Source organism: Lepus europaeus, chromosome 17 (assembly GCF_033115175.1).
Source record: "Lepus europaeus isolate LE1 chromosome 17, mLepTim1.pri, whole genome shotgun sequence".
In the NCBI taxonomy this organism is placed as follows: Eukaryota; Metazoa; Chordata; class Mammalia; order Lagomorpha; family Leporidae; genus Lepus; species Lepus europaeus.
In genome coordinates, this window is record NC_084843.1 from 9,722,036 (window position 1) to 9,866,214 (window position 144,179).

The window sequence follows — 144,179 nt, forward strand, 5'->3', positions numbered from 1 at the left end:
AGTCCTGGCTGCTCCACTTCCAATCTAGCTCCCTGTTAATGGCGGCTGCTCCACCTCTGATCCAGCTCTCTGCTGTGCCCTGGGAAAGCAGTAGAAGATGCCCCAAGTCCTCGGGCCCCTGCACCCGCATGGGAGACCGGGAAGAAGCTCCTGGCTCCAGATCAGCACAGCTCCGGCAGTTGCAACCAATTGGGGAGTGAACCAGCAGATAGAAGACCTCTCTCTCTCTCTTCCTCTTTCTCTCTCCCTCTCTCTCTCTCTCTCTCTCTCTCTCTGCCTCTCTTCTCTCTGTGTAACTCTGACTTTCAAATAAATAAATAAATAAATAAATCCTATAGAAGATTAAAAAGAAGGCCGAGCACACACTTCTGAGATGCAGGTGAGAAGGACTCCATCATTGTGTCCTGGAGGGGACGCGGGCCCAGGAAAGAGCTCCCAGGAAAGCTGACTCCTCCCACCAGCCACCGTCCGGCCCCTTGTCCGGTAACCTGAGGGTTACGCTGCTAAGTTCCCTGCTCTGCCTACCGCCGTTGACTTCCAACTCCTTCGATCTACTCTCAGAAATCAAGTATACACTCAGGAGCGGGAGAGTAGCTGTGCCCACCAAATGTCCAGAGCAGGGGGCTGCAGCCTTTGTGGGGAATCCACACATGGATTTCAAAGCCCTCTGGCGGGCTATTTCCCCACAACAATGCTTCGCACCCTGCCTGCTCTTCGCGTCTCCACCAAGAGCTGGAGACGAATCCCCCTGCCTGGGAGACCGGCGGGGCTGCTGGCTAGAACACAGTGGAAGGATGTCGTTGGCTTCAGCAGCAAGACGGCAGCCGCGAGCCACCATGCAGGTGCTTCGGCTGCCGTGCGTGAGCAAGCCCACGCCGGCCCACTGGAGATTCCCACGAGTGAGATTCCCAGCCGGCCTCTTGCTGCTCCAGGCCCCTCTCTCAACTCCAGCTGCTGACACCAGAGACAGCCAACCAAGCCCCAGGCCTTGTCCCACAGAAAGCACGAGAGAGAATAAAATGATGCTACTTTAAGCACAGCTGGCGGTGCGCTGGGAGAATTTTATTTAATATACATCTCTCCCAGATCGGCACAGCTCCGGCCATTGCGGCCATCTGGGGAGTGAACCAGCGGATGGAAGACCTCTCTCTGTCTCTGCTTGGCAATGTTTGTCTGTGTCTGTGGTGTGGATTCCTACAATGGCCAGTCTTCACGTGATGACAGAGTTGGGAAGAGATGCTCGCCAAGGAGCCCACAGTACCAATACGGTGATCTGGCCCCAGCACGCCGGGTACAGCCCTGGCGCACGCTCCAAAAGCAGACACTTCCGAAGGCCGGCTGGCTCCTGCATAGGTTTTAAAGTTTTTGTTCTGTGGGGCAGGCACCTGGCCTCACTAAAATGCCTGCGTCCCACATCAGAGTGCCTGGGTTCGAGTCCCAGCGCTGCTCCTGGCTCCAGCTTCCTGCTAATGAGCACCCTGGGAGACACAGTGGTAGTCAGGTGCTTGGGCTCCTGCCTCCCCTCTGGGACAGCAGGACTGAGCGCCTGGCTCCTGGGACAGCAGGACTGAGCACCTGGCTCCTGGCCTCACCCCTGACCCAGCCGTGTCAGTGAGCATCTGGCCAGTGGGCCAGCGGATGAATGCATCCCCTCCCTCGTCTGTCTGTCTTTCTCTGTCTGCAGTTTATGCGATGGTGCCCACAGCCAGGGGGCATCGGGCTGGTGAAGCCCAGGTTGCTCCCCTTTGCTCACAAAGCACAGTGCAGCCCTCCTGACTTGGCGGTGCACAAACAGCCCTGAAACTCTACCCCGCTCTACGACGACCCAGACTTACAGGGTCTCTCCCGGATACAGAGCAGTGCAGGGGAGCAAGCCTCTCCTTCCCAGAGACAGACAGACGTGAGGCGGCTGGGCACAAGGCAGCCCGTAGCACCCTGCAGACCCCGCTTCCAGACCCTGCTGGGACAAGCCGCGCTGCAGCCGGACAAGGGCAGAACGCGCGTATTGAGCAGCAGCCCAGGCCTGGCAGGGCCTGGCCTGCTCTGTGAGAACAAGGCCATGTTTCTAGCGAGAGAACATGCTCGCCACCCACCACCTTGGGAAAATCCGTCTCCTTGACCACCAACAGGGTCCGCCAGAAGAGTTTAGACCGAGACGGTGGTGTGACTGCCCACAGCTTCTTTCTACCAACAAACTAATCGATTTTACTGTGCACAAAATTAATTCATGAAAGCAGAAATGAAAATGACCACCCTCACACCTGTTGAAAACAAAAGGACTTTTTTTTTTTTTTTGCAGTCCTTTGTAGCACCCAATACGTACCCTTTTATACCCAAAGTCTTTCACCGTGATGCACCACGGTCACGGCCCCTATCCTATTATATTTTTGAGCATTTGCAAATATCATTCTGTGAGCACGAACAGGCGTTGCCAGGGGGGAAGCTGTACCTGAGAAAATAATGTCGTGAGAACAGAGGAGTTGGGATGTCATGACAGGGAGTTCCGTGTTGTCCTGACAAGAATTCTCACAGGAGGGAATGGTAGCCGTTATTTCCCAAGTACCTCTCATGAGCCCCGTTTCCTTAGGGGCTTTTTTGGTTTCCCTGCAGCGCCAGGGCTGGCAGTTGTAGCAGTGTGGCAGCAGTCCGGCATCCTTTCTGAGCGCTGGCCAGTCTCTGCCTGTGCCACACTGGCTCTCCCGTCCTTTCCAAACCAGCTTGTATGTTACACATTTCAGGAAATGCCATCCGAGGGCTGACATTTGGCATGGCAGTGATGGTGTCCCGTGGGCCACCCTCACCCCTTATCAGAGTGATGGCCCCCACCCTGCGAAGAGCAATAGTGATTTAATAACATTCCGTTATTTGGACATGGATCTAATCACTGGGTTTATGGAGTAGTTCTCCCAGTCGTTAGCCAATCCCAAAGAGCAGCACTTGCAAACCAGGCTTGGTGCTCTTATTTGGTTGTGGAGCATTTGCAGAAAGAGGCAAACTCCAGGGGAGGATGTGAGCATTTTTGAGGCTCTCAATGAACATTCTTGTTTTACTGCACGTTTTTATCTGTGTCAACTCCCACCAGCAAAGTGTAAGAGTTTGTGTCTTTTAAACATTGGTTAAGCAGGGGCTGGTGTGTCACATAGTAGATAAAGCCGCCACCTGCAATGCCGGCATCCTACATGGGCACTAGTTAGTGTCCCAGCTGCTCCTCTTCCGAGCCAGCTCCCTGCTATGGCCTGGGAAAGCAGTGGAAGGTGGCCCAAGTCCTTGGCCCCCTGCATCTGCGTGGGAGGCCTGGAAGAAGCTCCTGGCTCCTGGCTTCGGATCAGCTCAGCTCCAGCCATTGTGGCCATTTGGGGATTGATCCAGCAGATGGAAAACCTTTCTCTCTCTCTCTCTCCCTCTCTCTCTCTCTCTCTCCTCTCTTTGCTTCTGTCTCTCTCTAGCTCTGCCTTTCAAACAAATAACTAAATCTTTAAAAAAAAATTTGGATAAGCAAAGTGAATTTTGCTTTTGGTCTCATACACATTTTTGGTGAATAAGTGATAAGCATTTTTTATGAATAAATGCTTTACATGTTCACTGAACATTCGTACTCTGTTGCTTACTTGTGTTGTCAGCTGCAATACTCTCATCTTATCTTATACTTATCTTGTTTTGCAATAGACTTCCGCATAAAGATGAGCTCAGTTCCTGGTGAAATTTATCCCCAATATCCCCCCAGCATGACCAGCGTCCAGACATTCTCATGCTTCTGTGGTTAAACCCAAAAATCTTTCACTTTGTAATCTGCCTTCAAACGTCGGTGTCTACAGAGGAGGGCTGTGGAGGGCTGTGTTTCCCTGCGTCTTCTATCTGACGTTATTTTTGCATGGAGCTGTTAAATGCATGTGGAATTTATTTTGCTCTATGGGGAAACCTGGGGCTTATGCTTAATCTCTTCCACGTGGGTTGTCCTAGCCTCCTGTATTGACTAATCTCCCCTCCCTCACGGATCTTTACCACGTACTAATTTTTTATCTCCATTATCTCCACGAGGGTCCGCGTCGGAGACATTCTGGGATGCTGACCCATCTGTTCTCGGTTTCATTTGCCCGGCGAAGTTTTATAATAGCCTTGTCTGTCTGTTCCCCCCGGTGATATAACACTTTTAATAGACATCGCGAAGTGTGCAGAGCTGGATTGAGCTATGAAAATGTGCTTCAAGGAAGCACTCCAGGCTACTGCATCCTGCTCACGGCCCGGCTTACGGCTTCCCTCCAGGACACCACGCACCTGGCTTTCCCCCAGCTCCAAGGAGCCAGCTCTTTGCTTTGCACTGGAGAAGCAAACAAGGGCAGGGTAAGAAAAGACCTTGGGCCCACCCAGGCCAGCATGGAGCAAACTCTTTCTCATTGCCCTCAGCTTGGGACCCTGGTCACAGAGCAGAACCTCGCACCTGGCTGCCTTCCCTGCACGGTGGGCTCGGGCAGGGGGCGCTGTGTGTAACTCAGCCCCCCACTTGGCTTGGGGTGCGGCTGTCAGGCCCTGGAACTCCGCCACCATCGCCAGAGAGGCTCCCAGGCCAGCCGGCCTCCCACTGTGAGAGCAGCCCCGTTTGCACCTTGCAATGAAATCCTAGCTCCACCGGGCTTTACCCAACACCAGGTTTGGGAGAACGCGTCAGCAGCATCACGTGCAGGTGTCCGGGTCTCCCCACGCCCTCCTGGCGCGTGAGGTCCCTGGGATTCCAGTGTCCCCTAAGCATGAGACGGGGAGAAGCCACACGGAGCTGGGGAACGAAGCTGGGTGTCCCTCCCCCCTAATTTAAGCTCCGAGGGATTTAAACGTTTGCTACACTTGCCCTTGGAGATGGAAAAATTTAATCTGGAATGCAGTCATCGAGTGAGAATTCTATCACACACACACCAAAAATGGTGGCTGATGAGTGGCACCGGTTTAATGGAACCTAAGGAAGAAAAGTACAAATTTTGGAATAAGCCATCTTCCAAGGTGTCCATTGTTTCAAATCCACTTTGCAGCTCAGAAATTTTTCTCATGAAAGCACAGTCAATATTCCTCAAATCTGCCTGTTTTCTGGCCTGGTAGAAATAACACATTTCCCTGGACAACGTCCGGGAAACCTGGGTGCTTGGTGTCTTTGATCGTAGACTCTATTTCTCTGTCCAGGGAACAGGGCAGCAAATCCCTGCTCCCTTAATTTCAAAAAAAGTAGCCTTTGCCTTGGTGGGGGAGGGGGAGAGAGGCTGTGAGCTAATGCAGGGGCTGCCACCAGTGACCCCGCCCCACATTCTGACTTGGCATCGCTAACGCATTTTCAGAGCACCAAGCGCCCAGCTTGACGTCTGCAGACGCCGTGTTCACACCTGCACGCTCGCTCGCACCTGCACACACACACCTGCACACTCACACCTGCACACACACCTGCACACACACCTGTACACTCACACCTGCACACACACATCTGCTGTACTCACACCCGCACACTCACGCCTGTACACTCACACCTGCACACTCACACCTGCCCGCACACTCACGCCTGTACACTCACACCTGCACACACACATCTGCTGCACTCACACCCGCACACTCACACCTGTACACTCACACCTGCACACACCAGCACACACACTCGCACCTGCATGCACACATAACTGCACACTCACACTTGCCTGCACACTCACACCTGCACACACACACCTGCCTGCACACTCACACCTGCACACACGGCTCACGAACCTCGCCTGCAGCAGCCGCTGGTCCTTCCCCAGGGGAGGCCCCAGGCGCTCAGCGACCCCTGCCCAGGCCGGGAGCCTCAGGGGTCCACCCCCCGACCCACCCCATCCCTCACTGCGCAGCCCTTGGCCGGCTTCCCGCCCCGCCTCTCCGCGGCCTCTGTGGACGCAGAGCTCGGTCTCCCGCGGGAGACCGCGGAACCTGGGGGTCTCGCCTCTCCCGGGTGCCCCCCCCCCCCCGAGCCTGCGGCCTCCAGGGCCCAGCCGAGGCCCCGCGCTCCCTCGAGCGCACGCAGCGCGCCCACCACTGGCCCAGCACCCCGGGCAGGCCTGCGCGCACCCTCCTTGTCCCCCACCCCCGGGAGCTCGGAGAGTTGGGGGCTCGGACGCCGCCGGGGTCCCGCGCCCGGGGCACAGCGCCCGGCCCCTGCCCCGCGTTCCCGCGCCTCCCGCGTGTCCAGCCCCGTGAACGCAAGAGTCACCGATGGGTAATCGCCCGGCTGCTAATTAAACCACGGCGCGGCCCGCGAGCGCCCTTCCCGCGCCCCGAGCCCGGCGGCCGCGCAGGGTCCGGAACCGAACCCCGAAGCCGCCGCGGAGCCGGGAGTCGGGGGTCCCGGGCGTGCGGAGGTGCGGGCGCACAGCGCCACCGCGTGGCCGAAGCCGGCGGCGCAGCCACCCGGGCCCGGGGCGAGCGGGGCGGACCGGACCCACGGCGCCCGTGGGAGCGCCCCCTCCCCAGCTGCGCAGCGACGGGCGCGGCCGGCGGGGTCAGCCCCGAGCTCGTGGTGGGGGGCAAGGCTGTCCCGGGAGCGGACAGGGGAGCAGGGAAGCCGGGCCCCGCCCCGCCCGCTGCACCTGCAGCCTGGGTCACGGCTGCTCCACTCCCCATCCAGCTCCCTGCCGTGGCCTGGGGCAGCAGTGGGAGATGGCCCGTGTCCTTGGGCCCCTGCACCTGTGTGGGAGGCCCGGAGCTCCTGGCTTCGGATGGGACCAGTCCTGGCCGTTGCGGCCATCTGGGGAGTGAACCAGCGGAGGGAAGATTATCTGGGCCTCTAATTCTGACTTTCAAAACAAAGACGCTGGGCAGTGGCAACCTGGAAGCCGCGGCACCAACCGCTCCCCACCCCCCGCCCCCCAGCAGGCACCTGCCGTGCCTCTCTGTGCCCGCGGAGAGGCGGCGACTTCATTCATCACTGATACTCCTGTTTTATCCCAGCAGCTGTAGGGATAAGGGGATGACCTCAATACATCAGGCCTTGGCCCTGGCGACATTTTACCGTGATGAGCAAAATAACTGCACAGAGGAGCAGGTCTGTACCCGTGATGAAGGCCAAGAAGGGGCTAAGCGACAGGATGCGGTGCAGAGGGCCCGGCAGTGGCAGCCACTTTGGAATAGTGAGGAGGTGACCTTGGAACCAGGACCCAAGGAGGGTGGACGCTCCCTAGGGAGCAGGGTGTCCCTCGGCCACAGGGGACGGGCATGGGACTCGATGCTTTGTGGATAAAGAAGCTGAGTTGCGTGTCCCTACTTTACAGTGTGTTAGACTCCTCCATGGATTCCCAGCTCCACGGATTCAGAGGGGTGTCGGGGGCCCCAGGAGGGGCCTTGGGGCAGCCCTCCCCCAGCACAGAGCCCCCCAGAAGTGCCCCCGAGGTAGTGCAGGTCCTGTCCCCGCCTGCCACTTCCGAGAGCCCACAGTCTGTGGGGGGGGGGGGTGGTCCCAGGGCCCTGGAGCAGCCGGGACTCGAACCTGCGCCCACAAGGGAGGCCGGCGCACAGCCCCTCGTTCTTGTACTGAGACCGGACAGACCCCGGACCGAGGCACGTCCAGGGACCCGGCCTCCCAGGGCTGCCCGCACCTGAGGCCCCGCGAGGCACCGGGCGAGGGAAAACCCGGGGACCTGCGCCCACGCGCGGGAGCCGCTCGTTCCAGCGAGCGCGCAGGCGGCTCAGACCGTGGCGGCGCCGCGACCCCGGGCCTGGCGGGGCGGCCAGCGCGGTCCCCCGGGCTCTGCTGCCCTCTGCTGGCCGCGCCCGCCCTCGGGGTCCCTCCACCACGGGGCGCTGCCCCACTCCTGCTCGCAGCTGATGCTCCTGGGAAAGCGGAGGAGGATGGGCCAGGTGCCTGGACCCCTGCACCTGCGCAGCAGGCCGGCACGAGGCTCCTGGCTCCTCCGCGGCCATCTGGGGAGTCGGATGGAGGGAGGATCTCTCTCCCTACCTCTGCCTCTCCCTTGTGTAACTGACTTTCAAATAAATAAATCGTTTTTTAAGAAATAAGGGATTTTTTCGGTGGAAACACCTTGCGAGCCTTGCCCAGCTGTTCCTAACCGGCGTTTCCCCTGCCCGGTTTGAGGATCCTTATAGGGGAGACGCAGGTGCTCTGGCCGGCAGGAGGTGGGGGGACGACCCCGAACACACCCTGCCCAGGGGTCCACAGGTGCAGACTGGAGGGAGACTTCACAAACGGTGGGGTTTGTGTGCCGAGTCTTCTTACAATCAGAATTAGGCAGGGCAGGCGCTGTGGTGCGGTAGGCTAATCCCCGCCTGTGGCGCCAGCATCCCATAGGACACCAGTTCGAGTCCCAGCTGCTCCTTTTCAGATCCAGGTCTCTACTGTGGCCTGGGAAAGCAGTGGAAGATGGCCTAAGTCCTTGGGCCCCTGCACCCACATGGGAGACCCGGAAGAAGCTCCTGGCTCCTGGCTTCGGATCAGCGCAGCTCGGGCCATTGAGGCCAATTGGGGAATGAACCATCAGATGGAAGACCTCTCTCTCTCTTTCTGCCTCTCCTTCTCTCTCTGTGTAACTCTGACTTTCAAATAAATAAATAAATCTTTAAAAATTATTTATTTATTTGAAAGGCAGAGTCACAGAGAGAGAGAGAGGTCTTCCATCCGCTGGTTCACTCCCCAGATGGCTGCAATGGCTGGGGCCTCACCGATCGGAAGCCAGGAGCCAGGAGCTTCTTCTAGGTCTCTCATGCAGGTGTAGGGACCCAAGGACTTGGGCCATCTTCCGCTGCTTTCCCAGGCCATAGCAGAGAGCTGGACCGGAAGTGGAGCATCGAACACGATGAGAGTGCGTTGTGAGGCCTCATGTGCCAGTGGTCTGGTTTAGGCTCCGACTGCTCACCTACTTCCAGGTGCTGGAGAGGAGTAAAGGGGGTGGCAGAGAGCTGGCAGGAGGCTTCAGGGAAGTCCCGGGCAGAGACAGCCGTGCCAAACAACAACAACAAGACCAGACAAACCCTTCCCCCTGCACCCGTGACTCCAGACGGGGTGAGAATCTTCAGGCAGCGCTCGGGCGCTCAGAAGTGACACCACTGCACCTCTGTGGGTAAATCGTGCCCGGTCCTTGGGTGCCTGGCAAAAGGGCCCCAGGCACCACCGCTCATTGCCTTCTGCGTCTCCAGAGCGGGCGGGGAGAAGCCGTGTCTTGGGCCTCCCTCTGCTGCCCAGCTGAGCTGGAACGAGATGAACGAGATGCGCCCAGGGCGTGGGAAGGGGGAGGGGGTAGAAGAGCCCGGAGTGGATGCACCCAAGGGATGGGCCCAGCGACCTGGGGAAGAATGGGGGTCCTGGGGGCAGGGCGCCTGGGGAGCCCCCGAGAGGGCGCCCCACGCTGGAGGCCCTGAGGATGCTGGGTGGCGTGGATGCCGGAAGAACAGCAAGCCCTCATCCGAGCCCTCGTCCACAATGGAGAGAAACACCCTCCTCCCTGGAGCAGCTGGGCACGGCTTCCAGGTACCTGGATTGGCCAGGAGATCATGGAGCCATTGGTTCGTGAAAGGACGGGCAAGGTGGGGGGAGCGGGGCCTGTGCAGGGCCTCAGTGTCCCTTCCCGTCTAATGCCCCGGCTGGCCCTGCCCCCAGTATCAGACCACTGGGAGGGGTTTGCTCGTTGAAATCCTGCCCGCTTGAAGGAGGCAATGACTGGTCCTAGGGTGTGCTGTGTGACAGCTCCTCCCGGACGACAGAGACAGTGAGGACCCCAGGCCCCAGGCAGCAGAGGAAGGGGACAGTGGGACCCGTGTGGAAGCAGCCGGGGAGGGGAGGGCAGGAAGGCAGAGTGGGCTGCAGCCTGGGGGCCAGGGGAGCAGAGAAGCGGCGCCTCCTGTCTCCAAGGGCGTCCGGGGGTCAACGTCCATCAGGAACCAGAACCAAAGTCCCCTCCCCCCGGCAGGCCATGGGCCAGCCCTGTGTCCTGGGCCGGGCACCACAGAACTCTGGGGACACCGAGGCAGGAAGGGGGTGCTGCTCGGAGGACACGGCTCCCAGGGCAGCATGGGAGATTTGTGGGGGAGCAGAGGACCCTGGAGAACTGGACACACACGGAGGTCTGGGCAGAGGAGGCTCAGGTAGCTGAGGGCCATCGGTGCACTGCTCTCCGCCACTCCCTGGCTGCTGTCCATCAGCGCCACCACCTGTTAGAAGTGGGCCAGTGAGGGCCGAACAGGAAAGAGCCCAGTCCAGCCTGCAAGGGGCAGAGAAGGCGCTGCCCCGGGGCACACCTGCCCCTGGGAGGGGTCCAGACAGCAGCCGCTGCGACTGTGGACGTCTTGCTGGGAGGAGGGTCCTCCTGGGGGCTGAGGGATGGCGCGGCCCTGGGTGCAGGGCAACTCGCAGTCACCAGCGCTCTGACGGGACGGGAGCAGCTCAGGGTGCGCAGCCACGTGGGTGTGGGATAGGCCCTCTCAGAACAGCAGCTGGACCGGAGCTGTGGGTCTGCGACTTCACCTTCGCGCGTACGAGTCGGGTGAGCGGAGCGGGGCAGAGACCGCGGGCTGCTGCTCTGGAGGTCCACGCGTGTCGGCGCAGGCCCTCGGGTGTGGAACGCAGCTTTCTGGCTGTATGAACACGGCGGGCAGGACACGGAGCAGGACACGGAGCTAGGATGGTTATGGAATTCACAAAGGGTGGCGGCCAGGGCTGGTTTGGGCCCACAGGTGTATTTTGTTTGGCTTGCAGTGGACTTTTTCATTCAGAAATCCAGATCTCACCTCGTGCTGTGACCCACCAGCTTCCCTCGCGAGATCCAAGACCCTGCACCTGGGTGCCGAGTTTCCTGTGCTCACCGTCAGCTGGAGCTGAGTCCTTGTGACCGATCTTTGTTCGCGAGCCCAGGAGCTACCCACCTCCCCCTGGCCCTGGGTGGACAGGAGTGCTACACCTTGACCGTGTCACTCTCACGCTGGCTGCCCCACCCCTGCACGTACTGCCTGCGTCACTTGCTGCATCCAGAGCCGGGGTGGGGGGGTGGGGGAGTCACACCCTCCTCCTCCTTCCCCCATGCCCCTCCTCCTTCTCCTCTTCCTCCTCCTCCCTGCATCTGGGCCAATCAGAGGCCTGGGGAGTCCCCGTGGGACACCAGCAATGCCCATGCATTTGTTCCTCGTTCCCAGGAACCAGACAAATGCTGCTAGCCAGCTAGCCCCAAACACAGGCACACGGTAAGCTTTTATTTTTAAAAATATTATAAACACACACACACACACACACACCTGCTGGGCTCAACATTGTCAGCCACCTGCAAGTTCCCCGAAATGCGCGGTGTTTGTCACTTGGCCCGTGAGTGCCAGCTCAGCCTGGTGAGGATCTAGGAATGACTGGACCAAGTGTCGCTTTGGTGACTTGGGAGGAGGGAGCCGCCCCCGGCGGTCACGACAGACCCTGCAGGTGGCAAGCCAGGGACTCTGGAATTCCACCGCTTCCTCAAAATCCGGCAGCTTTCATTCTACAGTGGCGCCAGAGGCTCTCAGCAGCCAAGAGGGGACTGGGGACGCTGGAAAGTCCCGCTCTAAAAGCAGTCGCGACCAGCAGAGGGACCGACCTGGCGAGGACCTGGAGTCGCCTCCCGTCCCACGTGGATTCGGGTTGCAGGCAGCCTGGCCCAGCCGCCTGTGAGAAGCACGAGTGGGTCCTCACAGGAGGACGACACTATGCAGAGGCTCAGTGACACCTGGCGATGCAGGCACAGAACTTCCGACAATCCAAAGCCACCAGGCGCACTCAAGGAAGTACGGACAGCAGTGACTGCTGGCTTCCCCACAGGAACAGCGAAGTCTGGAAGGCAGGGGGCCACCTTCAAAGTATTGCAAGAAAACCTTTGCCAACCCAGAGCATCCAGTGAAACTATCCTATCTGGGGTCGGTGCTATGGCGTAGGGGGTAAGCTGCCTCCCGCGACCCCGGCACCGCATATGAACACTGGTTCAAATCCCAGCTGCTCCACTTCCGACTCAACTCCCTGCTAATGGCCTGGGGAAAGCAGTGGAAGATGGCCCAAATGTTTGGGCCCCTGTGCCCATGTGGGGACCCTGATGAAGCTCCGGGCTCCTGGCTTCAGTCTGGTGCAGCCCTGGCCATCGCAGCCATCAGGGAGTGAAACAGTAGATGAAGATCTCTCTCTCTCTCTCCACATTTTTTTGAATCAATAAATCTTTAAAATAAGAAAAATAAATTAATAAATAAAATAAATCTTTTAAAGATGGAGGTGAGCGAGGATTGGCTAAGCTGGGTAATGGGCACATAGAGGTTTATTACCTTATTCTCCCTGCTTTCATGTGCTTGGCAGGAAAGCAAACGACAATGAAGATAAGCGAAAGCTGGGGTAGCTCATGACCCAGCAGACACACAGCAACGAAAATCCTGAAAGGTGTTCTTCAGACGGAGGGAAGAGGATCCCGGGGCAGCTGTGAGTGCAGGGAGGCGAGGGGCCAAGGGAGACGGACACTAGCCGGAGTGAGTCCAAGGCGACACGGACTGCCGGGGGTGCAGGTTACGTGCAGAGCGGACCCCACCATAGCAGCTGCACACGCTGAAAGGGGGATAGATGGAAGGGAGGAGAATGTTCTAAAGCCCTTTCCGCTGTCCAGAAACAGATAAAGCTCTCATTTATATCCGATGTTAACAATAAGCCAAGGATGAAAACGCAATCCTCCGGAGAAGCGCTAAATGAGCAGGAAGGAATCTACAAGCAACACCTAGAGGGGGAATGGAATAATAAAAAGTGGTAATAGAAAAGGCCATGAGAGACACGGAAGAGGGACACGGGACAGGTGGGGTGAGCGAGAGACACGGAAGAGGGACACGGGACAGGTGGGGTGAGCGAGAGACACGGAAGAGGGACACGGGGCAGGTGGGGTGAGCGAGAGACACGGAAGAGGGACACGGGACAGGTGGGGTGAGCGAGAGACACGGAAGAGGGACACGGGACAGGTGGGGTGAGCGAGAGCTGCCCTTGGGAGACAGCGCAGGGAAAGCAAATCCCAGCAGACGTCCTGGGAAGGAGCAGGGTTGGCTACACCTGCAGCAGAGCTGCCCAGGGGAAGGAAGCCTCCCACACGTGCTCAACTGGGACAACAGGCTGCGGGGACGGCCCCGCCCGCGCCCGGTGAGACCAGCGGAACCACTCGTCTGGCCCTGCCTGGGTAACTGCCAGCAGCCTGGTTCTCCAGTTGGCAGTTCGAATGATGCTGTAACTATGGCAGAAAAAGCTTCCCCACCCCTGCTTTAGGGACAGAGGCCCCTACAGCCCAGGGGCCCAGGAGGGCTTCACTGGGGTTTCCTGCAGCTGCCATCACAAATCCCCACAGACGCGGTGGCTTCGAGCAGCAGAAACTGGGGCTGGGCGTTTGGCCTGGTGGTAAAGACACCGCGTTCCATGTTGCGGTGCCTGGCTTTGATGCCAGCCTGCTTAGTTTATTGAATTTCAGTTCGCCAGCATTCCTGAGAAGACCAAACCGTGGGGGCGGGCCCTGGACATGAGACTCCCTGAGGGCAGGGTTTGGATGACCAGGAGCCACTGCGGCCATGACCGACCGCTGCTGGCCGGCGGCCGGGAGCCAGCACCCAACCCTGCTGGCCTCGTAATGGAAAACAGAGCCCCCCTCCAAGGCAGCAGCGAGGGACGCGACTCGGGGAGGGGCAGCCGGGCGCCGCAGAGCCAGGCCCATTGCTCAGCCGTGGGGTACGGTTTCAGTGCCCCCAAAGCCATCTGCTCTTCATTTAAAAGAAAAACAAGGGATCACATGACGGCATTCTGCAGCGGTTTTCATACCAAAGCGGTACCCCCTGTTCCAGGCTTGCCAGGGGAACCGACTGGAGTGGCCGAGCTCCCCCACGCAAGAACGTTTAAAGAGTGGTTTGAAAACTGTGTTCTTCCCAATTGTGCAGGTTAAAGCCGGTCCTTCCAGGCTGCCCCGCTGGCCTCTGTCTCCCTCCTCTGCCTCCTTTGCCGGCAGAGCTGAGCCCGCTCCCCTGCTGTGTGAAGAGAGAACTCAGAATTCCCACCTAGCCTGAGACAGCATCTTCCTGAACACTCTCTCCTCCGGAGACCCGGGGTCAGGCAGGCCGCTGGCTCACACGGCAAGACCTGGGCGGTAGTGAGGGCCCCGTCATGGGCGGGATGTAAGCAGAGGCAGGGAGCCACCGGCATCTGGCCAAGGCTGAGCTCTACCCTGGGAATCGCAGAAACAAAATCAGAGGAAAACGGTGGCAGGAACCACAGAAACCCAAAAAGGCTGAGATCTCACGGAATTCAGTGCCCTTCTGTCCTCGAAATGGTCTTGTCTTGCTGTGGTTTAAGTGTTTTTTCTTCCCCGTGAAACTAGGCTTGGGAAACATTGTCTAACGACCTCAATCCCAGCTTCCGAGATGGTGCCGTGTGCACAAGACTGGGAAAGACTTGACATCCCTTATAATCCGCCCAAGTTCCCAGAGCCCTGCGGCTGTGTTCTGGAAATGAGCTGCTGTCTGCATGGTCCAGGTGCTGGTGGCCTCCTCCTCCTCTTCCTCCCCCTCCCCATCCCTCTCCCAGGCTTAGAGCCCTGGGGAGCTCCCGGGTGCAACCCGCGTGGAGAGTGTGGCCCTGTGGCTCTGCACCCTGCGTGGAACACAGGTCTGCACCCAGCCGGTCCCTGTGTGCATCCGGCCACGGAGCCCCTCTAAAGCCTTCGGCGTGGACTGCAGGGGGTGTTAGTGGACAGCAGGTGAGAGGGACGGCCTCAGGGTCAGCTGGTGTTGGCGGACGCACAGGACGTGGGTGCTTACTGCAGGACTTCTCAGTGCCCTGTGCATCGGGGCTGACCGGGGCGAGGCGGCTTCCGAGAGCCGTGTCCTGCCTTCCCGTTAGTTCCCTTGGTGCCGTTCCGAGGACTCTGCCATGGGACTGGTGTTTCTCGCACTCCCTTTTGGAAATGACCTTGCAACCTTCAGCTCCTCCGCTGATGGTCCCTTCCTCTCCACGCGTGTCTGTGGAGCCCTTGTTCCCCGCCTGCCCGGAGACCGGGCTGAGCTCGTGGGAGGTGACCTCAGCGAGGATCCATCGCTCTCATTGGCTGCCTGAGGCCCATTCAGACAAAAGTGGGGCTGGGACAGCACCAGTCGCCTTTGTTCCCAGCTCCGTGCTGAGAGCTGCCGGGAAGCCCATTTCACAGGAGAGGAAACTGAGGCATGGGCTAAGGTCCGGGGCGCACGTCGCTGGCAGGTGGCTGAATTTTATCCAGTCCTTGGGGTGCCGTCCAGGGCAGGGCCCAGCACCTTACTGCCTGGGGCAGCTGAGGGGCACGAGGTAGATGGGGTGGGTGACAGAACTCGGTACGTCCCCTGCCGTCCCCACGCACACGGGGCAGGACACACTGCTCGCGGAGCAGCGGCCGTCTCCTGGCTTCACACCTGTCGACGGATTTCAGAAGCTGAAGATGTGGCATTTTTCCTTCTAGAAAATCCCACATTGTTCTGTGTTCGTCACTAGGGGAGGGACATGTGTCCGGCTGAACGCCCCGGGTACTGAGCTTCTGAGAACGGCAGACAGGGGGCAGCACACGCACTTGCTGGAGGATTGGAATAAAGTCAGAAAACGCAGCCGGTCAATCCTGCGCTAGGCGCCAAAGAAACAAAACGGAGACTTAGGGGATGTGATGACTCAGCACCTGTTGGCAACCTTTCTAGAACACTCTGCAGAGTCAGGGCAGAGCGAGCCGCGCCCCCACCCCAACAACCCTCAGCACACTCTGGACTCTCAAGGCAATGGGGCCGGCGCCACACCTGTCTCCCACCTCTGCCCACAGCCCCGCCACCTCCTCTCCATCTCCCACCCAATGAGACAGGCCCCCTTCCAGCCGCCACTGCCGTGAGGGCCAGGGGCTTCCAGCGCCATCCCCCAGGAGTGCTGCCCTCTCCTTGCCCCGCCCAGAGCCCTTCTCTGCCTGCCGTGGCTCTGCCCCCGCCCCAGGGCCCGGGGCCTCTGCACCAAACTGAGGCATCCCCCTGCGGGGAGCGAGCTGAGGCCACAGGGGTATGTTCAAGGCGCAGACAGGAAGAGGCGCGGGGAGGACAGAGCTGAGGCTCCAGGGACCAGATCCTGCGGGGCCTGCCTCGTGGGCGGGCCGTGGCAAGGACTTCGAGTCTGACCCTAAGTGTGCTCAGAGCCACTGCGGTGGTGTGGCCCCGGCACACAGGGGGAGAGTCCCAGGGCTGAGGGGCCCCTCTGGGGCTTTGTCCATGGACAGACATGGCGGGAGACCAGCCTGACCGGGCTGCTGGGGCCCACCAGTGGCCTGGCTACCCTCACAGCCCGGAGACAGGGTGTGGAAGCTCCTGTCCTCTCCTCTGGGCCCCGTCTGTCCCTTTCGCCTTGTCCAGCCACGGGGCTCGAGGAGGTGACTCCCTCACCCCCCAGAGCAGCTGATGGAGCCACTGTCTGGCCCTCTGGTCCTCTGGATGGAGAGGGGCAGGGGTGTGGGGCGGCTCGGGCAGGTTCTGAACCTCAGGTCCACGAGACCTGCTGAACTGGGGCTCCCAGGGGAGGAGCAGGAGACCGACCCAGCCCATCCCCATGGTGCCTCGGGATGCAGGAGCCGTCCGCCTGGCTCCGATCAGTCTGCTCAACACAAGCTTTCGGCCACCGCAGCCTGGGCAGCGCAGCGCTCGCAGGCGTCCACCTCTCTCCTCTCCTTTCCTCCTGCAGTCCTAGCTCCTGCCTGCCTACGCTCCTCGGGCAGAGCTGACGTCGCCGGGCCCTTGGCGGTGGACGATGGTTAGCAGTTCCAAGCGCCAAGCATCCAGCGTCCTCTGCTCTGACAAGCCCACCCCGGAGGGAGACAACATCACCCCATTTACAAACGAGGCCCAGCCCCGGCAGCAAGACGCAGGCTCCACGCCTCTCCCCCGGGGCACACCTCTGGCACTGGTGCCAAGAGCCATTCCTGGGCAGGTTTGCCAGAGGCAAAAAGCAGAAGTCTCGGTGTGGCTGACCAGAGGCGCCCGCACGGCTCCCAAGCCCACGCTCCGACCAGATTCTTACATCGCTTGGATGAGCTCATAGTGGAGTCGTGTTAGAATTCCGTCCGCGAGCACCGCCTCCCAGCCGCCCGGGGGGGCAAGGCGTCATCCCCTCGGCCTGCTCTTGGCACCATCAGGATCAGCAACTTCAGACGCGCAGTTCAGTTCCTGCTCAAGACACATTTCTGGAGGACACTGGGAAGTGAAAATCTGTAGGGCTGCACTTTGTCGTGGACGGGCAGTTCTTAAGACGCCTATGCAAGCCATCGTCAGCCGGCAGAATCTTGGTTCGTGGGCTCCCCTCCCTCTCTTGAACCTGGCACACCCTGGGTTTGCCAACCGGCTTCGGGATCACATGGCGGAGCCGCACGCTCTTCACTTCTGTGGCTCCACTCCCTGGCTCGGCTCCCGGGGGTCCCCCCGAGCCCCGGGCACCGCAGGATTCTGACCTGGAATCTTCCCAGCGGGGACGCACACGCATGGCTGCACCCGAGAACCCCCTGCCGTGACAGCAGCACACACCAGGGTTTTCATCCTCACCCAGCCAGAAGATTTTTTGGCTTAAAAATGAAGGCAGAATGTACGATGCCACGGAAGGAAGTGCGTCCCAGAGCAGAACCTGTTTGCGGGTGTTCGGAGTAGAACCGAGATTTGCTTGAGAACGTTTTGATAATGAGAACAGCTCTTGGACTGAAACTCCTCTGGTGTCCGCGGATGCCTTTTAGCTCAGAGTTGTGAGGACTAAGAGCAAGGTCAGCCCGAGCGAGCCACTCCTATGGGAACCCGGGCCTGTAGCTGTAGACAAGGCGTGAAGGACCTCAGGGCGATCTGCAAGCAACAGGCCGGGGGACACATCTGAGCTTGCGTCACAGGGAAGCAGACCGGCCCCAGAGCAGGGGTCAGCAGGTGTTCTGCTATGAAAGGCAACGTGACCTCTGCTGGAGCGAACAGCCCTGGACGGCACAGCCAGCAGGCGGCGCAGTTGTGTCCTGGAACTGTACAGAAAGGGGCAGTGGGTGGGGTGTGGCCTCTAACGTGGGCATCGCCTAGTGGAGGGGCACTGACCGTGTGGGGCCCTGCCCCCCCAGGTAGCTCCCCTTTCCCCTGCGTTCCCATCAGCCACCTTGATTCATCTGAAACTTACCGTAACTGCAAAAGGAGCACGGATCCCTTGAGCTACATTTTCTCTCATCTCAAATATTTGTTCAAATCCAGTCTTTTTTTTTTTTTTTTAAATATTTATTTAAAAGGCAGAGTGAGCGAGAGGGACACACAGAGAAAGACAGTAAGAGGGAGGGAGGGAGAGAGAGGGGGGGAGGGAGGGAGAGACAGAGAGATTGATCAATATTCTCTCCACTGGCTCTCTTCCCAAATGGTCCCAGCGCCCAGGGCTGGGCCTGGCAGAAGACTGGACGTCCATCCGGATCTCCAAAGTGGATGCAGGGGCCCAAGCACTCAGGCTGCTTTCCCAGGTGCATTAGCCAGGAGCTGGATGTGAAGTGGAGCAGCCAGGACTCAAACCAGCGCCCAAACGGGATGCCAGTGCTGCAGGAAGTGGCATAACTCACTGCGCCACAATGCTGGCCCCAAGTCCAGTCTTTCTGAAGTGACATACCACAGGTTCTTGAAAACCCTGCGTCCTACGGTTCTTGGCTTTGCTAATTTTAAATGCGTGAGATCAAACTTCCCCCAGGGAGCCTGCAAAGCATTTTAGAGAAGCCCACCCACCAAGACCCCAGTGGGGCGTCAGCACAGAGCTGTGCACCAGGGGCGTGTCCTCCCCCCGCAGCCGCCTTGCGCAGTCCTTCCTTCTGCACCCACAGCTTCCCCGTCCAGTCCCAGACCCCCCATCAGGATCCTGCTTCCCCACAGCCTGTCTCTCAGGGTGACTGTTCCAGCCACGCTCCCCAGATCGTCACCAGCAACCTGTACGAAGCCCACCCACGCTGACCCGGAGCCCGCCTCACTGGGCCGAGCCGAGGCAGGGCCACCCTGCGGACTGGGATGGGACCACTCGGCACCGCTCCCCATGGCTCACCGAGGGCCCCTGGGCTTCCGTCTCCCAGGCTGGGCCGCTCCCCTCCGCCCGGAACGCATCTCACTCTTACAGAGCTGTTTCTCTTTGCGCAGTCAACGTGTGGAAGCCGGGCAAGCTCAGGGGCGCCCCTGAGGAACCCGGACAGTCCTCCCTGGGCACTCCACGGGCGCTTCTGCCCAGGCTAATCACTGTTCTGCATCCCTCAAACCAAACAGGTGAGGGTGTTTTGTTTTTTTGTTTTTTTTTTTTTTTTTTTGAGGCACAAGAGCCAAACACTGAAATGCTTCCAGGGGTCCCCAGGACTCCCTAAGGGCTGCAGTCCCTCAAAGCCGCCGTGGGGGGCAGGTGTGGGGCTGTTTCAGGTGGGTGCTGCACATCCAACCCAACACATGGGGGAGGCAGGCAGGGCCCGCAGGGAAGGCCGGGAGGCAGCCGGCCGTCCGCTCTCCGTGGTCCTGCGACTGCCTCCTTGTGTTCCGGCAGCTTTAGGGCTGCTTGCTGACGCTCCGTGCCTTCTCTCTCACCTGCACGGTCTAAGCAGGTAGACACGCCTGTCCACTTTCATTGGAGGAAGGGCTCTTTCATTCCGAATATTTGGAGTCAGTCAACAATCCCACACAGGCTCCACAGAAGTGGCCCTGTTGGCTAGAACATCCCCGCACGGCTGCCCCCTGCCTGGCACAATTCTGCTACGTTGGCAGCACAATGACAGGATGGTGCCTCAATGCTCGACTCCTAACACGTGCACAAGTGACATGTCCAAGCACAGAGCCAGGATTCGCGGCGACAATACCCATGCGACGACCTCTCCAGGAAGCAGCAGCTGAGCAAGCTGTGTGGAGATGTTCTGAGGCGGTGCACCTGAGACAGGAGTGCGTGCTGCTCTGACAGCCATCTTGAAAGCAGAGAACCCCTGGCCGCCGCTCCCCGAGCCCCGGAGGAGCTGGAGCAGGACGGCAGTGAGGCACGGACCCGTTCGTTGGCCACGGAGCAGGGCAGAGGGAGCCGCTGGAGAGGGGAGGGGAGAGCTCTGACAAGATCAGCCACAAGGAAACACCCAACTCCGGCCCGCCTTCCTCCCGCGGGAGCCCCCAGCCCAGAACAGGCCGGTGGTGGCCAGGCCAGGGCCCTGACACGGACTCCTGGGGGGCTGGCACGGGCTCTGCTGCCCTGAGCCACCCTCGGGCTCCCAGCTGCTGGTCTGGTTCCCCGTGAAGGCGCCTTTGCGAATGCGGCGGGAACGTGATGTGCTTAAAATCCTTCCTAAGTGGTTCACTCCTGTTCAGCGCGATTCCTCGTGTTTCCCAGAGGGCGGTGCAGCCTCTCGGCTCTGGCTTGGATCACTGCCACGGCCAGGGGCGCCAGCCGGGGCACTTCCAGCTGTGTCCGACACAGGCCTGGTCTCCTTGTTGTGAGGTGCTCAGACCGCCCCCAACCAGCTGGTCCCCGACAGGCCCAGGCTGCCGCGCAGCTACCGAGTCTCATCTGCTTCGCTCTGCAGCCAGGCAACGCCTCACGCCCTGCTCACCCCGAGCCTCAAATCTGGATTTTAGCACGCACCACTCTGCAGTCTGGAACAAAACTTCCGTCTCCTCTCTGCCTGCTGTCTTTCCAGCTGGCCGAGGGTGGTGATGGGCTGAATGCCCGTGCATCCCCACTCACACCTCACTCCTCTGTGTGATGGCACCTGGAGGTGGGGTCTTGGTGGGGGGTAATTACGGCTAGATTAGGTGATGAGGGTTTGACTGGCAGAGGCCTCACTGTTTCCACGTCCAGAGGAAGGCCCGTGAAGACAAGGCCAGAAGCCCTAAAGGCCACACAAGCAGGCCCTCGCCAGGACACCAACCTCGGACTTCCGGCTCCAGAACTGGGAACTAAGCGCCTGCTGCTAGGCGGCCGGTGTGCGGTGCCAGCTGCGGTCCGGGGCTGCGTGAATGAGCGCATCTGCACATCCCCTTCAGCACGGCACCGCAGAGGGAGCCGGGTCTGCCGCGGCCTTTCCAAATCCTGCCGTAACCTGCCCGGCACAGAAAGGCGAGTGGAGGACCTCGCCAGGCACAGTCAGTGAATGGATCCTGGGTCCCTTCTAGAACCACTGGCCCGAGCACTGTCTGGGAACAAGTATTCCAGGGAGGGGGTCCAGCTGGTTGGTTAGAAAGGGTACAAACATGGCGGGTGAGGCCCGGGAGGGAAAGACAGGGCAGTTCAACCGTGCGCTTCTGCTTTCTGTCCGTGGAGCCACAGTCCCACGCGGGGACGCAGAGGCTGAGCAGCCCCAGGCATGGGTACCAGGCCTGCCCACGCTGCACGTGCGGCAGGAGAGGCCGTGGCCTTGGAGCGGGCAGCTGGGTGGCTCCTGGGGCACCAGTGCCTCAGCTAGGTTCGCACAGAACACCAAGGCCTGATTGGAATGTTCTTTTTATTTATCGTTTTTCTAAGTTACAGACATTCAAATTCCCAGCAATAATTTATAATAGCTACATCTCATATATTTCAGCTACTAAAAAACACAAAGACAGAAAATTAAAGTACAAAGAGAGAGACTTCAAAAATGAGGTTACGTAATGCATCATAGGAGGAGTTAAAATTCAAAATACCAAAGACGCCACATACCGGAGCCAAACGTGGAACTTCCAACCTCCCTATGACCTATGGGCCTGAAATTACAAAATTTTGGTAACTGCCTGAACCAAGGAATCAAATGCATTTTCAAGGTGAGAACACAGCAAGCTGTGGTCGCTGTCGTGAGCAGCTCTGTCCTGCCTGTGTCCTGGCTGGACACAAACAGGCCAGCACAGATTCGAGCAGCAGCACCGTAAACCTGTTCTTCGGCATCTTTAGTCAACGAGAAAAGCACTTCAGTCTCTTCAATCTTAAGTTTTAAAAAATTAAGTCTTTCCAGGGATTCTTAAAGCTCTCTTCCCAAAAGTATAAAGACGACCCACTTGTAAAATCGGAAGCGTTCATTTTTTGGAAATCTACACAGGACAAGGAACTTGCTCCTAGTCTAAGTGCACGGCCAGCCTCAGGAGGCCTTGGCCAGCTCATGGGACCCTGCCTTCCTCATTGTCTGGACTGTAACTGTGAGCATGACCGTGACCACGGCGGATTAGCTCGCGCTCCCGCCCTGCCTCCCAAGTCAGCCTGTCACTCTTCTCTGGGCTCCTGCTTGGGGGATTCCAGCTCCGCCAACAGCTCTTTGCCAGCTGCTCCAGCTTTAGAAGCAAAAAGAGCGGCTCCCTGTTTAAAGCCGAGGTTCTTCAAACTTCGGGCGTAGTCTGTGTAGATGGCAGAAATGAGCCTCTGTAGGCTGCGGTTAAGGAAAAGACAAGTGGTGGGGCCAAGCTGATGCTCCACGCAGGCTCCCCGGGCAGGAGGAGAGAGCAGGGCTGCTGCGGAGAGACCTGGTGTCCACGGCGGGCAGCCCGGAGGAGCACCCTGTGCGGGGGGAAGAGCGATTCCTGGCTGCACAGGCGACATCCCGGTCTGTACCACGACACCGGGCACCCGCTGAGCTTCAGCTTCTCCTTCCAGAGACGCCGCCACATTCTCCCACCACCTACACCCAGCTAATGAGTGGAGAAACAAAGAACGAAGTGAAGTCCGAGGTTGGCAGGCGGGGGAGGGACACGGACACCCAAGGAGCTCCATGTATCTGGGTGCTGGGTCCTCTGACCCAGGTCCAACTTCACCAGCTGGGACGTGAGCAAGGAAGCTCAGGCTTTACAGTTTAAAAAAATTAGCTTAGTTTTAGTTTTCCTATAACAACAGCAAAGTACACACACACACACACACACAACCAAATACCTGACATGCAGAAATGAGGCCAAATGTAATAATTAAAGAAAAAGTGCAGGGGAAGGCATTGTAGTGTAGCACGTAAAGCCACTGCCCTATGGGCACTGGTTCGTGTGTTCCACCTCCAATCTCGCTCCCTGCTAATGGCCTGGAAAATGCAGAGCAAGATGGCCTAAGTGTCTGGGCCCCGCTACCCAGGTGGGAGACCTGGAAGCAGCTCCTGGCTCCTGGTTTCAGCCTGGCCCAGCCCTCGCCGTTGTGGCCATCTGGGGAGTGAAACAGCACCTAGATGGAAGCTCTTTCTCTAACTCTGACTTTCAAATAAAATTTTTTTTTTTAAAAGTACAACAGGAAAAAGGCTGTGCATGCAAACATAGGGAATTGGGAGCTGTATTCTCAAACCCACTCTTTTCAAAGAAAAAAATGTGCCTGAGAAGTGCTGAAGAAGTAAAATGTTCTTGGCTGGGCAGCCCACAGTGTGGCATCTGTGAAGTGCTATATCCTGCTCCCTGTTCGACTGTCACTACAGCTGACAGTGGGATTCCTTCCATTTTCTCTCTTCCAGCATATATTTCCCAAGTAAACATAAAATCCATTCCATGGCACGCCTTGCTTTGAATGAGTAACATTTTAAAGTACCGGAGCTGTACTCTGCCCCTAGAGTTTCTTTCATTTGCATTCTGTCTCCCATCAAGCATTATAAAATGCGGGTCCCTCCCCTTTCACGGTTCCCAGCTGACGCCAGTGGCGCAATGACCCTGTGCCTGATTCTCTCTCCTTCCATCCCTCCCCGTCCCCAGCCCTGCTGAATCAGAACATGAATCTTTTTCAGCGTAACAGAGCCCAGGCAGCACCAACAGGGGAGCCCCAAGCCCCACGCGTGCCATTCTCCTCCCTAAGTGTGAACGAACTAGAAAGGATATCCGTGTGCTCGCCGCCTGCGAAGGCGCCATACTCCAGGCACGCTTCCACAAACAGGGCCGCTCTGTCGAAGTACCTCATGCTGCAACACACAAGGTCAGGGTTAGCCTCTGGGAGGGCTTCTGGGGCTTTCTAAGACCCAGTTTATAAAGGAAAGAAGATACACACATGTCCGACCCCAAGAACTCTTTAAAAATTAACACTTAAAAACATTGTGAGGCAGTTTAAATAGGAAGGTTCTTCCAGAGTTCACAAAAAACCTGTGTTATGAAGGAACTACGCATGGATTTTCAAACATTTCAATGCCATTTCTCCACGAACACCTCTCATGTACTGAGATCTGTGAGTCCTCAGGCACCTGCTGTCCAGAGTGAACAAGTAATCTCTTGTCATATCTGCCTCAACACGTCTCAACACGTCTCCCTGGTGCTCACTAAGTCAATGTCCCCTCAGAAGCAAAGGGTCCCTCTCTCAGGGGTGTCTGGAAGGGATGCCCCACCTGGTCATGCTTTCTTCCCTTCCTACTGCCCACGGGCTTCCTCCCTGCTGCTCCACTCAGAGCAGAATCGTTCCCAGGTCTCTGAAGGCTTCTCTTGCCATCTTTTTTAACAGGTGCCTAGTGGTCCTGACAGTCCACTGGCAGAAAAACACCACAGCTCCTAGACCGGATGCGAATCAGTTATCCTCTAGGAGTTTCCACTAATCTGAACTGAGCACTCTGGCTGTCTACCGCTGGACACTCTGTGAAGTGTGGGGGATCCCGGGCCGCGCAGAGTCCAGGGCCGCTGGCGCTATACCTGTGAAGTGTCTCTGCCACACTGGAAAAACAGCCCAGGGAGAGCAGGACCAGCAGGGCCTTGGACTTCTGATTGACTTGCGGAGAACACAGGTGGTCGACCCACCGTTTCAGAACATCGGCACACTCTTCAGAACTTAGGCGGACCTGAGACAGAGGCACACATAACAGCAGAACCAGCCCACTCGCTATGAAGGAAAAACAATTTCCCGACAGGAGATCCGCTCCTGGGAAGCAGGTGCTAGGCCTCGCCTCCGAGCCCTGCATGGAGGCGCCACTGACCCGGCCAGCAGGGCTAAGGCCCGTGTCTGTGGGACCCGCGGGCTGCAACACCTCCTGGCTCAGTCTGGGTCAGACCCAGCAGGGAGAGGGCGCAGCTGCTTTCACCTGACTGCTACCAACGACGGCTCCACTTCTCCACGAGAAGAGACGTGAGAGAAAACGCTGCAAAGCAGCTTTGCAGGCCAGAAATGCTTCCACATCAGAGCCAAGAGCTCAGCTTTCTGTCCCAAACGCTCCAGGTGCCGGGCGCAATCACCTACCTTTGCGAGCCAGGCTGCGCGATTCCACTCGCCGTACGTCTGCAGGTAGCGGCAGGCGTCGGCGGCCTTGTCTATCAGGCAGAGCAACTGAACGCCCTCTGTAAGGCACAAGAGACACTGCGCTCTCTCTTGGACGAGTCATCACTAAGGAGTCACCACTGGACCTCAGCTACTCTCGTGCACCGAGTATCTAAGGAGACACTTGACTTAAACTTTAAAATAAAATATTACAAAAGTTCCATGCAAGTAACCAAGGGAGGAACACTGTGCAGTCTGGAAAAACCACAGGTGAGCCCAACTCTCTCCCAGGCTCCACTGTTCTGGTTTGCTCAGGCTGTCCAGTTTATGCCTGCCGTTGTGGCAATGATTAGATGGTAAATTATGGTCATCTTATACTACTTTCGTCAGCATCGATAGCTGAGAATGACATGTCCTCCATAACCAGCCACTGTGCTGAGAGCAGTCTGATTTCCCAAGTACTGACAAACAGCCATAAGGTGGCCTTACCTGCCAGCTTGCCATTGGCAATCATGTTAGTCGCCACCAGCTTAATGGTGCTCTGAGAGGGGCCCGACGAGGTGACAGTGGTAACCAGGCAGGCCTTCAGGGAGTCACAGTAATAGTGCTGGTTATCGGCACTTGTTTCCAACAGCAGCTGCACAGCTCTGTCTGTCTAATAAGAGCAACAGTTTTTCCAATTATGAAATAGCTTTCTCTAACATAACCTTTTTTTTTAAATTTTTTTTTGACAGGCACAGTGGACAGTGAGAGAGACAGAGAGAAAGGTCTTCCTTTGCTGTTGGTTCACCCTCCAATGGCCACTGCGGCTGGCGTGCTGTGGCCGGCGCACCGCGCCGATCCGATGGCAGGAGCCAGGTGCTTCTCCTGGTCTCCCATGGGGTGCAGGGCCCAAGCACTTGGGCCATCCTCCACTGCACTCCCTGGCCACAGCAGAGCTGGCCTGGAAGAGGGGCAACCGGGACAGAATCCGGCGCCCCGACCGGGACTAGAACCCGGTGTGCCGGCGCCGCAAGGCGGAGGATTAGCCTAGTGAGCCGCGGCGCCGGCCACCTTTTGAAGGTGATGATGTGGAACACTCCAAGTTCAGAGCTTAAGAAAGATGTTCATTTTTAACACATGGTCTTGGATCTGTGTTTACACACACTGCGTGTACACTACGTTTCTGAGACAAACATGAAGCCAATCAGGTGCATGCAGGTGCCCATGGATCCGCCTCTTCCAGCTCTGCACCAGCCGTTCCGGAGACACACGGAACCAAGCAGCGAGGCTTCATCTAGCAATATGACAGCCAAATCGCAGGCTGGGTACCCATCTGTTTCTGTTCCTCACAATGCCTGCTGGTATTATTTTGAGAGTGGGCACAAGTTCACAGGGATGGAAACCTATTCCGGGGGAGGCACTATGAGAGGTATCTGCAGAAGTGTTAGAAGACACAAGTGCTGAAACACTTCGCCTCGCACCTCCCTGGGGCACAGAAAGTTAACAAAAACTGACATACTTGACCCAAGAGCAGCAGCTGGTCTGTGCATTTCCTTGTGTGGTCATAAGTTGACCTCTTCACTTCCTGCAGATTAACCCTTTCCAGCTGAAATTTCTGTAACGGGGGAGAGAGGAAGAGAAAGAAAACTGAGCCCAGACTGTAGGACTATTGAACTGTTTACATTTAATGTACTTCAGAAAGTCATTTTAATAAACATGAGCCTGACCTAGATTACCAGCAAATCAGCTTTATGGAAGTCCAACAACTGCCTAAGAACTTGAACTGAAATGCACTGCCATTCATTCATGTGCATGCATGCCTGCTCCCAGAAGGTGGCGCTTGAGGGAGCTGGCACTGAGGCCACCTTTGCTATGCAAATTTAACCCAAGTGCACAGAACATTTATTGTTACAGAAAGATAAAAAAATAGAATTAAAATGAACCTGCTACAGAATTTAAGACAAATTTAAAAAACTGTTTGATAACAAAATGTGAATATCCACTAAAATGCTCAGCATTTGAGCCTTTTGTGTCCTGAGACTTATTTCTCATAGTGGACTTCAACTTGGTTAGAAAGTTCCCCAAGTTTAGGATATTTACAAAGACGGAAGTCATCAGGATGACAGCTTTCAACGTTTTAACAATGAATACCTGAAAATAGGCATTTTCACAGAGTATGTCGTAACATATATCGAGAGGGTTGTTCAACTTGTCCTTCGTGGCTGCTGTGCCGGTGGGCTTGTCCTGGGACAGGCTGTGCAGGTAATGGGCCGCCACCGTCCAGAAGTGCAGCTCCGATTCATCCCCATAAAGCCTGAGAAGGGCCGAACCAAAGTCACCACTGCTCTCCCAGCACCCCTGGGCCCGGACCTGGTTTCCTAGAGTGGTCAGCAGTACGGCAAACACTGCTCTCTTTGCAAAGTCTACTGGGACACTGGCACGGGCCTGGCACAGGGAAGGGAAAAAGCAGCAAGTCCTCCAGCTGTGCTGCTAGGTCTCCAATACACAGGGGCCTGAATGCACAGGGCCCCTGCACTCCCCAGTACCTCTGTTCTGTGCTAAGATCAAGTACTTTCCAGGTATGCCCTTAGCACACCTTCTGATCTGGAACCACTGGGAACAAGTTTCTCCAAGATAACAGGCTAGACAAGACGTGCAAGTCATGTGCCATCTAGTTTCTGGGGAGTGGAGGGAAAGAAAGGCCTTTTTATAAGTGACCACTCTACAGTGAGGATGTATAGGTTATTACATCTAAATATAATGTAACGGTATATTTGAGTCTATGCCATTTGTAGCTAATGTTCTAAGATACAAACTTTTGAAACATTTTTTTAAAGATTTATTTATTTGAAAGGTGGAGTGATGGGGGGGGGGGGGTGGAGAGTGTGAGTCTTCCATCCACTGGTTTACTCCCCAATTGGCTGCAATGGCCAGAGCTAGGCCAATCTGAAGCCAGGAGCCTGGGGCTTCCTCCAGGTCTCCCACATGGGTGCAGGGGCCCAATCACTTGGGCCTTCTTCTACTACCTCCCCAGGCAGTAGCAGGAGCTGGATTGGAAGTGGAGCAGCCAGGACTCAGAGCGGCGCCCTATGGAATGCCGGCACCACAGGCAGCGGCCTCACCTGCTACGCCACAGCAGCAGCCCAAGACACACAATTTGAACAGCTGTCTGGGAGGACTCTTTTCCATACAGAAGACCGACAACTCATGTTTGAATGTAGTTTGATGTTTCCTCCTATTTGTATTACTACTCTCAAAACTAACTGTGACACATCTAAAGAATGAATTGCATAGTTTTCTAAATTCTGAAAGATTGGTTGTAACTACAAGTCCTAAATACAAGCTAATTTGAAAGTCTGTCTCTTACACAGATCACCTCCAAAAGTGTTACCTTGACACAAGCAGGCACCTCTGCAGGAGAGTGAATTCTGGATCAAGCAGGAGTTTCTTTATGTCACTGCAGACAGGAATCCAAACAGAAGCACAAGAGAAGATTTCAATCAATCAACAGAGCAAGGCGATACATCGATAGACCCTGGAAATGGAATGTTCCACTCAAAGACTATGCTCAGAACTTTTAAAAAGGAAAGTTCCTTTGCCAGGACCCTGAAGTTAAAGCGTGGGGCATGAGGTCCTCAAGTGTGGAGAAGCAGCGCCTGCCCACCAGCACAGGGACCGTGGGCTCTGCTGTGGCTGGCGGGCCTGTGTGTGAAAATATGAAGCATGGGAAGGGTAACGTTGCTCAGAAAATGGTTGTTAATCGTTAGAGAAGATGGCACTCAGAACTTACTCTGAAAATACTGCCAGAATGAAACACTGAAGGAGGAATGGCTAGTGTTTCTATAAAATCTTTCTAAAATAGCCAAATACAGAATATTCATAAACCAGGGGAGAAGACATTCTTTAAATCTTTTAAGTCTTTAAGTTTTTCACTTAAATTTAAATGTTAATCTTCGGATAGGGCAAACAAAGTAGCTATTTTGAATTTGCCATCAGTAAGCATTCCATTATATTTCATTTTTTAATTATTATAATTTCATGTGGCAGATACTAGATTACTAAAGAAATGCCAAGAACTCCTTACGGACCCACATTTTTCTCTTTCCTTTATAATATTATTCCCGAAACCGCCTCTTAGAAACTCTTGGCTCTAGAGCACACGAATCTCTCAGTCTGCTGACGTACAGAATTCATTGGGGGGGGGCGGGGGGGGCGTGTCCTGCAGCACAAGGCTTCAGGCAGCTGAGGGGGAGGCAGGCGGGGCTGTGAGGCGGCTCCCACCACAGCCCATGCGAGCGCAGGCAGGTCTCACCCTGTGGAGAGGGATGCTCTGTCGCTGCACCCATCAGAAAGGTCCTTGTCTACGAAACGAAGACTCCGGGGGAAACAACCCTTTGTGAACAGAACGGCCTCTTCTCGGGCCACCATTTCTATGACATGCATTATTTTCATTGTAAAAATCCAGTCCTGAATTTTTCTTTTCTCATATTCTTATCTAATAAAACACAGAGAGCTTACTTGGACAACGAATTCAACTGCTCCTGAAGGAGAGTCTTTATTTCTTCATTTTCTGGGTAATCACTGTGCAGAAAAGATTTTAAATGAGTTCATTATCACGTCATGTACAATCATCCATTTCTTCATCAGAAAAAAATTAATGTAGAAATAACTTCTTTGTAGACCTTAGTTAAAAACTTCATTATAGACCAAAAGGGCAGCAACCTACTCAGGGCCCCACAGTCATTTTTAATGTCCGCTTTTATCGAACTGGGTCAAAGCAAAGAAATAAGTGAAGAAAGTCTCTTTGGCTTCCAAGAAGCCAGCACATTTATCAGCAGCTGTCAACACATTGGTTTTAGCTTCCGTTCCATAAAGAACTTAGTGGTGACTAAAGGAATCTATTCTGCTCCGCAGACAGCTCTTGGAGAACTGAAGCCTCGTCATATTTTTCAAAAGTCCCCCACTCCATGCATACCCGTGCATTCCGCCCGGCGTAAATTCAGTAATGTGTGCATCTAATCAGTGACCACAAATGATATTTTCTGTGAAGTTTTTGTTTGCCTCACCTGCGATTTATGAACTAACACACCCATGATGCTGTTCTGGAAGCGTACGGTCTGGTCCCCACGCTCCCCTGGCCTCAGCAGGCCCTCGTCCTACTCATCCTCTCTCATCATGACGTGCCCATCCGTGCTCAGACTGTTAGACAACCACACGGCCACCTGAGAGCAACAGATGTTTTCCACTCCTCACGCACCCACAAGGCTACAAAGGTCCTGGGGCAGGGGAGGCGATCTGAGGGGCAGATCGGGGTTCTTTTGGCGCGTCTGCCTTCTCTTGGCTTGGTGTTAAGGCTCAAGTCTTTTTAAGCCCTGGTGTATCGGCTACAGACAATTTTCATGGGTGTCCTTCAACTCCAGGTAAATCATCAAAGCAAAACAAACATGGAAAAACTCACACGTGAGAAATGTCCAAAGAATACCGTCCATCCCAAGGCTGGTGTAGCAGGAAGGCTTTCAAGGCAAGGGAGGCCCTGGGGACGAGCAGATATGGACACCACACAGGCTCTAGACCACAAACAAAAACAAACAAAACAGGTTTTGAAAATAAAGTTTTATACTATAATGAAACTTTCGCTTCCAGAGAAGTGAGCAAAGAACAGGGTACAAATCTGAAGAACTGAGGGGAGAACTCAATGTAGTAACAGCTGGGGAGACACAGGCTAAGGGTGGAGAGATTCTCTGCATTCCAATCTGACTGGGAGATTTTTCTTCCCCTTTTAAAATTTACGTGCCCTGTGCGGCATGAAACTCTGCTAATACTTGAATAAAAGACTCAATGCAATGACACGACAGACACCAATAAAATATAAAAGTTAGCATTTACTTGCATCTCTCATACGATCCAATGTCTTGGCTTTTCTATAAGACGACAGGATCACTACCCCTGAGCAGTGGCATTCCAGGTCTGACTTACAAAGGGAGCCCCAGAAAGCTTCCTCGATGCTGGGCTCTGGCACCCACGTCCAGCACTAGGACACTAACAGGCATGACCTGCCTGCCTGTCAACACGTTTCACTGTAAAGAAACACCAGATCCAAAGGCTCCAAAGGCCAGCGACTGTGCTCTGAGCACCTACATCATCAGTCTCGACCTCAGGTCTTATTCTCCAGGGGTCCACTGCATTTACAGCCTCACCACCCCTCCAGCATCCTGTCGAGCCTTTCTCCCATGAGTCCTTGCACAGATACAATGACACAGATCTATAAAGGGTGTTGCCCACTGAAGTGACCCACACAGACTTCCAGCTGCATCTTCCAATGATACTAGTTCTGTGTGGCTGCCGAGCACTCAAACTTGGCTAGGACATGGAGGAAATGGAGATTTATCCCATTTAATTACGTTAAACACTGATACTCAACTCAGTGGCTGAACAGTAGCTACGTATGTGGTACATGACTACTTTTTCAACTGAAAATGTTATAAAACCTTAGTAATTTTTAATACTGATTATATGTTAAATTGCTAATATTTTGGATGTACTGGTTTAAATAAAATTTCTATTACAGTAAATTTCATCTGTTTCTTTTCACTTTTTAAAATGTAGGTACTAAAAAAACTTACTTAAAAATGAATAAAGAAGGAATTTTCTTGTATGTAGTTAAATAAAAAATAAATTACAGATAAAATATTAAGTGAAATTTTCAACTCAAGAGTCAGAAAGTGATCAGGTATATTTCTAACACTATTTTTTCACACCAAGGTTTTAATACTGGTTCAAAGCAATGACCTAAAATGCAGTTCACATTCAAAACCCTTCAGTTATCTCTCGAGCATCCTGATACGTGTATTGTTTTAAAGAATTCAGGGTCCAGTCAAGGCTCCTCCTTCCCATATGTGCCCAGCAATGCTGGGAGGAAATCAGGTGGAAGATGCTGACAGCATGTCAACAGTACTTAAAGTTATGGAAACTACATCAGAGTGTTATTACACTAGTCTCATATTCTTGCATTCCTTTTGGATTGTTGCTAAAAAGATTAACATCCATTTTTTAAAAAGATTTATTTATTTGAGAGGCAGAGTTGGAGAAAGATGGAGACAGAGAGAGGTTTTCCATCTGCTGGTTCATCTCCCAAATGGCCACAATGGCTAGAGCTGTGCCAATCCAAAGCCAGGAGCCAGGAGCTTCTTCTGGGTCCCCCACACGGGTGCAGGGACCCAAGCACTTGGGCCTCTTCCGCTGCTTTCCCAGGCCATAGCAGAGAACTGGATTGGAAGTGAAACAGCCAGGAGCCCCTATGGGATGCCGGCACCACAGGCGGAGGCTTAACCTACTGTGTTGCAACACCAGTCTCTAACATACACTTTTATGTCCCCAACAAATGAGGCATTGGTAGAAGGGGTCCTCCATCTCAAAAACAGGCATTCCAACCTTCCAGATTTGTCTGTCCCACTTCACTGGGAAGAACAGTCTCTAAGCTGTTCTAACAAGATAAACAGATCTGAATCAGCACCTTACAATGTTCCGTATTTGTTTCTAAGGAGAAGTGCTGAAAATACATAAAATACTGATTTATCAATGCCTATAACATAAAATGGTTTTATTTTTACCCCAATCAGTAAGTCTCAAATATTTTTCCAAATTCCTCAGAACAAAAATATGTTATCTTAATGTTTTTTCCAAGACCAAATCAGCCATGCGTATGGAAGTAAACACCCAAAGATGTCTCTCTCCTAACTCTACACTTTATACTATTGTTGGTTGTCCTGAGTTTGAAGTTCAGTTTGTAAAATGTATACACAATTTCCCTGATCTTTCCTCTGTGAGGAAAACTACTTAAAATTTTTTCCTTTCCTCACTGAGGTTATAACACTAAAGATATTGGATAGAATGATGTTTTAGTACTAGGAAATTTTAAAAGAAAATACAGTCTATGACCTGGCTACAGGCTGGATGTTCAAGTACGGTATTAAACATGAATTGATATGATGGACTTTATTTCTGCACTCAGTTGAGTTTAAAAACAAGCTACTCTGGCTTTGCAGCTCTTTAGATTCAAAGTTTAAATTAACGGAACACTTTAGGTTATATTTCCATACTTTTTTTTTTAACCTACAACTAACAACTAAATAACTTGAGGTTCAAATGAGTATCAGAGCTTCCCTTCCCTGGGAGAAGTCCTAACACCTTGGCAAAGCTGGGAAGTGACTCAAAGTTACCCACGGGAACAATACTTAACTTCTACCTTCATCTCATGGTTATACAGGAAGAAGTGCTGGGACCAGATACAGTAGGCAGGGGTAGGGCAGTCACAAAAACCAAAGCTCACCTGCCAGAAGGCACAGGTAGCCCAACCCACATCAGCAGTAATGTGATAGATCCTCCAGCATGAGCACAATGCGAAAAAAAGGGGCAGGTTTCAAAAGCTCCCTGTCTCTGGAAGTGCCACACACCGACTCCACACGGTGTACAGAATTCCCGGAGCTGACTCGGCAAACTTAAGGAACAGCCTCTACAGCACACGGCCTGCGTGTGTGCCACAGGAATGCTGGGAGCACACTCACTGCAGGAAGTACCCTGCCTGCTTCAACCAGGATCCAAACAACTGGTTCCCAAAGTGCCTTCCAAGGATGAGGCAAAAGCTGCCTTTTAAACTGATGGATTATTAAAGTCATATATGGCATTATTTTACCAAAATATTTTCCATTCTGGTAAAAATATTGAATATTCATACAAAAAGGGCAAGATACTGCAACCCCCAATGCTGCTTTGGCCATTTCACAAGTCCTACGTAGTGTCAAAACTCGGGATACTCAGCATGCTGTCCAAACGGACTTTCAGGGATACCAACTTGCCGCAGATCAAGTCTCACTGTCAACGAGCCAGCAGCCTCACCACTAGATTCGTGTCCTCTGATGAGCTCTCCTAAATTCAGAGCAAGCAATCTGTATAAATGTAAACATCCCTTATTTTGTTAACACACTCAGCAAAGGATCACACCCTGAGTTGGGCATGACTGACATCTGTACAAAAGTACAGCATCCCAGCAGGAGAGACACTCCAGATCTACATCAATCCATTCCCCAGCCTGGACTCCCTAGCAGTAAGAGCAAGGCGCCCAGAAGTGGCTCCCTGCCCAGCAGACGGCAGCACGTGGCAGGGTCCAGCCCCTTCCGTCAGACCTTACCGCTGAGCTCCTGCTCATCTATTCTGAAACACGTGGACTTCATGGACATCTCCAGGACTCGGATGCACCCGTCATCTGACGCCAAGATCACCTTATCCGACGTGCACCAGTCCACGTCCAATATGCGGAAGGTCACGTTTCTTCCACTTCTTAAACTGCTCACCATTTGAACCTTTAAGAGCGAATGTGGTTGTCACTTTCAGACAGGAAAGGAGTTTACTGTTCCAGACTATATGGTCAGAAAGACACCGGCTGTGGCAAAGGCCTATGTGAGGCTAGAACTGGACAGTGCTGGGCAACCGACCTTCCCCTGCAGACTGCATTTCTAGATCTGAGGACAGCAATGGCATTGCAAAATAAAGTCAATCTGTTGAGCTGTCACTATTAGTACAGAAATACTATAAAATAATACATTTTAAAAGAGGAAAATAATTTAAGAAGCTGGGCAAACCCATTAATTACATAGTTTTCATTTATAAATTGTGGAGCAAAGAAAAGCGGCACACCCACCAACCAGCAGTTTCATGGAGCTCGGCCTACCTCTTTAGTATCCCACACTTCAGCACCATCATTGTACATTGCTATTAACTTCTGATTTCCTTTGCCAGGGGCAAAACGAATCTTCCTCACCCAACTTCGATGTGTAGGTATCCCTCTAAGGACAAACAAAAACACTGATACGATGGAGAAGCATACCTGGTCACCACCAAGTGTCCAGTGTGTCGTTTCTGACATTCTGGTAACGGGAGAAGCGCTTCACTTGCTGCCTCTGAGAGCAGGTATCTGACTACATGAGAGGCAGCGATGCCCCAAGACCTCTGCGTGGGCCACTTTCAGATCAGGGTCTCCCGTGGATGATCCTGAGCTTGAATAAAGACCCTTCCTCCCCAGCTCAGGTGGCAAGGAACCCAAGAATCCAAGCTATACTCAGACCATCTACTGACCCTGCTTGCCAAGTCACAGATCTCCAAGGGAACCATGTGAGGAGGTCACTTTTTCTAAACTAAACAAGATTTCCTTCTTGGCTCATACCTGGAGACTCTGCCTTTCAAATCCCAGAAGTTTAAATTTCCATCCATGTCTCCAAGAACCAGTGTGTCGCCTTTCCAAGCAATGCAGGTGATGCTCCCCATGCTTCCCTGGAGAACAACAGCAACACACACATGCATTCCACTGCTTGCAAGCTGTCACACAGAGGTATCTTTGCTTAATGACTAAGACGAAATAATAAAGATATCTCAGTAGATCAATTACAAAGGGTTTTGATTTAGCATGAACGTCATCAAATTCTAAAACAGACTTTAGACACTAACAGAGCTACATGGCAGATCAAGTTCAACTCTGGAGAAACTAGAGATTTCAGTTTGCCAGTCTTTAAGTTATCTAAGCTAGATATATAGAGAAGGGAAGTCTTGAGGAATAAATGCCCTAAGAAGAAGAAAATTAAAAGGAGGAGAAAGAAAGAAAGGAAAGCCTTTTCTAAGTGCAGGTCCTGACTCATCTCCTACCGTGAAAGATCGATAAATCCATTCCAAGTGAAACTCAAAGCCTGGTTACTGCGCAGTAACTTTTCTATTGAAAAAGAAGATCCAGAGATTTACTGATACATTCTGGAAACTTCTGGAATAATGAAACTGAAGATGCGGTGTTTACTAAAGGCTTCAGAAAACTTTGCAAGTTATATATACATAGAACATAAAAAAGGAAACGCTACAGGAAGAGATCCAAGGTGGAGGCAGACAGCGACCTAGGCTCCAGCAGCTGCAGCAGAGGCTGCCTGATCCCAGCGTCACGACCTACAACTGGCGTGTCTGGGGCCTGTTGGCTTAGCCTTCTGTGTCCTGAATTTTTAATCAGTGACGTGCGGTAAGCACATGAGACCCGAGGAGTGGCTACTGATGTTCACACACTTAGAAAGGAAGAGGCTTTTTAAAGCAGCGCCTGCCACACACTAAGCAGTCAACGCCCAGTAGCTACTAAATGATGCTGCTGCTGCTCAACTACTTCTCCATTCACTGAAAGAAATGCTGTTTTTGCATTTATGGTGCACGCTAAAAATTCACATGGTACCTTTGGTAAGGAGTGGGACAGTTCTAACGGTTTGGACACGGTACCTGTGGTAAGGAGTGGGGCAGTTCTAACGGTTTGGACACGGTACCTGTGGTAAGGAGTGGGGCAGTTCTAACGGTTTGGACATGGTACCTGTGGTAAGGAGTGGGGCAGTTCTAACGGTTTGGACATGGTACCTGTGGTAAGGAGTGGGGCAGTTCTAACGGTTTGACAAGTTGATCACTAAAAGACTAGCACACACACCTAGTGCTGTAAAAACACCAGTGGCAATCAAGAAACAAAAGAAAGATCAGATTTAAAAGCCAATACTAGAGGGCAGGCGTTTTGACACAGCAGTTAGGATGCCACGCCCTACGCTGGAGGCCTCGGTTTGGTGCCTTGTCTCTGGCTGCCTGCTAATGCAGGATCCTCAGGGGCAGCAGGTGAAAGTTCCGGTGGCTGGGTTCCTGCACCCACATGAGACCTGCACTGGGTTCTTGGTGCTTGTCTTTGGCCTAGCCCATCCCAGCCCTGGCTGTTGCTGGCATTTCATGAATGGACTAGTGGATATGAGCTGTCTCCCAAATACATTATTAAATAATTTTCAAAAAACAGATTTCTTTATTTGAAAGGCAGAGTTAAAGAAAGAGAGAGAGCAAGCGCCTCCACTGGTGGTTCACACCCCAAATAGCTGCAATGACCAGAGCTGGTCCAGACTGAAGCCAGGAGCCAGGAGCTTCTTCCAGGTCTCCCACATGAGTGCAGGAGCCCAAGGACTTGGGCCATCCTCTATTGCTTTCCCAGGAATATTAGCAGGAAGCTGAATCAGAAGTGGAGCTTCTGGGACTTGAACCAGCAGCCATATGGAATGCCAGCGCTGCAGGCCATGGCCTAACTCACTGCGCCATAGCCCCGGCCCCTAAATAATTTTTAAAAGCCCAGTATTGGCCAGTGCCGCGGCTCACTAGGCTAATCCTCCACCTGTGGCGCTGGCACCCCGGGTTCCAGTCCCAGTCGGGGCACCGGATTCTGTTCCGGTTGCTCCTCTTCCAGTCCAGCTCTCTGTTGTGGCCCAGGAAGGCAGTGGAGGGTGGCTCAAGTGCTTGGGCCCTGCACCCGCATGGGTGACCAGGAGGAAGCACCTGGCTCCTGGCTTCGGATCGGCGCAGCACGCTGGCCACAACTCACCGGCCATAGTGGTCACTTGGGGGGTGAACCAAAGGAAAAAGAAGACTTTTCTCTCTGTCTCTCTCTGTCTCTCTAACTCTGCCTGTTAAAAAAAAAAAAAAAAAACCACAGTATTACAATGAATTCAATAATAAAAACATACTAAACAAATGAAACAACCCTTTATGATCTTAATTTGACTTTCCTGACCATACTAAGAGAATGTTTAATTAAAAACTTGCCTTTAAATTTATTCTTTAGTGTTAAATACTTTCATATTTTAAATCTTTTTTTTTTTTAACTTAAAAAATTAGATCCGAGGCCGGCGCCGTGGGTCACTAGGCTAATCCTCCGCCTTGCGGCACCGGCACACCGGGTTCTAGTCCCGGTCGGGGCACCGATCCTGTCCCGGTTGCCCCTCTTCCAGGCCAGCTCTCTGCTGTGGCCCGGGAGTGCAGTGGAGGATGGCCCAAGTCCTTGGGCCCTGCACCCCATGGGAGACCAGGAGAAGCCCCTGGCTCCTGCCATCAGATCAGTGCGGTGCGCCGGCCGCAGCGTGCTACCACGGCGGCCATTGGAGGGTGAACCAACGGCAAAGGAAGACCTTTCTCTCTGTCTCTCTCTCACTGTCCACTCTGCCTGTTAAAAAAATTAAAAAAAAAAAAAAAAAAACAACCAGGGGAAGCGCCTGGCTCCTGCCATCGGATCAGCGCGGTGCGCCGGCCACAGCGCGCCTACCGCGGCGGCCATTGGAGGGTGAACCAACGGCAAAAGGAAGACCTTTCTCTCTGTCTCTCTCTCACTGTCCACTCTGCCTGTCAAAAAAAAAAAAAAAAAAAAAATTAATTAAAAAATTAGATCCGTCTAAATTAGGTAGAAGTGTTTTGTTCTGATCCAATATTTATTTTACCCTTCTCTGAAATGCAAAATGTTAAACATTTATTTTGAGTTGAAATATTCCCTCAAACTTGCCCATCTGAAAAAGTGTCACCAGCTTAGAATTACCAAGTGATATGTTAACCTATACAGACAATCCAGAACTTTCTACCTCAGAGTGTTAATAAGATAAAAGCCACGGGGCCGGCACTGCGGCATAGTGGCAAAGCCTTTGCCTGTGGCACCAGCATCCCATATGGGTGCTAGTTCATGTCCCGGCTGCCCCTCTTTCGATCCAGCTCTCTGCTAAAGGCTGGAAAATAACTGGTAGATGGCCCAAGTGCTCAGGCTCCTGCAGCCACGTGGGAGACCAGGAAGAAGCTCCTGGCTTTGGATCGGCCCAGCTCTGGCTGTTGTGGTGATGTGAGGAGTGAACCAGTGGATGGAAGACATTTCTGTCTCTCTGTCTGTAACTCTATGTCTCAAATAAATCAATAAAATCTTAAAAAAAAAAGAGAGAGATACAAGCCATGTAGAGATTCCAAGGTGCTGTAGAGGAAGTGGCACACACCTGCATTATGGCTCTAAATAACCCTGAGAGAACCAAGGGAAAACAAGACCTCCCCAGGGTGCTGGCATGACACTGCTAAATGCCTGCGTGTGACGTACGACTGTCAACATCCAGAGGTGAAGCTGGCGCGAGGCGTCTGCTCCCTTTCATCCGCTCCAGCTTTCTAGAGGCAGTCAGACATAGGTTTTCACATGTACATAATTCAGAAGATGGCAAGTTTTCCTATTCTTTTTGTCACCTTTTTATATTCTATATTCTGGGGCCAAAATCTAGGGGAAAAGTTTCAACTCAAAAGGAATGTTTAATACTTTACCCACCAATTTCCCTTGTTCTATATAGTAAATGTCAATTCCCTTCCCTAAAAATAACTGTTCTGAAATGTGGCGATGGAGCCTTCCTCGGGAACCGTGTCCAGGTGAGGAGTAAAGGACTGGCAGGCAGGACAGAGGACTGCCAGGTCCCAACTCAGACAGAAGCCACATGGTGCAGTCGGCACCCTGAAAGAAGCTTTTATAAAAAGAACATGCTGTTTTTGTTTTGGTGGGCAGGGTATGGGGCTGGCATTTCAAGAAGTACTGTGCTGTTTCTCCACTCTCACATCTGTGAAGTGACTAGAAACAGACCGAGCTGTTCGGGAGTGGCACTGAACTAGCTCAGGTGGGTTCTTCTCCAGGGTTCCAAGGGAACCTACCCGGCTAATAAAAAAGTAGATGCTTTTCCAAAGGGCAGTACGTTACACTGAAACCCTGCAGCCACACTCTTTAAAGTTTTTCTTTTCACACACTTAAATGTAGGTCACTTTCCTGTTATAACTAGCAAAGAGTGAATTTCTACATCTGCATTATTTTCATCCGTTCAAAATCCTGAACATTTTTGGCAATGTTAGAGGTAATTCAAAAGAGAATTACTAAGTCTCAGATCCAACTTATTCTATGTAGTAGTAAAAATTAAATTATAATTTGAAAAGCACTCTCATGTCAGCTTCAACTTTTAGCAGTGGCGAAGCTGTTGGAGGGAATGACCTCACTTCTATTGCGGTGAATAAAAGATCTGGCAGCCCTTCTCCCAGAAGCCCCTTTGATCTGCCTTTCGGAACGCATGGCCTTGGGCAGTCACCTCCCACAAGAAGAGGGCTGGTCCAGGAACCAGCAGAACACTGCGCAAAGGACGCAATGCGACTTCTGCAGCCAGGTCCTATGAGACGCTGCGGCCTCCTCCTCTCTCCTGGTCACTGGTCCTGTGGGAAGTCAGCTGCCATGCTGTGAGCAGACTCGAGCAGGAAGCTCTCACTGACAGCCAGCAGCTGTTAGTGTGCAACAGCCATGCTAGTGAGCCAGCTTCCAGGTGGATCCCACGGACTCATTTACGTCAAATGACTGAAGCCCAGGTAACATCTTGAGTATTGGATGAGTTCCTGAGCCATCTATAAAACATGGGGGTTGCAATTCTATTAGAATATTCCATTTTTAGAAGGCAATTATAAGTAATTTTACATAGTTTTTAAAAATCCCCCTGTTGTTTCCATTTAACCATTATACTAGTCAGCAACAGTTAACAAAAATGTTCTTAATCCATCTTTTAAAAATAACCCGTGAGATGCACGCGGATGCAAGAATTAACTATAAAACTTTAAAGGACTCCATAGGCCATACAAAAGAAACACATGAGTTAGTAACTATTAATGATACTACCACACTTACAACATGATTACCTTTCTCTAAAACTAGGTTGTCAATCAAATCCTTCAGGGTGGTACCTAGCACGGAAAAGGTACAGACCCTGAAGCCTGACAGACGGGAGCTGGAGAACACTGCTCTGCTGAACGAGCTCACCTTGGGAAAGTAATTCATCCTCTCTCAGTTTCATTACAGATAAAATGAAGATAACTCCTTATGGATTATTTGAGAATAAAAATGAGTAGCACTTGTTAAATATTTAATCAAAGAGTTTTAATGTTATTATCTAGCAGTAAGGAGCAAGTTTAATCAATGATAATGTCTCCCTAAATAGTACAGTTTATTTATATTAACGTTTTTCTGAAGCTTTCCAGCTGAAATATGCTTTCATTAGATATGGAATTAACAACTTATTTGATAGGAGTTTTTATAAGATTTTTAAAAATATTTATTTTTCTGAGAAGCAAAGAAAGAAAGGGGGTGCGGGAGATGGAGAGAGGGGTAACATGCTCTCAATCCCCTGCAGCACGTGGCGCTAGGCCAGGCCAAAGCAGAGTCAGGAACTCAGCCTAGGCTTCTCATACGGGAGGCAGGAACCCAGTCACCCGAGCCATCACCGCCCCCCAGGGTGTGCTCAGCGGGAGTCAGAGACACCCCGAGTCCAGGCTCTCTGATGTGGGACACAGGTATGTAACAGGCATGCTAACTGCCAGGCTGATGCCTACCCCCTTGAAGATGCAATCAAGGGTTAGACTCACATCTGGTGGAATACGAGCACTGTCTTTTACGGAGTTTCCTTCAACAGTGAGATGATAAACTTGGCCATCGTTATCGGTAAACACAAAATGCTCCCGGGCAGAGATGTTCTGAGTGAGTTCAGATTTACTTTCTGCCTCCTGCAACAAGCTTTGGGGCAGAGGAAAAACAAGATGAGATGTTTCTTTTCCATACTGTGACACCTGTTATCAAAACTCACCCAAAGTCCAGATGCACTGACAGGAGTCCAAAAAGCCCAAAACTGATCTTTGTCCAGCTAAGAATGGGAAAACACAGATCACTCCCAAACAATTGTACCATGAGACAGAGTACCCTGCACCGAGGCAAACAGTGATTGAAATCTGACACCAGGAAAAGTCAGCTCTTAGTGCTGCAGAACTCTCCCTAACAGAAGAGAGGCCTCCTGCTGACCCATCATTCTCTCTCAAGCATGTTACTCTGTAAATTCGCATGAATCAGGATGGTACAAAAACATAATTCCAAATACATTTTCTTTGGTGTGCGTACATAATTAAGTGATCTCTCTGTATGTTTATGCTGTGTTCACTTGAATTTCTGATGCTGAAGCTTATGGGAAGAAGGAAACTGAGAAGGATCAGACTCACTGCTAGATGCTGATGGGTGGAAGGCAATGAAGACATAATGGATTCCATAAGCAATACAATAATCAAATCAACTTTTCAGTAACCTGTATGTACTGAAACAGAAAACCCAGGACGTCCATCAGCAGATTCCACTGGCCACCACAAATGCCTGACACCTGTTACCTTCCCAGCAGCGACACTGACAGTACAGGTGCACTGTACCTGATCACAGACGACTCAACGATGCTCAGCTCTGCGTCGGAGACGACAGTCTGGCGGGCCATGGCCTCTCGGGTGGCAAGTTGTTTCTTCCTCAGGCTCTTCAGGTTGTGAGATGGGGACCACTCCTGTGAAACCAAGACAAACCTAGAGTGCTAGGCTTCCTTGCGACAAGGACACCGTCCAGAACAGCTGGGCATACTTACCACGTGCCCAGCACCACTGACCACTACTGCACACGAATCCACACTTTGTTGTTTCAATTTTATCTGTTTGTGGAAAGGCTGAGTGCATTTTAACTACAGCTTAAGGTAGATAAGTTTAATCGCAAACACCTGAAGGGTCTAACCTTTTCCAAAATTACAATAATGAATTCAGTTACTGTCTCTGCCGTTTCCCTCCTCCTCCCCTTCCTTACAGGTGTGAGATTGTGGTGCGCATCCAAACAGCCATCATCATCCACAAATCTGCCCTAAACTATGCTATTTATTTACCTTTTACAGTCCCACCTATGCTAGTGGTTTAATCCAATATCCTCACAGGTATAAACTCTTACATTGAGTTATTTCTCATTTATACAAACAGTACTGCACTATACCCCTCATCCTATTGCTTACTCTTCACCAGTTTTTTTTTTTTTTTTTTTTTTTTTTTAACAGGCAGAGTGGACAGTGAGAGAGACAGAGAGAAAGGTCTTCCTTTGCCGTTGGTTCACCCTCCAATGGCCGCCGTGGCCGGCGCACCACGCTGATCCAAAGGCAGAAGCCATGTGCTTCTCCTGGTCTCCCATGGGGTGCAGGGCCCAAGCACTTGGGCCATCCTCCACTGCACTCCCGGGCCATGGCAGAGAGCTGGACTGGAAGAGGGGCAACCGGGACAGAATCTGGTGCCCCGACCGGGACTAGAACCCGGTGTGCCGGTGTCGCTAGGCAGAGGATTAGCCTATTGAGCCGCGGCGCCAGCCTACTCTTCACCAGTTTTAACGTATTTAAGTCCTATCCCTGCTGTTTCTGCATGCTACTTAATACTCTGCAGGTGCAGCCACCAAATTTCATCTGCTCGTTCTCTTAGCAAAGAGCATCCAGACTGCCTCCAGACTCCCATGATTACAAATAGCACTGCAGTCAACATCCTCGCTAGAGTTTCTTTATGATCAAGAATTCAAGAACTGGAGCACAGGCGATGTCCGTGTTTGCCCGAGTGCTGGAGGTCTGCTCTACAGAATAACTGTATTGGTCCACACTCCTACCACAAGGATTCCTATACCCTTAATTCCATCCACTCTTAAAACTATCTGCCTTTCCAATTCTTGTTAGTCTAAAAGATGTATGTATGGACTGGGTATTTGATACAGCAGGTAAGACACCACTTGGGACACCTGTATCCCATATCCAAATGCTTGGGATCCAGTAACGGCTTCACTCCTGATCTTGGCTTCCTGATCTTGTCTTGGGACATCCAGGATTCTGGTTTTAGCTCAGTCAAGGGCATGTGGGGAGAGAACCAGAAGCTAAGAGTTATCTGCCTTTGAAGTTGTCTCTTAAATAAAATAAATACATAAAAATTAATATGGTTATTTCACTTTGTTCATCTCTGAAAACTTACAAGTTTGTACTTTTTATGCTTGCAGACCTTTTCTCTACCATTAACACATACTTTGTCCATTTTTTCGCTGGCATTCTTATTTGTTGTTGTTGCTGCTGTTCTGTAGAAGTTTCTTGTTAATTTCAGACACTTGAAAATTTATTTTCTCAAAGTGACTTCTTTATTAATCTGACAATGATATACGTCACTGAACAGAAAGCACTTTTTCCTGAAATTTTGTTTATTTCTTTGAAAGGCAGAGTAACAGAGAGAGAGAGAGAGAGAGACCTTCTATCTGCTAGTTCACTCCCCAAATGCTGGACTGGGCCAGGCAAAGCCAGGAGCCAGAAGCGTCATTCAGGTCTCCTACATGGGTGGCAAGGATCCAAGCACTTGAACCATCATCACCCATTAGCAGGAAGCTGGGTCAGAAGCTGAAACGTCACTCAATCGCAGACACGACGACATGGGACGCAGGTGTCACAAGTAGCAGCTGACCCCGCTGCACCACAAAGCCCACCCAGAAAGCAAGAATCTTGACATAATCAATTCCTTTTCCTTCCCTGTAGGCCTGAGCTTCTGGTGTCCTCCCCACAAATATTCTTTTGCAATTACCATATTAAATCTTATAATTTTACTTTTCTTATATTTGGGTCTCTAATCCCATGGAGCCCACGTTTTTACATGGTATTAGTGGAGATGCAGTATTCTCTGTAAAGTGAAGCAGCGTTCCTAAAACAGTCTACAAAACAGTCCATCCTTCTCCTTCCATTTGTGTGGTACTTCATTTACACTGTGTTCCCACATGTTCACGGGTCTGTTTCTGAACTCTGCGTTTTGTTTTTCTTTCTTGTTCTGGCACCAATGCAACATCAATTTTATTTCCATGGTTTTGTAACATGTACCAGTATCAGGTAGCACGTCTCCTACCCTACTCACACCTCCCACATGGATGCCTCTTTTCTCAAGGATGACTTAGCTGTTTAGGACCCTTATTTCTGCATACACATTTTATAATATGTTTATCATGGTGTTCAAAATATCCAAATGCAAGTTTAATTGGAATTGCACTAATGTAGTATTAGGTTGACTCACCCAAGAAAATCAGAGTTATCTCCAGTTATGAGATATCTTTGTTTATTTATAGATCATCGTCTCTGAACACCCATTTTTAACAAGAAAATACATGGCAGAAATAAAGTCAGTTCGAGCTAAAGTAAAACACACACCACATACATATCTGAATAAACTAGTTCTCCAACTGTAACTTACCAAAGCAGTTATTGCAGGGAAGTTTTTGGACATTTCTCTAAGAAGGGTGCAAGTCCTAACATCCCATAACTCCAGCGGCTTATCTTTGAACACAACTGCCAAATACTGCCTAGAACAAAATTACCTCATAAGCCTTTTTTTGCAAAAATTTCATGGTGAATTAGTACAAATTAAAAGCTCAGTAAATTTGCAAGCCCGGAATGACAGCATCTAAACACAATTTAAATGAACAATGAGCCCCTACACTTAATAGCTGTAAGAAGGCCAAACTCACCATTAGCTATGGGGAGGACATGCAGCCTCAATTAGGCAGGGACTCCAGCTTAGGAGAAAGAATGGCTTGGGTTCAAATCCTCACGCCACACTTAGATCCCCCTGCCTGAGACCTCATTCCTCACCTATGGCATGAGAATTCCACACCCATCTCAAAGGACTGCTACGCAGTGATGAAGCTAAATGAACGTGTGCAAAATTCTTATCCTCTTATCACAATAGGGACTCAATAATGCCCTGCACTGACCTTCTGTCAAGCAAGGAGAAGTACTGAGTGAATGAATACAGCTCAACAAACATAAATTGAGTCTTGGTAAGTCAGTAACCACTGAGACAAACTAACACCTTGTCATGAAGTGACAGCTGACACCCAGGAAATGTGCCACAGCAGGAAGATCCTTGTGCTCCCTGCATTAAAGGACTGTGTTCTCGTCACTCAGGACACTGTCACATCAGACAAGCCATGTAAGCTTTTTGAGTTTTATTCTACTTATCATGTACATGGTGTTAATAACATCTGCTGTACTCGCTCTATAAAATAGTATAAGGATTTTTTAAGACAACATACATGAAACAGCTTTATAAACCATGATGGATTACACAAATACAACATATTACAGTGTTTAATATATCTACTATGAAAGAATACAAAGGCAGGTATAAAAATAACTAATAAGATAGACCTTAGCAAACGCTGTGAAGATTCCCCATGAAAGAGGAGATTAATTTTGACATCAGGGAAATGGCATCCCAGGCAGTTACCAATGTGACAAATGACAAAAGACAGGAAAGGACGCAGTGCATTTGGGGAAACTGCTACCTGAGATGCAGGATATACGAGAACCGTGAAAAGGAAGAGTAAAAGTCAAATTAGGGTCACACGAGAGCCCTTCCTGCAGTGCTAAGCCACGTGGGGGTTCATCCTGCAGACAACAGAGAATGACCGAGGGTTCTCGAGGAGGGGAAACGGGATCAGTTGCTTTAGATGTATTGATTTAGCAGGCATGTGTCAAGACTGATCAAAAACAGGAGACACGGGAGTCCCACCAGTTTGAGCAAGTCTCAAACTTCAGTCTCAGGACTTCTTCCATGCTTAGAATCACTGTAGACCTCCAAAGAACTTCTGTTTATGTGTATTACAGTGATTGATGTTTTGTATATTAGAAATTAAACCTAAGAAAACATATTTATGGTAGCTTTAAGCACAAATCACACTGATAACTGCACTAAGCATCACTAAACACTACAACAAGATGGCTGAGATCATCAAACAGAAATACAAGGGCCAAGTATAATCTTACACTGCACAATAATATTTCAGCCAACAACAGACTGCACATCAGTGAGTGGCTGCACGAGATCTTATCACCTAGTGGCATCGTAGCTGTCTTAGTTTGTGGAAGTACATTTCATGTCTGCACGATGAAATCAGCTAGCGACACACTGCTCAGAACATGTCCCTGTCATTATGCGACCCATGCCTGTTGTCTGTTATGTCTGAAAGAAACTGAATTGGCGACTACAAATTCTTCCACAAAGAAAATTTCAAGCTCAAATGGGATTTCCTGAGGAGTTCTGTAAGGGAGACATAATATCAAATCCACACAAACTCACTCAGAACAAGAAAAGAGAGTGCTCTACAACTCGTTCTGTGGGGTCTGCATTATTCTGATACTAAAATTAGATACGGATATTTCACAAAAACTAGACTAAAAGACTTTATAAACATAGCTACAAAAATCCTTAATAAGACACTGGCAAATCAGATCTAGCAATGTATCAAAATGGCAGTATATGATGACCAACTAGTATATATCCCAAGAATGTGAAGTTGCCTTAACATCTGAAAAGTAACCAATGCCAATTCACCATAATTGCTGACTTACAACACACACACACACACACACACACGACATGCCAATATATGATGATGTCAATACATGCAGAAAAAGCATCTGATAAATTCAACACTACTCAAGACACAAAGTCTCATCAGAAACCAGAAATAGAACTTCTTTAATCTGATACAGGGCATCTATAAGAAAATCTACAGATAACATACTTAATGGTGAAAAACCAATGCTTTGTCTATAAGATTCAGGAACTCTCACCACCTCCTCAACATTGTACTGGAGGCCCTAGTCAGCGCCACAAAGCAAGAAAGAAAAGGTTGGGGCTGGTGTGGTGGTGGGGCGGCAAACGCTGCCTGCATTGCCATCATCTCATATCGGTGACAGTTCATGTCCCAGCTGCTCTACTTTCAATCGAGTTCCCTGCTAATGGCCAGGGAAAAGCAGCAGAAAGTGGCCCAAGTGTTTGGGTCCCTGCCACCCACGTGGGACTGCCAGATGAAGCTACTGGCTCCTGACTCCGGCCTGGCCCTTGTGGCCATCTAGGGACTCAACTAGCAGATTGAAGATCTTTGTCTCTTCCCTCCTCTCTCTAACTCTGCCTTCCAAATAAATTAATTTGAAAAAATGGATAATTATGTTCATGAATCACAAAACTTGCCAAGTTGTCAACCCTTCCCCACAATGATAGATGGATTCAATGCAATCAGAAGATTTTTTGGTAAAAATGGCAAGTAATTCTATAATTTATATGGAAATACAAAGATACTAGAAAAGAAAAATGATTTTGAAAACTATTTTAGAAAGCTTACTTTGTGGTACTGGCACTGTGGTGTAGCAGGTAAAGCTGCAACCTGCAGTGCTGGCATCCCATAAGGGTACCAGTTTGAGTCCTGGCTTCTCTACTTCCAATCCAGCTCCCTGTGAATATGCCTGGGAAAGCAGTGGAAGATGGCCTACATGCTTGGGCCCTTGCACCTGTGTGGAAGACTGGGCTGAAGCTCCCGGCTCCTGGTTTCGGATAAGCCTTTTTGGCCATTCAAGTAGTGAACCTATGGATGGAAGATCTTGATCTCTGTCTCTCTGTAACTCTGCCTTTCAAATAATTTTTTTTTTTTTGACAGGCAGAGTGGACAGTGAGAGAGAGAGACAGAGAGAAAGGTCTTCCTTTACCGTTGGTTCATTCTCCAATGGCCGCCGCGGCCAGCATGCTGCAGCTGGCGCACTGCGCTGATCCGAAGCCAGGAGCCAGGTGCTTCTCCTGGTCTCCCATGCGGGTGCAGGGCCCAAGCACTTGGGCCATCCTCCACTGCACTCCCGGGCCACAGTAGAGAGCTGGACTGGAAGAAGAGCAACCGGGACAGAATCCGGTGCCCCAGCTGGGACTAGAACCCGGGGTACCAGCATCGCAGGCGGAGGATTAGCCTATTGAGCCATGGTGCCGGCCTCAAATAAATTTTAAAAAGAAATTTTTGAAAGCTAACTTTGTGTTTTTGGTTGGTTTTAATTCAGTTTCTTTCTACTTTTTTTTTTTTTTTATAATCTTGCTTTCCATATATATTCCCTTGGAACAAAAAACTCAAAAAATTACTGGAAGGGAAAAAAGACTAAATTATAAATAAAGGAAATGAGTTCTTTCACTGAATAATTCCATGCAAGGCAGAAGTGAACATGAATTTCATCAGATAACATTTTTAGTGGCGGTGTGTGTGGTGGAATGAGAAGGCCATGCCAAGGTGGCCACTGGCAAGCGAGTGTCAGTTACTCAGGAATGGCTTTGAAACCCACCTGGCAACAGAGCCTGCCTGGCAATAGGCTGTGATTGGATGGCTTTGGAAACTGCCTGGCAACAGGCTGTGATTGGTTGGGGCATAGACCACCCCTTGACCAGACTGGCTGGTCTTGGCTATATAAGATGTTGTACCAACTGAAATAAATGAATCTGCGGGCTGCTTGCCTCAAGCCCGCTTTCACCCGACTCCCGGGGTCTGTGTGGTGACTCCGCGCCTCTTGCCCCCACCACACTCCTCCTCTCAGAAACAAATCCACTGCAACATTGTTGAGAAATCAACTGCAGAAATCAACTGCAACACGTGTGTATTTATATCAATACCGCTATCACAGAACCACACAAGGCCACTGGTTTTACCAATCTAATAAAATGCTGAGATTCATAAAAAAGTTGACCTCATCTTTCTGGGAGTGCTACCATCTTCCTTTTGTGATTAAAATATTTTCTTTGATAAATGGCTGCATACCACCACCTACCACCACTAAGAAATTCTAATGCATTTTACCATAATCTCACTTTCTTACAGATCAAAAAAAACCCATAAGATTCCATTGTGATCACTTGACAGATTTTTGTTTTTTAAATCAACACTTACTTCAGATGTGATACTTTGATCATTTCCATGGGCGACTCATCATTGCCTCGTTCACCACGAAAAGCAATGCTCCTGCCTGTAATTACAAACACATGAGAAAATACGAAACGGCACATAAAACGTAGAAATCGGAAAGCCACACCAATGTAACTCAGCAGTCCTACCCTTTAGCCTCCTGTTCGTTCCTTCATTTGAAAGGCAGAGTAACAGAGATGCAGAGGCAGAGAAAGAAAGAGAGCTCTTCCATCCGCTGGTTCACTCCCTAGATGGCTGCAACGACTGGAGCTGAGCCAACCTGAAGCCAGGAGCCAGGAGCTTCTTCCGGGTCTCCCATGTGGGTGCAGGGGCCCAAGCACTTGGGCCATCTTCTACTGCTTTCCCAGGCCATAGCAGAGAGCTGGATTGGAAGTGGAGTCGGGACTTGAAATGGCGCCTAAATGGGATGCCAGAACTGCAGACAGCAGCTTTACCTGCTACGCCACAGCACTGGCCCTATAAATGGATTTTCTTTAAGTGAATGATGCTGGAGAATAACACCTCACTCCTGGGCTATTACACAATGAGACAGAGCCAGGGCCAGCTTTCCCAAATCAGAAATCTGAGGATGAGGGTCACTGGGCAGGTCACCTTCGGACACTGGAGCACCACTGGACTAAAGGTGGGGCTGATTCTTTGAACTGAAGTAACACAGACTGTTAAGTAAGTTCAACTGTACCTTTCAGAGCTTGGAAATATATGACTTTTAGGAAACAAGCATATACCTGATTTATTATACACACACATACACATATACTGTATCCTTTAAAATCATCTACAGACATTCATATTGCTGAACTATTTTAAAGAAATTCACCATAATTCTGATAAAATAATTTTAAGCTTTCATGATGTTTTCAAGTCTCTCACTTCAGAATTCACTGGGTATGAATTTTTAACAATTCTGAACAGGTTACTTTGCTAGACTGTTTCCTATTACAAAAATGTTAAACTTCCAAACTAACTTTCCTAATTCAGTCAGCCAAAAACTATCAAAACTTTAAATTTGGGCATTTAAAAATAATCCTTCAGCTATGAGGTTTTCAAGAATTTAGTACAGGCGCTGTGGTGTAGCAAGTTAAGCCTTTACCATCCTACATGGATGCTGGTTTGAGTTCTGGCTGCTGCACTTCAGATCCAGCTCCCTGCTAATGGCCTGGGACAGCAGTGGAGGATGGCGCGAGTGCTTCTGCTCCTGTACCCATGTGGGAGAAATGGAAGAAGCTCCAGGCTCCTGGCTTTGGATCGACCCAGCTCTGGCTGTTGCAGCCATTTGGGGACTGAACCAGTGGATGGAAGACTTCTCTGTCTCTCCCCACTCCCTCTTCTGTTGCTCTGCCTCTCAATGAATAAATAAATCTTAAAAAAAAAAAAATTTAGGCCGGCGCCGCGGCTCAATAGGCTAATCCTCCACCTTGCGGCGCTGGCACACCAGGTTCTAGTCCCGGTCGGGGAACCGGATTCTGTCCCAGTTGCCCCTCTTCCAGGCCAGCTCTCTGCTATGGCCCGGGAAGGCAGTGGAGGATGGCCCAAGTACTTGGGCCCTGCACCCCATGGGAGACCAGGAGAAGCACCTGGCTCCTGCCATCGGATCAGCGCGTTGCGCCGGCCGCAGCGTGCCGGCCACGGCGGCCACTGGAGGGTGAACCAACGGCAAAGGAAGACCTTTCTCTCTGTCTCTCTCTCTCTCACTGTCCACTCTGCCTGTCCAAAAAAAAAAAAAAAAAAAAAATTTAGTATAAAGGCCAAAATTTTAAATGTAAAATCTAACGAAGTCCAACTACAATGAGTTATTTTAAAAGTTATTTTCAGGTTATACATGACAACACACACTCAAGTAGGAAGCAGAATTGGTTTCACATTTCTTATGAATCTGTCCAGGCTAATGTTACTTTCCCTGATTATGTATTTGTGTTAACAAGATTTCTATACAAAATAAAATGAGATTTTTCTAAGAATTATTATAGGACAAAGAATAGAATATTAAAAAAATTCCAAGGTGAAAAAAAGTATTTTGGAGCATGTTTTATGAACAGCAGCATCTCTGACTCACTCTGAACGTTTTAATAGTAGAAATACACAAACCTGTTGGAAGATCAACCAGTTGAAGTTCATTTCTCACTAATCCCATATTGTTCGGTGTTGAGGTAGCAAAAGAAAGAAAACCAGTCAAACTTGTCCATTCAATACCCCTACAATGAGAAATTAAGTAAAAATTAATCTAATACTCCTTTTTAATTTGAAAAGTTCATTTTAAAAGTTTTCCTAAGACCTTTTACTATACAATTAAAAATATTACCTCTTATTTGTAACTATATTACCATATAGTTCTGACATATGAAATCATTTCTAACAAAAACTTTATCTCCAAATGTAATAGGATTAAAACAACTACTAAAATCTAGTCAGGGAGTCACATCACAGCCATTTCCAAGAACTCCAACTGCTTAAAAATAAGTGGTATAAAAATGTTATGAACAGAATACTTAAAGTTGAGTATACTAGTGAATTTTATCAAAATTCCTTCTTGGTTAAGAGGCAGAAACACAAAACAAGCTGTTAGATTTGGAAGTGGATGAAGGTTCCAAATGGTGTCATCATTTATAGAAAAGCAAATAGACAAATTTCAGAGAGAAACCCACAGCTGACAAAACAGCAACCCATAACCCTCATTTCTGTGGGGCTCATTTCTGTGGAACTGACAGAGGTGAATACACACTCTGCCTACTAACAGTTAGTGTTCAAAAGTTGAGAGATGGGAAAGAGAAGGGGGCCAGCGGGACTAGCACCCATGAGAGGCACGGAGGGATCTGCACTGCAGAATAGTAGAGGTGGCCTGGGAGAGAAGTCTGAAGCTCTGCTCTGTAGGCAAGTGCCCAGCCTTTATGACACCGGTGGGCCATTGGCCTGGTGGTTAAGATGCCGTTAGGACAATCCCAGCCCATGTGAGTACCTGGGCTGGAGCCACGGCTCTGGCTCCTGATTACAGCTTCCTGCTATGCAGGCTCTGTAAGGCAGCAGTGATGGTTCAAGTAAATGTGTTCCTGCCACCCGCATGGAAGACCTGCATGGAGTTCCCAGCTCTTGGCTCGAGTTCTCTGCCTGTCTGTCTCTCACATAGATTAATTAATTTTGAAAAATATTGCCTATGGTTGCTCTCATAACACAATGGCAGAGTTGATCTATAGAGGTTTTATGGCCTAAAATATTTCCAAATAGATATTTATTTATTTCTTAGGTAGAATGAGAGAGAGGAGAGAGAGGGGAAGACAGAGGGAGACAGAGAGAGAGAGAGAGAGAGAGCGAGCAAGAGAGCTCGCGTGCGCGCTCCATCTTCCTTTTACTGGGGTTCATTCCTTAAATGGCTGGGGCTGCATCAGATGGAAGCCAGGAGCCAGAAACTCCATCTGGGTCTCCCACATAGGTAGCAGGGATCCAAGCAATGGAGCCATCATCCACAGCCTCCCAGGCACATTAGCAGGGAGCTGGATGGGAAGTGAACAGCCAGGACTTGAACCAGCATTCCAATATGGATGCAGGTGTCCCAAGCCATGGCTCAACATGCTGTGCCACAACACCTGCCCCAGCCTAAAATCTTAAGCCTAAAGTATTTACTGTATTTACTATCTGGGCCTTTACAAAATTGTTTACTGACTCCTACTCTAGTTTATCCATTTCTATACCAATTTGAAGGCAGCTACTAGATTTAGCATGAAATTGTGCTTTTAACATGTCTCTCATTGTCCCAGGAAGTACAATAGCTCCAAGCATCATATCCCAATTTCTCCATGTAGCTTTCCAGGCTGTCCAGCCATCCTACCTAACCAAGCTTACCACGTAGTCACTGCTATTTTATTATTTATTTTATTTTATAAAATATTTTATTATTTAGTTATCTGCTATTTTAACTAGAGTGTTCTTCCTCACTGATCCCCATGTACCCACCAGCTTGTCTTTTCTCAGAGGGGCAAACACAATCCAAAGACGACTAAAGAAACTATTCGCAACAGCTGGGAATTGGTGCATTTATCAAGGATTACCACTCCTGAAACATTCAGTTGTGTAGACATACTCAAATTAAGCTGCTTAAAGCTGTACCTTCGGGAATTTCCATGCCTGGCAAGACCTCTTTCCTTCCCTCTTCAAACACTACTGGAGTTCAAGTCCTGGCTCTAGCACCCTGTGGCTCTTTGATCCCTGGGCGTGTGGGTCTCCTCCTTGTCCACATGCTATTGCTCTTATTCCAAGAGGTACTTCAAGCCCTGCTTTCTCAATCAGACCTGACCCCTCCATTTACTGAGCTCAGACCATGCCTACAGTGGATAGCATATAATTTCAGTAATTATTCATTAGAGTCCCTTCGTCTCTTGTTTCTCCTTTATTTCCTCTAGCAGGTAAGAGTATTCATTAATTGTTCTACTTAGAACAAGAGAAGAGGGAAATCATTTTGGTCTTATTCCACTTTGTATGTGTGTCTGTCTGGTAGCTTCGGGCAGATGCTTATCCATGGAGGACCCCAACACCCACCCCGCAAGCCCAGTTGCTGCAATCTAAACTAATTATGCTCCAGGAGAGTGAAGCCATGATCCCTAGACACTAATAATTCCATTCCTCCTAGTCTTCATTATAAAATGCATGCTAAGAACTCAGTACATGCTCATAACTGTGGAAGGCACTGGCAATACAGCTTGAATCAGATATAACTGTTGTCCTTCTAAAGCTTACAATGCAGCAGCAAAGAGACACTGTACAACTGCTTTCTGTATTAACTATTATAAAAGAAGCTGGTACAGAGTTCAATGGGGGAATGCAAAGGGTCACAGAAAATCTGGGCTCAGGGATCAGGCAGGGTTTCCTGGTGGACCACGAAAGCTGAGACCCAAAGGACAAATACAGGTTTTTTTTCTTTCCCCACCTGCTGGGGCTTGGGTTTCACTTCCCCACACTGAAGCAGTGGGCAGTGAGTGGAGGCCCCTGGTGACTCTGGGCACCAAAGCTCACTCACGGCCACAGCCACAGCTATTTTCAAGCAATGCTGAGAAATAAAGTTTTGATGTAAGCCTAAGTAACTGAGGAACCAGTGTAACTGGCTGAAAAACATTGTGCTGGATTGTACACTCGAGGGAGGTACCATACGTCTCTCCAGACATGTGCTAGGCATTCAAGAAATTTTGTTATTAAATAAATGTCATCCAAGAAAAAACTTGCATTCCTTAGGTTACCAGTGCCAAGCACTGTGGTTTGAATGCACCCCTCAGAGTCTGCATTGGGATCTTCATCCCCGTTGCAACAGTGATGAAAGGTGAGATCTTTAAGAACTGATCAGGACTCAAGGGCCCTGCCCTTCACAAATGGATTAATGCTGTTGCTATGAGAGTGGTTCGTTATAAAAGCAAGTCTGGTCCTCTCCTCTCTCCCTCTTGTCCTGCCCGTCCACCAGGGGATGATAGAATCAGAAAGCCCTTGCCAGATCTGGCTCTTCTACCTTGGACTTCCCAGCTTCCAGGGTCATGAGCCAAATCAGCCTCTGTTCACTATAAACTCCCCAGGGTCAGATATTCTGACACAGCAGCACAGACCAGACCAACACTCCATGTCCACTAGAGAAGAGACGTCTTCCTCACTGTTCACGACGTGCCCCTGTGTACAGGACGTATCAGGATGGGGTGGTGCTCACTGTCATCCAGCAGGATAAACACAGTACCTCGGAACAGACTAGAGCAACTGCACCTGTATCTGATTCCCAGGGAAGAGGTAAAAATCAAGGCGGACTTCAAAGTGGGGTAGACAGGAGAGGATTATTTCTCAGAAGAAAAGAACGAAGACTCTGCTGGGCTGTGCGCCACGCTGCCTTTAGGATCAGAACATCAGCATCACAATACACCCTCAGCCCAAGGGCTATGAGCCAATGAGAACAGCAGTTGATTTTCTGACTTGACCTAGGAATTTTCCTGGTAAGATTCCCAACCCCTTGAACAACTGTAACCTTCAAATCTGCTGGCAGATATCTGGAGCTCAGACGCCTAGAAAAGTCTGAAGTTGGACCTACTGGTCACCTACTAGGGATGCTACAGCGGCTCTTCCTCCACACTTTCTCACAGGCCTTCAAGTTCTCAGATTCTTCTGCCAATTAACAGAGAGAAAACACAGATCATTTTACCTCCTACAAACCACTCAATACACGCAAAACTATGCTCAGTATCTGATTCCAGGTTCTGAAATCCATGTAAGCTACCAGAGTCGTTTTTCTGACATTCAAGATAGTGCTGGGCTGTATTTATGCAATTTGCCCTACTGGACACAGACACAAACTAATTTAAGAAACTCTCCATGTACAACTCTCTCTGGTGTACTTGTAAGTACCCTTGACTGGAGACACAGCCGCAAAGGCTCTGTCTACAGGTGTAGGGGAGAAGCTCAGTACACACTTGTAAAGCATCTTGGATACAACATCATGTAAAGAACCCCACATGTTTCTCCACCTGCAATTAACATTCCGTGGCCAGGTATATCCATAAGATTCAAGAACTCTAGAATACATACTCATAAAAGACATTTAACATAAGGTAGAAAAATAATATCTAAGTGTTAGACTTAATTTGCATATGGGGTTTACTGTCAATAAGTTAAAAAATTTTTATACTTGTGCAATTTTCATGACTTTTAATTGTAACACTAAAATTACATTAATTGAAACATAAAGACAGCAGGAGTCTATCATTCTCTTGGGCAGCATCTCTGAATATAAAATGTGAATTATCTTCAAAATGGTGACTAAGAGGGAAAATGCATATAAAACCTGGAGTATCGTTATATGATTATTCAAAACATTCATCTTTCCGGATAGCAGACTCCTCAGTTTTTCACTTTCTAAGCTACTCTACAACTTACTGCTGTCTTTACAAACCGTTAATATTCTTACAACTTGGGTAACTTGCGTGCCTAATGACATCTGCAATCTGATCCAGGATAATAAAACTACTTAAAACTAACTACTAGGCCGGCGCCGTGGCTCAACAGGCTAATCCTCTGCCTTGCGGCGCCAGCACACCGGATTCTAGTCCCGGTCGGGGCACCAGATTCTGTCCTGGTTGCCCCTCTTCCAGGCCAGCTCTCTGCTATGGCCCGGGAAGGCAGTGGAGGATGGCCCAAGTGCTTGGGCCCTGTACCCACACGGGAGACCAGGAGGAAGCACCTGGCTCTTGGCTTCGGATCGGCGCAGTTCTGGCCATAGTGGCCATTTGGGAGGTGAACCAATGAAAGGAAGACCTTTATCTCTGTCTCTCTCTCTCTCACTGTCTAACTCTGTCAAATAATAATAATAACTACTGAAGGTTTCAGTGTTCAGAAAAAACAACAAAGTGTTTGATTTTGGCAACATGCTTGATTTCCCAACAGTAGGTGCCAAATTCTTATCAGGAATCACAGCTCAGTCAACATTTTTAATTTTTGCCAACAGGATTCCTCCTAATCTACTTAGGTAGAGACCCAGCACATGCACTGGGAGCTCAGGCAAAGAGCTCAGGCTCTGAGGCCTCAAAGGCCTACAGTGAGTTCCCTCTATTTCTTCTCCAGATTGTCTGTAATTCTGTTTCCTTTTCTGGAAACTGGAAATGTAATAGTGCCTCCCCAACAGGGCTGTTTACTGAGGAGTCAATGAAATGATACATGCGACACAGTAATACTAAACAGTCTTAAGAACAAATACTCGTTAAAAGGAAGTTTTGCTTCAATGGTGTTAGCCATGAGAAAAAGTACTACACAGACAAGGCAAGGGTGAAAGGAGACATCAGGAGAAGAAGGCAGGCAGGAAAGCAAGGGAGAGACATCCACTCGGAGCAGAGAACAAGGTAAGAGCGACAGAGCGCAAGCACTGTGCTGGACAAAACGAATGGCAGAGTGAGCGGGTGCAGACACCTGTGTCACCGCACCCCAGAGCTCCAGGCATCTACATGAACACATGTGGGGAATTACTGCAGAGGCCCAGTGTAAGGTGGCAAAAAAGCTGCCCAGGCTGTACCACAAAACAATGTACTTGAAAGAATATGGTAATGTAACCTTTCTGGAGATTTCCATCACAGTCAGAAAGCTGTGACACTTAGGGGGTTAGTACTTCTCCATTCACAAGATGCATTTACTCAGAATAATGCATTCACTGAGGATTCTAATATGCACACGAAACCTACAATTACATAATGCATAGTAGACAGAAAACCGCCATTCTTATACTTTCATTAAAGGAGCTTCCAAAAACAGTGTGGATTTATATTTGTAGGCGTGTAACTTTCCGTTCTGTGGTTGACGGGGCAAAAAAAGGAAGCAGGTTTGCATTCAGCAAGATGCTGTGCAGCAGGAATGAAGGCTTTAAAACAGAGAGCCAGAAGCACTCGTCTGTCAGGACTGCCCTCCCTCAGGCACCTCTACTCATGGCCTCGTGACAGAACACAGCTCACAGTCAAACACGGGCTGTACAGTGCAGTCCTTCTCTGATGGTGTTTAAACAAACAAGATTAAATTGATTTTACTTGATTTGTTAGGAACAGTCCTACTGATAGATCTTCGTAAAAAAGGAAAAATAAATAAACCTAAACAAGGCAACATAGTGATTTTCAGTGAAAAAAAAAAAAATAGCCAACCCCTTAAGGAAGCAGTGGCAGTAAGAGAGGAAGAAATCTCCCACTGCTGGGGTCCTTTACAAAGCCAACAAGAGCACGCATCCTTGATTCACACAGCAGGACGGGAACATTTCCTATGCCCACGTTTCCGTCCAGCGAGCGCCACTGCAGCGTGCTCAATGTGGAAAGTCCCTGAGACTGTTTTCTGATTAGATGGACGTCTGTGATCTCGACTGCATAGAGCACACTCACTTGACTTCACAGGAATGCACACTTAACTCCTTGTGCAACAGCCCACTGGTCAGGTGGTACACCAGGACGGAACCATTACTTGTACCTGTCAAATGATGTAACAGAAGAGTATTAATTTGGTGGTATTTCCAGTTTTTTCTAACAACAGTCTTCCCTCCAAGCGGGTGTTAAAAACACCGGTTGGAATGTCCACATCTCATATCTAAAGTGCCTGGGCTCAACTCCCAACTCCACTCGCTGGGATTGAAGCTTCCTGCCAATGTGCATCCTGGAAGAAAAGAGGTGATAGTTGAAGTGGTTGGGTCCCTGCCACCCACATGGGAGACCTGGACTAAATTCCCAGGTCCTGGCTTCAAGCCGGGCCCAGCCCCAGCTATTGCCAGCATTTGGGAAGTGACCCAGTGAGATGAGAAAGCTTTGTCTATCTTTCTCTTTCTATGTCTCTCAAATCAATAATTAATAAAAAGTTTTAAATATTTTCTCAAGATTTCAATTATTTTACAATAGGTATATTTTATAAAAGAAACTATATGTTTTCATTTTTTATTTATGTTTTAAATTTTTTAAAAAAAAAATTATTTATTTATTTGAAAGTCAGAGTTACAGAGAGATGCAGAGAGAGAGAGAGAGGTCCTCCATCTGCTGGTTCACTCCCTAAACAGCTGCAATGGCTGGAGCTGCGCAGATCCCAAGCCAGGAGCTTCCTCTGGGTCTCCCACATAGGTGTAGGGGCCCAAGGACTTGGGCCATCTTCTGCTGCTTTCCCAGGCCATAGCAGAGAGCTGGATCAGAAGTGGAGCAGCTGGGACTTGAACTGGTGCCCATATGGGATACCGGCACTGCAGGTGGTGGCCTCACCTGCTATTCCACAGCGCTGGCCCCAAACTATATGTTTTTAAAAATTAGTCTCCTTCCTAGTTAAAAATGGGCCTAATCTCATATACTCTGACTTTAAAAACTAAATCAATACATACACAATTTGAAGAAGCACTTTCTTAAACTTTTCTACACATAGGAGTTCATACTCCTTGAGACTCACAAATTTTATTACAGCTGATTCTCAGACAGCTTAGCAGAGCTCAGTAATCATTTTTCTTCAGAAAGTTTGGGTTTTCTTTCTCTTACATTCAGTAAATCATGATGAGATAGTGAAGTGTGTGGTGTCTGTAGCTAAAGCAGCCTGGGTTCAAACCCTGGTCCTGCCCCCTGTTCTTGGGCAAATCACTTCCCCACACTAAGTCTGTTATCACTTCTTTACGATGGAGAAACAGAAACTGTATGCAGTAGAGATTCAGTGAGAAAACATGCAAATCAGGCCAGTACCTGACACATTTTGTTAACTACTAGTCTTTCTGTTTATCACTATCAGTAACAATTATTCCTAAAGCTATTCACGGTTTCAGAGTGTCTAAAATTTAAATAGAAGGAAGATGGACACACTTCAGAAAGTTTCAGTCCCTAAAATGGTTTGTAAGTTAGGAAGAAAAGTGAATGGTACTCTTGTTTGAACTATCACTTCTTTTCTGTTCACAATTTCAAAGGCTTCATGGGTTCATACAAAGCAACAGAATGACAGTAAAAAGGCTAGGCAAATTCCAACTGCAGCTGATCTGTTGAATAAAGCTTCAGAACTTCTTTGCAAAAACTATTCTGGAAAAATCAATGTTATAGCTATCTAGTTCACATAGACCATATCCACTTAGAACAATGTTTAAATGTAATTGTTAGCAAATGAAGAACACTGTTATTACTAAACTATTAGCTTGACTGTATTGGTTGTTAACAAGGACCCGACACAAAGTAGAAGCACAGAACGCCTGGGGAGGCCCGGGAAAGTCGTTATACAAGGACTATCCTCCTGTTTCTTCAGAAATATGTTGCTGCTCTCAGAGCTTTGACTGCCTGTTTCACAGTGGATGCTCCATCATTGCAATTAAAAAGAAGACAATTCAAGTAAAGGGATCAAACAAAAACCAAACCCACAAAACCACAACTACAAGCCAAACACTCACCAACAGCAAGCAGCGGCTGATACATCTTGATGTTTTTGGTGGTCAGTGGTGGGCACATCCGGATAGCGAACTGTGGGGAGGGCAGCCCTGAAAGCAGCCCTGTGAGCAGGAATTTGAGGTGCACTTCCTGTAGTACGGAGCCTTTGGGATGCTCTTCCCCAGCAATTGCACTTTGCCCTAATTTGCAATCAAAAAATACAAGTGCATGTTTATTATAGCACACACGGACCTTAAGAATCTACAGAAACACTTCCCCAAGCATGCTCTTCAGGCCTAGAAATAAACTCTAGGGGCTGTAGCTACGAGGGCCACAATGGCTCTGTACTTGGCCACAGGACTTAAATCACCCTGGCTAACATCTCAAAGGGTAGGTTACTCCTGGTTATTGCTCTTTAGAATTCAAGGACCTATAAATCTGAGTTTGAACAAACACTGTTTTAGACAAAGTTCCTGGTGTTTGGGCACTAAATACAAGCTTCAGTACAAATCAAGAAAACACATTAAAGAACAGTGAAACATATTCCCATTTTATTGCCTTTAAAAGGGTTACTTTTCAATCCAATGCCCTCTGTAAAGTTCACATAGAACTGGTGATCACCAAAAGCAGGTTCAAGGATGAGTGTTTAGCTCAGTAGTTGAGACTGCACCCGTAACTGGAGAACCTGGATTTGATATCTAGATCCAATTCCTGACTCCAGCCTCCTGCTAACGCAGACCCTGGAAGGGAGTGGACATGGCTCAGGAAACTGGGTCCCTGCCAACTATTAGCAGCCCTGGACTATGTTCTTGGCTCTCAGCCTCGACTTTGTCCAGGCCCTGCAATGGCTAGCAGCTGGGGAATGAACAAGCAGACAGGAGCTCTATCCATATATCTCTCTCTCTGCCTCTCCAGTTGCTGTCTCTATGCTCCTCAAAGAAATAATTTTTAACAAGCAAGTTCAAACAATTCCTTCATGATTTCTGATAAGAAACTTTGATGTATCAACATAATTAAGCTTTTGAAAACATTTATTTATTTATTTGAAAGCAGAGCTACAGAGAGAGGGAGAGACAGGAGAGAGAGACAGACATCTTCCACCTGCTTGTTCACCTCTCAGGTGGTTGCAATGGCCAGGGCTGGGCCAGGCCAAAGCCAGGAGGTTCATCCGGGTCTCCCACATGGGTGGCAGGGGCTCAGGCCATTAGCAGGGAGCAGCCAGGGCACAAACTGGCACCCATATATGATGCCAGTGTCACAGGCAGTGGCTTTATGTGCTATGCCACAATGCTGGCACCAAAATTTAAGCTTTATAATTAAATACTTTGTGTGTAAATATGTAAATTAGTAAATATAAAAATACATTCAGGTTGAGTATCTCTCATCCAGGAATATTTCAGATTTTGTAGTTTTTCATAAAAAATATTTCCTAAAAGTAATTATTTATTAAACAGGTAGAGAAACAAAGAGACAGAGAGGAGTCCCATCTGTGGTTCACTCCCCAGAAGCCTGCAACAGCTGGGGTTGAGTCAGACCAAAGTTGGGAGCAAGGAACTCAAGCCCAGTCTCCTACACAGGTGGCAGGAAACCAATCACTTACGCCATCGCTGCTGCCTCCTAGTGTGTGCGTGAGCAGGAAGCTGGAGTGAGGAGCCAGAGCTGGCTACTGAACCAGGTATTTTGACATGGGAAGCAGGTATCCTAACTGCTAGGCTAAATGCTCACCCCTCAATATATTATTTTAAAAAAACAGAAAATACACAGAAAATATGGCCATTGATTTAATCCAATTAAAATGATCCTTTAGGAGTAGTCATACAACTGATACCACTCTTTCTGCCTACATTTGGTAACAAAACATAGGCCATAAAGGAATGGGAAATGCAACAGGTAGGAACTACATATGCCAACACTATTAGCTTGGAGTTGATTCCTGAGAACTATCACTCTTCAAGAGTTTTCCATAAGAGGCAATTCACAAGGTAGGGCAGATTAGGCCTTATAAGCAGCAGCCTTTATCCAATGACTATAAATCAGACTCCGTATTTAACTGAATTGCTTTCAATTATCACTAAGTACACAGTGAACTTCAAATTAAAAGTTTAATTAAAAGTTTTAATTAAAATGTTTTCAAGTAACAAAGCTTTATTTAACAGTTTTAAATCAACTGCACTGTCTAGAACTGCTATACAACCTATATTTTTTTCTGGCCTCTTAAAGACTGTAATTTATACCACTTAGATACCTAAACAGCATAAAATTTTTACCTCCCAAGGGCTTCATATTACTGATTAGTTCTGTTCATGTGTTTATAATTCCTTTCACTCTAATATTTTATATCAAGAAGAGACAGGGTCAATTAACTCAGAAAATTACGTTACTGATAAAATGAGCTTTGCAAAACAAGTATGTCTCTCAACATCCCCGTCTGGATTTATGTCTGGATGGTGAACAGAAAGAATTTTAAATATCAGTTAGTGCCACTGTGTGGAGGAATTCTACACTGACAGAAATCATGACACAGTCAAGGTCTGGAGAGGTCAGGGTCTTGCCCAAGCTGACAGTGGAGCAGCCTAGCCGCTGCTGAGGAGCAGGCTCCAGAGCCAGGAATACGGGTTTACACCGGCTCTTTCTCTTATATATGTGCTGTGTGGTTTTGGGCAAATTCCCACATAGATTCATGGAAATATTACCTACCTTGCAGGGTTGTGGTGAGGTAACATGTGGGGTATTTAGCATAGCACTTAACTTAGTAGTAAGAACTCAATAAACCACATCTGATTAAAATAACTTAATAAGGTAGTGCTCTTTCTAGTATATCACCTATCAAGTATTTAAATAAAAAAACTATTATCCATTTTCAATCACATGTTGGAAGAATAATTTAGAAAATCCTTTATAAACTACAGGTACAATTTTAAAAGAATTAGCGTATTTACAAAATCTTAAAAACTTCGAATTGCATAATATTTGAAATCACAAATCCTCCATTGTTCCTTTAATATCTACTATTAAGTATATACATAATTAAATAATTTTGAATATTTTACCTACAAATATGTTGAAAGGATCCTCACTATAAAAATAACAAAATTCATGCTAAAAAGTTAAAGTCTTTTTTCTAATTCTGCTCAGTGACTTTAATCCTTCAATATTTACTGCACATGTAGAGTGCACAAGGTCTTTTGTTGAGTTTTGGAGTGGGCGGGGGGGGGGGGGGCAAAATTAAAACCAGACACTGTCCCATCCTTGCAGAGCTTACAATTTATAGGAGGTAACGGAAGTAAAACCACATTATAATGCAACTGATTAACCATTAGGGATCACAAAAGAACATTTAAATCAGGCGTGGGAGATTAGAGATGCAACCCTTGAGCTGAAGTTTGAATTAGGCACGGCAGAAAGGGAGAGAGGGAAGCCTCCATTGAGTTCCAAGCCAGGGACCGGCCAGTTTGCTGGCCCTGGGGAGGTCCGGGATGACTTGGCAAGGGCTCCCCACCCAGAGTCAGATGTCCAACAGCCTCTTTCACTGGTATCAGAGCCTCTTCTGCATGAACAGTCCTGGACTGCTACAGCTGTAAATGCCAATCTTGGCTACCTCAGGCACTTTTGTGTGTAAATATTTTATACCCCTCTGACTTAAGAGAGACTAATTCTACATCTTAGTTTTCTCAAGTATTAACTCTGACTTCATAATAATTACCAGTCAGTGACTATTAATTTTGCCCTTCAAAAAGAGTAGCGTGAAGGTGAGAGGAGACACAGCTTACCAATCATGTTATCTAAGGACAGGTCTGGGAGCTTGTTCTGTAGCACTCCTACAGGGATTCCACAGAAAGACACTGGTGAATACAGAGGGGACGCACCAGAGCTACTGCAAAGACACAACCATGAGGCGGCTTTACACAGTGAAACCCGCATTGCACATTCAGAACGCAAAGTCTTACTTCCAGGCCACGGCACCCCCATCTACTTGATGCAGTACTTATACACTTTACCCATTGGCAAGGCAGGTATAGCAGATTTACATAATCCCCTAATAATTTAAAATCTTCATTACCACCTCTAATATATTTATAGAAAAACGATCCTGCTGTTTTTATAATTCTGGCAACTCTTTTAAAAGTGGAAACAGACAACCACAGCAACAAACAACCCCCACCACCCCCTGGATTCATTTACCTGCTCCGTGAATTTCTATTACAAACCGCAGACTTGAGTTCCCATATCATGACCCTGCCATCACTCACTATGAGGGCTGCTGCATTCTCATTGACAGGGCAGCACACCATGCTGAAGGGACGGACCGTTTTGGTCACCCTGATTGCATCACACTGGCTTCGTAAATCGTAAGTAAGCTCCTGAACAGGATCTGGATCTTAAGAAAAAAAGGTTTACTTTTAAGTAACAAAAAGCAACCATACCAGTAACATTACTATTCACTTCCCTTTAAATCAAACCTCATCTAAAAAGAATATCATTCTTTCACTAACCCAAAGTTGGTCAGGAGTCACTGTATTTTTTACAATTACTATTCATTTCTTCAGAACATAAGGATAATATCTTAATGACCAAACAGAACAAGTTTAATCTCTAAAAAAGGTACCTTGTTTAAGCCTATTCAAAATAAAGAAATGCTTTGAAGAATCAAAGTGACACATATTTAAGTAATGAATACAGACCATCACTGCACACGATTCTTACAAAAGAACCAAAAGTCACTTTCACCTCCACCTCACAAAAGCATTATTTCTATTCTCCCAGATACAACTGACCTGGCAACCAAGTGCCCTGGGACTTATTAATGTCACTTTACACTGGGAATTTCTGAATCTAAGGAGAGGTCAAAGGGGCGTTAACAATAAAGGCATACAAGATTGAGCTTGCACTGAGGAAAAATTCACAAAAGTAAAATCTACTGTTCTCACAGACACAATCAAGAAGGAACTACAAAACAGTCTTTGGCCTTAAGGAGGTGTGCCATGGTAACACCAAGAGGTTAATCTTGAGGCTATATTTTTACTCATTTATTATATACCCATATTATAACCATACTCTTACACTTTCTCAGGGCAAATATTATCACTAACATTATGGTTGGTAGATACTTGCTGCATGAAGATTTATCAATAATGTTGAAGAGGTTGGATCTGTGGCACCGCGGGTTAAGCCTGTGATCAAAGCATTCCAGCTGCTCCACTTCTGATCCAGTTCCCTGCTAATGCGCTTAGCAAAACAGCGAAGATGGCCCAACTCCTTGGGTCTCTGCCACCCACATGGGAGAACCAGGATGGAGTTCCTGGCTCCTGGTTTCAGCCTGGCCCAGCAAGGGCTGTTGCAGTCATTTTGGGGAGTAACCAGTGGAAGGGAGATCTCTCTTTCTCACTCTGCCTTTCAAATAAATGAGTAAATCTTTAAAAAAAATTCAAGAAAAGCATAATTAACATCATCGAGATGTGAACTCACCTGGTTCCTCATTTGAAGAGGTGAAAATGCTATTGTAAGATCTTCGAACACGTAAAGTTATACAACCATTTTCATGTAGACAAAATAAACCATCACGCTGAAAGCAGGGTATTACCTTTAAATAGATGATGTATTTATGTTTAAGTCCACAATAGATCAACAGACATATACCATGAAACTCAAACTTGTATTTCGAAAATACAGGTCAAAAAAAAAAAAAAAAAGAAAGAAAGAAAAATACATAATCCCCAAGCTTTAAAAGTAAATGAACATTTTAAAAATTAATTTATAATCCTAAAAAAATTGTCTCCAACCATGCAACTTAATAGTTCAATGAATCTCAGGATCAGTCAGGATTTCTAGGGAAATCAAACCAATCAAAAGTGTAGAAAAATAAGGAATATAAAATAATGTTAACTTTTCAGTAAACAGCAATGAGAAAGTAGAACTAATGACTTTTGCAAGATCATCATCTTTTTCTATAGAGAATTCAAGATAACTTATGGGATTGTATTTTATAAACCGTGGATACCTGCAGAAATGGAACTCCTGTTCGTTCTATTGCAATCACACCCACTGTTTGATTCACCTCAAGGTCAAGGATTAAAATCTCTCGAGGATAGAGTAACAACATGTGATTCCTTTTCGAAGGCAGATATGCCAATTGAAGGCAATCATTGAGTGTTATGAATTCTGCACTGAAAAAAAGGAAACATCCAGAGATGAGTCAACGACTTATTTCAGAAAAAGCTAATAGAGGAATTTAATTTTATATTTTCCACATAAAATTGTCAATGAAAAAGATGATCTACATGAGTTACCCATCAAAACCTAAGATTCTGGGGCTGGCACTATGGCATGGTAGGCTAAGCCTCTGCGGTGCCAGCATCCCACTTGGGAACCAGTTTGTGTCCCAGCTGCTCCTCTTCTGATCCAGCTCTCTGCTTATGGTCTTGGAAAGCAGTGGAAGATGGCCCAAGTGCTTGGGCCCCTGCAAACATGAGGGAGACCCGGAAGAAGCTCCTGGCCTCAGATGGACTCAGCTCCAGCTGTCGCGGCCATTTGTAGGGAGTGAACCAGCAGATGGGATCTCTGTCTCTCCCCCCGCCTGTAATTCTACCTCTCAATAAATAAAATCTTTAAAAAAATACTTAAAACTTTAGCAAGTTCTAAAATTAAAATTATGAAAATAATACTGTATGGGTCGGTGATGATGTATTCCTAAATTTGTGAAGTATTTAACGTACGTCTATGATGAGGTAATACCATACTATACTGACAATATCATACTGACATTCATAAAATAGTTTATTTTATTTTCACTTTGAAATTAAAAGTATTCACAGACTGCTAAACTTAAGATTTAGGTTCAAAACAAACATTTAGGATAATTAAGGTCACTGGGCCAAGGGTTATTAGACTATCTGTATGGCCTTGGGCCAAGTGTCACTTCATTTACTCCACTTTCATTCTTAAATCTTTTCTGAAACGGAGTAGGTATTTCATTCACATTTCCTTCTAAGTACAAGACAAAAAGCCAAAACCAAAACAACTAAGAAAGGGCCGGCTCTGTGGCTCAGCAGGTTAATGCCCTTGCCTGAAGTGCCAGTATCCTATGTGGGCGCCAGTTCGAGACCTGGCTGCTCCACTTCCCATCTGGCTCTGCTATGGCCTGGGAAAGCAGTAGAAGATGGCCCAAGTCCTTGGGCCCCTACACCCGCATGGGAGACCTGGAAGAAGCTCCTGGCTCCTGGCTTCAGATCGGCGCAGCTCCAGCCGTTGCGGCCAACTGGGGAGTGAACCATCAGATGGAAGACCTCTCTTCTCTCTGTATAACTCTGACTTTTGAATAAATAAATCTTTAAAAAAAAAAAAAACAACTAAGAAATTGTGAATCTTACAAAAGACTGTTAAGAACCTCAAAAGTCATTTTAGGGGCTGGCACCATGGTGTAGTAGGTTAATCCTCCGCCTGTGGCACTGGCATCCCATATGGGTGCCAGTTCTAGTCCCAGCTGCTCCACTTCCAATCCAGCTCTCTGCTAGGGCCTGGGGAAGCAGAAGATGGCCCAAGTCCTTGGGCCTCTGTATCCAGGTGGGAGACCCATAAGAAGCTCCTCGCTCCTGGCTTTGGATCGGATTGGCACAGCTCAGGCCGTTGCAGCCATTTGGGGAGTGAACCAACAGAAGGAAGACCTTTCTGTCTGTCTCTCCCTCTCCCTGTCTGTAAATCTACTTCTCAAATGAAATAAATAAAATCTTAAAAAAAAAAAAAAGCTTTTAAAAAAAAGGTCATTTTAATAATGAATGATTGTTGCATATATTTAATCACAGCCTTTTTACATAAAATATATTTCAATAGGAATAGGTTTATTGTGGGGAAATTAGTTACATGATGGTGCCCAAAGGAAGTAAGGTGGGCGGAATCCAAAGTTGTTTACCACTAAAACTAATTGGCTATGCAACATCAGGGGAGGTAACAAAACTAGTAACAAGTGTATAGACATATGGCTAGTCCTATAGAAATCCCCCTGTAAAATGACCGTTTAAGTGATTGGTTGGTCCTTAGCCCTGCCCCAATGACTCTGCAGTTCTGTGCTATAAAAGGTTCTGTTACGCAGGAAGTAAACGAGTCCTTGCTAGACTTGGCTCCCCGCTGCGTCTGATTGTCTCCGGGATCGGGAGGCTGGGGAACGGACGAGCTGCGCACTCACCTTTCCTCGGACCCAGTCCATCCTTGTACGGGTGGACTAAGACCCAGCATCTGGCGCCCAACGTGGGGCTCAAGCAGTAACTTTTCGGCCGAGGCCAAGCGGTCTCTCAGGGTAAGTGAAACCCTAGTATGGGTAATGCAGTTTCGTCCATTATGGACTGGGCCTTAAAGGCCTTACAGGACTTGGGAGAGCCCAGAGACTCAGAGGAAGATGGCGGGGAAAGAGAACGGGCTAAGTTTAATCAAAAAGCAAAAACGAAAGTAAAAGCCATCCCGCCTAGCCCCTCCACCCCAGGAGGGCCGGAACCACCCCCACACCTCCTGGGGGCAGAGGCAGCCTCCCCCTATGTAGAGCCAGGGAGGGAGCTTTGTGATCTGGGCACTTATGATTGCCCAGGAGGGGAGAGGAGAAATGAGGCGACCTTTGCGGAAGCTTATCCGGTGGACATAAAGCAGCATAGGGAAGTGAACTCTGGGCCAGGGAACCTGCTGCCTCAGGCCTACCCTGTTAATTTAGCTCCGGGGGCTAATAGGCCCTTGGAATGGTACCCGTGGAAGGCCAAGGACCTCAAAGAACTCCGCAAGGCAGTAGCAGAGGATGGCCCAAACTCCCCCTGGGCCCAAACATTGCTACAAGATATAGCCTATCATCCATGCGTCCCCAAGGACTGGTTGGACGTGGCCAAAGCAGTCCTCACGAGTTCACAGTTCATAAAGTGGTGCGCCTTCTTTAAGGAGGAGTGCCGGGTGAGAGCCGAAGCTAACCGAGCAGCCCAGCCAGCTATCCCTATTACATACACTATGCTGGCTGGGACAGGGGAACTATTCTCTACGGGGATCCAGCAAGCTGTGCTACCTGCTCCGTACCGTGAACAAGTGAGGCAGGCAGGACTTAATGCCTGGTACAAGCTGGATGAGGGGCCCACAGAATCTCCCATCGCAGGGGTGCGACAAAAGCCAGGAGAGTCATTGCCAGATTTTGTAGCTAGGGTCGAACACAGTCTCCGTCGTAAGTTGCCAGCTGGGGACCTTCGGGATCAGTTTGTTAAGATGCTCGTCTGGGAAGGAATGAATGCTGATCATAGGACGGCCTGCGCTGGCCTGAGGGAAGCATCGATAAGTCGATGGATAGTGGCCTCGCAGGATGTAGGTACGCAACAGCATCAAAATCAATCCCTGGCCATGACCCTACAGGCTCAGACGACGGCCATGACCCAGGCCCTCTCAGCCCAGACATCGGCAATGACAGAGGCTATTACTCAGGCTCTGGCCACCCAAAATTCCAAGTCACTCAGGCAGGCCACTCAGGGAGCCTGCTTCAAGTGTGGGCAAGAGGGGCATTTTAAACGGGAGTGCCCTCAAGCCTCCTTGACTAATAGACTGGGAGGGTCAAAGCCGCCCCATACCCCCTGCCCTAGGTGCAGGAAGGGATATCACTGGAAAAAGGATTGCAGGTCCAAATTTGATATAGAAGGGAAGCCTTTAAACTAGAGGGGGGGCATCCTCCAGCCCCGTTAACTCAAGGAGGAACCCCATCCAAGGGGAAACCTGGGGTAACCTGTACTAGAACAATCCAAGCCCACTGGACTGCCCCCCTCATGGAGGGGCTCCGTCCCAAAATGAGTGTTGTCATAGGTGGAAAAAGGTTTCACTGCCTAATCGACACTGGGGCGGATAGGACGGTACTCCGGGAAGAGGAGGTGCCACCCACCTGGGAGCTAGCGGATGGGCCATCAATATTGGGAGTGGGGGGCAATTCTCTATCTAAGGAAACAGTTGCCCTCATGAAATGGGTCAGTCCTGATGGAGAACAGGGAAAAATACGGCCCCTGGTAGCGAAAAACCTCACAGTTAATTTATTAGGACAGGATATGCTAGGGCAAATGGATGTTGTGGCTACCACTGGCCTTACCTAAAGGAACAAAAACCTTCATCCATTAACCCTTTCCAACCTAATGAGTTTTTTTGCAGTTAATAAGACTTTTTCTCCAGCACTACGGAAGTCTCTCATTCCCTGCCGCTTTGTTTCAGATGTGTTTCCCTGTCCTAAGCAACGGGCTCCTATGCTGATGACCAGCTCTTTTCTGTGCAGCTGTAGTTAACTTATCTAAGAGTTTGCACGTGTCTTGAAGGTTTCGTGTTTTATTGGATTTGTCTGTCTTTAATGTTTAAGTGATTACCTAACTCTGATCAGATCTACCCCACAGCTTTGATTAAAATACTCAGGTTATACGTGCTAGTTTTTGGCTGAGTGGTTTGACTCTCTAACAGTTTAAATTCTCAAATGGAGTCTAACAACTTTGGGACTTCCAGTAGGATCCCTGGAACTCTCAAAGGATGGGGCTCTAAATTTGTTAAAGTAACAACTGTTTGAGTCTATTCAAATTATGCAGTGTATTAAAATATTGTAAATGATGTCGGACCTATGTTGTATTCATGTTTTTGCTTTCCAGCTAAGGTGGTCTTATAAGTTTTTATGCTTTAAACTTGTTTCCTTTACAGATCTGCTTTTGCAAAAACTATAGTGTCTCTTTTTAACAGTGTCTGCTTAATGGGTTACTCTGCCATTTCTAAAGTTAGGTCATGTAAGCTCTTTTTAGCTCTGTTAAGTAGTTCTAAGTCATGTAATCATTTTGTATACTAACTCTTATGTTCAAGGTGTTTATTTCTGGTTTATTCAATAACAAACATAAAATTCATGTTCTGTCAAGGTAATGTATTGTGTAAATTGATGAAAAGCATTGCTAAATACCTTTATGATTAGATCTGGTCTAAAAGTGTTAAGATCATCCTAATAAAGGGTTATCATTTCAGGAATTCTATTCTAACCAGATACTCTAAGTTCTCTTGGCACCTTTAACAAACTTTCTAAAAATCAAAGTTCTAAATTCTCTAAACTTTTGGTATCTTCAAAAGGGCCCCTGGAGATATCAAAAGATATACAGAGATAATAACCAATTGGGATGTTTAAAAGTGCTGCCAAGATGTAAAATGATTCAACACTCTACTAAAATTCCTCACAACCCACAGGAACAGGCTAATGTGAAAAAAAAAAAAAAAAAAAAAACCATCAATGCCTCAAAAAACAGTTATTAAAACAAAAAGGGGGAGTGGCTACCCCCCATCTACAGTTACATAAGGCCTTGTTTACTATCAATATTTTAGATTTTTTGAAAGGGTCAAGGGAGTCAAGGTTCCAAAAACACTGGGGACATTTAACCCCTAAACCTCAGATGCTCGTTAGATGGAGAGACCCTCTCACCTGACTCTGGAGAGGGCCTGACCCACTGATTCAGTTGGGAAGAGGATTTGGCTGTGTGTTCCCCATAGGGGAGTTGACTCCAATTTGAATACCGGCCAGAAATATCAGGCCTATGCCCGATGCAAGTAACAACCCACCCAGGGAGCGGTTTGCCCCTGAGGGAGATCCCCTTGTCTTTCCTCTTCCAGAAACGGACAGAGATCCAGAGGAGGTGATGATGCTACTCTTCACTGTGATCCTGAAGTACCCAGCCCAGTGACGGGGGATTCGATGACCCAAACGTGATCATCAAAACACTTCAGGAGGACCTAAAAAAGACAAAGAGAACTCCAAGAAAGCCCCCTTTGGACGGGCCTTAATGGACTCTTTCCCTACCTCTTCTCTCTTCTTGGACTGCTTCTTGCCCTGCTTTTAATCCTTGCTATTGGCCCATGCATAATGAATAGGCTTATACAGTTTATACAACAGCACATAGAGGCAACAAGGGTAAGACAGGTTGAGGTTCATTACCAGAGGCTGCTAGCCACAGAGGGCTACGATCCCCTGAACTGGGGAAGTGTCCCCGGTGCTCTCCACATTGCCAACGACGGGTAAGATTCCGGATGGACCGGAACAACCTAAGACAGGCGGTGGAGAAAGCTCACCACGCTCCCATAATTACAAGTCACGCGACACCCCAAGACGGGTAAAGCACCCAGCGTCCTGCACCAACCTAAGACAGGGCTCATGGCCAAGCTGCCTGGGTTACCAATGACGGGTAAGGGCAAGGACGGCCAGGGGCAACCTAAGACAGGGACCGCGTGCTAAGACAAAAAAAGGGGGAATATGTGGGGAAATTAGTTACATGATGGTGCCCAAAGGAAGTAAGGTGGGCGGAATCCAAAGTTGTTTACCACTAAAACTAATTGGCTATGCAACATCAGGGGAGGTAACAAAACTAGTAACAAGTGTATAGACATATGGCTAGTCCTATAGAAATCCCCCTGTAAAATGACCGTTTAAGTGATTGGTTGGTCCTTAGCCCTGCCCCAATGACTCTGCAGTTCTGTGCTATAAAAGGTTCTGTTACGCAGGAAGTAAACGAGTCCTTGCTAGACTTGGCTCCCCGCTGCGTCTGATTGTCTCCGGGATCGGGAGGCTGGGGAACGGGTGAGCGGCGCACTTACCTTTCCTCGGACCCAGTCCATCCTTGTACGGGTGGACTAAGACCCAGCAGTTTATAACAAGGTTTTTTACATAATAATTGTATTAATAGGTTTTGAAATTTAAAGTTAATTTAGAGGACTGGAAGGAGTTTGTTTTTGGAATAAAAATCCTGCCTCTGCCATTTCCTACTTAGGTAAGTTTAACATATTGAAAATAATGTAGGGCTTGGTTGTCCTCCTCTGTAAAGTGAGAACAGTATTGCTGCTCAGAATTGGAATAAGATTATATGCATGGATATAAAAACACCCAGTACAATTCTACTGAAAGAGTTAAATAATGCATTTTCCCAAAACTCAAGATGCACATGACTCACATGACAGAAAACCTAATAGGTATAAATTCTAACTTATAAAACTACTCAGACTGCCAAATAATTGTTTATAATGGGGATTTTATGAAAAATTGAAAGTTCTCTTAAAATACTTTAAGGAGCAATCTGGAGATAAATTAACTAGTGAAGTTAATCAGCTTATGGCTTAATAAATAAAAAAAAAAATCACCCACAAATTCAGAATGCATTTGTAATATAATTTATATTTTTACCATAAAATTTTCAAGTAAATACCCCAAAAGCCTAGACACAGTAATCTTAGCATATTAAAAATAAAGGCGATCTTAAGATGAATGTCAAAAAATCTACCGAAGCAATACATATGTAAGACCACATCTCTAGAATAAAAGCACCTATTCTGGATCATTACAATTTGTTACCCACAGTTTTATTCAGCTGCATCAGCCGCCACAAACAATGCTGTACTTAGGCTGCTGCATCCGTTAATCTTTACAGCAATCTCACGACATGCTTTAAAAGTCTATTTTAGAGATTGAGAGTGAAATCCGAGCCAAACTAAGAAACTGTCTCTGGATCACATGACTGCAGCCTGCCCCAGAACCCTTCCTCCTAATCATGATGGCAAACATCTTCACCTGCAAAAACACACGGTACTTTAATGATGAGAGAGCACAGCACTTAAATAAGGAAAATACACTTAAAATAAAAAATCCAGCTTTCATGCCCCCAATTTGTAATGTGTCCAATAACCACAACCCTAGAATCATCTCATGCTTCCAAAAGTAAGATTCAGAAATCAAATAATTCAGAAATCAACTAATAGAAAGAAAGCATCCATGTTAGATTTTCAACCTCCTGTTGGGGAAGAAGCCACAATGGTTATTCTTTCCTCTAATAAACTCAAAACTAGAAATGAAAAAAGATAAAATGAAGTAAGAAATTAATCCTAGCACAATTCCAAAAACGATGCTTTTATATCTGATAAATAGATGAATGGTACATTTAGTCTTATACTTGTACCTTACCTAGGTTTCTCCTGTGTGATTAAAATCTTTACTTTATTAAGAGCCTTCTTGGCACCTGTGGCTGCAGCCAACTTATTATGAGCTGGGCTGGAGTGTGGGCTGGAAATGTAAACCTTTTTCCCTGGGCCTGAGGGAGGCTTGGATGGAGAGAAGTCTGAGATGAACACAATACCCTCGCTGGTAAGCACTATATTGAGAGAAGAAAAGCTCTGATTAAACTTTAATCAAGTTAGCATAGAGCTTTATTCCAATACAGTTTTGAGAACAAGATAACAATAATTTTAATAATATTAAACCGTTATGCAGTTAGGCAGTCACAACATAATGGAAATGTTCTCTGGCTGAAGAAAAGCAGGTGGTCCATTACAATTCATCTGAGGCCTCCAAACTCAGCGTTCTAAATTATGCTTTATATTAAAAAGATACCAGGAGGTTATTGGCAGAAAGAACAAATGTTTGTTTTTCCAGATAAATTCAGGGCACAGACTCTCACTAAATATCTTTCCTCATTACATCCCATAACCTCAAAATCCAAACACTTTTCAGAATATACAATTCACAGAGGAAGAAAAAAAACCCTTATGTAAGAGAGCCTGTGTATCACAATTAGCTGAGTTCAAATATTTGGTCTGATAGCCCTGAATTTTTTACGAATATCATCATCTACTCAGTATAAGCCAATTTCTTTTTTCTTCTCCAGCATCAGGCTGAACCTTAGAATGAGTGAGGGTGTTTCCTCCCCTGTATATTTAGAAATAAAGAAGTAATGGCTTACTAAGTGTTAAGAAAACAAATGTATTCCAGGAGGCAGCACCACAATTAGCAACACAAATTTGCCTTTTTATGATGGAGAAAATAACCCCCTCTACACTGGCACTGAACAATCCTGGGTTAGATGCGCATAGAATCCTTATCTACCTTGAGGCTGCTGTAAGCTCAGGATCCAGGGAGCGTTCAAGCGTCATGACAGCCCTAGCACATGCAATGGGAGTGCATCACTGAAATGGAGTGCTTCCACCAAGCACACTACAGACACAGAGCGCTGACACATCAGGGTCCAGAACTCCTGTTTCAACTTTCCTGCTGCTCAACTTCTTCCATGCCAACTTCCCCTACTCTGCCTAATCCCAAAGCACCCATCTTACATGAGCCAACTGACGAATCAGCGAGTGAGCACGCCAGTGTTGCAGGCTCGTGTTCATACATAAACGTTTATGTACAACAATATCTGAACATTGAATGTACTTATGTCTAATAAATGCTTCCTATTTTAACTTCCTTTTGTCTGCCTTCCACTTCCTCCATCAACACACACACCCTTCAATAAATGCTGAAAGTAAGTTAAATGAGACACTCAAACAGAGAAACATCTTGCACCATAGCTAACTCCCTTCCTTCAAGTTTCTAATCTTGATCAAAAGGAAGCCTACTTTGATCACATCTAACATAAACTGCTAACCTCATCCCCCGTTCCCTGCCTTAACACTTTACCCAGTTTCACCTCCTGTACATCACTTATCACCACTTAATACATTAGAATTCATTAATCTGTTACATTCATAGTTCATGATCTGACTCCCTACACTTAAATCAAGCTCTGCGAAGGAACACTTGTCCTGATTCTCAGAACAGCAGGAATAAGCTCCAAAGACCTGCTGGACGACTGAATAAAGAACACACAAATGTTCTAATAATTTAGCTGCAAAAATATCTGTAAAACCCATCTCATTTTTAGATTATTAATCCAGTAAAACACCAAAGCAGAGAGGTAAAATCCGCCTCTGCAAGAATAAATTCAGCCAGGCTTGCAGTGTTACTGTAACACGTGTTACTGCACTCAAAACGAACGGCATGCACAAAGGCAGGACTTAATCTGGCCACAGACTAACTGAAGCCCTTGATTCAAGTTCTTGAAACATTCCTAGAAAAACAAATTGAATTAACTCCAAAGTAGAATATCATAATAATTCTGTCCCTGGCAGACCTAACATGATTCACAAATTCTTATGGTAGAGGCACGGCTTGCCGATATGGGGTCATGATTTAGCATGTGTTTTGGGAGCTGCAAATACGTGGACCAGATGTGCTTCTCCACTTTGTTCAGTCATTTTTAACAATATACTCACAGATACAGAGTCCGTGTGCATTTATGGTGTTTATAGCATTAACTATATTATAAATACCTCTCAAGTTATTTCCCACAAGCTACTAGTACTTACAAGTTAAATGTGAAGGATCAAAAGGGTCAAAAGAGAAAGAAAGAATGTTATCTGCATAGCTCTTCTTCCAGAGCTTGGTGCCAGTGTCTGCATTCCAGAGCACAATGTAGTTCGGTGGGTGGACGGCAAGCAGTAAGTCCCGGGAAGCATCTTGATTCCACAGCCACTGCACATCTGTAAGGACCAGACAAATCAAGGCGAAACTCACACATCATCTACTTCAAAACATGTGGCTAACTTCTCCTTCTTCACATTTCGTTTTCAAAACATAATCCTTAAAACCTCCCCCACTTTCTCCCTCCCCACTAAATGTAACAGGTATGTATGTCAATATTAGCAGAGGAAAAAGTCATTTTATAGAAAAATGAACTGTCTGGTTAAAATTTCAAGGCCAACTTTTCAAACAACCAGAAGTATCACTTCAAAGAAAGTAAAAGGCAATTTTCACTCATTATGAAAGAACAATATTATATTGGTCTTAGGTCAGTAAAACAGATAAAGAAATGACCTACTTAAATGAGAACATGCTTTGTTCAGTGCTATTCATGTAAAGTGAGCACAGATGGCAGTTTGGCCAAGTTTTCTTATATTATACCTTAGATTACAAGACTGCAGCAGCAAACTTTTCTTATCAGGTTTGACTGAGACTGACAGTGAAGTTAATGAGTTTTGCCAAAGCATAAATCAGTGGAGATTTGAGGGAATAAGCCCAGAAGTGTAATGGTAAGGAAAAGAAAGCTACATTTGCATCCCTAGAAGAGACGAAACACGACCAAGTGCTGGGAGTGACGAGGGGAAGTGAATGGGGCAGGAGTCTGGGTAGAAACACTCGGAGAGCACGCCTGCCTCACCCTGAATAGGCTTGGCGTGCTCCTGGATCTCACACTGCGCCACTCCCGCGGCTACGTCCCACACGATGATCTTCCCAGCGACATCAGCAGAAGCTAAGCGCAGGCAATATGGGGAGCCAATGTTATGGTGGTAGTTCTCCCTGGCCCATTTAACCTGGCATCAAGAAGAAACCAAATCAAGTAAACACTTGAACTGGACAAAACGAAACATAGTTTTCAAAGAACACCAACCAGAACCTATACTACATTTATATTATAAAAATAATTGGCATATGCATAAACAGGAAGCTGGTTTTCATTTTGAAATTAGACCTTTTCATTATTTATAATAGTTTTTAAAAGTTGTCATTAAATATTTTTGAGAACATCAAAATGCTCCTGTCCTACAGTTTTAATGTTTTGAGAAATTCAGGTAGACTCCAAAATGCCTTAGAAATTAGTTTTCTTGGGACTGGTGCTGTGGCATAGCAGGTAAAGCTGCCACCTGTAGTGCCAGCATCCCATATGGGTGCCAGTTAAGAGTCCCAGCTGATTCACTTCTGATCCAGCTCTCTGCTACAGCCTGGGAAAGCAGTAAAAGATGGTCCAAGTGCTTGGGCCCCTGTACCCACGTGGGAGACCCTAAAGAAAATCCGGGCTCCTGGCTTCAGATTGGCGCAGTTCAGGCCGTTGCAGCCTTCTGGGGAGTAAACCATCAGATGGAAGACACCTCTCTCTCTCTCTCCCCCCTCCACCCCTCTGCCTCTCTGTAACTCTTTCAAATAAATAAAATAAAATCTTAAAAAATTAATTTCCTAAAACTTAATTATGACAGAATATCTAAAGTCATAAATTGTCAAGTAGAATGTTTTCCTGAACTCTATTCTATTGATTTAAAGAACACGAAAATCTTGCACGGGGTAAAAAAAAAAAAAAAAAAAAAAAGGAAAAAAAGCAACAAAGAACAAAAGAAGCAACAACAAACAACATTGTCCTTCTTTGATAAAAATCTAAGAGCATTTCCTCTAAAATAAATGCTTCATACCTTTATTAACATCATTAAGAACAGAATTTTAAAATAAAAAACACAAGACTCTCAAAGCAAATCTGGCGGAATCCTTCAACATGAATGCTGACAGAGCAGAGACAAATTCCATATTCTGTACCAGCAGCCACACCTCCCCGGGCACCAGCTCCTGCCTCAGCATCCTGCCTGCGTCCCTCAAAGATCACTGAATCATCCGTAATTGTTCACTTTTTCTCACTCGTCCTCCACCCATGACCTGAATTTCTCTCTCCAGACCTTAGCACCATGCCCAGAGTTGGTGTTCTCCCTTTAATGAATCACATAAAACCATAAAATCTGCAAATATATACATATAAACATATACACACATAAGCATATGCATACATTATGCTAAGGTCAGAAAGTGAGCTAACAGATTCCAATGGTAGTCATGAAAAGATGGAAACAAAGATTTCTGAACATTAGTATGAATGAGCCTTAAGGCCTAGCTGTAATATATCTTTTTCCCAGGTAACTTTTTAAAAGATGTGTGAGTATACACAGGCATACGTATGCACATATGTAGTACATGTATTGGGAAGGATGTGTTCCTGTATACATGTCTATGAACATGCAGTGCCTGGATTTGAATTCTGGCTCCACTCATGATGCGTGTACCATGGGAGGCAGCAGGCAATGGGCCAAGTACTTGGATCCCTGACATCAATGTAGGAGACCCAGACTGAGTTCTTGGCGCTAGGCTTCAACTTGGCCCAAGTCCAGCTGTTAAGGGAATTTGGGGAGTAAACAAGTAGATGGAAGAGATTCATTCTCTCTGTCTCTCTGCATTTCAAATAAACAAAAAGTAAAAACAGCGGTATTTTTCCCCCTAACTCACACTATATACACAAGTTAACTCAAAATGGATCAAAGATCGAAGAAACGAAACTACAAAACTCTCAGAGAAGACATCAAGTGTGCATCTTCACGTTGAAGAAAGCGGTGATTTGTTGGATATAGCACCAAAAGCACAAGCAACAAAAGAATAAATTAGACTACATCAAAATTGAAAACGTTTGTCCTTCAAAGGTTGGCATAAGAAAAGGCTGACCCACAGAATGTGAGACAATGTCTGTAAATCATGTTATAAAGGACTTGTATCCAGAATACATAAAGATATATCTCTCAATATTAAAAATACATTACAAATTTAAAAATAGGCAGTTTCTGAAAAGACATTTCTCCAATAGTTAAAAAACAGAAAACCCATTTTAAAAATGAGCAAAGGATATGAATAGATATTTCTCCAAGGAAGATATACAATGGGCAATAAGCACCTGAAAAGATGCTCAATATCATTAGCCATGGGAAAAAAAAAAATCAAAACCCCAGCGGCGAACATTTCACACCCACTGGGATGCTTATAATCAAAGCAGAGAACAAGTGCTGGTGAGGATTTGGAGGAACTGGACAACTCATAAACTGTTCATGAGAATGCAAAATCTGGAAAACAGACTGGCTGCTTCTTGAAGTCAAACATGGGGTCACCAAGGCAATCAGTAATGCACTCCTAGATATACACCCAGCAGGAGTGAAAACAGAGTCACACAAACATTAGTACCCAAGTGTTCACGGCAGCTGTACACATAACAGCCACAAGGGGGGAACACCCAAACGCCCGTTAACAAAACGGGACACATCTTCACAGGGGAGTGTCCGTCAGCACTAAAAAGGAACCAAGTGCTTACACATGCAACGACATGGATGGGCCCTGGAAACATCACGCTAAGTGAAAGAAGCCAGGAACAAAATGTCCTGCATTGTACCGGTCCATTTATACGAAAAGTTCAGAACAGAGAAATCCATAGAGATGGAAAGCTTACCGCCGGCTACCTCGAAATAGGTGGATGGGGGAAATGGGAGGTGACTGCTAACAAGTACAGGATTTCTTTTTGGGGTGATGAAATCCATGCACAACTGTAAAAATACTAAAAACCACAGCATTACACACTTTAAGTGGGTGAATTCTATGGTATGAACATCTCAGTAAAGCTATTACTAAACACACACACACACACACACACAAAACCTTAAATCTCGACTTCCATTTCTGACCTCTCTCCTACACGTCACATCACTGTATGCATTACAGGCATCTCCGACTTTGATGCTCAAAACTTAACCTCACGGATGTCACACACACTAGCTGACCATAACTGGCAATACCAGAAGCTACTCAGAGAAACCTTGGAGTCATTCTGCTGGTTCTCCCTTATATTGATCATTTTTTATTATTTATTTTTTGACAGGCAGAGTCAGACAGTGAGAGAGAGAGACAGAGAGGAAGGTCTTCCTTCCGTTGGTTCACTCCCCAAAATGGGCACTATGGCCGGCGCTGCACAGATCCAAAGCCAGGAGCCAGGTGCTTCCTCCCGATCTCCCATGTGGGTGCAGGGCCCAGGGACTTGGGCCATCCTCCACTGCCTTCCTGGGCCACAACAGAGAGCTGGCCTGGAAGAGGAGCACCCGGGACAGAATCCGGCGCCCCAACCGGGACTAGAACCCAGGGTGCCAGCACCGTAGGTGGAGGATTAGCCTAGTGAGCCGCGGCGCCAGCCTAGATCGATCATCTATAAAGACGATGAGGTTTGCCTCTTTGGCAGCTCCTAAACATGCCTCCTCCATGCCTCAGCTTTAATTTAGGCTAAAATTCCTGCAAACGTTTCCTAAACGACCTCACTGCCTCCTGTCTCGCCTTTCTCCACTGCTGCCACGGGGAGTTTTTCTAAAATACAAATATGGTTACATCAATCTCCTACTTAAAATCCCAACTCCTTCCTGGTGTGATAGCTTTCAGGACAGACAGGCGACTCTCGGGATGCGTCCCCTGTCAGCACGCCTACCAGGGTGCCCACTTCTCAGCCACTGCGTGCACACTGCTCACCTCCCTGCGATGCGTCTCCCCAGTTTTTCACTTGGATAACTCGTCCACCAGTCCCTGAACTGGAGAGCCTTCTGTGACCCCCTACCCCCACCTTCCCACAGCCTGTCATCACGCTGTGAGACTTCCGCACAAGGCAGTCGCCCAGGGCCTTCAGCTGATCCCCTCGGGCCTGCTCAGTGCTCTCAGGAGAGGCTGAAGGGACGAGCGGGCGGCCTGGCAAACGGCACAACTGCTGTTTCCCACCAGCTTCACAACGAGGTAAGAGCCAGCGTTTAATCACTCATCCGAGAGGGGCGTGCAGGCGTGCGGATTACATTGAAAAGGTTTCCAGCCGTTACACACATGGCTTAGTGAGAACCCAGCGACTCGGTGAACTTCACACAAGTTAGCGTTAAAGCGGGACGTGGCTTACCTTGACAACATCGGCTTTATGTTTTTCTAAAACTTGAAGAGTTTGGGCAGTATTGGAATCAATGACTACCACAAGGGAATGACATCCATATGCAATTAAACCTTGCCAGCCCCTAGCAAGACAGCAAAATTCAAGTTTAAGCACAGAACAAAGATGTTAATTTCTTTCCTGCCAATCTTTAACAAATGCCCAGTTTTATTCACAGGCAGCATCAGTGAATTATTTAGACACCAAAGTCAGCGTTCTCTATGATCTCCTTTACACAAAAGGTGGAGCCAAGCGCAAACCGCTCGCCGAAATTCGCCTTTCGTTCGGATGAGGAGGCGTCCCAAGGGCCTGGACCCGGGGAGCCCCAGCCGCAGCGCGCCGCCTGCCCCCTGCCCGACGGCTCCCAGAACTCAGGAGGCGGCAAGGACCGGGGTCAGCGGGGGCGGCCGGGGCCAGGGCGTGGCCGCCGAGCGACGTGAAACCGAGGGCAGGGGGACCGGAAAGTCAGCGCGGAGACCAGCAGGTGCACAGGGCCCGCAGGGGCGGGGAGGGGCGGCAGGCGCCGGCCAAGGACGGGGTGCGGGGAGCACGCCCCGGAGAGCGCGGGCGAACCCACACGGCGCGCTCACTCCCTTCACCACCACCACAGCCGGCGTCCGCCATCTGGAAGGCAGGGCGGCACCCGGCCCGGCGAGGCCACACGCAGCCGCCTGCGCTCCCCGTCCCCGCACAAACGCCGGCCCGACCCCGGCGGCCCGGGGGCCCAGCGCCTCACCAGTCCACCGCCGTCTTGTTGTGGGCACTGAGGGCCCCCGTGATGGTGCGCGCGGACACCTTGAAGTTCACGGTGTAGGGCAACATCTCAGCGGCGACGCCGGCCCTGCCCTCCGACCCGCAACCAGGAAGCGGCGGGCTCGCGCTTCCGTTCCAGAGTCCGGGTGGCCCCCGGAGCGCCGCTGCCGGGTTCCGCCGGATCCAACGTTCCACTCCCCGCGGGTTCCACCGACCCGGATTCCCTCACTCCAGGCTCCGCTGCCTTCAGGTCCTACCGGGAACGCATTCCGCCTTTCCAGGGTTCCGACGCCCAAGTGGTTCCGCCACTCGATGCCTGCTAGAATTGTGCTTGAAGAGGAGATGGTGTTGTTTTGCTTGGGAGGCGGGGGGGGGGGGGGGGGTGGGGGGGGGGGCTGCATAAGTCCCTGTGCCCTGCTGAAGTCGTGAAAAGCAAGGGATAAAAGTCCCAGGGGGACTTTCTGCCTCTGATTAGTTCATGTAGGACAACTGCAGTGTGGGCACCAAGGCGGACGTCAGGACTGGATCCTTGTGGAAGACGGGTCTCCGCTCTCACAGTTTACAAAGAAGAATGAATGAATGGATGGATGGATGAGTGGGGTGCATTCAATGAAATGGCGGGGGTTGGGGGTTGATGTGAGTGGACTCCAGACTCTGGAAACACAGAGAACACTGTGTGTCCGGTCCTGGCAGTGTCCCCTCCGCACTTGAGGAAACATGGCCTTCACTGTGCTCGTGGCCAAGTGCCCCTTCACCTGTTGCTGGGCTGGCTTTGGCTTTTGCTGTTTCCCCCATGCCTGTCTCCTTGGAATCAGACTCACTTATTCCCTCCTTTATGACAGCACTCAACGCAAGGATTTCTTTCAGGAATGATAATTGACCATTTTCCCCTCCATACATGGCCAGCTCCTTGATCAGCAAAAACGGACAAAATATTTGGCAGTTTCATCACGAGTCTGTGTGTCCACCTTGGTGTTGGACCCCAGCTCAGTGGTCGGGGACGTGGAGGCACACAGAGCTGGGAACTGACAGAACACTGGCCCAGCTGCAGGCTAATGGGTCATTCTTTTTTTGGGCAGTAGAAGCACCAGCAGCATAGGTGACCAGAACAGAGCAGCAGTAACAGCCCACAAGGGTTGGCTCCTTTTATGCAGGGTTACACAATAGTGGCCATCAGCCAAAGAATTATCCCGAAGAAAATCTATCAGCCTTCCTGGGCCTGCTGGCCAGCAGGCAATGCATCTATCACTGGGACCTTATCTGTGGAGGCACAGATAAGAAGGCATGGCAGCATGCAACCTTAGCACTATTAGTCAACCTGTTAACCTGGATTTTCCTACAGTCCCAACATTTAGCACTCTTGTAAAGGAAGCTTTCTCAAAGACGTCCTCAGACGTCCTCCTCGCTGTCAAAGCCAAGGAGCAGGTTTTAGTTCTTAGTTGTGCCCTTGCAATGCATCGCTGCTGCTGCCCATCTTCCTCTCCCTGGTCCCACGTCTTTCCTAATGATGCTTCCCGGGGCCCGAGAGATGCCCATAGCCACAGATCTGAATTTATCAGTCCCTTATTAAAAATGGTTGATGTGTCCTAAGACAGAGATTGCTAACTGGCTTCCAAAATTCATTCCTTCCTTCTTTCATAGGCTCAGAACTTTCATTTATATCTGGGCACATTGTCATTCCATGAAATGGGTACATTTCCCTGCATCCATAACAACTAGACCAGGCCTTAAGGATAAAATTTGGCCAGTGAGATGTTAAGTGGAAGCGTTGTGACCTCTGAGAATTCACTTGTCCGTGCTTTTCATATGAACTATTTCGGTGTTTAGACATTAGTGTTGGCTGCAACGATGTCTGACTCACAGGAGAGCAGCACATTTGTAGGTAACTGTAGTGTATCAGCAGAGGTATAAACAGACCCTGTTAGACTCACGACTTTTTCTGAAAAGAACCAAATCCCAGCCTTTCTTTCTCCTCCGTAACTGCCACCCCTCCTGGCACACGCTGGTCCTCAATCAGCGACTGATGTTCCAGGAATTTCAAGTGCTCAGGAAGCATAAGGTCAAGCAGGTACAAGGTGACCATCAGAAGTCAGTGCAGAAGCTCACAGATGGAGGTGGGCAGCAGGTAACCGGACCTCCCATCTCCCTGGGAAGAAAAAGGATTTTCGAGGAAGACAGATTAATTAGTTTAAATCTGTAAGATACCTCGAGTTCATGAAAGTTGAATATTTACAGCAAGGACCAGCTGGGGTTGGAACAGCAATATGTCTCCCATGGCATAAGAGTGTGCAATTAAGTATGTTAATGGAGTTTTATGGCCTTCTGTGAAGCATCTGTCTTGGCTGGCATGGAAGATAAAATGTTAAACACACAAGACAATTGATCTGTTTAGCAGGGCCAAACCTATTCTCCTCTTTGATACCTAAAAAACTGTCCTGCCCCCCCCCCCCACCACCACCATGCACAACAACATAGACTCCAAAGCCTGGTGCTGTGAACTCAGGGTATCTTGTCACTACAGCATCGTTTGTATCCCTAAATTAGGACAACTTTCCCCTTTGTCTTTTCAACTTGGTAGAGATAAGAGGATGTGAATTTCTGAATCCTACACTGACTGAGTGTGGGGAATCAGGAGAGAGTGACGACCAGTAATATACAATGGAATGGATCACCTCCTTAATACACTTTCCAAGGACCCATTAAAGGCAGCACTGGTAAACCGGTCTGTGCCTGAATGCAGATGTTGAGGACTGAGGTGATGAGGTCAACAGCTTACCAGTGAGCACTGAACAGCACAACCAGCAGCACAACACCCCCCTTACCTTACCTGCATCTTCTCATTTAATCTACTCACATCCACAAGACTTTGTCAGCACAAGAATCCCATACATGACAAAATCAAGGTTTACAGAATTGCCCAGGTTAAACAGCCATCAAAAGAAGGCAGACACAGTGCTGGAACCCAGCGGAAAGTGATTCTGAAACTCATGCTTTAGATTACTGATGGCGCCACACTGCCCTCCAAGCCACAATCTGATCCACAGCCCAGTGGGAATAAACTGAAGCTGCATGGGACATGTGAAATTTAAATGCACTGTGCACTCTCTCTCACACACACAATTGAGATATTATTTATTTATTTATTTATTTATTTATTACAGGCAGAATGGACAGTGAGAGAGAGAGACAGAGAAAGATTTTCCTTTTGCCGTTGGTTCACCCTCCAATGGCCGCTGTGGCCGGCGCACCGCACTGATCCAAAGGCAGGAGCCAGGTGCTTATCCTGGTCTCCCATGGGGTGCAGGGCCCAAGCACTTGGGCCATCCTCCACTGCACTCCCAGGCCATAGCAGAGAGTTGGCCTGGAAGAGGAGCAACCGGGACAAAATCCGGCGCCCTGACCGGAACTAAAACCCGGAGTGCCGGCGCCGCTAGGCGGAGGATTAGCCTATTGAGCCACGGTGCCAGCGAGATATAATTTATATGCTATACCATTTACCCACTTCATAGGAATATTGTGGTGGCTTTTAGTAAATTTAAAGCTTTTCAACTACTGCTGTGATCAATTTTAGGACACTATATCACTTCTAAAAGAAGCCCTGTACCCAGTAGCAGCCACTAATTTCCTCCACCTCAGCCCTTGGCAACTGCTGATCTACTTTCTGTCACTACAGATGTGCTGATTGTGGAAATGTCACACAATAACAAATGGAATCATTCAATATGTGTGGTCTTTGGTGTCTGGCTTCTTCCACTGAGTATAATGTTTTTCAGATTCTCCCACAATGTAGTATATATCAGTGGTTTATCTCTCTTATTTCATCACACAGATACACCATCATTCATTTACCCATTCACTGGCTGATGGACATTGGAGTTGTTTCCATTTTCCCTTTATTACGAACACTGCTGTGAATATAATTATGCATGCTTTTGCGTGAACTTGTGTTTTCATTTCTCATGGGTGTGCACCTAGAATTGTGGCTCCTGTGGTCTAACGTTTTGGGACTCTGTCAGGTTGCTGTCCAAAGAAGCACTACCACTTTACATTCCCTTCAGCAGTATGTGAGGGCTCCGGTTTCTCCACATCCTTGCCAACACTTGTTCTTTGTTCTGTTGAGTCTAACCATCCCCGTGGGTATACAGAGAGTCTCTCTGTGGTTTGATTTGCATTTTTCTGATGGTTCATGATATCGAGCATCTTGTCATGTGTTTATTGCCCATTATGGTAATTTATTTGGAAAAACATCTATTCAGATCCAACTTTTGCTCATTTTCAAATTGGATTATCTGTCTTCTCACTATGAGGTTGTGTTTTCTTAATATATTACATCTAAAGTTCGTTATCAGATATATGATTTGCAAAAACTTTCTCCCATTCTGTAGGTGGCAGCATGGACTTGGAGCAACTTGGCTGAGCAAACATTCCCCATAAGGCCCTGGTCTTATTTCCAGAACTAAGAAAGACAGTGCTGAGTTGGCTGTGGCAGGATTTGGGAAGTGAAGACAACATGATTCTGACATCAACATTATATATAATTACAGGGTGCACTTTCACAAATAATGAGATGAGTCAAAGGGTATATTTTTCTACCTTTTTATTAAAAAATTGTAACTACTCCTGCAGCTTTTATTTGTATTTTTCTTTTATTAAAATGGCAGGACAAGGAGCAAATTCAGACATACCACTGATAGTCCTGCTCAGTGCCTGCTCAGGTAAAAAAAACTCACGTGAACTTTACACTTGTCCAAATATCTTCTAGGGAGGCACAGAGGTTAGTGTTAACAATAGAAGGACATGCATTGTGATGTTTGCAGCTTACTTGATATCATCAAGGCTCATTTTCTTCTATTATTTGGGGAAAAGAGGTTAAACTATCCCTGGGTCATTAAAATCATTAAATTAGAGAATGTATTAAAGAGCTCAACACAATCCTGAGTTTCCTACAGGACCTTATTATTTGCTCATGGAGCTGGGGCATCAATCTAGGTCTCTTGTCTTCAAGAAAGTGCTGGACTTTCCAAGCTACATCACCTTGACTTTGAAAAAACATCTTTTCTTCTTTAAGACGTGGCTCGCAAGAGAAGAAGTAGTAAGGATATGGGTAAAAATGGGTTGAATTTGCTGTGTCGGTCACCTGGACACCCAAACCCCTGCAGCCAGCTCTAAATGGGGGCTTTAGGAAGTTATAACAGGGAAGGCCTCAAGCAGTTTGGGAAATCACTGCTGATGGTGGCATAGAGGGGCTAACTCAGCTGTCTCTAAAAGGCCAGCCAAAGACAAGGTGGTTACTTGAGCTTCCAGGCAGATCTGCTAGAGCCACGGGCAGGGCCAGCCACCTGCAAGTCGCATCCTGCTGGCTTCGGCGGTGCTTCTCAAGGATAACCTCCAGCAGCTGCAGGGACTGGCTTCCAAAGCGGAGGAGCTTCAGCCTGTGTGCCTTTCAGCAAGAGGTTGTCACCTGTCTCTTTCCAGTCTGGCCTCGAAGGAGCCTCCTTTCTCACACTGTCTCTGCACTCAGAACCTTCTTCTGATGCTTGGTTGCTCAGACTCCAAACCAACCCTGGCTTCAAAACGTGCCGAGACATTTACTGCATTTGTTAGATTATTTTCTTTATCGCACTTGGTATCTTAAATTGGTCAGTCCTTCACCGTGTAGCCAAAAACATTTATATTTTAAGCCAACCCTGTTTTGTCAGTGATAAGCATCACCAAACCCATTTTCCAGATGAAGACAGGGTAAGTGACTTCCCAAGATCATGCTTCTCACCAAGGGCAGAGGTGGACCTGGTCCAGGTTTTCTTGCTCCGAAACCAGGGCTCAGCTCCAGATAGAGAGCCGCTTCTGTGTGAGACAGGGGCGTTGTGAGGTTTTCATGGGGGAATGAATGGGGACCAGGAGCATAGTTGGTGCCGTCCAGGCACGTGGAAGGCAAAGTCAGCAGCAGGATAGAAGCCTGGCTCAACGCGAGGGAGCACTGGAGCAAGAGCCCAGATCCGGTATCGACTTTTCTTTCCGCATGCTTTCCCTTAAATACCTTCCACCCACTCATTTCTCCAACGTAGATGATTATCAATCCAATTTATTATTTGGCTGCAGTCATTATTAATGTCATTTTATGGCCCTACATATTGTGGGTAATAATTACAGAACGGATTAGTCACTGCACCTGACGGCCTGGTGATGAGGTTTATTGGAACAGAGGATGTCTCTGAACAGAGCTCTCTGGAGAAGATGGCTCAGTCCCACAGAGGCTGAAGGAGGGACGTGCTTAGCGTGAGGGAAGCAGTTGGATGTTGCCGGAGTCAGTGAAGCCTTTGGAATGGCAAAGACAAACGGTCCTGCCCCAGCCCTGCCACCTCTTAGTTCTGAGACTTTAGACAAGTTTAGGGGATAAATTATTACATAATGGTAACACTGTGCTCATTAACTGAAATCATATATTTAAGGTGCCTGGCCACAGACAGTAATGGATCAATTATAGTAACATAACCTAGAGGAAAGGACACCAGGCTGGGAGCTGGGTGACATGGGTTTGAGGTTCCGGGAGCCCAGCACTTGCTGAGTGATATTGGAAAAGTAAGTGAGCCTTGCCAACCTCAGTTTCCTCATCTGAATAGCGGGGCTGATACTAACCTACCTGGTAAAGTCTGGAGCCAGTTCTTCATCTCATGGTGATCAAGAATCACAATGTGGACAATAAAGGTGGGTGAGCAAAGCCAGTGAAAGTAGATTTTGTTGATAAACAGAGACTCCAGCTTGCCAGGAGGGGCCCCCAAGGAAGGGGTCCATCCAGGTCTGGGTATTAGGAGCTTACACAGGGAATACAGATCAATTGGTCAATTCTTCTACCTCGTTTCAATAAGTCAGCGGTCTGCTTTGTTTTTTCTGTTGTTGTGCCTGAGCGAGTGCTGACAGAGGAGCCCCACACACTGATAAATTTTGGAGTCCTTTGTTGTCGGCAGCTAAGAGTGGGTTCATATGCCCCCAAAGAACTCTCCACCCTGAAGCTCAAAGCAACAGGGCTTATAAAGGCAAAAACCACAAAAACAGGAGGGGGAATACATGGTTGCTTGCAGGGTCTTAGTCCACCCGTACGAGGATGGACTGGGCCCAAGGAAAGGTAAGCGCGCCACTTGTCCGTTTCCCAGCCTCACAATCCCGGAGACAATCAGAGGAGCAGGGAGTCAAGTCAAGCAAGAACCCGTTTATTGCATGCATAACAAAGCCTTTTAAAACACAAAACTGCAGAGTCATTGGGGCAGGGCATAAGGACTAACCGATCACTTAAAGGTCATTTTACAGGGCGATTTTTTATAGGACTAGCCATATGTCTGTACACTCATCATCAGTTGTTGTCACCTCCCCTGATGCTGCTCAGCCAATGAGCTTTGGTGGTAAACAACTTTGTGTTCCGCCCACCTTCCTTCCTTTGGGCACCATCTTTGAATTGCCTTGTGTGTCTAATTTCCCCACAGTTGCTAGGATCAGGGGGGAATACATGGTTACTGGGGTCAAGCTGACCTAAGGCCTATGAGAAACTAATATCAATTATAATCTTGACCACACCAGTTACAATCTTAACAATTCCAATTACAATCTTGACATTAATCCAGGTATTGGCCTAAATCATATGTGGGACATAGACAGATTACAATCTTATCATTAAATCAGGTGCAGCCTATCTGTTTTTAAGCTTGAGCAACAATACTAGGAGGTTTCTATGCTCTGCCAAGTAGGATGCTGTGGACTGTTATTGTCTGAGTTTTTAGAGCATAGTTTCAGACCAGAGTCTCAGAGTGGGGTGCTTTCTCAAGATGGAGTCTCAGGTGCTCCAAAAATGGAGTCCCTGCTGTCATGATGTTACTTCATTCCCTGCTTCATGCTTTGACAATAATCAAATCCTGATTCAGCCACATCATGTGGATCAGGAAGGATGTGTAGAGCAGAGTAAGAGGTATGCATACACATGAGTTTAACAGAAGCTACACTTTGTCTAGTGAAATCTAGTAAACAGTTAAGAGTGGAGGGTACTACAATCAGTCCAAGGAGGAGGAGGGCTAGCGGTCCCCTGACGTCAGTTAACAGGGTGGTCAGTCATGGGTTCCAGTTAAACATACAACTATACCACAGTTGTAAGTCTTCACACTGTTCACAGCAAGTTTCTAAGTTTTGTTTCACCTTTTGGAGGGGATCCGTTATAACTCCTGATTGATTAGCACAGAACAGCAAGTCTCTCCCGGTGCCACACACAGGCCACCTTGCGTCAGAAGCAGGAGGCCCAGCCCCCTCCTGTTTTGCAGCACCATGCCTGCGAGAGAACTGACCTGGTCGTTAGGCGGTCAGCAGAGTGCTGGAGGTGACCTGAGTCCACGTCCGTGGCCTCGGTTCAGTGGGAGAACCCACTTCTCCTGGCACCAATGCAGCAGTACCAGGGCCACTATTCCAGCAAGTCCCAAGCCTACCAGGATTGGGACAACAGAGGGGCTGCTGCTTTTGCCCGGTTTAATTCAGGGAGAGAACTGGAAAGGAGTAGGTCGCCCTCTGCACCACCTGAGGAAGCACATGTACTGATACACATAAGAAAGGGGCTACAGGTTTCATTTGCAAGCAACTTAATTCAGCGAGTCAAACCCACTGTGGAAGCAAACCACGAGTTATTGGGGGTGGTGGTGGTAGTTTTTCATTGAAGGGAAAGAAACATTAAGAGTATATTCTGACATGAAGTATTAGTGTGAGGAAAGTTAAGAATGTCAAAGTGGGAGGCCTCCCAAACATAATTTCTTTTTAAAGATGTATTTATTTATTTGAACATCAGTTACACAGAGAGAGAAGGAGAGACAGAGAGAAAGAGAGAGAGAGGTCTTCCATCTGCTAGTTCACTCCCCAGTTGGCTGCAACGGCCAGAGCTGTGCCGATCCAAAGCCAGGAGTCAGGAGCTTCTTCCTGGTCTCCCATGCAGGTGCAGGGGCCCAAGGACTTGGGCCATCTTCTACTGCTTTCCCAGGCCATAGCAGAGATCTGGATTGGAAGTAGAGCAGCCGGGACTAGAACCGGCTCCCATATGGGCTGCTGGCACTGCAAGCAGCAGCTTTACCCTCTATGCCACAGCGCCAGCCCCCAAACAATTTTAAAAGAGTGAGTCCTGCTTTATAAGGAGTATATCTGGCCTTCAGCAGAGCAAAGAGAAGCAGCGAACTCCACCCCTCATTGGTCTCCAGACTAATTTAGATAAAGTACTTGTGATGGTTCTATTCAAGTGTTTTACCTGCCCAGAGCTCTGGGGGCAGTAGATACAACGTAGCTCCCAGGAAATACTAAGCACCTTCCTGAGTTATGGATGAGTGAGGGCAGGACCGTTATCTGAACCAATGGAGACGGGCAACCCGTATCTCAGAAAAATCTCATGGAGCAAAAACTTTGTCATACTTGGGCAGTTTCTGACCAAGAAACGTTAGCCTCCACCCATCGGGAAAAAGTATCTACCAGGACTAACAAATATTTGTATTCCTGCCTGAGGGGGGTTTATTTCAGCAAAATTTAACTCCCAGTGGTCTCCTGGGGACAGTCCTAGGAGTTTCGCTTGGTCTTTGACTCAGGTTTACCTGGGCCCAGGCCGGGTACCTGAGGGCTGTTTGCTCAGTCAGGAAAGAAAAACTGCATTTTGCTAAGCTGGTCCAGTTGAGTGGCCCCCAGATGGGTGGCTGATGTAGTTGTTTAATCAGCTGGCAACCAAGACCGGTTGGCAACACTATTTGTCCCTCCGGCAATATTCATCAGCCCTTAGAGTCCTTTTTTTGTCTGTTTTTAACTAGAGATTCTTCTTCAGTTGAATAAATGAGTGTCTCTGATATTTTAGGGAGGGGAAGCCCTTTAGAGGTAGAAGAGTTACAGGACCGACAGAAGGGGAGTTACTTCTTTGGCTATCTTGTCAGCCAAACGATTCCCCTTGGCTGTTGGGGATCTAGTTTTTGGTGTCCCCTACGATGAATGACTGCTACCATTTTGGCAGCCATACATCTTCTAATACGCTTAATAGCTCTTCTTTGTTTTTTAAACAGTTTTTCCTTCAGCGTGAACATTTACTGTTGTAAAAGCATGCCGGCTGTCAGTGTAGATATTGAGTTCTTCATTGTTTCCCCAGCACAAGGCTTGGTCGAGAGCATTGAGCTCAGCCTTTTAAGCGGAGGTCCCTTGAGGCAAGGCTTGAGCCCACAGAGCTTTGTCCTCAGGGTGACAGCAGTCTCTGCTCTTCTTACCCCATCTCTACTGTGCTACTCCCATCGGTGAACAAAGTAAGTTGTGCCGTCGGCCATGGCCCTGTGATGTAGTGGGCTGCTATTGTCTGAGTGTTTAGATCATAGTTTCAGACCAGAGCCTCACAGTGGGGGGGGTGCTTTCTCAAAGTGGAGTCTCAGGTTCTCCAAAATGGAGTCCCTACTGTCAAGGTGTTCCCTCACTACGTCTCTTGCACAGTGGTCATGGTTCCTGACCAATTGACAAACATTACCATGTTGACCGCTAGGCAGATGTGGTAGCTGAGAAATATTGTTGACCGGTTATAAATAAATGTTGTGGCCGGTTATGGCCACCTGATGAGTTGCTAAGCACCTGAGACCTGCTGCTCTGTGGTGTGTTCAGGTGTGGTGCCAGAGCCTAGTTTCTCATAGGATTACCTATGGGTAGGGGCCCGTTGTGTTCCCTGTCAGCCTTTTCATTTTCTTGGGGCAATGTCTTCTGTCCAATCAGCTGATGTCAGTTTTCATACAAACACTCAGTTCCTTATTCCCACAGCAGCCTTTCCTACTGCCTATTAACCTTTCAACTCCTCGAGTTGTGAGGATTAAATGAGGTGTAACAAGGGTGGGGGGCAAGTGCTCACTTGAAGTTTGCAATGTGCTCTCGAGGACAGAGCCCGACCCTGCACCCGCGGGACACTCTCTGTTGGGGACTGAGCCCTGCTCCATCGGTCATGGGGGGTGGGGGGTGTCCCTGCACGCCTCACTCCTGGGGCTGCTGGGTTCTGCCAGGATATGTGTTTCTAGTTATGGGCTGTTTTTAAAGGAAAAACAAGCTGGAGGACTTATTTGGTTTTTCCATCCGCATTTTGTTAGTCCAAACAATGTCTTGACAGTGTGCTTGTGGAGCGGCGTTTCATGCATTAGATCACACGCACAAGGCTGTACGCAGGGCACGGTAACGACTTCTGGGAGAAACGATCCTATTGATTTTGCATTCTTGTTTTTGAAAAATTTTTAAAATTTTATTTAAGTTTCATGTATTTCATATACAGATTAGGAACATAGTGACATTTCGCTCCTATCCCCTCCCTCCCACATTCCTGCTCCTAATTTTCACAAAGATCTATTTTCAGTTTACTTAATGATCGTATAGTTAACCCTACTTTTGCATTTTTAACAAGCCAGACCCCGGTGAAAACAAGTTCTGAGATGCTTCAACGGGTTTACTGGTTTCACAGCCCTGTCTGGTCTTCCAATTGCTGTGATTAAAAATAGATGCCAATTTAGCAGGGCTTCTCTGAGTCTGTCGCATCCCTGTGTTTCTGCTCAGGGAAAGACTCACTTGTCATTCAGAGTCTGCGGAAGCCAGCCTGCAGGGAGGGCTCTGGAACCAGAGGCCTTGATGCCAGCATTCAACACGGCTGCACCTGCTCGGGGACTGGCTCGTGTTACTCCTCTGACACACACAGAGTAACACAGCGATTGCAGCCAAAGTCTTCATTCGCTGATGTAATTATTTTCCTGTTTACATACATTTCCCCAGCTCCTATCTGAATGATAGCATATTTTTATAAAACCATGCAATATGCATGCATCTTGTTCATCTTTTTTCTTTGAACCTTCTATCATAATCACATTTAGAATTTTTATATAGTCATAATCATTACTGGGATGATTTTATAACAGTTGTTAGAGTGGGTACATAATAACTTATTTAGCTATTTCGCTATTCCCTAATGTTTAGGTATTAGTATTTGAGTGAAAATTTGCACTATTGTTTGATTTGCAATTTTTAAAAACAATGAAGTTATAGTAAACATCTTTTTGTTTATAGTAGGTTTAACGTTATTTCCTTAAGATAATCTTCAGGAATGAATAGAATACACTTTTTACTATTAAAATGTTTTAATTAAAGAGCAAGTAGATGCTCATGGCAGAAAGCTCAGGATGTCTCCTGATGCATAAACACACCAAGAGTGCTTCCTTCAGGTGATCGTATGTTTCCCTTAAAATGCATGTACAAACCACTTTTATAAAATTGATATCGTACTTTTAAAAACTGTGTTTACTCTCCCCTTTCCACTAAATAATCTGGTGCAATCTTTTCCTAATGTAGCATCTGCCTTTTGTAGGTTTTGCATATTTGTTGAATATTTGTTTAATGGAATTTTAAAATGCACTGACTTTTCATCATATGCCTTTCTTTGCTTGAATGCCTGTGTACCATCTGCCAACATGAAGTTTATTTGTATTTGTGACAGCACAAACACATCTGACGACTGGCCAGACACAAAGGAACAGGAACTCTTCCTAAAGTTCCAAGTGATTCCAAACCTGGAGCTGAGCTGGAGACAGGCCCCGAAGGCATCACCCTCCCTCCCTCTCACCTTGCTCCATCCCTTGGCCTGGTCTTGTTCTCATAGGGCACTAGCTAAGTCAGAGCCATCCCAGAGGATCTGCGCCCAGCAGGGGCCTGGGCTTCTCAGCCTCATCTTCCCTCACTGGTCCCTTGCTACATCCCTGGGCCAACACCTGGGAGGCTGCTCCAGGTGACTGAAGACCCATGACACCCACGTATCATTTCTCAACAGATCTAGCCAGGTGACTGTAAAACAAGCCAGTTACACAGTTTGGCTTCTGCCTTTGAAAGATGCTCTTTAGAGGGCAAAGTACAATACCCGGGAGTTCCAGCCAAATTAATTAGGGAATTCATACCTGACTTTGCCCTGTGCCAACTTCTTCACATTTGTCCTATTTGCATGGAGACTTTCGATAGAAGGCAGAGAAGGAAAGCAGCAATTAATCTTCCTTGTGGCACAATGCAGTGGTTACAAAAATTAATTCCCTATAGGAATCAGGCTTAAGTTTCACTTGTATTTTTAAGAGGGAAAACCACTAGGATTCTTGCATAATTGTAGAAAGTGACATCCTATAAAACTTGATGAGCTGAGTAACAATGCTATTTATTGAGAAGCAAGATAGTAAGTGGAAATTTTCATTTGTGACTATATATTCTATATGTCCTGTATAATGCATTGTATATCTTATAGATACACATATTTTCTATTTTGTGCATCTGCATGTGAGTGACACATCTCCCTGTGTAATCCACAATACAAATTATATATCCACATCCAATGTTTAGCTGCTGTGACAAGTGGCTAGCTGGGAAGATGGCAGTGATGTTCAAATGCTCCCATTGTGAGCGCTGCCTTTTCTAGCTGAGTGACTTCTAGGGCCGTGGGTGCTGCTGAGCGCAAGAACAGAGCAGGCCCATGGAGCAGCCGTCCCCAGAGGCATTTATGACGTCCGTGATGGAGGACTCCGTTGGGTCTCAGCTTTATTCAGACCCTAAGAGCGGTCTTCATGTGGCAACGTGCTCACATCAGTGTTCTGCGGCCACTGCAGAATCTGCATTAGGGCTTACTGACCTGCACTGCAGGTCACAGGTGCCTTGGTATGAACTTCTGTGTCCAAGGAAGTGATGGCAATGCAGCGTCTGCTTTTAAACCCTGGGGGAAATTGTCGGCCCTGAGCAGTGCCTGTGCTTCTTCTTCTTCTTTTTTTTTTTTTTTCTTTTTTTGACAGGCAGAGTGGATAGTGAGAGAGAGAGACAGAGAGAAAGGTCTTCCTTTGCCGTTGGTTCACCCTCCAATGGCCGCTGTGGCCGGCGCATCATGCTGATCCGAAGGCAGGAGCCAGGTGCTTCTCCTGGTCTCCCATGCGGGTGCAGGGCCCAAGGACTTGGGCCATCCTCCACTGCCTTCCCGGGCCATAGCAGAGAGCTGGCCTGGAAGAGGGGCAACCGGGATAGAATCTGGCGCCCCAACCAGGACTAGAACCTGGTGTGCCGGCGCCACAGACGGAGGATTAGCCTGTTAAGCCACGGCTCCAGCGCCTGTGCTTCTAAAACAAGCATAGCAAACTTCTAGCTCTGAAAACGGCAACAACTTCCAGGATCAAAAAATGGCGCTGTGTCCTGACCACCGCCCTTCCCCTCCTCCCAGGGAACATCTGTTAGGTCCAGTGCTGCAGGCCGGCTTGTGGTCCTTGTGCTCCCTCCAGGCTGCCAGGGACACCGCGGTGAGGCCGGCAGGACCGGCTGCACGGAGCTCACACTTGGCCGAGGCTCCCCTTTTGCCTTCCTTTATGCTGCTTCCTTTGCCTGGCGCGCCCGTGGGTGTGCCTTTGACAGCCTTTTTTTTTTTTTTTTCTTTAAAATGTTTATTTATTTGAAAGTCAGAGTTAGAGGGAGAAGGAGAGTGAGATTTTCCATCCACTGGTTCACTCCCCAGATGGCTATGATGGCTGAAGCCAGGATCCAGAGTTTCTTCCAGGTCTCCCACATGGGTGCAGGGGCCCAAGGACTTGGGCCATCTTCTGCTGGTTTTCCCAGGCTATTAGCAGGGAGCTGGATTGGAAGTGGAGCATCTGAGACATGAATCAAAACCCATACAGGATTTTGGTGTTGCAGACAGCAACTTGACCCACTGTGCCACAATGCCAGCTCCCCACAATGTCAGCCCCCCACATGCCAGCCCCCCACAATGTCAGCCCCCCACATGCCAGCCCCCCACAATGTCAGCCCCCCACATGCCAGCCCCCCACAATGCCAGCTCCCCACAATGCCAGCCCCCCACAATGCCAGCTCCCCACAATGTCAGCCCCCACATGCCAGCCCCCCACAATGTCAGCCCCCCACATGCCAGCCCCCCACATGCCAGTCCCCCATATGCCAGCCCCCACAATGCCAGCTCCCCAACATGCCAGCCCCCCATATGCCAGCCCCCCACATGCCAGCCCCCACAATGTCAGCCTCCCACAATGCCAGCCCCCCACATGCCAGCTCCCCCACATGCCAGCCTCCCACATGCCAGCCCCCCACAATGCCAGCTCCCCTACATGCCAGCCCCCCACAATGTCAGCCCCCACATGCCAATCCCCCACATGCCAGCCCCCCACAATGTTAGCTCCCCTACATGCCAGCCCCCATATGCCACCCCCACATGCCAGTCCCCCACATGCCAGCTCCCCCACATGCCAGCCCCCTACATGCCAGCACCCACATGCTCGCTTTCTTAAAACTGTATTTTCCATGTGCTTCTGATTATATGCACTCATGAATGAAATATTGGTAAATTTAAAAAGGTATCACTGAAATATCAGTAAATTTGAAAGTTTATAAAAGAGAAAAAACTAATAATTAATGCCACCTAAAGACAACTACCAGATTTCCATGACTTTAAAGCATCTTTTCATTGCCTGTTCCTAGAGACCCACACTCATGTCTAATTCATCTGTGTCATCCTCTCCGCTGCCCCGTGCCTGACACATACAGCCCTGCAATGCATCTTGTTTAACTGAACCAGATTAATCCACATAAATGATTTTTATGCTACACAGAAAGAGAAAAATAGAGCAAATTAAGAATTTTATTTAGGGTATTAGAAAAGAATTGCTCCCACCAAACAGAGGGATATAATGAAGACAAAAGAGAAACAGAATATAAAAGAATAGAATCAATAAATCAAAGTACTCTTTTGAAAATAACAAGGCATTACAATCTGGAGGAAAACATTTTTAAATGAGAGAAACACAAATAACATTTGGGATGTGAAGAAGTTATAGAAATGGCAACATTAAAATATTTTGAAAGGAATATACCCCATAGTCATGTGCACCCGCATGGGAGACCAGGAGGAAGCACCTGGCTCCTGGCTTCAGATCGGCACAGCACGCCGGCCCTAGAGGCCACTTGGGGGGTGAACCAACGGAAGGAAGACCTTTCTCTCTCTGTCTCTCTCTCTGTCTAACTCTGCCTGTCAAAAGATAAAAATAAAAAAATTCAAAGTCACACACACACTTACACACACATTTTTGTAAATAGGAGGAGACAAATAACTAAGGAAGAATGCATGGAAGAAATAGCCCTGCCCTCTTCTACCTTACTGCCCCCTGCTGGCCTGCATTATGTTACAGCTGAATTGATCAATCCCATTATCTAGAAACCATTGTAAACCTATGCCTACAGACAGTGTCTTAATTAATGTTTAAGCTGCGAACAACAGAACCTACTCTGGCTAACTCAGCTGGAGAAGGGACTTGTTCTAAGGGGTTTGGAAATCAGTAAAATCAATGGGAAGACTGGGAGACCAGGCTCCCAGGAGCAGGGCCGTGAAACATGCTCACGACTGCGTCGGGAATCTGCTCTCAGGACTGCATCCGGGCTCTGCGACACCTCACTTGCTGCTTTTGGTCTCACCACCCTTGGACATCCCACTTCCTGCTGCCAGATTCACCCCCATGCCCCAGGACTCCTGAGTCCACAACATTCCTTCAAGGTGCAACACCCCAGACAGAAGCCTGGCCCAGCCTGGTCATCAACTTGGCATTCCCACAACTGGAACAGTAGGCGTGGATTCTGGAAGTTAAAAAAAAAAAAAAAAAAAAAAAGACAACTCTTCTCCTTCAGGTGCTTCTTCCTATGCAAGAGATCTGTAAGAATTTATGGAGGCCGGCGCCGCAGCTCACTAGGCTAATCCTCCGCCTACAGCGCCGGTACCCCAGGTTCTAGTCCCAGTTGGGACGCCAGATTCTGTCCTGGTTGCTCCTCTTCCAGGCCAGCTCTCTGCTATGGCCTGGGAGTGCAGTGGAGGATGGCCCAAGTCCTTGGGCCCTGCACCGCATGGGAGACCAGGAGAAGCACCTGGCTCCTGGCTTTGGGTCGGTGCAGTGCACCAGCCACAGCGGCCATTTGAGAGGTGAACCAACGGAAGGAAATCTTTCTCTCTCTCTCTGTCTCTCTCTCTCTCTCTCATTGTCTAACTCTGTTAAAAAATTAAATTAAAAAAGAATTCATGGAAAATGAATATCACAGAAAAACTATGCCAAGCATTTTGTACCAAAATAAACATCCGTGAAGGCCACATTTCCACAAGCCTTTTATTTTTTTATTTTTAAAAAAGATTTATTTATTTATTTGAAAGGCAGCATCACAGAGAGGCAGAGGTGGAGAGAGAGGCAGAGGGGCAGAGACAGAGAGAGAGGTCTTCCATCTGCTGGTTCACTCCCCAAATGGCCGCAACGGCCGGAGCTGCACTGATCCGAAGCCAGGAGCCAGGAGCCTCCTCCGGGTCTCCCATGTGGGTGCAGGGGCCCAGGACTTGGGCCATCTTCCACTGCTTTCCCAGGCCATAGCAGAGAGCTGGATCGGAAGTGGAGCAGCTGGGTCTCAAACAGGCGCCCATATGAGATGTGGTAATGCAGGTGGTGGCTTCACTCGCTACGCCACAGCACTGGCCCCTCCACATAATTCTTGAAGTCCTCTTGTGCATATTCTTCTACATTAGGCTCCTCCTCCTGACTCAGTATGTAATGATCTGCTCTCCTAGGGGGCACTCAAATTCCCACCAGCTCCTGGGTTGAAACATATATTTTTTATATGCCAAGTGGCTGAACCACCATTGTGTTCACATGGGCCAACCTAGCCCGGCACCCAGCTCCAGTTTCTCTAATCTGGCAAAACCCAGGGCTGTGGGTGGGATGATGGGGCTCCTGAGACTAAGGACCCCCGTGGTCACTTCTCTCAGCACGAAGGAATGAACAGAAGTAATGTGGGGTGGGCTACCACAGAGGATGGCACCGGGAAAGGCTTGGTGGCAGGAAGAGCAAATCCAAACCCAGCAGAAAGGGCCTGCTCCAGTGAGGGAAAATCAGGATGGGAAGAGCCCGGTGCAGTCGATCGGCTGCCAGGTTCTTGGGTCTTACGGGCTTTGGGTTTGGTTGCTGCTGCCGCCAAAATGTGCAGCCAATCTCAGCACGGCCAAGGTCATTTTTAGGGCAGGGAAGTGGACATTACAGAGCCCATGCACAGCCTCTGCTTCATGAGTGAGTTCTGGGCTACGGGGAAGGAGGTCGAGTGACATCCCCAGAGGGGACCTGTGCCTCCCTTGGGAGCTGCTGTCACAGTGGGTCCCTTTTGATGAGACTTCTAGGGGTACAGACATTCTCACATTCTGGGCCCAGTCACAGAGGTCTACCCACTCTCTCCTGAGCCTGCTTGCGATGTCACCTCCATATTCAGGAACACAGTGGGTGAACTACATTGTGTCCCTTAAGCTAGCAAGAGACACCTTCAACACAGACACGTTCAACAACAGGAGCCCGGGTGAAACTGGAACTGAACTTGTACTCACCGGCACGTGCCGCATCTCCTGGCCTCATTTATCTGCCTGATCCTCTGACCAAGCCTTCAGAACCTGTCCAAGGAAACACTCCTCCAGGCAGCCTTCCTTGACGAGTGGGGCTTCCCTGCACCAGATGCTGAGATGGGGTTGGGAGAGCACAGTACTGACAGAGATCAGCACCTGTGCAAAGGAGCAGGCTGAAGCAGGACTCGTTAGAGAGAGAAGGGCAATGTTGCCGGCCCTGTAATGACCATGGTTTGCCCAGTGTCCCAGACACCTGCCAGGGGGGACAGATGTCCAGGAGCCAGCTCAGCTCCAAGAGGGTGCAGTCCCCTGGCAGCGGGATGAGAGCGAGGCCATCCCCAGGCCTCAGAGAACCCTAAAGAAACTTGCAGGCAGACTGCAGAGCCCCTGTTTCCAGGTAGCTGAGGGGAGCGCACGGGAGTCTTTCCTGAACTGCGGGTGCAGTGGGCCCTCGGCTAGTATTTCATACCCACGGTCGATCGCTGGTTCTTCAAAGAGCCCTCATGTTTCTCAAAGGCCTCTCATGTTCACCCTGAAACCTCAGCCAAACTCACAAACAGCAGACAAAGCTGGTCATATGTTCATCATCAGTGATTTACTGAGCGATGTTTGTACAGCTGCCAAGGGGTCGGAGACACCTCCAGGAGGTGAGAGGGAGGGCACACCCAGGAGTTCGCTGTGCGTCCGAGGCTCCCGGCTGCTCCCTAGCAGGCTTTGAGTCTACACTGTGACTGTTTCCCACCCTGCAGGCCTGAGGAACCTGCCAACCTTCTGGTGCTCAGCTGCAGCACAGCCCGCAAAATCCAAGCTGGTTTTCAGAAGACTGCACAACTGGGCCGTGGCTCAATAGGCTAATCCTCCGCCTGCGGCGCCGGCACACCAGGTTCTAGTCCTGGTCGGGGCGCCGGATTCTGTCCCGGTTGCCCCTCTTCCAGGCCAGCTCTCTGCTGTGGCCAGGGAGTGCAGTGGAGGATGGCCCAAGTGCTTGGGCCCTGCACCCGCATGGGAGACCAGGAGAAGCACCTGGCTCCGGGCTTCGGATCAGCGCAGTGCGCCGGCTGCAGCGGCCATTGGGGAGTGAACCAACAGAAAAGGAAGACCTTCCTCTCTGTCTCTCTCTCTCACTATCCACTCTGCCTGTCAAAAGAAAGAAAAAAAAGACTGCAGAACTGAAACCCTTCTCCACGCAGCGTTTATACCAACTTCCTGTGCCCCAAGGGGTAACATTTAAGCATCTATGCTTTCTAAATCCTATGGCCCCTCATAATGGCGTCTAACATGGCCTGAGTCGATGGTGTATCTAGGGGCTTCCATCCCTAAGCATGGGGGTGGGGGAAAGTTGGGGGATAGGAGAGACCCTGGAAGCTGCGGGACATCACGGAGCCTGCTTTATCTTGCTGGGAGCATTGTTACGGCATGGTGGTTAAGACCACGGTTTCCGAGCCAGACCTTGGTTTGACGCGCTGCTACCACTCATTGTGTGATCTCGGGAAAATCATGCTGTCTTTTTGAACCTCAGTTTATTGATCTAAAGAGTGAGACAAATTCCTACCTAACAGCGCTGCTGTAGGGGTTGGGTGCATTTCTGACAGTACCTCGTATATAATGAGCCTTGAGAGGTCAAAATCCACCCTTATGGTCAACAGATGGCCCTGTTCCCAACGTGAGAGAGTTTCCCATGTGACCGGGGCAAGAGACAGGGACATACATCTAGACGAGGCCATACTGCAGCCACAGACACGACTGGTGATCCCTTCTGCAGAGCAGGGCCAGCCCCTCTCACCTCCTGAACACAGCTTTCTGAGGGGCGGGATTGCTAGACTGATCCCACATCCTGACCACGCCCAACCCAGGGGTAGCCCCTGCTTCCTGAGCCCATTGTAGGACAATCCAGCCCAAACCCAAGCCCAAGTCCTGTAGGAATCCCGCACATCTCCTTCTGAGACACCCCAGATGCCTCTGAGGTACATTCCTCTTGCTGTAAGTTCCATGAACCCAACTTGTACCTTGGCCATCACCGAGTGCCAGTGGACAGTCCCCCACGGGCTTTGACAGCGTCAACCAGACACTTGCTCAATCTCTCGTCCCTGGGAGGGTGAGCTCGTTGACTCCACTCCCTCGCCTACCGGTTTCTCTCCATAGCTCCTATCACTACCGATACTGTAGTGCATGTTTGTGCTACAGGTTGAATATTTGTCCTCTCCCCACCCCCCAACCCCACCTCCGCCAAGAGAACTCAAGAGTTTAGCCCCAAGGTCTTATGTTACTGGCAGTAAGAGAATGCCAACTTAATCCAATCACAGTGGTTGGCTGTAGGGCCAAGATTGGGTGAGTTTGTAATGGTGAGGCCCCGTGAATTCTGGTGATGTCGTAGGGAAAGAAAGTGAGATGGATGAGGCCGGCGCCGTGGCTTAACAGGCTAATCCTCCGCCTTGCGGCGCCGGCACACCGGGTTCTAGTCCCGGTCGGGGCACCGATCCTGTCCCGGTTGCCCCTCTTCCAGGCCAACTCTCTGCTGTGGCCAGGGAGTGCAGTGGAGGATGGCCCAAGTTCTTGGGCCCTGCACCCCATGGGAGACCAGGATAAGCACCTGGCTCCTGCCATCGGAACAGCGCGGTGCGCCGGCCGCAGCGCGCCTACCGTGGCGGCCATTGGAGGGTGAACCAATGGCAAAAAGGAAGACCTTTCTCTCTGTCTCCCTCTGCTGTCCACTCTGCCTGTCAAAAATAAAAAATAAAAAAAAAATAAAAAAATAAAAAAAAAATGAAAGTGAGATGGATGAAGACAGACACAGACATGTGTGCTCCCTGTCTCTTGCCACATGATGTTCTCTGTCACCTTGGGACTGCCAGCAAGAAGGCCATGATCAGAGACCAAGCCAGTAAGAACTTCCTGACCTTGGATTGTGAACCTGCATAACTATAAATTTTTTTCTCTTTATAAAATCAGCCTGCCTCAGGTATTTCATGACAGTTATAAAAAGATGACTAACCACCTCATCATTTATCAATTGTCTTTCCCCTCAATCGTAAGAGGATCTGTCTCTTATATTGACTGATATTCTTCAGGGACTAGATCAGTGGTAGACACAACACCTGTAAGATATTCAATAAGTGTTTCGTTGTTTGAGCTGTTTTCTGTGATTGCAGTTCAAAGCACGCCGATGACATACTTTGTCCCTGAAAGGAATGCATCCTTCCAGAGTTATCCTGCTGCAATGAAAGATGGGCTTAGGCGATGTCTGAAGGCATTTTTGATAAGAGACAGCCTTGAGTTGCTCCACTGATTCTCTTAGGACCTCATTCTCTTCCTGAATTCCCACTGCTATCCTGACAGGCAGGGCAGAGCAGCGGTCACTTCCCTGGGAAGTGCATCTATCCACATCCTTGATGCATTTCTGAGGAACTGGCCAGGGAAGAGGCAGGGGAAGCTGTTGCCTGGGAAACAAGAGTCTTCCTGGACCCTTTTGAGAGCCTTGAGTTTTTGATGCTTCACGAAGCACTGAGCTTCCTCCCAGAGCTGAGCCACCAGGATAACCCAGCCTGGCCAGGCTGGCAAGCAGAACCCAGGGTCTACACTCACTGCTGACTTTTCATGCTGCCTAAACGCATTTAAACTTGAGAGAGAGGAAGTTCCCTCAGGAAGTCCGATGTACTTGGCCGTAAACTCCACAGTGACGGACAGTAACAGAACAAAAGCTGAGGACTGCCAACAGCAGCCTGCAGGGCGGATGTCACCTGGTATGAGCCTCTGGTTTGGATGCTCACAGAGAGGTTTTCTGTTGGGCCTGCAGATGTTGGGATTAGATTTCCCCTGGAGTTACAGCATCTTGCCATAGAAACCAAATTTCAAGGGTAACATAACAGTAGGTTTAATAAAATATTAAAAGCCATGCCATCCCAGATAAACATGAAGCATGTTTCACTCCTACAGAAAGGTGCTCCAAGCAGGTGTTTGGCACAGTGGTAAGATGCCACCTGGGGTGCCCGCATCCCGTACTGGAGCCCCTGCTCCGTTAGCCGTTCCAGCTTCCTGCTAAGGCCCATCCTGATAGGCAATGATGACGGCTCCGGCACATGGGTCCTGGCTGCCCATGTGGGAGACCTGGATGGAGTTCTTGGCTCCTGGCTTCAGCCTGGACCAGCTCCAGCTGTTGTGGGCATTTGGGGAGGGAATGAGCAGGTGAGAGTGTTCTCTCTCTCTCTCTCTCTCTCTCTTTCTCTCTCCCTCTCCCCTGCCCTTCCCTCAACTCTGTCTCTCCCCCCCCCCCACTCTGTGTCACAAAAATAAAATGGTGCCCCAAATTTGGAGGTTTGATTACAGGTGACTCAAATGCAACTCAAACTTTGGCAAAAAGGGAAATTCTTGGCTCATAGAATCCAAGGAAGAAAACACCCAAACCGCAGGCAGCAGGTGGCACAGGCGGGCGTCTGTGGGCACCGAACTGGAGCCAGGTACTGACACGCTCTCCCTGCCCTCTCTTGCCTCTCTTGAAGCAGGCTTTTTCCTCTCATGGCAGACTGCTTCCCGCCAACGGCTGACAAGACAGGTGTTGGCAGGATCCGAGCTATATTTCATTGCTTCCAGAATCAATCATGGGGAGGAACTCTGACTCACCCGTTTGGATCAGGGACCTGGAGGATCATCTCTGGGCAGAGGAAGCCGGAAATCCCATATAGCCAAGTAGATGGGGCAGTGTTTGGGGAAGCAGAAGGGGCCTGGGCCATCGACCCCTGAAAGGGGTCACTCCACGGAGCTCCAGCCACGTAGGGGAGTCAGTCAGCAGAGGTGGAAGCTGGAGTCACTCTGAAGGTCACCTTGCCCAGGTAACCAGGAATCAGATTGACCAGCAGCCTTATCGATGATCGCACCATGAACTGGAGTTGAGACTTGGTCTCTTGGAGTCGCAATTCCTGCTGCTTCTTCTGTCCCAGAAATACAGTCTAGAAAAGTGCATGTGTTTCTCTTCAGCCTCTTATGATCCCCGCGACACACAGGAATTGTCAACTGCGGCAGCTGGTTCCTGCTGTTGGAAGGAATTTTGATGACTTCAGTCTTTGAGGTGAGAGAGGCAGTGAGTTTGGGGGGCATTGAGCCCGGGCTTCGTGCCTCTCCTCTCATCTAACTTGCCCAACGTGCTGCAAGCAGGCATCCCGTTTACAGAGGAGGAAACCGAGGCTCAGCAAAATAAGGCACCTTGCCCAATCTCGTGGTGAGTGAGGGAGGGGAGCTTGCTGGCCGGCGGCAGGTTGGAGACCCTCTCCGTGGACCCCACTTTCCGTGGGGGTTGGGGTCGAGGCAGCTGGCTGAGAACCTGCTCAGCCTCTTGCCGCATTCCTGGAGGAAGCCGGCAAGTGAGGAGCTGCCTGCCTCCATCTTCCCTGTCTCACGGGCACAGGACAGGCACCTGTGCCCAGGTACCTGGAAGCTTCTTCCAGCCCCAGGCCCTCGCATCTGCCTGAGGAGCCTCTTACCAAGCTCATCACACTGCCTGAGCCTGGAGGTCAGCAGCCCCTATACAAACCATATTCTCTCTCTTTAAAAATATTTTATTTATTTATTTAAGAGGTAGAGTTACAGACAGTGAGAGGGAGAGACAGAGAGAGAGGTCTTCCTTCTGTTGGTTCACTCCCCAAATGGCTGCAATGGCCAGAGCTGCGCTGATCTGGAGCCAGAAGCCAGGTGCTTCTTCCCGGTCTCCCATGCAGGTACAGGGGCCTAAGCACTTGGGCTATCTCCCACTGCTTTCTCAGGCCACAGCAGAGAGCTGGAATGGAAGAGAAACAGCCAGGACTAGAACCGGCACCCATATGGGATCCTGGTGCCGCAGGTGGAGGATTAACCAAGTGTGCCATGGCGCCAGCCTCCCATATTCTCTCTTAAAAACAAGAAGGCTGGGGCTGGCACTGTGGCTCAGCAGTTAAGTCACTACTCGTATCCCATATTAGAGTGACAGCTCAAGTTCTGGCCGCTCTGCTCCCAGCTCCCTGCTAAAGTGCTTACAAGAGCAATAGACGACAACCCTAGTACCTGGGCCTCTGCCACCCATGTGGGAGACCTGGATGGAGTACCTGGGCCCCTGCCACCCATGTGGGAGACCTGGATGGAGTACCTGGGCCCCTGCCACCCATGTGGGAGACCTGGATGGAGTACCTGGGCCCCTGCCACCCATGTGGGAGACCTGGATGGAGTACCTGGGCCCCTGCCACCCATGTGGGAGACCTGGATGGAGTTCCAGGCTCCTGGCTTCAGCTTGGTCCAGCCCCAGCCAGAGTGGCCATTTGGGGAGGGAACCAGTGGATGGATGACCGCTTCTCTTTGTCTCTCCTGACTCTCTGTGACTCTGCCTGTCAAATAAAGTAATAAACCCCCCCTAAAAAAAAGTGGGGCCTAATTTTCTTTTATGTTCAGAGGCTTTCAATCACTCACAGGTTGTAACATACCCAGTAGATTATGCAGACTGGGCTTGATTGCAAAGTCTTTTGAAGTATTTTAAAACCTGTATTTATCCCCTGAACAATTTACAGAGCTGCTAACTTCCTTCATGATGTCACCCTGTGGCAAAGCTGGCCACACTACTGACACCATCCTTCCCCACTGCCCCTCCCCCAGAGCAGTCCCATCCCGTGGTCACATCTCAGAAGCTGTTCACACAAAATCACTTCAAGTACCTTCGGGGCTGTATTGTAAAGATGGATTTGTGCGGTGGGTGTGAAATTGAATTCATATGTTTTCAGCTGCTTGTCCAAATAAAAGAAGGCTTTTCCAGGGTTTAATGGAGCTGCTTTTCTCTAGAGAGAAGAACTAATGTGGGACTGGTGTTGTGGTGTAGCGGATAAAGCCGCTGCCTACAGTGCCGGCATCCCAAATGGGTGCCGGTTTGTGTCCTGGCTGCTCCACTTCTGATCCAGCTCCCTGCTGATGGCCTGAGAAAAGCAGTGGGTGATGGCCCAAGTGCTTGGGCTCCTGCTATCCACACAGGAGCCCTAGAAGAAACTTCTGGCCCAGGCCTGGCCTTTGTGGCCATCTGGGGAGTAACCAGCAGATGGAGATCTGTCTCTCTCCTTCCCTCTGTAACTCTTTTCAAACAAACAAATAAAAGTCTTTAAAAAATAAATAAATAAAAAGAACTGATGCAACGTGGTATGTGTGGAGCTTTTCCCTCTGCTGTGGGCACCCAGCAAACAAACCAGAGGCTTCCAAGTCAGCGAGGACATCATAGCTTCTTCTCTTCGGAGAGGCCGGATCTCTGGGGAGGGACAGAAATGAGCCAGGCTGGACGGCGTCATTGTCACAGCACTTAGCTTCCTGATCTAGAACACTTCCGGCAGTGCGGGTCTAGGAAACTCTTTAAAATGAAGAATATCCAGAATTTAGACTGAGAAGAAACCTAGCCAGGACAACAGCTGTACCCCAACAGTCTCAGAAATGACTGCTGCTGCTGCTATTATTGCTTTAATGTCTGCAGAAATTCGAAAATGCTTCCGAGTCATTTCGTGAGAAAAACGCGCTCACTGACTATTGCTAAAGAGCCTTCAAAAGCTGCTGACAACTATGGAAATCGTTAGGGACTGGTGAGGAAGGCAGAAGCAACGCGGCAAGTGGACTAAGGAGAGATGTCTAGGAAGAGCCGCCGTCTCTGCCAACCACAGCCGGAGGCCACCGTGTGTGGCATCCTCACAACCACCCGAGGAGCTGGGTGTCACTGTCAGCGGGGGAAACTGAGGCACGGAGGCAGCTCAGGCAGCCGATTACTCGGCCGCTGTCGATCACAATGGATCAATACCTATGCCCCCATTTACCTTTGGGGAATGGCCCACCCAGCCCCCACACTCACATCCGGGGGGTTTGCTTGAGGTTGACACTGCACCCCTCCCCTGCCCCCGGAGCTCCTGCTGTGAGTGTGCAACTCTGGCCTAGGCCAACCAGCATGTTCCATTTGGCTGTCCCGGGGATGACCATGGGCCTGGTCAAGATGAACACTACAGAAAATGTTAAGAAAGGAGAGTTTCTCTCTAGGCACCCCTCAAAGCTGGAGCTGCAGGAGGCACCGAGCGGAAAAGGAAATCTGAGGGTGGAGGCCCCAGCAGAAGGAGGGCTGGGCATGGAGAGAGGCTGGGCTGTCGGGAGGCCCTGGATTCAGCCGGCCCCAAACTCTGCGCTGGACTTGTCCTATGCTTTAAAAGATATTTTAATTCAGCGGGTTTTTAAAAAGCATGTTTGCAAGATTGTGCAACCATCAATACTATCCGGCTCTTGAAAAGTGCCATGAACGCCAAGAAAGCCTGTCCTTGGCAGCCACGCCCACCCCCACCCATCCTCCTTAGCAGCCACTCCCCTGCTCCCGTTTCACCGGCCCTTTGCGACCTCCAGTCTACTTTCCGTCTCTATAGATTTGCTTATTCTGATTCTGTGCATCTCAAAAACATGGACCTATTTAATACGTGGCCTTTGTGTCAGGCTTCTTGCCTCAGGTTGAAATATGAACGTGTGTTTTAAAAACTTCTTTGATGCCGGCGCTGCGGCTCACTAGGCTAATCCTCCGCCTGTGTCACCGGCACCCCGGGTTCTAGTCCCGGTTGCTCCTCTTCCAGTCCAGCTCTCTGCTGTGGCCCGGGAAGGCAGTGGAGGATGGCCCAAGTGCTTGGGCCCTGCACCTGTAAGGGAGACCAGGAGGAAGCACCTGGCTCCTGGCTTCGGTTCAGCACAGCAAGCTGGCCGTGGTGGCCACTTGGGGGTGAACCAATGGAAGGAAAACCTTTCTCTCTGTCTCTCTCTCTCACTGTCTAACTCTGCCTGTCAAAAAAAAAAAAATTAAAAAAAAAAAAAAAAAAAACTTCTGTGAGAAGGAGGCAGAGAGAGCAAGAGCGAGAGCACCATCATCTACTGGTTCACTCCCCAAATGCCCAAAATGACCCTAGGAGGAAAGAGGGGAGGGAGCAGGCTCAGGCACTATGCTGAACACTCTAGTTAGCTTACTTAGTACTCCTCATCTCCTGTGTATGTAGTACTTATTCCTGTGTTACAGAGGAGGATGTGGATGTTCAGAGAGTGTCAAATAAAGACTGGTGGGGCTGGTGCTGTGGCATAGCAGTAAAGCTACCGTTTGCAGTGCTGGCATCCCATATGGGCACCAGTTTGAGCCTTGGCTGCTCCACTTCCGATCCAGCTCCCTGCTAATGTGCCTGGGAAAGCAGCGCAGATGGCCCAAGTCTTTGGGCCCCTGAACCCACGTGGGAGAACCAGAAGAAGCTCCTGGCTCCTGGCTTTGGCCTGGCTCAGTCCTGGCTGTTGCAGCCACTTGGAAGGTGAACCAGCAGATGGAAGAGCTCTTTCTCCTTCTTTCTCTGTAACTGCCTTTCAAAGAAATAATGAACAAATATTTTTTAAAAAAGATTTGCTAGCATAGACAAGAACAGAGGCCAGGCTTAGGAGTGGTGATTGTGAGCTGCACCTCAGGGAAGATCCTAGGACCATGAGTGGCTCACGTAGTACAGCCCGGAGAGGACTACGCACAGGGCTCACTCACCACAGCATGGGCTCTGCCTTCTGACCGAGGCTCGACACTTTCAGTCCTCGCTCATGGGCACACAGTAACTCTCTGGGTGGCACCTAGGCTGCATTTTGGGAGAGGTGGGATGTCCAAGACAGGTGGAGCTATATGGGATCTGGGAAACTCTGTACATCACAGGTCTCAAGTCTTCTAGTAAAATACAGATGTAGCTCCTTGTTGACCAAATCAGATACCTGGGAAGCAGACAGCCAGTAAAACTGTGTGACAGCTCCAGGTATGTATAAGCAATGGATAGATACTTTTCCCATCAAGGGTCTGTTCCAAGAAACTTGGACTTGCCTGCAGAACCTCCAGGGGTGGGGAAGGTCTGGCCTGAGAAATCCTGTGGTCTGGTTCTGCCAAGGCAACGGCACGCGGGCAGGAGTGCAATCTAAGAAATATATAGAAGGCTGATTGTTAAGTTGATCATTTTGTGTGGCCTCTGAGTGATGTTATAAATACTCAAATGGCCCTTAGCAGAAGCAAGGTTCCCCATGTCTGTTTTAGAATATTCAACCAGTATGATCTTCTTATGTCTAATAACAATAGCACCCACCATATCATCATTGCTCTCGGGGGCTTTTGGTGTGTCCAGAGCATGATAGGTGTTTATACGCCACAACTCTTTCACTGCTAATAACTGCCTTAGAGACATGGATTTTTTTTTTTAAAGATTTATTTATTTACTTGAAAGCGAGAGTTACACAGAGAGAGGAGAGGCAGAAAGAGAGAGAGAGAGAGAAAGAGAGGTTTTCCATCCACTGGTTCACTCCCCAGATAGCTGCAACAGCCAGAGCTGCACCGATCTGAAGCCAGGAGCCAGGAGCTTCTTCTGGGTCTCCCACGTGAGTTCTGGGGCCCAAGGACTTGGGCCATCCTCCACTGCTTTCCCAGGCCACAGCAGACAGCTGGATTGCAAGTGGAGCAGCTGGGACTAGAATTGGCGCCCATATGGGTTGCCAGCACTGCAAGCACCTGCTATGCCACAGCACCGGCCCCAAGAGACAGGGATTTTTAAAACCCATTTTAGAGATGAGGAAGCTTGTGCAGCGGTATACGGTTATTAAGTGCCAGAGCCACATGCAGCTCCAAACCTATCTGGCTCTGAGTCTTGAACTCATGACCACGAGCATATTCTTCCAAGCTGTAAAGGTGAGTTTCTCACCTCCAACTTCAAGGTGCTATTTCAGGTACCGTTTCATTCAAGAGAGAACCTGCTCAGCTTTGTACACTAAATCCCACTGGTAAGATGTACTGCATTGCTGCTTCTCCTGCAGGATCTATTTCACCACCACCACCACCCCTAAGACCCCTGACTATGTTGGGAGACATTTTTAGTTGTCACAAACAGGGGTCAGGGGGAGCTTCTGCAGGCACCTAGTGGGCAAAGGCCAGAGATGTTACCAAGCACCTCATGATGCTCAGGACAGCCTAAGAAAAACTCTCCAACCTCACACATCAGGAGTGCTGAAGCGGAGAACCCTACATTGCACAAGCTAGCTCTTGGATCTAAATCAAAACAGAGCAATCCCAAGGAAACAAGTACAGTTATCTACCAAGGAAACAAAGTACAGTTTTGGCATCAGCCATCGGCGACTGACTCTGAATTGAGTGACTTCGCTGGGATCTCACTGGGTGGGGGTCTGGGGTTATCGTATCCTACAAGCCAGGACACTGTGGAAGCAGACATGGCCACAGGCACAGACCTGGATGACAATGAGTTCAGTGGTGAAAACGTGCTTACAGCAGAGAGGGGACCAAACACTGCAGAGTGTGTGCCTTGGCCACGTCTCAAAGCCCTTCCAGGCTCCTCTAAGAGCTGGAGAGCAGGGAGGACGAGTGACCTCAGCACCATCTGTGAGTGTCGGGCAGTGTAGTTTGAACGTGACCCCCAGCGGTCATGTGTTGGAAACTGCATCCCCAATACATAGGCTGCTGGTGCTGGAGGCGGGTCTTTGGGTTGGGTGAGGTCATGGGGCGAGGGGGTCCCAGGATGGGGTTAGTGGTTTTATGAGGGCAGAGACAGACAGACACAGACCTGGGCTTCCAGTTCCTGTCCTCTTTCCAGGAGATGCCTTCCCGTGCTCTCCGACCCAGGAAGGAGGCCCTCGTCAGACGTTGGCACCTTGGTGGACTTAGCGACCTACAGAACCGGGAACCACTTCTGTTCTTCACGGATTCCTGGTCTGTGACATCCAATTACAGCCACAGGAAATGGACTGAGACAGCACCCCCACCCCCTTCTTCCACTCCAGCGACATATCCGAGCATAAATGAGCAGAAGTAGTTTAATTACAAGGATAACCTTGAACGCTCTCCTTGATGAGAAAGGGACCGACCTCTCAATCCATGACGACGACTCATCAGGGAAACGGGGCACCACACCTAGGAAAGGGACTCGCCTCCCTGGAGAAATAAACACCAGCGGCAGCCAGATGAAACTCTGCCTGCAATACCTGTTTTTCTTGATTTCTCTTCTGAACCCCAAATCAAATCCCTGGTTAAAGCCCGCAGCTTTCAGGGTGATGGGAGCGGATAATCTGGACAGTGGAGGGGTCTGAGAGCCCCCTGTGTGGACGCCTCATGGAAAGATGGACTGGGGAGGTGGGCAGGGGTGGGGTAGAGCACGCTCAGGAAAGACCTAGAGGCTGCGCCTGGAGGTGCGGTCGCCCTGCCCCAATCTGGAGGCCCTGATACCACTAAAGATGAGGTGGCCAGGCTGGTGTGGGCCTCCTTCACTGGACCCTCTAACTGTGCAGCGCGAGGCGGAGTCAGGGAGCTGCGTTTCCCTCCTTCCCTGGTGGACGGCGGCCGCTGCGGGCAGCACGTGGCCCAGTGACAAGCAGGGGAGGAAGATGGATGGCCCCAGTGTCTCCCAGAGTTCCTGATGGAGCTTTCTCCTCCGCTGCCTCCCATTGCTCCCTGCCACAGATCCAGGGCTCTCCCTCTCCCTGGCTGACATACACTCCCTTCAGGTTGCAAATGGCAAAATCTCACAGCGCAGCGAGCTGTGGATCTAACCCAACGTGGTCAGCAGGCAACCTGGGCTGTGAATGGGGACAGACAGAAATGGCTGGGGCAGAAACACCAACTGGGCACTGGAGGTGGCCTCCTGGAGTGCGGGGGGGGAGGGGACCCTGGTAGGTTCTGCCCTTCCCATCCTGACCTGCCCGCTCCCCGCCACGTTCAGAGCACAGTTGGTGCCCCTGAGGAAGCCCCCACATTCTGGACTTCTCTCGCGGTTTGTGGGAATAAGCGTCTCTCCCCACAGCAGCTGCAGGTCCGTTAACACCAGGAATCTGGGAAGGGCACCTGTTGAGGTCGCTCAGCCCGCACGGCTGAAGGGACACCCTGTTAGGACCAATGGTCACAGAGTGACTCTGAATACCACCCTGCATCTGTGCACCTAAGAAATCTCACATTGTTTTCCTTGTTCTAAATCTAACTGGCTCTGAGCTCTGCCTCCCCCTCCCTCAACCTGACTGGCAGGAACTGTGGTCTTTGTCCTGGGATGGGGATCCCCTTCTCCTCTGGGTCCCACACAGGCCAGAGTGCGGGCACCCATGGACAGCTCCTCTGTGTCTGCTCCTGTTCCCCATCACCGGGCCTCCTGGTGCCCTCAGGCAGCTGGCTCCCGGCTTCCTGGACCGGCCTGACCTCTCCCCCAGGGCAAATCCTGCCAAAGCTCCTGGACTCCCCACCAGCCTCCATCCCAATGTGCAGCCGGGAGCAGGATGTGGCTCTTCTCCGAAGTGGGGGGGCTCTGAGGGTCCTGGCCCCTGTCTGTGGCCTCAGCATCCCCTTCCTGTCAAGGGTCTTTCTGCACAACTGAGTTTGTAAGTCCAGGCTCTTGTCCAAGGTGGAGGTGTCAGACCCCTCCTCCTCTCCGAGTGTTTTGCTGGCATCCTTGGCCCTGTGTCACCCAGCCCTGCCCTCACCCTCCTGTGACATCCACCCTGTATGCAAATCCACCTTGGAGAAGCACTCTGGCTGCATGGGGTTAGGCCCAGGGCCCTCCCCTATGACTCCCAGGAGCTGCATCTGCAGGGACCCTGTGTCCCGGCAATGTCACAGTCTTGGGTACTGGGTCTTAGGGCTTCAGCAGATGAACTGGAGGACACAGATGAGTCCGTGACAGTGACCCCTGTGCCCCAGCTCTTCTGAGGCTGTCCTAGTTCAAAGCTGAAAGTCCCTTGTCCTAGAAACTTCCTTAGACCTGGGCAAACCAGAAGAGTTGGTGACTTCATGTGGGGTCACTGCCAACATAGTAAAAAGACAAAAACAAAAAAATCCAATTTGTGGTCATTTTTCAGCTGTGTAGATTTTCTCAGAAAGCTCCAGGGACAGGCTGGCCGGTGGCGGGTAAGGTGGAGGCCACTTTGTCACCGCTGGACACAGAGCTGTGTTCTCCAAGTGCTGATGGAGATGGAGGGGGTTAGAGTATAGAGCTGGGCACAAGTGCGGGAGGAGAAGAAAGGGCAGGCAGTTTCCCTGGGTCCTCTGGGAAAGGAAGGGTGGGAGAGAGGGGTAGTGAGACGTTGGGGGGTGCAGAGAGGAGGGTCTGGGGTACTTCCACTGAGGCCCCGCCCCTGGGGTGGGACATCCCCGCGCGTCAACAGTGAGCCCAGCAGTGGCCGCTCTGGGCCATGTTTTCCGTCACTGCCCTCATTCTCCCAGCCCCGGAGGAGAAAGCTCTATCGAAACCACGCTCAAAGCACATGAGTTTCGCAGCTGGGGTGCAAGGCTCTATCCAGGACCGATGGTAGCACCGACTGGGAGCTTTCACCTTCAAGGCGGAAGCTGTCCACAGGGACCAGGGCGTCTGGGAGAGAGGTCCCTGTTCTGCTCTTGCCGGGATTCCAGCCCCAAAGGAGCCCTGTGTGAATTGACTTGACCTGACCTTGAAGGAATTCTCCCAAAGCAAATTTCCTGGTTACAGATGAGGCTGAGAGAGAAATCAAAATGAACTCTTTCACTGGAGCCACTGAATGGAATATAAAAATGTCATCAGCAGAGGAGTGATTTGGGGAAAGGTACAGTTGGGCACATGACAGCAGCATTCTTATTAAATATTCTCCTTTTGGAAGATCAGAGATGTGCTTGTACCGCAGCTAGGATGAGGCTCGGTCAAGTACAGAAGCCATGTTTTCTTGTTTACAGTCAACTGGTTCAATTTCTCAGGTAATAATTAGGCACCAAGCAAGATTTGCAAGAATTCCAGCCATTTCCCCCTTTCACTCCGTCACCCACATATTTGTTCCCCTGTCTACACTGCTAGCAGCCAACTAGCCTCCCTACTTTGAATTAAAACCTCACCAAAATTGTCCTACAGCTGCCAAAACACCCATTTTACAGATGGAAAAACCGAGGCACTCAGTGCTTTGTAGAGCATGATTCGGGAAGCAGACAGAAGCCGCCTCAGAGTCGCAGGGAGCTGTGTGCAGAGGGGAGTCTGACTGGCTGTCTCCGGGACACTCGGCCCTGCAGCCTGCGGTCTGGGTCATGGATGGTCCACCGCTGCCCTCGGTTCCTTCCCCGCGAGGGGTTATTAGTGAACAGTCTGAGTTTCGTGTGCTTTGGTCTTGACATCGCTGCTGCGAGCTTTCCTCTCTCATTAGCAGCCGCCTGCTGCTCCGTGCCGAGCCGCGGTCTGTCTCACGCCATGAAGCAGAAACACCTGCGCCTGGCTAAGGACTCTCCACGTGACACACCTCAGCCTGCTTTTCATTGTCGCTTGTCTCCGCTCCATGCAGAGAGTCACACAGGAGCTCAAGGCAGGGAGCCGAGCTGGCCATGGGCTGCCGTGGTGAGAAGCAGCAGCTAAGGCTGAGGTCCTGTCGCTCTCTCTGGTTCTGCTGCATCTAGTAACGGTTGCTCAGACATTGGGTATTTATCTACTACCTATCAATCATCTATCTGTTATGCATCTATTAATCTATCACCTATCTATTTATCTATCATCTATAAATACCTATCATCTAGCATCTGGCACCGCTACATCATCTGTCATCTATATCTTCCTACCTATCACCTATATATCATATCATCCATCATCTATATCTATCTGCCTGTCTGTTATCTATCCGCCATCTGTATGTCATGTCATATCACCTACATCCACCTATCTTGTCTATCTACCTATCCACCATCTATTTTTTAAAATATTTATTTGTTTATTTGAAAGGCAGAGCTAAAGAGAATGAGAGAGAGAGAGAGAGAGAGAGAGAGATCTTTCATCCATGGGTTTGCTCCCCCAGATGGACACAACACCCAGGGCTGGGTCAGGCAGAAGCCAGGAGCCAGGAGCTTCTTCTGGGTCTCCCATATGGTTAGCAGGGGCTCCAGCACATGAGCCATCCTCCACTGTTTTCCCAGGAACATTAGCAGGGCATTGGATTGGAAGCAGGGCAGCTGAGACATGAGCTGGAACCTATGTGGGGAGGTTGGTGTTGCAGGCAGTGGCTCAACCTGCTATGCCACAGCACCAGTCCCTAGCATCTTTTTTATTGATATATAATTCACATGCCATTAAGCTCACCTCTTTCAAGATGTACAGTTCAGGAGATTTTGGTATATTCAAAGTTGCACAAGCACCCCACTTCATTCTAAAACATGTTCACAGCCCCGCAAAAATCCCTGTCCCCCAGTCACTCCCCACTTCCCATTCCACAGCTTCCAGCAACCAGCGACCTAGTTTCTGTCCCTCTGGACTTGGGGGATTTTCTTGTTCGAGTTCTGCTGATGGCCCCATTGCTGCCAATTCCTTATCTGCCAAGAAAGATGCAGAGACCAAAGCCCAGGGGCCAGGAGGGGAAGCCAGTCCGTGACTCTTGTTGAATCCCAAAAAGCTGCCGCACCCCAGCCTCTCCGCTCTACTTCACTTCAAGTCTTTCTGCTCTGGCCCATGTCCAGCCTGGCTTGGGTCATCTGGCCATGGCTGGTGGTGCCGCCCACCCCCCAGTGGCTTCACCCACCATGGCTGCCACTGGCCACACTGCTGGGCCTTCTGAGCTGGCCCCCCCTTCTGAGCTCAGGTCAGATCAGACACAGTTCTGGGAGCTCTAATTAGTTTTCAATGCCCCTTGGCACAAATGGCTCAAAAGAACACAGATGGATGCTCTCACCGTTCTGGAGGGCAGAGGTCAGTCACGGCACAGCTTGGCTGGAACCCTGGTGCCCATGGGCGAGGCTCTGGGGGAAGACCTGCTCTCTCCATCCTCTAGTGCTTTGTTTCTTACACTCTGTGGCTCCTGGCTCCTTCAAAGCAACAGTGCAGCATCCCCTCTCTCTCTCTCTGCCCATTGTCCCCTAGTCTTCCTGAGGAAGGCCCACTGTCAGGTCAGGAAACAAGCTCACAGGGCCCAGAGATGTGGACACGGTCAGCTTCGGGGATGTTACTCTGCCTAACATAGCATCCTGTGCATTCATTAAGAGACAACGGATGGGCTGGCGCCGCGGCTCACTAGGCTAATCCTCCGCCTGCGGCGCCAGTACCCTGGGTTCTAGTCCTGGTTGGGGTACCAGTTCTGTCCTGGTTGCTCCTCTTCCAGTCCAGCTCTCTGCTGTGGCCCGGAAAGGCAGTGGAGGATGGCCCAAGTGCTTGGGCCCTGCACCTGCATGGGAGACCAGGAGGAATCACCTGGCTCCTGGCTTTGGATTGGCGCAATGCGCCGGCCATAGCGGCCATTTGTGGGGTAAACTAATGGAAGGAAGACCTTTCTCTCTGTCTTGCCTGTCAAAGAGAGAGAGAGACAGACAGACACGGGAAGGAAGGAAGGGGAGAGGAGTTGAAAGGAAGGAAGGGAATATGAGGAAAAAGCATAATGCTGCCCCAACCTTAATTTCTAACATGATAAACATTGATAGATATATCACACCCTCTAGAGCTATTTGTAGTCCTCAATCTTTTATTTTTAATATTTATGTATTTATTTGAAAGGCAGAGAGAGAAAGAAATAGACAAAGAGAGAGCGAGAAGGAGAGGGAGAGGGAGAGAGAGAGGGAGAGAAACGGACATTGGGACTGGGCCAGGAGCTCAGAACTCAATGCAGGCCTCCCACGTGGATGCAGGGGCCCAGGCAATGAATCATCCCCTGCTGCTTTCCCAGGTGCATTAGCAGGGAGCTGGATCAGAAGCAAAGCAGCCAGGGCTCCCACAGTGCCCTGCTACAGGATCCTGGCCTCACAAACAGCAGCTCAGCCTGCTGTGCAACACTAGCACATGGTAAGCATGGGAAAGAGTGCTGAACTCTGCCCACACTGTGTCCCCCCTCCTAAATAGAGAGCTGTGTGCCCTTGGCAAGACCATGTCGCCCACTGCTCCTTGGGCTCCAGGAGTTGATTCTGGGGTCTATTTTTCTAAGTACTTGCTACTGCTCTGTTTCTAAAATGTAAAAATAAATAAATAAAAGGTTTCTCAAAATTCAACAGCCATTCATTAAAAATAAGTAGCAATCCAAGAACAAGAGGGATCCTCATTACCCGAAAAAGAGTCTCTGCCTAACCCTACCAGAAATCCCACTGACAAATGCTGCTCTCTACCCCTTTGAAGTTAGGAACAAAACCTGCATTGCTTCCACCACTGCTTCTATTCAGCGGTGCCCAAAAGGTTGTAAAGGAAGAGACAAAATGCGCAAGAATTACAAAGGCAGAAACAGAATTGCTATTCCATTATTTGGAGAGAAAATTCCTGTTGACACAACAAAATCCAAATGGATCTACAGGGAATCTACTGGAACAGATGGGATAGTTGACTATGCTATGTCCCCAGAACTGTTAATTAGAAAATGCAATTTTAAAAAGAAACCAAATTTCATATTTGTAACAGACCTATGCAGATAAAATAAAAACTTCCACTGAAAGATGTAAAGAGAGATATAAATACTGGTTCATAGGCAGGCAGATTTGATATGGCAAGGAAGACATATCACCCCTGTTATTTCAACCTTAGTCTAATAAAAGCCCTAACAAGGTTTTTCAGATTGGACAAGCTGATCCTAAAGCCATATAAAAGGTGAAAAAATACCAAGGAAAAGCTGAGGAATTGGCTTCATGTGTGATAAGAGAAAAAGTTGGGGCTGGCGCTGTGGTGTAGTTGGCTAAGCCTGTGGCACTGTCATCCCATGTCCCGGCTGCTCCTCTACTGTTCCAGCTCTCTGCTATGGCCTGGGAAAGCAGTGGAAGATGGCCCAAGTGCTTGGGCCCCTGTACACATGTGGGAGACCTGGAAGAAGCTCCTGGCTCCTGAATTTGGATCAGCTCAGTTCTGGCCATTGCAGCCATTTGGGGAGTGAACCAGTAGATGGAAGACCTTTCTCCCTGTCTCTCTGTCTCTCTCTCTCTCTGTCTCTGTCTCTGTCTCTCTCTCCCTCTCTGTCTATAACTGTACCTCTCAAATAAATAAAATCTTAAAAAGAATAAGATCACAGAAAATGTTGGAATGGGGAACAAAACTTGTATTCCTAGACAGCAAAGATTACCATGCAGCCATACTGAGCACATCTTGGCTGGAGATGAACACATGACCAGAGGATCATGTCAGGCTGGCTTGGAAACACAACCACATATCAGGGGTCTTCAGAAAGTTCACAAAGGGCTGGCACTGTGGCATAGCAGTAAAGTCGCTACTTGTCTTACTGGCATCCCATATGGGCACTGGTTCAAGTCCTGGCTGTTGCACTTCTGATCCAACTCTCTGCTATGGCCTAGGAAAGCAGTAGAAGATGGCTCAAGTCCTTGGGCCCCTGCATCTGTGTGGGAGATGTGAAAGAAGCTCCTGGCTTTGGATCAGTCCAGCTCTGGCCATTGTGGCCATTTCGGGAGTGAAGCAGAGGATGGAAGACTTCTCTCTCTGCCTCTGCTTCTTTGTAACTCTGCCTTTCAAATAAATACATAAATCTTTTCAAAAAAGAAAGTTAGTTCATGGAAACAGCATACTATCAAACCGCCTGAAAAGAATATGCATGGATTTCAAAATTTTTTGTACCAATATATGCATTATTTTAGAAATGCTATTATGAACAAATATGCATGCATTTAAATTCTTTGCACCGAAATAAACTCATCTCTTAATTTTACTCCTTTCCAAAATCTCTTTGACGACTTCTCATATGTGTTTGAGCCTGGTATACTTCAGAGGCAACTTCAGTATTAGTAAATAAAGTGTAGACCAAATGAGTAATTCTGGCACAATAAGGTGTTTACATTTTGGAAGAAGATAACATTGTATGAGTATTATTTCCCATTGCACTAAAAAAAGTCTCCATGCTGTAAAAGACAGGAATGTCAAAAATAAAACTGTAAAACTATTAGAAAAAAATAGACACTCATCTTTGGAGGAGTGGAACAGGGACAGATTTGGATAGCTTGTGTTTATTGAAAGTATGCCTCTCATAAAATGTGATAAAGTTTTCTAATTAAAATGATAAACTAATATGTTAAGAGGCATGGAAATAAATGAAAGAATAGATTCTGCAATCTATGCAATTGACAAAGTATCACTAATCAGAATATATAAAGAATTCCTCTTTAAAAAGAGAAATCCAATCAAAACATGAGAGAAAAATATGCATAGGCAACTCCCTGAAGAGGTCAACTTCAGGGTCATATGCATAAGAAATGTACTCAGTCTCTCACATCAATAAGCCAATTTCAAAATGTAGCAGTAATGAGCCACCATCACTCACATCAGTTCAGGATAATTAACAGCCTATTCATGCCCAGTGTGGGCAAGGATGTTCAGAAAGGTGCGCTCTGGGCCATCGCTGGGGCTGCTGATGGGTCGGACACTCAGTATCTCATCCTTCAGAGCTCACAGTCGCACCCCAGTGCTGTTATCCAGTTGGTGCAGCTCCATTTTTCACAGCAGGTACGCAGAAATCCCCCACCAGAAGAGGAATGGATAAAGAATCTGATGCCTCTGACTTAAATAGAAGCTTGAACTTAATCTACAACGGTGCCAGATCAGATGCCTTTCTAAAGACATCAAGTTGAATGAAAAAAAGCCAACTGCAAAGCAGATGATGGTATTATGGCATTTGTTTAAATTTCAGAAAGACATGACAGTAGTGCACATCCCATTGTAGGAACAGTAAAAATACACTCACGGCAGGAATTCACACCAGCTTAGAACAGTGGACACTCTTGAGAAAGGATGAGAAGGAGAGAAATGCAGGTGGGCTGGGACGTAGCTGTACCTGCAATGCTTCCTCATGCACAGTGTTTGGGGTCAGACACACACAGCAAAAGGTTATTTGCTTGGTTTTGGTGGATGACATCACTTTTCGTCCTTTTGTATATTGCAAGTATTTTCATAATTAGTTGAGTAATTTATAGAAGATTATGTAAAGGAGAACAGTTTTTACCTGATCCTAATCCCCTAAACTGAAAAATATGTCATCTTTCATGGCAAAAGGAACTCTGCAGGGTTGGTTAAGATCTTGAGATGGGAAGATAGGGCCAGCACTGTGGCACAGCAGGTTAACACCCTGGCCTGAAGCACTGGCATCCCATATGGGCCCAGTTCGAGTCCTGGCTGCTCCTCTTCCAATCCAGGTCTCTGCTATGGCCTGGGAAAGCAATAGAAGATGGCCCAAGTGCTTGTACCCCTGCATCTACATGGGAGACCTGGAAGAAGTTCCTGGCTCCTGGCTTCGGATTGGCACAGCTCTGGTCGTTGTGGCCAACTGGGGAGTGAACCATCGGATGGAAGACCCCTCTCTCTCTCTGCCACTCCTCTCTCTGGGTAACTCTTTCAAATAAATAAGTAAATCTTTTAAAAAAAGAGAGAGATGGGAAGGTGACCCTGAGGTGGCTTCAATACAGTCACAGGGGGTTACAAAAATGCTGCAGTCTCCGGAAGCTGGAAAAGGCCAGGAAACAGCCTCTCCCCTGGATCCCCAGGAAGCAACACAGCGCTGCCGACACCTTGACGTCAGTCCTGCAAGACACCTCTTAGACTCTGACCCCCAGGACTGGGAGATAACACTTTCATGCTGCTTTAAACTCTCACACTTGTGGGAATTAGTTAGAATAATCAGAGACAATACATTACTTCACCTTGACTTCGGTGTTTAACATTAAAATGAAAAAAAAATTAAAAGGCATATAAGTTCCATAATCTGCCAAGTGTCTTGGTCCATTTGTGCTGCTGCAATACAATGCCACAGGCTAGGGATTCATGGCAACAGAAATCTATTTTGCACAGTCAGTTCTGGAAGCTGGGATGTTCAAGACCGTGGCCTGGGCACTCAGTGTCCGCAGCTCCCACAGCAGAAGAGGTGAATGCTGTCTCCCCACAGGGCAGAAGGGCCAAGAGGGCCTTGCTGGTTCCCTGGAGTCCTTTTATAAGGGCACCTGTCCATCATGAGTGCAGCCCTCACGACGCCATCATCTTTAAAGGCCCCATGACTCGACACTACCCCATTGGGTCCGAGTTCCAACACATGGATTTTGTGGGGATGCAAGCAGCAAAGCACCAGGGAAACGCTCAAGGAGCCCTAGCTACCAGGCTCATTCATTCAATGAACGTTTATTGTATACAAGTGCTGCTATGCCCAGACGCCCTGCTGGAGACTTACGGTAGGAAAGGGAGGTAAAATAGACGAAAATTCCTGCTCTCAAGGGAAATGATGCATGGAGACTGATCATAAACAAGAAAAAAAAAAGTTAAGGAGCATATCAAGTGTAACTGCAATGATGAAGCTAAGGAGACAAAGGAGGAGGTCCAGGGCCTGGCAGGGTGTGCGGGGCTGTTTTCCGAAGCGTGCTCTGCGGTCCCCACTGGCTAAATGCCTTGTAAGCAAACCTTCAGGAAAGCCAAGGAGGCTCTGGCCTTGTGGCTGTGCAAAGGGAGTGCGTTCCAGCAGAGGGAACGGGGGCTGCGCACTGGACAACACTTGGGGCATTTGCAGTGTGGTTGCAAAGCAAGTGGGGCTGGTGCAGAGAGCATGGAGGGAAGGAAACGGAAGAGATGGACATGAGATGATCTCAAAGAGGGGTGGTGTCAAGGTCATGACTGCAAGTGATGGAAACAGATTCATAAAAGCCAGCACGAGCACTAAGATCCCTTTTCCAGGAGAACGCTAGAGCCTGTCATGCTGTCATTCTACATGGCAACACGTGGGCCACCCAGGTGTGGGCTCAGGTGGCTGCAGCTGGGATGACGGTTGTTGGCCAGCTTGGCATTCATCCAGTGGCTTTAAAGCGATCGGCTTCCTTGGCTCACAACTAACCAAGGCCACCGTAGGCCATGGGAATCATTTTTCTAGTATGAACAGTTGAAGTGTCCAAGTATACTGCAGTCAACCACTCACTCTGCCAAACCCACTGAGGCCGATGGGAGCCCCAGGCAGAGTGGAGGGGCACTGGCCACATGGGGTGGGGGAAGAACAGGGAGCCTCCTACAGCCTCGGGTTCTCCCTCTTTCAAGAAGTGTGCTGAGGGTTATGCCAGACTCAGAAGAGTGAGGGATGCTGGTGAAATGTGGAGCCCACAGCAAGCGCCCTGGGGATGCTGAGCCCTTCTTCCCCTCCCACCTGCCTGGCTTGGGTGGGCAGATGTGTCTGGGACAAAATTACCTAGACACAAGCAACGCCATGGGCTAGAAGCCAAGGGATGGGAGAGGGGGAGGGCAGCCTCCCAGGAGGGAGGTTGGTGAGGGTGGCTGCTGAGCTGGCTGGGTCAGGACAGGAGGAGAGGGGAATGGCTTCCGGGGGAAAAGCAAGAGCCAGGGAGGACAGGACCACCCAGGCCACAAGGCACAGCCGCTGGTCCACCCAGGGAATTCCACGGAGGGGCAGCTGTGAGCGAAGGGTGTGGAGGGCTGGACCTGTGCTCTCTGGGGAGTCGCTGCTGGCTTGGAAGCTTGTGCATAGTGCAGGAAGTGAGCAAATCACACGGGCGCTTCGGGAAGATTCCTTTGGCATCGTTTGCTCCTGAATTCCCTTGCATTTGTCACGGATGCAGTTTGGTAAGGGCCCTGTGGCCCCTCCCCTGAAGCCCCTCAGAGAGCCAAGAGCCCCTCTTTGCTCACAGTGGGGTGCAGTCCTAGCTGATCTGGTCCCCCCACTCCCATAACTCAAACAAGAAAGCCGGCGGCGATTTAATCAAAGCCGTTCAGTAAGGTCACGCTCTTGTCCTTTGCACCCATGACAAGGGTTTCTAATGTCACCGAGAGGGAAGACGACGCTCCACCCCAGAGTCTGACCTGCCTGCCTTTTTCCTGCTGCTTGGCCTTGCTTAATTGAAAGGTTGTTCCACACATTTTTCTTTCCCCCTAAATCTATTTTTGTTCTTTTCTATCTCACTTCAGAGCTCACTCAGCCATGGCTGCTTATCGAAGCGATGCCATTCAACGGATAATAGAGAAAGCTCCAGGGCCCGTGCTATTTATTCCAAGGTATTAGTAAGAGCATTTAATTCACACAATGGCATGTGATGAGAAAACAATGGCTAAGTCTTGGCTGCGATTAATGAGGGCATAATTATGTGAGGGCTTGTTATTAAGAATTTAAATATCATTAGGCAATTCCCAATGGCTGTGGTGTCTTCTTTAGGGTAGCATTTCATTCCCTTTAATAGGGCCCTGACGTACCTTATTTGATACAATCATTCTAATGCCTTGATTTTCCATTACTTTCATTATAAGGTTGGAGAAACTAAGGATGAGACCCAAACCATCTGCCCAAGGCTGCAAGCATGGGAGAAGGATGGCGTCACCTGCGCTTGTGCCTGCACTCGGCGTCTGGTTTAAAAGCCACATCTCCTTCCTTCGTTGTTACGTGAATGCCGAGACTATGTGTCGTGTGTCATCCCTCAACTTGTGAATCCAAGACACGCAGTACCGACTGGCTGTTTTGCAACCACTTCTACAGAAGAAACGAGGGCTGGGAATGTTTCCTTCAGAATCTGGTAACTCTGCTGAAGTGTGGTCTTACTAAATTATGACCCATTATAAATTCACTCCAGCTTGATACTAGGGTGGGCGCCAACTCTGATCTCTAATTATTTTCCCCATATCTTTTATATTATTTTGGCATTTACAGAGTAGGGTTTCTCAGCCTCTGCCCCCTTGAGCTTGTGAGTCACACAATTCCTTTTCTGCAGCGTGGTCCTGAGCACTGTAGGATGTTTCAGAGCAACCCTGGCTCCTGCCCACTGGACGCCAGTAGTAGCACCTCTCGTCTTAGCTGTGACAACCAAAAAGCCCCAAGGTATTGCCCAAGATCCCCTGAGGGACAAAGTGACCTTCAGTTGAGAAGCACTGCCGTCTGTGATGTAAGCAGTGCAGATGGTTTGCTCTTAAATTAATGACTGCTCTAATCTAAACAAGCATGGCTTATTACTTAGAAGCCCATTCACTTATTGATCCCCCCCATCATCAATAGAAATCAGTTGCAGAAGTGTTGCCGTAGAGACAGGAACCAACATCAGGCGAACGCCATCAAAACCCCTGGGTCCAGGTGATTCAAGATGTCCTTCGCTGGCTGCCTTTCCCAAATCAATACCAGCCACAGGCTCGTCTGTCTTTACTGTAGATCATGTTTTCTCCCCCATGAAGTTCCTTTTGGAGGTCAGAGAAGTGGGGGGCGGGGAACAGCCAGGGCTGCTACCTTGGGCTGTATAATAAACGTGTTTGGCACACATCGACCTGATCACTTGCCACCTGGATGACCATCTCACCGATTTGCCTTTAAATGATTTAAAATGAAACAATCACAATATAGGAAGAAAGGAGGCCAGGCTCTGGGGAAAGAGGGATAAGTAAGAAGGGAAGAAGAACTCTGGAAGACACGAAACATGAATTTCTGGATTCTAGGTTCATGCACAAGAATCAGGAGGATTCGGCACGTAGACTCTGGGGCTCAGACACAGGTTCAAACCTCAGTTTTTCTACTGGTGGACAGCGTGGACACAGGCCAGGCGCGTCATGCTTCCTTGCTCGGTTTCTTCCGTACGGATTTGCTGACACATGCAAAGTGCTTCCAGGAGAATTCAGCACAGGCCGAATCCCTGTTGTCTGTTAACTATCATTCAAATGACCCAGTAGTTTCACACGGAGAGAGGCCTGGGTGTGGTCTGGCCAGCCTAGTGTGGAGCTGATGCTGTGTGACGTCTGGACCTTGATTTTGTCAGAAGTTGGTTGTGACGATGAAATGACACAGGTAGGAAAAGCGCCACACCAAAAAGGGACCAAATGTCAATTTTCTTCCCAAAACGTGAAGGCTGATGTCCTGATCCTGCCTGATTTATGCAGCCCACAAAAACTTCACCAAAATCCGTATCCTCGGTTTCACACCCGGAGAGTTACTAGTTCCCTCTTCCCATCCATCCATCAACTGATCCTCGCTCAGTCACCCCAGCCCAAGGCCTGGACATCTTCTAAGTGTCTCATTTCTTTTAAGCTATGGAGAATTTTGAATATAAACAAAAAGCCGACCACACATTACAACCGACTTCCACCTGACTACCACCCAACGAACTCACACAGGCCGCCTGTCAGCTTTAAACTTCCAAGCTCCCTCGAGTCCGGTGGTGCAAGAAGTGAAATGAGGAAGACCCGGGGTTTCATGAACTCCAAGTTCAGCGTGAGTCAGCAGCACGGAGCGGCTGCATTGCTAGCTAATCCTCCTTAGCCAGCATGCATGCAGCCTCACGTTCAGAAGAGAGCGGCTCGCCCACACGCTGCTCCAGCCGGCTCTGGAGTTCTCCATCCGTTCCCACATCACCTTCAAGAGGCCCCTACACCAACCAGAGAGGGTCCACAGGGGACATGATAAAACAGTCTGGCAGCTGGAAGCCGAGCATTAGGATTGTAATTGTCATTCATTAAACTCCTGCGGTGCACACAACGCAGTGCCAAGTGCTTTCTCTAGGTTATTCCTGCAATTCTCACAAGCCCAAGTAAGCTGGTGCTGTCCTGTTCAAGCCATCTTACAGACAATACGGAGGATCAGAAAACTTGAGAGATCCTTGCCAAGCCACACAACAGGGTCTTGAACCCCAGCAATCGGGCCCCAGAACCCACATACCTGAGCCCCTCACCCCCGGCCGAGAGCGCCTACTCTAGGGAAGAGGGTTCTCGCTTTCTCTCAGTACTCTGAAGGGCTGGCTCCTGAAATCGTAGCTTGATCAGCTTTGTGTGGCCCCAGCGGGGCGATGCGGGCTCTGGGTGTGGCAGGAAAGCAGAGTGGATTTCATTTTGTAAGGAGAAATCAAATAGCTCCAGCGTAGCATTAACAAGAAAGAAGCAAGGGATAAGCTGACTGCAGGAGACCTGTATGGACTTGATAAGAACCACCTATGACCCGCACACACCCTCCTCTGTACCCTACGGGCCCTGTGCTGACCGCCCAAGTGTATATAAACTGCAGACTGAAGAGGCACAGTGAGACCCTCTGAACAGGCTCTTCTGAGAGCAGCAGAGCAAAAGCCCCCGGATGACCACTGCACACAGACTCTCCCGAAACAGAGGTCTCCCAGCCAGCCCTGCGCCAGCCCGATGCCGAGACCTTGAGCTTGCCTGACATTGAAGCCCTGCTGGCCTGACGCCAAGTCTCTACTCACCCATCAAGACCTGCGTTCTTCGGCTCAGAGGCATCACCCGTGTGGACGCTGGGAGAATCCGCCCCCTGTGGCTAAGACGCATCACGAGGAGCACTGGAGGGACTCTGGGAACCGTGGGTGGTCGGTTTGCACCGTGTGTTGTGTGAATTAGAAGTGTGACTTCCCCACTGCATGATAAAATCCTTATTAGAGGCCGGTGCCGTGGCTTAACAGGCTAATCCTCCGCCTTGCGGCGCTGGCACACCGGGTTCTAGTCCCGGTTGGGGCGCCGGATTCTGTCCCAGTTGCCCCTCTTCCAGGCCAGCTCTCTGCTATGGCCCGGGAAGGCAGTGGAGGATGGCCCAAGTCCTTGGGCCCTGCAGCCGCATGGGAGACCAGGGGAAGCACCTGGCTCCTGGCTTCGGATCAGCGAGATGCGTCGGCCGCAGCGGCCATTGGAGGGTGAACCAACGGCAAAAAGGAAGACCTTTCTCTCTGTCTCTCTCTCTCACTATCCACTCTGCCTGTCAAAAAAAAAAAAAAAAAATCCTTATTAGAACCAACACTGCCTCGGTGCCATTACCGTGCTCGCGACACATTTCATCACAAATCTCTCCTTATTCCTCAGCGCTGTCCAGCACACAGCGCTGGGGCCTGGGAAGCAGTGGGTTCTCTGTCACTGGAGGTGTCCAAACAGGTGTATAAAGTGGGAAGCAAGAAGAGAACAGGGGCTGGCGCTGTGGCGCAGCGGGTTAAAGCCCTGGCCGGAACCACTGGCATCACATATGGCGCCAATTCTAGTCCTGGCTACTCCTCTTCCAATCCAGCTCTCTGCTATGACTTGGGATTGCAATAGAAGATGGCCTAAGTCCTTGGGCCCTGGCACCCACATGGGAGACCCGGAAAAAGCTCCTGGCTCCTGGTTCAGATTGGTGTGGCTCTGGCCATTACGGCCATCTGGGGAGTGAACCAGAGGATGGAAGACCTCTCTGTCTCTACCTCTCTCTTCAACTCTGCATTTCAAATAAATAAAATAAAATGACTTGATCAGCCCTTGCCCTGACTGTTGATGAACAACTTAATACTTTGTCCCTTTTAGCATTTTTTTGTTCTACTTAATACTATTGGTTGAACTCTGTAATTAATACACAATTATTCTTAAGTGTTGAAACTTAACTGAAAAATGATCCCTGTTAAATATAAGAGTGGGAATAAGAGAGGGAGGAGATGTACAATGTGGGACATGCTCAATTGGTCTTGCCCCAAATGGTAGAGTTGGAAACGTGCCAGGGGATTCCAATTCAATCCCATCAAGGTGGCATGTACCAATGCCATCTCACTAGTCCAAGTGATCAGTTTCTGTTCACAATTGATCATAATGATAGGACTAAGAGTCAAAGGGATCACATAAACAAGACTAGTGTCTGCTAATACTAACTGATAGAATAAAAAAGGGAGAGAACTATCCAACATGGGAAGTGGGATACACAGCAGACTCATAGAATGGCAGATGTCCTAAACAGCACTCTGGCCTCAGAATCAGCCCTTAAGGCATTTGGATCTGGCTGAAGAGCCCATGAGAGTATTTTAGGCATGGAAAGCCAAGACACTCTGGCAAAAAAACAAAACAAAACAAAACAAAACAAAACAAAAAACAACCTAAATGAAAGATCTCTGTGAGTGAGATCCCAGTGGAAAGAATGGACCATCCTAATCCTCTGCCTTACGGTGCTGGCACACTGGGTTCTAGTCCCAGTTGGGGCACCGGATTCTGCCCTGGTTGCCCCTCTTCCAGGCCAGCTCTCTGCTATGGCCCGGGAGTACAGAGGAAGATGGCCCAAGTGCTTGGGCCCTGCACCTGCATGGGAGACCAGGAGAAGCACCTGGCTCCTGGCTTTGGATCAGCGCGGTGTGCCGGCCGCGGTGTGCCGGCCGCATCGCGCCCGCCACGGCGGCCATTGGAGGGTGAACCAATGGAAAAGGAAGACCTTTCTCTCTGTCTCTCTCTCCCACTATCCACTCTGCCTGTCAGAAAAAAAAAAAAAGAAAAAAAAAAAAAAAGAAGAGGCCATCAAAGGAGGAGGTACCTTTCTCTGAAGGGAGGAGAGAACTTCCACTTTGAATATGACCTTGTCTAAATAAGATTGAAGTCGGCGAACTCAAAAGGCTTCCATAGCCTTGGCAGCTCATGACGGGAGTTGGTGATTACTGACGCCATAAAAAGGGTGTCAATTTGTTAAGTCAACAACAGGAGTCACTGTGCACTTACTCCTCATGTAGGATTTCTGTCCTTAATGTGCTGTACATCGTGATTTAATGCTATAACTAGTACTCAAACAGTATTTTACACTTTGTGTTTCTATGTGGGTACAAACTGTTGAAATCTTTACTTAATATATGCTAAATTGATCTTCTGTGTATAAAGATAATTGAAAATGAATCTTGATGTGCATGGAAGGGGAGAGGGAGCGGGAGAGGGGAGGGTTGTGGGTGGGAGGGAAGTTGTGGGGGGGGGGGAAGCCATTGTAATCCATAAGCTATACTTTGGAAACTTATATTCATTAAATAAAAGTTAAAAAAAAAAAAAGAAGAGGTCAGGCCAATCTGGATTTGCAACCTGATCCCATACCAGTCCAATAGCTCAGACATGGTGCTAACCCCACCTGGACTTCATTTTCCTATCTGTAAAACGGGAATACCTAAAAGCGCGTCTTGAGAACTAGAGATGTGGTACACAAAGTCCCCAGGTCATGCTAACACCCAGCAGACAGCAGCATCGCTGCTCATGTATGCCTAGACCCAGGAGCTCCCCAGGGAGGCTGCACTGCTTTACCCTTAGGGCTCATGTACCACTTCGTGGCTCTGTAACACCTGCTCCAAATGGCTTTATCCCCGGCCATAAAGCAGATGCCCTGCAGCACCCATAGCTACACACCCTGACGAGTCTTCCCCCAAGCCGTCGTTCCTGTTCCATGGTCCGAGCAGAAGGATGAGCAGGAAGAGTGGAGAGAGGCTCCATTCGCTGAATCCTGCTTTATGGCGGCAACAGGAGCGGTGTCCCCCAGACTCGGGAGTGTCTATTATTTTTCAGTACGTTAAGTTTAGCCGACCTGCATGGAACTGTGGACTTGAATGGCCGCGAGCATCCGCGGGCTGTGTGGGAGCAAGGCTGGGTGGGGGAGTGTGAGAACCACGGCGAGGAGCGAACGTCCTTCTAAGTTGAGCGCATCTCTGTCCGGGCCCTCGAGGGCAGAGAAGCAGTGCACACAGGAGAGAAACAGAACCAGCGGTGCCGACCATGCAGGGTTTTACTTTGCCATCCGCCACAAGGTTTATTCATGGGCTAGTGGCTTTAATTTTTTTTAAGGCAACAGAGACTTGGTCTTCCATGCAATGTCCCAATGGACACTGATTTGAAGGACAAGTGAAAGCTTTTTTTTTTTTTTAACATTTTATTTATTTGAGAGAGATAAAGAGCTCTCATCTACTGGTTCACTCCTTGAATGACCTCAAAGGTCAGGACTGGGCCAGGTCAGAACCAGGAGCTAGGAACTCAATTCAGAGCTCCCACGTGGATGGCAGGGACCGAACCACCTGAACCCAGGCACTCCAATGTAGGATGCAGGTTTTGGATGGGTCAGTCTTGACCACTAGGTCAAACAGGAACGTGGCAATCCCCCTGCCCCTGCACCTCCCCGAACAGTTCCTTCCAGTGGCCTGGAGGTATCACCTTGACCTCTAGGGCCCTAGGATCCATACTGACAAGCAGCGGACACAGCCTGTTCAAACCCCTGTCTTACTTTCTCAGCCCTCTCTCACTGTGCTTATTTCCACACACTGGGCTTGCAAGCCCTTCCTGCACTGGAGAGTGGCAAGAAACAGAAGACTTGTTGATTTGGTTTTCAGAGAGACCAGAGGGTAACACGGTCCCTGTCCTGAACCCAGAGCGTTTCAATGATGTTGAGTAAAACAGAACTATTTTGCTTTCTCTTGCTTCCCATGCTTTTCCTCAAGTTACTATTGCTGTCCAAATAGAAAGTGGTAGAGGAGATGATATTACAGTAGCTACCAGCAATTAATGAAAGAAAACCAGGAAATAATTATTCACTTAACATTGCCACAGCTTTAACTGGGAAAGGGCCACCAAAAACACAGACTTTTTTTTTAAAGATTATTTATTTGACAGATAGACAGTGAGAGAGAGAGAGAGACAGAGAGAAAGGTCCTCCTTCCGTTGGTTCACTCTCCCAGTGGCCGCCATGGCCAGAGCTATGCCGATCCAAAGCCAGGAGCCAGGAGATTCTTCCTGGTCTCCCACATGGGTGCAGGGGCCCAAGCACTTGAGTCATCCTCCACTGCCTTCCCGGGCCACAGCAGAGAGCTGGACTGGAAGAGGAGCAGCTGGGACTAGAACCTGGTGCCCATATGGGATGCCAGCACCGCAGGCAGAGGATTAACCAAGTGCACCACCGTGCAGGCCCCCCGCACAGACTTTTGAGTGCGAATCATGGTTCTGTCACCTTTGGGCAGCTGCAGGGTGAGCTCACGGACAGAATCTTGCTTAGATCTCAAGTTATCTGGAACTGGGTTCGATGTATGGCAGGTGTACTGGCTTGATAAAAATGGACCCAGAGCACGAGATGCCATGTGGTTGAATAATGCTCTCCAGCACACTGCAAAATTGATTTCAGCGAGGGAATCCTGGATTTTGCTCATCACTGATGTCCCCCACCTCACCCCTCATCCCAGCGCACATCTCCCCAGAAAACAGAGGAAATATGAGATAGGATACATTTACATTTTAGATTTTCTTTTAGTATAAGTTTTTTTTTTTTTTTAACATTATAGTGGTGGCAATTGGCACGAGTTGATGCTGAAACCAATTAGTGGGATGACATGAAGTAGACCGAAAAAACCTGCAGATTTAATTGAAGAACGTTGCAATATAAAATCAAGCTGCCAGGCTTTCCAATTGTAATTAATTCTAGGACGAGAGAGGCCCATCAAATCCCCCTCACTGCTTTCTCACTGGAGTGTGTACCCGACCGCTCATCTCATTTAAGCCTTCCTCCCCTCCCCACCCTCAAGGCACTCTTCCCGACACTTCAGATCCATGATAAATACTCTTCTCCAGACGACAGCTTTATAACTCAGTGACTGCAGGAAAGCTCGCTCCGTAGGAGCTGGGTTTTTTTTGCAGATTGAAGGATGCCACATCATAAATCCTGCCAGAAGACATGAAAATGACAGTGGACATGATCAGGCTGGTAGCTCGTATCCAAGTGTGTCTGGAGTCAGAGCCGATGGCATTGTTGAAGATGATGAAAGAAAGAAACTAACAGCCAGGGAGCTAACGGTATCAAGCTTCCATCCGGGCGTGCAGGAGCTCATCTGCTTATGAGATAGCTGGCGCTCCTTAGGCTGTGACCAAGCAGTGAAGGAAGTAGAGAGGGTTCAGGCAGAGTCTGCAGATTCTCCCCACAAGTCCCACGTCTCATCCCACCCAGACTCCCCAGTGCCTGAAATCCCACCACTGCAAACCCACGCCATGGCTGATTCCTCCACGGGTCTGATCGCAAAGGCACAGGTGCTGAGAAGGTGCCGTCAAAGTCCAGTGCGAATGAGCTGATCCTCACCGGCAGGGGAGGTGCAGGCCAAGGGGAGTCTGAGTGACCTGGATCAGACATCTGTGTGCCCATCTCATTCTGGTTTTCCCGCATGTGCCAGGTGGTGCGACAGATCATGGTGCAGTGAGAAAGTCCGTCTCTGCGGTCTCTGATCTCTCTGTATGGGCAGGCCACTCCGAAACTCAACCCATGGGCCACTGTCACGATCATCACTGGGCAGAAAGCCTGGCATACTGAAGAATGTCATGTCATATATTCCTGACCTCAAAGGACTTGTATTACAAAGCAATGAGGAAGCTGGACCATGCACAGAGAATCCTCACGTTGGGCGATAAATGGGTCACAGGGTTGTGTGCAATTCCTCTTGAAAGTGTGTCAGGCGTATCCATTTTCACTGCAGAAATGCTATTTTCATTTCTCACCCGTCTTTAAGTGTGGTGGCTAATGACTTTAAACTTTCGTTGTCTGTGTCCTTGAACTTGTCAGAGGCAGGGATCTACTTCGGAACAGGTCTCCATTCTGCTGCCTGCAGAATTCTTTAGCAAAGTAAATCTTGGTGCTCTAATTGATCTATTCTGTACGTGTCTCCTTTAATAGAGTGATGCATTTCACTAGCGAGGAAAGAGGGTGGGTAATTTGGTGTCTTTTGTAGAGGGTAGACCTTTATCCTGGGGGCCCGCATAACTGGGACATGTTGAAGACAAGCACCAAACAAGCCTGCACTTGTTTTTTATAAATGTCTATAAATCTACATTGATACTCCCTCGTTTAATCCTGATGTCGGTAATTCGTGCTTCTCTCTGTTTTCTTAAGCAGCGTGAGCATGCATCATGTCTACTGGCTGAAGCAAAATCGTATTTCCCAGAATTTCCTCGGCTGTTTGGTTCTGGGTCAAGGTTGGCCCCAAGGACAGTGTTCATGTTGGTGCAGGTGGAATGAAGCGACCGGCAGCCTGGGGGCAGGCGCTGGGCAGCCCCAGCACCTCACTGCCTCTCTGCCGGTTCAGAGGCAGGGGCAGCAGCCAGGCCTGCAGCCTCCCTGCTGTCTGCTGCGTGGCCTCCTTCAGCTTCTCCCAATCTGGCAGGTGCGGCTCCAGGGCCAGGGCAGGTCACTCAGACCCTTGGAACTGAATGACTGGAAGTGACAAAAGAGCCAGGCAGGGTCCAGTTGGTGCCCTGCATTCTAGCTGGTTCTCCCAGGCTCCAGGCTGTCCTCGGCTTCTCCCACCTTATGTGCAATTCTTGTTCCTGGGTGACATCGACGTAGACTGTCTACTGAGCTCCCCACATTGCATGAGCTCCAATTCTGTAACAAGTCCCGTGCTCTGTATCCCTCATGTGGGCTCAGAGCCTCTGTTCGACTCTCATCTGAGAAAATCAGGCTTGCTAAGGGTTACCCATGTTACTCTTTCATTCAAAGAACTAACTCTTGTCCTCTTATTGATCCATTTTTTAATTTCTGCTTCCTTCCTCCTCCCTCTCCCTCCCCCAACCTTTCTCTTCCTTTCTATGCAATTGGATTTATTTCACCAGTATTTTCCTATTATAACATGGAAACACTCTGACATAGTGGTACGGCAGGTTAAGTCGAAGCCCATGCTGGCACCCTGCACTGGGGTGCTGGTTATAGTCCCGGCTGCTCTGCTTCTGATCCAGCTCCCTGCTAATGTGCCTGGGCAAGCAGTGAAAGATGGTCCAAGTGCTTGGGGCCCCTGCCACCTACATGGGAGACCCAGATGGAGTTCCTGGCTCCAGGCTGCAGCCTGGCCCAGCCTGGCAGTTGCAGCCATCTGTGGAGTGAGTCAGCAGATGATGGCTTCTAACATTTTTTTAAGTGTGAAAACATATTTAAAAAGAAGAAAGATTTCAGACCAATCAGCTAAGACTTACAGCTGTCTTAAGTAAATGTTGCAACAGAAGTTCTGACTTTTTTTGTTTTTTAAAAGATTTATTTATTTGAGAGAGAGGGAGAGAGGGAGGGGGAAGAGGGAGAGGAGGGAGAGGAGGGAGGGGGGAAGAGGAGGGAGAGGGAGAAGGTGACGGAGAGGGAGAGAGGTCTTCCGTCTGTTGGTTCACTCCCCAGATGCCCACAACGGTCACGGCTGGGCAAGGCCAAAGCCAGGAGCCTAGCACTCCATCCAGGTCTCCCAGGTGGGTGCTAGGAACCCAAGCACTTGAGCTCGCACCTGCTGTCTCCCAGGTGCATGAGCAGGAAGCTGTATTGGAGGCTGAGAAGTAGGGACTCAGTCCTAGTACTCTGATAGGGGATCGTCCCAAGTATCCCGAGCAGCAGCTTAACCAGCCGGGCCCCAATGAGTTTTTGATTTATGGCTTTTAAAATGATTTTTCATTGTGGAATATTTTCATATTGCTTATGATTTCTTCTTCAACCCACCAGTTATTTAGAAGTGTGTTAATTATTTCCAGACACTTGGAGGCTAACTATCTTCTCGCTTTAGATTTCTAATTTCATTTTGTTGTAACTCAAAAACATGCTTTTACACATTTCAACATGATGAAATTTATCAAGACATTTTATAGCTGAGCAGGTAGTAGTATCTGTTGGTGAATGTTCCGTGTGTTTTTGGAAAGTGAATGTGTATTTTGCTGCTGTTTAATCAATGCCAATCAGGTCAAGTTTGTTGATGGTAGAAAATTCCAGATCCTTACTGATCTTTTTTGGCTTCCTGTTGCTGGCAATTATCAAGCAAGAGGTATTAAAATCTCCAACTACATCTATTCCTCTGTTGAATTCAGTCAATTTCTTTCTTTGTAGATTTTGGATTCCTGTGGATTTTGAAGGTTATCTACAGTTTGTATTTTCATGGCTGATGGTGAATTGACCTTTTAATCACTCTAATATGCACCACATCCTAACAGTCCTTGCCTTGCGATTTATTTTGACTTGCGTCACCATGGCCACCGCACGCCATCTTGCTGGTGCTCACACTTTGCTAGTATGTTTTTCTCCACCCGTTTCCTTTCAGCCTACCTGGGTCTTTATATTTCAAGCATGTTAATTTCAGACATTCTTTTCCTTTACTTTCCTATGCCATAAGAAAGAAAGTGGTATCTACGTGCCACTGTGTCTGGGGAACTCTAAGCCAGATATCAGCTTTCACAACTTCAGGCAAGTGATTGATTAAAAATGTAATTTCTCCATAATCTGTCAGCTGCTCAGCTCACACAGACTTTTTGAAAGCTGTGTCTTAAATGGGAGAAAGATGAGGCTGTCAGAGGCAGTTTGGGTCGCTGGTGTTCCATCTCGCAATCACAACAGCATCTGAATGAAACGAGGTTACGAGTCTGGAGCTAACTCGGAGCAAACACCACCACACTGCCGCACCCAGAAGCTCAGCCCAGGGCAGCTTGACGGCTCTAACAGAAGCATTTATGTGAATTGAGGTAAAAAGAAAGAGAACGAAGAACGAAGTAATTATCCCACACGGAACAAAAGTGCCTCGAAATTAAACAATTCCTAGCAGTTAAATGACCTTACATGTCAGTCTATTTTCCTCTCTGTCACCAACGTGTATATTCTAATCTTTCAAATTGCTGGACTGAATTAAGACTTCTGCAGAATCAAAAAGAAATGAAAATAAAATAGCAGTCATGACTGTGATTCTATCTGCATTTATTATTCTCGGTACTTCCACTTGGCACCCACAGCATGTGTTTGCTTTGCACAGTGAATAGTTGGGCAATTTCAAGTCTAGAAATGTTGCTGGAGGAATTCTTTCTTACTTGTATGGTCTGTTGATCATTTTGTCCCAGAGTCCTATAAACAATATTTGAAAGCAGCCAGCAAATATGCACGGGGTGAGACAAAGACCCACGCCTCTGGTGTTCCTGCTGAACATGCAAAACCTGGGTCTGATCATGAGGGAATATTCCAGACAAAGGAGACAGCCCCCGCACAGCACCTTGGGTACAGATGCTGGGTCCCATCAGGCTCTGGGCTCACAGTTTCTCAGGTTCCCTCTCTCAGCTTACACCTTCCCTGCCCTGCGTTGATGATCGCAAACCAACCTCTTGCTAAAATTCAGTCACTGAGTTGAGGGAGTGGTGCAGCCCACCCACACAGTCCCTGACCACAGGACCACTGAGGTCCCACATCCCCACCAGAGGTAACACCTTGATGTTCAGCCTTATCCTGAGGATTTTTCCAGGAACCCCAGGCCCTGAGCAAGAAGCCCTTACCACCTGACTGGCTGGAGCCTGCTTTGCCATCATCACAACTCCCAAAAGAACATGAGATGGCTGAGCAATCCAAGGAGAGCCACGAGCACTGTGGACCGACCATGGACTTGCACACAAGCTGAACAGGCACCTCTCCACCCCACCTTCAACCTGCAAGGACCTCTGCCCCAACCCCTCGTGGAATCTGGGAAGTAAGCAATGGCCGTCCGGCTCCTTGCTGTGCTTTGCAATCAACGCCTACTTTCTTTCACCACGTTGGCGTCAGCGATGGGCTTGTTACCCATTGGGCAAGGGGACCTAGGTTTAGGGGGTGCTGCAACAAACTATACTAAGGAATAGTCTGCATAATCATTGGATTGTATTCTTCAAACACGTCAAAGTAAAAAAAAATTGCAGTGCATAAAACTGGGGAACTATTCTAGATCAAAGGAGATTCAGGATCTGCGTGACCCTGGACGGGGCTCTGCATCCAGGGCAAAGGCAGCTAAGAAGGGGGCATTGGGATGGCTGATAGTCTGGATGTGGGATGCTTATTATTGTTAGATAGTGATATTATATCCCTGTTAAATTTCCTGATTTTGATCATTGACTTGTGGTTAAATAAGAAAATGTCTTTGTCCCTACAAAATATACAGCCGTAATTATTTAGGGGTATGTGAATCTTATGTATCCAATTTATTTTTTAATTTATAATTTTTTGCTTATTTGAGAGGAAGAGCTACAGACAAGAGGGAGAGGCAGAGAGAAAGGTCTTCCACCCGCTGGTTCACTTCCCAAATGGCTACAATGGTGGGAGCTATGCCAATCCAAAGCCAGGAGCCAGGAGCTTCCTCCAGGTCTCCCATGTGGGTGCAGGGGCCCAAGAACTGGGGCCATCTTCCACTGCCCTCACCAGCCATTTGCAGGGAGATGGACTCAAAGTGGAGCAACCAGGACTCGAACTGGAGCCCACACGGGATGCCGGTGCTACAGGCGGAGGCTTCACCTACCATACCACAACTCTGGACCCAACCAATTTACTCTTAAATATGGCAGAATGAAAGGATTCTGTCTTCTCTCTCTGTAACCCTACCCCATAGATAGTTGGTGAATCTGGGAAAAGTATATGGGAATTCCTTGTATTATTCTTATACTTTTTGTCTAAATTTGGAATTATACAAAGTAAAAAGTTACCAAAGCAAATAATAATGAAGTTAACAGGCGAGCTTCCCACTGACCCACATATCTACTAGAAATTTGGAGAACCTCAATTTTCTTCAGCAGACAGACTTTTGAGAATGATTCGGATGGAGACTCGTGCCGGGATCCTGAGTAAGTTACTTATCTTCTCTGACCTTTGTAACCTAACAGGGATAATAAATCGTCTCAGAGCTGCCAGAAGGACCCAACGAAGTTAAGCATGTAAACATACTCATCTGGCACTGGACACACAGCAAACCCCATTAAACGGGAGCTCCTGCCGATTACACTGATCCAAAGGTGTCTGTAGATCTCTCGTGCTGTCCAAGTCACACAGGCACTGTTGCATTTTCAATACAATCAAGACGAAATTTAATTGTGTATTTTGAAAAATCCAATATATAAAACCATTATGTTAAGATGTAATTATAAAAATCGTTGAGACTTTTACATGTTTTCCTTTACTCAATATTCAGAACCCAGTGTGCACTTCACACTCTCAACTTGTTCTGGTCACACGTCAAGTGTTTAGTAGCCACCAGGGGCAGAGGGCTGCCAAGTTGGACAGTAAGGTGTCAGGTTTTCAAATTTATTATTTTCCTATGAACTATTATCATAGGACAGTCAATTCTTTGTTTTTTAAGATTTATTTATTTATTTGAAAGTCAGAGTTACACAGAGAGAGGAGAGGCAGAGAGAGAGAGAGAGAGAGAGAGGTCTTCCATCCACTGGTTCACTCCCTGGATGGCTGCAATGGCTGGAGCTGCGCCGATCTGAAGCCAGGAGCCAGAAGATTCTTCTGGGTCTCCCACATGGGCTGCAGGAGGGCAAGCACTTGGGCCATCTTCCACTGCTTTCCCAGGCCATAGCAAAGAGCTGAATCTTTTATCAGCTGGTTCACTCCCCTAATGGCCACAATAGCCAGGAGCAGGCCAGGATGGAGCCAGGAGCCAGGAACTCGACGCAGCTTTCCCACGAGGGTATCAGGAACTCGAGTATCTAAGCCATCATCCACGGCCTCCCAGCATGTGCATTAGCAGGGAGCTGGATCAGAAGCACACATAGGACTTGAACCCAGGCCCTCCAACACAGGATGTGAGCCTCTCAACCAGGGGCTGAACCACTGTGCCACAAGCCCCACCCCTAAGCCAAGGTCTGGCAGGGTCCCCTGTCCTTGCAAGTGTCCTGGGTTTGGCAAGCTCGTGGGCGGTGGAGGGCCAGCATTTCTAAGGTGCAAGCAGAGAGGCACAGCAGGTCCTGCTCCTTGTGGTGCACCAAGAAGCCTGTGGCGAAGCCAGCTGGAGGGTGGGCTGGGGCTGAAAGATGGCCTTGAGGCCAGGGTGCCCAGGGACAGGCCAGCCTTGCCCCCACTCATCCTCACAAGAGGAGGGGGAACTTGGAATCTTCCCTATCCTCTCTTGCTAGTGACATTGGTGAGCAATGTCGTGCACCACCAGCTCGGTCTATTCACAAGTGAGGGAGCACAGAGGGTCAGCTGGCCAGGTTTTGCTTGTTAACTAAGCTAAACCCATACCATACCACCTGGACCGTGCACCTGACGCTGCTATAGATGCCGCGCATGGAAAAATGCAGCAGCTCAGCTAACCCTCAGGACTGAGCCCTCTTGTCTCCCTGCCATCCTCATGTAACCGGGGAACACACTGACACCCAGAGCCCTGTGGCTCGCAGGTGGCAGGGCCAGGAGGGGAGAGTGCTCGGCGATGCAAGGTCACAGTGCCTCTGGTCGTTGCCCTGGCTCTTCAGCTTCCCAGAGATGGCCTCCAGGCATAAGACCGCACCTGTCGGATACTCATCCCTTCTGTTAAATGGGGCGTAGTTGGGTAATAATATCTCCTTCATTAAGCGGTGCTGAAGATGAGAATTAATAGCATGTAGCAACGCTTGGCCTATAGTATCCATTTGATAAATGGAGTCATTATTTTTAAATTTAAGATTGGGAATGCGGGAAACAGGAGTCCAGCTTCTATTAAGTTTAATTTTCTTTGGACACAACTATAGGTTGGATTAATTAAAAATAGAAATCTGCTTATATTGATGTCCCTTTTAAGTAATTTTTCAGAAGGCAAATGTCACAGGGCTCCTGCCTGTGGCACCGACTCTCAGGTCCAGTAGCGATGGATGCCGTGCATCAACATGTCCACCCATGACCATGGACGAGGAGCAGGGAACTTGGTGGCCAGGTCCCTCTCAGGGGTTGCTTGCTTATTTTATACTGGAAAAACCAAACGAACTTTCTGTTCCTCCAGGAGAGGTTACTCCATTGATTTATGAGCTCCAGTGTCCCAGGCCAGCTCTGCCTGTTGTGTGCCCTGTGCCCCCAGCCAGCTTTGCAGCAAAGCATTAGTCACTCCGCTTCCCAGAGTTCTCCAGGGCGCTCAGGCCTGTTCAAGGTCCTCTCCGTAAGCGATGGTGCTGGGGTCCCTGCTCCCTTCAGCTCTGGAGCCTGCACCCACTCTGTGCAGCAGGCCAGGCCTTAGGAGTCTTTGAAAGACTGCAAAAACGGTAACATTTAGACCATTTTTTGGATGAAAGACTTGGAACTTAAAAATCACACACGTTCCATTCCCTGATGGTTAGTAATCCAACCGTGCTCATCATCAAGATCTCTCATCACTGTGCTGCCCCACATGGAGATGAGGGACCTTCTTCTACACACAGTGCCCTGACTCCTATGGCTTTGAATATTTTTCCCTTTACAGTTACAAATTTTTCCTGAATTGGTATAAATTATAGGCAATATGACCCCTTAACAATTTCAGTGTGTGTTTCTAAAAAAGCAAAGGCACATTCCTATCTAACCATGATACTAGGAACAACCTAACAAAACGACTGTCATGTAATTATCCATCTATATTCGAATTTTCCCAATTGTCCTAGAGACGTCCTTTATCGCTGGTCGAATTCTCTTTTGAAATGATTTCCCAGGGGTGAACACAGCCATGTCTGTAAGATGGTACTTGAGATCGCGTCCCCTTGCAGGGCCTCAGAGAAGGCACAGGTGACCCCCAGTGTGAGCTCATGGCCACAGCAGAACGAAATCTTGTCACCGCACAGGATGTGTCTACGACTGGAGAGCGGCTTCTGCAGATTGGATGGACAAGAACAATCCAATATTGAGGGCTGGGTGGTGAGTGTTCTCCTGGGCTTGCTACAGTCCCAGCTGCTGCCAACAAGTCTAACTCTTCCTGCTGGGGACAAAGCTCGCCTTTCCCATGGCTGGATGCCAAGGTCCCTGGGAAGCATCTACCAGGAAGGTGGACAGCCCTCCCCCCCCAGCTCTGACCACCCACAGGGAGAAGTCTGGGGACCCCCAGTCTCGAATCTCAGTGCCCTTGGTAGGAGGCACAGATGCTGCAGAATCCTCACCTGTTCCCCCCGTGGGGCCACTCATCATCCTTGGCTTGCCTGAGACTTTCAGTTTGAAAACTGTGGGGAATTAGCCCACCTGAGACCACCTGCCCACCAAAGGATGGACTCAGAAACAGGAAGGGAGCAGAGAGTGAGGCCTTTATTGTTACCCGGTCTCATGAGCCGTGACCAGCAGGTGGAAGCAGGCACCCACCTCAGAGACTCAGCTCCTCTTACCCCCACTTTAGCCCTTCCTCTGCTTCCTCCTTGGTTAGGAGCTCTGGGAGGTACAAATCTAAACCCAACACAGTGCCTAAGGCGGGGTGGGGGGTAGTGGGATGGGTGTTGCTGGACAGATCCAGGACAGGCGAACGGGAGTCACACTGTGGTACCATGAAGGCTCCAGGACCTGAGATATGGTGCAACAAGTTTGTAAAGCAAGCTCAGCACTTGACTTATGTTGGGCTTGCAAACCTCTGTCCTACATGCCATGAGGCCTGGTCTCATGGCTGCTCTAAGACTTTTATGAAAATACACCCTGGTCACTTCTCACCCAACCCAGGACAGGCTGGCCACTCTGCTCCCCCAGGGGCCCCCACCGGCCCATTGTGGAGAAGCCCTTCCCTCTTGTTCGAGCTGCCAGCTTCACCAAGCAGCAGCACCTACGGAGCAGAGAAAGAGGGGACTGACATGGGACCCACTGAGTGGTCTGCACTTCACAGAGTCAGCTGACCACCCTGCAGGTCACCACTGTGGGAGGGGAGTGCTCTCTCCTGCTCTCCAGCCTGCCTCCTGTCTGTATGCCAGAATCACTCAGCTGTTCAAGCATAATAACGTCAACATCTCAGTCTGGGGTGGGGGCTAAGCCCTCTTCTTATTTAGTTATTTTTTAAAAAGATTTTATTTATTTACTTGAGTTACACAGAGAGAGGGAGGGAGGGAGGGAGGGAGAGAGAGAGAGAGAGAGAGAGAGGTCTTTCATCTGCTGGTCACGCCCCAAATGACCTCAACTGCTGGAGTTGGGCTGATCTGAAGCCAGGAGCCAGGATCCAGGAGCTTCTTCCAATCTCCCACATGGGTGCGAGGGCCCAAGGACTTGAGCCATTTTCTATTGCTTTCCCAGGCCATAGCAGAGAGCTGGATTGGAAGAGGAGCAGCCGGGACTAGAACCGGCGCCCACATGGGATGCTGGCGCCACAGGCCGTGGCTTAGCCCACTACGCCACAGCACTCTTCTTTTTGACAAGCGCTCCTGGGTGGTTCTGGATACCCCCTTTCCATAGAACCCCGACTGTAAGTTTCTCAGTGCCAGACTTCAGGTCGCCAATCCAGTGAGCAAGTGAGAGAGCAGACTCGTACTTCCGACACGCAAGGTTTGTACCAGCTGCCCAACGTTACACCCCTCACTGGAAAACAGGGGAGCCCCTGGCGAGCGCCAGGAAACCCCAGGCGAGCTCTTCCTTTTCAGACAAACCGGCTGATCACCACCTGCTGACCCTCGTATGACAACTTCATTAAAACAAGTCTAAGTCACGGGGGAGGAGTCCCAGGGTGTGGGCCACACAGCATCCTCACAGGTCTTAAATCACAATACACGACAAGAGCCCCAAGGACCCACGGTCG

The 144,179-nt window shown here is 48.8% G+C and overlaps 1 protein-coding gene and 1 non-coding gene across 2 annotated transcripts; both read right to left on the reverse strand.

Moving 5' to 3' along the window:
* Nucleotides 1–21,466: 21,466 nt before the first annotated feature.
* Nucleotides 21,467–82,762, reverse strand: WDR11 (WD repeat domain 11). Its single transcript, XM_062214645.1, has 29 exons — nucleotides 82,619–82,762; nucleotides 81,856–81,967; nucleotides 77,515–77,668; nucleotides 76,664–76,837; nucleotides 74,445–74,631; nucleotides 66,480–66,645; nucleotides 65,948–66,062; nucleotides 64,664–64,859; nucleotides 64,252–64,355; nucleotides 60,505–60,681; nucleotides 58,493–58,577; nucleotides 51,711–51,817; nucleotides 49,590–49,665; nucleotides 45,080–45,188; nucleotides 42,227–42,351; nucleotides 41,402–41,549; nucleotides 35,337–35,443; nucleotides 34,845–34,959; nucleotides 34,305–34,476; nucleotides 30,576–30,684; nucleotides 29,636–29,698; nucleotides 28,509–28,574; nucleotides 27,269–27,431; nucleotides 26,637–26,732; nucleotides 25,625–25,790; nucleotides 25,118–25,215; nucleotides 24,577–24,722; nucleotides 23,781–23,861; nucleotides 21,467–22,364 (listed from the first exon to the last, which is right to left on the reverse strand). Exons 1-29 carry the CDS (start codon nucleotides 82,702–82,704, stop codon nucleotides 22,208–22,210), a joined length of 3,660 nt encoding a protein of 1,219 aa, XP_062070629.1. The 5' UTR covers nucleotides 82,705–82,762; the 3' UTR covers nucleotides 21,467–22,207.
* LOC133776450 (small nucleolar RNA ACA64) lies at nucleotides 54,539–54,659 on the reverse strand. Its single transcript, XR_009868396.1, has one exon. It is a non-coding gene; the product is annotated as a small nucleolar RNA ACA64 (small nucleolar RNA).
* Nucleotides 82,763–144,179: the final 61,417 nt, after the last annotated feature.

Bases quoted from the DNA above. Each gene is read 5' to 3' on its own strand.
- WDR11 (XM_062214645.1), bottom strand. From the start codon at position 82,704: ATGTTGCCCTACACCGTGAACTTCAAGGTGTCCGCGCGCACCATCACG. The intron at 81,968-82,618 runs GTGAGGCGCTGG...CTGTCTTGCTAG, and splicing joins AACAAGACGGCGGTGGACTG to GGGCTGGCAAGGTTTAATTG. The intron at 25,216-25,624 runs GTAAGGCCACCT...TGTGCCTTACAG, and splicing joins TGCCAATGGCAAGCTGGCAG to AGGGCGTTCAGTTGCTCTGC.